Source organism: Protobothrops mucrosquamatus, unplaced genomic scaffold (assembly GCF_001527695.2).
Source record: "Protobothrops mucrosquamatus isolate PMUCROS unplaced genomic scaffold, P.Mucros_1.0 scaffold35, whole genome shotgun sequence".
Taxonomy (NCBI): Eukaryota; Metazoa; Chordata; class Lepidosauria; order Squamata; family Viperidae; genus Protobothrops; species Protobothrops mucrosquamatus.
In genome coordinates, this window is record NW_015386419.1 from 1,815,791 (window position 1) to 1,930,627 (window position 114,837).

At 36.4% G+C, this 114,837-nt stretch overlaps 1 protein-coding gene across 2 annotated transcripts; it reads left to right on the top strand.

The window, feature by feature from the left end:
* Window positions 1-14,810: 14,810 nt before the first annotated feature.
* XPR1 (xenotropic and polytropic retrovirus receptor 1) lies at window positions 14,811-99,420 on the top strand. Of its 2 annotated transcripts, none has more exons than XM_015811273.1 (15): window positions 14,811-14,879; window positions 22,159-22,210; window positions 51,134-51,235; window positions 53,423-53,646; window positions 56,029-56,178; window positions 57,659-57,742; window positions 59,495-59,576; window positions 68,357-68,544; window positions 71,163-71,342; window positions 73,519-73,684; window positions 74,628-74,822; window positions 88,997-89,163; window positions 90,576-90,715; window positions 91,618-91,839; window positions 99,248-99,420. In XM_015811273.1, exons 1-15 carry the CDS (start codon window positions 14,811-14,813, stop codon window positions 99,306-99,308), a joined length of 2,082 nt encoding a protein of 693 aa, XP_015666759.1. In that variant the 3' UTR covers window positions 99,309-99,420. The 2 variants fall into 2 exon arrangements, with proteins under 2 accessions (XP_015666759.1, XP_015666760.1); XM_015811274.1 differs by lacking the exon at window positions 74,628-74,822 and adding an exon at window positions 79,089-79,100.
* Window positions 99,421-114,837: the final 15,417 nt, after the last annotated feature.

Sequence of the window (114,837 nt, forward strand, 5' to 3'; positions counted from 1 at the left end):
AGCCACTATTATCACTTATCTTCTGGAGGCAATGCATAAGTAGAAGGGTAGAATTAATAAAAATATCCTTTTCATCCTTTCTGTTTAGTTCAGGTAGTTCCTTGGTGATGTATCTCGCTAATTCCTATAGTAAACCTTGGCTCAAATCACTAGCTTTTAAAAACCATTATCACCATTATTATTACACTGTGTTGCCTTCAGAACCACCTTGTTTCTTGAACCCGCATTACTATTTTTAAGCCAAACAATTTTTGTCTCGACAGGTTGAAACATCTCTGTAGGCAGGCACATGGAAAAGTACTGCAGGTCTATTTTCTTTTGGATCTTTGTGTTAATTTCTTTGGAAAAATACACTTTTTTTCTGAGCAAGATCAGGAGCTACATGGGTGGCATAGTCTATGATCCTTGGTTGGTATGAAGGGATACAATTGTTTAGGAATATTTATTTTTAATTTGAGCTTAAGCTTTGCTTTTGTTCCCTTTTGTAATCTTCTAACTGTACAGTAATAGCAAAAATCTGGATCTGGATTTTTGAAACAATTTCTTTTTCAAAAATAACTTAAGTGCTTACTGCAGAGAAAATAACATGGGATATCAGAAATAGTTTATTATTCCTATGGAGCAAGGACTTGGCTCTCTTTTGGCCTTGTACTAGCCCTAAGACTGCTATTGAGGATGCCCCAATTCCCAGTTACCTTGGCAATAGTCTGTGTTGGGGATTGTGTAAACCTCAAGCTGACCTACAGTTAAACCTCAATTAAAGCATTCTGAAGCTAGAGAAGAACAACTTGATACTTGCCTTTGTTCATGAACTAAGGAGCTCAAATTACTCCAACAGAGAACTGGAATCTCTGATTTTCCACTTTACCGGTTGCCCAGGTTGTCTTCCAAAATGAAGACAAAAGTTTTCTAGCAGTGCCAAAGTGCAAGGCTCCATTTGCATGGAGATACATCTGGATATTCCTGCTTGCTTTCAATCCAGTAGTCATGGGGATTAGATGTTCAGCATCACAATATTGCAATTAAGGGCTCAGATACCAGTGGAAGCCATGCATACTTGTTTGGAAACTCTTTAACCAGTCCCTACAATCACGAACCAAGTCCATGTAACCCAATAGTTAGGTTTAGACATAATGCTAAGCTAAGGATTGGCAGCATTTGATAGATTGGAGGCCATAACCTCCAGTGGGTTACTCATTCCCAATGTTAACATTACTCTCAAACCTGTCAAATTGACTAAAATCAGGCAGTCAAAATATAGGCCATTTGTCACTGACAGTGCAAACTCAGGTTGTTGCAATATTGCCTTAATCCCAGCCTTCAAATCAAATCAGATTTTTATTATGATCATGGACCAGCATAATAGGGTGGAGTATCATCAATTAAAAATCATAGAAGATACATCAGAGTATCATGAATAGCTAGAAAATATAAAGAAATATATGTACTGTATTAAAACAGAAAGTATATATCAAAACCAAGGGTCTACAAGAATCTAAAAGAAGGGATAAGAACATTAGATGAATGTAGGGGAACGTAAAGGTTAGTATATGAAAAATTATATGTGTGTGTGTGTGTGTGTGTGTGTGTACACATACATGCATACATGCTTACATACATGCATACATTATGAAGAACTAACTTTTCTCCTTCTTCCAATCTAATTCCAGCAGCTACATGCAGCCATGCTCAAGGCTAATGGGAAAAGTGAAAACTGGGAAATTGATTGTAAAATTGCATTATTTCACTTTCATAATTCAGAAAATTTATAAAAGCAAAAAAAGAATAACAAAAATTCTGCTGGGAAACCTATATTGAATTTAATATTTTTATTTACATTTTTACTATCACCTACTTTTACTTACCTATACAGAATTCCATCAGAACTCAGACTTCCTTTTAAATTGCCAGATGAATGAACACAAATGCACATAGGAAAAATGTAGAAAGAAGAAATACCTGCTGATTTATTTTATTTATTTTTTTAGTGCTCTCTCTTTGTGTGGGGGTAATATATTACTATTACTGTATGATAGGTAATATCCTGGTGGCCAGGAAATTGTTGAATAATATATTTTCTGCTTTGCTGGAAGGAACCTGGAAAAGTACTAATTGGCTTATGATATTCTTTGCCTTCTCTCTGTGTATCAAGTTTGGTTGATGTGAAGATAATCATGGGTTTCCTTTTAAAATGTTTTGTTCGTTCATTCATTCATTCATTCGTATACCAGTGTTTTTCAAACAACACTTAAAACATCCATGTCAAATTAAGACTAATAATTGAAATAAAAATAAAACAAATACACAACCCTACTGAATCAGCACTTTCATTTTGTCAACAACACAATATAGCCAGAAAGCATCATCTCCATTTATAAACACTTTGCAAATGGTCTTGAGTAATTTTATGAAGGGAGGCATCTAAATGTAATACTGAAGCTCAAAGCTTGAATGTTAAGAAGTCAAAGAAAAAGATGTACTAGAAAGTTTTGACTTTAGAAAAAAAAGGGTGAAAGGGTGAAAAAGAAAACAGGGTTTTTTTCTTTCAGTAAGGTCAAAGAATTTGAAAGAATACAATGAAACTTATTAATAAAAATGGTGATAGTTCACAAAGAATATTAGGTGCAAATAGATACATACATATTATTTCCATAGCAAGGAAGATAAAGCAGAATGGTTAAATTGATTATTTTATTTAAAGAGAAAAATATATTTTCATTTGGATATCACTTCTGGATTTTGTGCTTGTGATAAAAAAATTGAAACGTTGACTTTGGTTTTGTTGATCAGAAAGATTTGTTGCTATAGAAATGGCTAGTTATATATTAATATGTAAAAGCAAAACGTTGAGGATGGAGTGTTTTTATCTTGTACTGTGCTAAGAAGAGTTGGAAATCAATGCCTTTTATTTCTCCGCTCCTTTTTCTTCCTGTAATTTCCTATTTTATTTTCTGTTCTTTGTATTTTATATAATAAAATAAATAAAAATTTAAATTTAGGAAAAAGCATCTTTGGGACATAGAAATATAAATGTATGGCCCCTTTCCCTCAATGGATTGAAGACCTGATTACTTTTGCCACCTATAAGCAGATTGCCTATAAACACAGATTTTGTATGTGCAAGTATAATGAAATATGGAACTCAATTAAACAAAACATAATGAGTTAAAAAGTAATAGTTATTAAAATATATTGAAATATACATGCATTTGATTAACATTTACATTAGCTAAGTATATAGAAAATTATAACTGTTAATTGCTAGAATAATATATTTTGTTTCTTTTTGTGTAGCGTTTTTACTTCATTAAATACTTTTTATGAGTAATTTTATGAAGGTTATCAAAGAGGGAGCAACTAGAATGTGATCTGGGCACTGTTCCAAAAATCAGATACTGCCACAGACAAGCAGCCTTTTCACTTCTTAGAAGTGGAGCATTTCAATTTGCTTTTACTGAGACGATTCCATTGCCGAAAACACTTTTACTTGGTGTATATGGTGATGTTGAAGATGTGCCATGTCATATCAGACTATACAGTATAGGCCCGTGGTGGCGAACCTATGGCATGCATGCCACATGTGGCACACAGAGCCCTCTCTGTGGGCACGTGCACCATCGCCCCAGTCCTAGGCCTTCAGCTGGGTTTTATAAAACCTTTTCGCTTTAGGCCTCCACCGCCATGTGCAAAAAAAAAGGTTCAATCAGTCAATCAATTTCAACTTCTAACAGAGAAAAAAAAGATCTCGCAAAGTTGGAATTGATGGATTGAACTTTTTAGTCCCGCTCAGTCTGCCGTTACCACTGAAGCCATGCCCACCCAAAGGGCCACGCCCACCCAATGGGCCACGCCCACCCGGCACCCAACGATACATAAGTGGGGTTTGGGTTGTAGTTTGGGCACTCGGTCTCTAAAAGGTTCGCCATCACTGGTATAGGCCAAAAGCAGCACTTTACATTCTACCTGGAAGCCAGTGCAGGGGGTCTAAACAAGTGTAGTACGGTTCTGTTAATATATGCCAGTTGGCACATGAGCTGGTGTATTCTAGATCAGTGGTAACTTCTGAGTGGCCTATGAAGGCAGCTTCCATATAGAATGCATTGCAATAGTTCAGCTGAGGAGTGATAAGGGCATGAGTTGTATAAGAGTGGGAGGTGGAAATGGTGTTGGTGAATACAGCTCACCTCTTTTGTTGGGCTTCCATATTATTGGATCACTGATTAACCAACCACATTTTAGCCTAGTATGCTATGTGAACCCAGACCACAATATTTGAGGTTCACGTATAAACCTGTAAAAATACATTAATTAAATAAGTTAAAAGACATTGTGAGAACACAGCTTTCTTCTCTGTCTCCTCTATGAAAATTGTCATTAAAATTGTTTTAATTGGAATATATCAGGCCAGAACTGAATTTGCACTGGTCCTGTCCTACAAGCTGAAGAGTAATGATTTAATTTTGTAAATTTTATACATGTACACACCTATCTTTATAATCCATATATGAATCTAACCTTCTTTAATTTGAGAAAAAATGTGTTTTTCCCCTTTTCTTCTCTAAACTACATGAAGACTCTAAAAGTGTAATTACTCAAAAGACTTGTTCTATTTATAAAGGATTCTACGTTAATTAGACAAAGCAGGTGCAAGACAGGAGCGGGAAACAGATTTCTCACAATTCTTTATCCACATCTGAAAAAAACACAAAGAGTATATTTGTAGGGAAGAAAGCCATAAAAATGAGCATTATTAAGGATGGGAAGGGCATAATAAGAATTTCTCTCCGTGATATAGCAGAGAGCCTTTTTTTCCCACCAATGTTACAATGAAAAGGTGTATGACAGAACTTTACTAACCAGCATTCCCTCATTTCAGAAAATCCTAGAATGTAATGTTTGAAAGGATAGTATCATTCATCCCCCTTCTCAGGGGAGAAATCCATCCCTTAACTGATTCATTTATTGTACTTGTGTTCTGCCACAATCATAAGTGACTCTATGCCAAGCCTGTGGCAGTGATGTAAATCCTACTCTTTAAAAAGTTATATTAGGAGATACTGAAGATCCATACGCTGGATATAAAGTGCAGTTTTGAGTTGTATAATGTATACTATTTTTTATTTTTTAATAGAAATTTTAAAGTGTACTAAAATATACAAAACAAAGAACAAAAATAGAAAACAAGAAATAAATTAAAGGAAAAAAAGAAAAAAACATATAAGTGCCTTCAACCTTTCTATCAAGTAATTATACCTCTTTGTCCCATTTTTAATCCCAAAATCATCAATTCATTTTTTTCAGTCCATATAAAGGTCCAGTCTACCGGGGGTTTTTTTCTCCGATCAAACTGATCAGCTTCACCATTTCTGCACATTTATAATCCAATTTTATAATCCATTGCCTTTCTAACTTTTTGCATACAATAATCTTGCTGCAGTTACCATATATAACTTTCAAATTTATTCTATTTTTCATATTTAGAAATAAAGGCCTGCATGGGGATGTGCTCCTGTCTCCTCCTTCAGAGGAAAAGTCAGAACTCATATAAGCATTGAGCTTGGCAAGCTAACGCTAACAGTTTCAGAAACATACCAACTTTAAGGCTATCAAGCACTGAGCCATTTATTTGTTAATTCAACAGGATGGGAGGAAAAGATCTGGAATTTAAACCCATGAGATAAACATAAAATCCTTGACTTTGCACCTCAGCAGCCAATCTACTATTGTGGGGCAAAATGTTGATTTAGCTCAGAGGTTGCAGATTATGATGACCATCCATCCAGTTCAATCTAGTTCCATAAAAGGACACAAAGTCCCTACCGTAATAATATTAGATTATTTGCTGACTTTTTAACATTTCAGTCTGAGAATCCTGAAACTGCTATATTGGCAGTTTATCATTACATTTGGAAAAAATGGTAAAAGTTAGATTTATAGAACATGTCAGGAAAAATGTGGAGTTCTTTTGTTTCCTGGATTATTTCTTATATTAGTTCCTTTTGCTTTGGTTATTACAAATGATAAACTGGATGTCTTTTTCACACAAAGTATTGCGTGAACATAGCTTTTAAAAATGCCCTAACTTTGCCAGGTTCCATAGTGCCTACGTATATCCATATGCATCAAATATAGATAATTGAATACAGGTAATCCTCGACTTACAACAATTCATTTAGTGAGCGTTCAAAGTTACAACGGCACTGAAAAAAGTGGCTTATGTCCATTTTTCACACTTACGATCATTGCAGCATCCCTATGGTCACGTGATCAAAATTCAGATGCTTGGCAACTGCTTCATATTTATGACAGTTGCAGGGTCCAGGGGTCATATGGCGACCTTCTGACAAGCATCGTCAATGGGGAAGCCAGATTCACTTAACTACCATGTTACTAACTTAACAAAAAGAAATGATTCACTTAACAACTGTGACAAGAAAAGTCATTAAATGGGGGCAAAACTCACTTAACAAATGTTTCACTTAGCAACATAAATTTTGGGCTCAGTTGTGGTCGTAACTCAAGGACTACCTGTACTAAGAACAGGGGATGTAGTACAGGCTAAAATGTTAGTTAATTATTTCTATGCCCTTCTTTAGGAAAAACCTGATACATTGTTGCAGTCTCAGCATAATTTTATTTTCAAACAAGCCGGTTTGACCCATAAAACTTCAGTGAGAAGATGCTGTTGATTTTCTTAACCCACATTTCTATTTACAAAAAATAACATATCAAAGTACAACTTGTTCAGGAAATGAGTATCAAGTAGCGATAAGATTTTAGCTTTGTCTAAGGTCAGTATTTTTTCAACTGCGGAAGATAAAGCTTCTGGTGAAGATCACTAAACATCACTCATTAAAATACTTCTACAAACCTAAGATAAAGATAATGCGCTCTAATTTAGCACAAGATAATCTGCTGTTGCAGTTGGATCCGCCTCAGAAAAAGCAGGTTGTTTGCTCACAGTTTATAAGGAAAAGTAAAAGAAGCATTTTTTTAAATACTTATGAAGAAGTCTTGCATGGGTAAATCTTGTTTCTCTGCCTCTGGCCAATACTTTTGTTCTTGGAATCAGTGGAACAGAAATGCAATATTTGATGGCAGTTGTGTTCACATGACTCACAAACCAGCTAACCAACTTTTGAAGTCTGCACTGCAGTTTTCCATCTCAAGGTTATCAACCAGCAGTTTCAAGTACTTTTAAGAGAGATTATAAATAGTCTCTTTCTCTTCATTAGATCCACTACAAATGGTGCATCATTTCACACTGGACTTCACTCACTTGTCTCTTACCTTCCCAATTTTTTCCCCCTTATATTTCTTCTTGTCCATCCTATTTCTCTATAGGCAAGCTTATATGTTTGCAGATAACTGATGTACATATGATGCAAAACATGGTAGAATTCTGAGCTGTTGTACTTGAGATGGAAGGGTGGTGGTAGGAAGGAAATGACAATCAACTTTCTAGCTCTCTCTTTTTTTGGCATGTGAACTTTGATTAATACCAAGGAAGCAAATATTCTACAACAATGGTTCTCAATCTGGGGGGCCATGATGTAATCACAGGGGATCTGTGAAGGTTTAAAGAAAAGTTATGATTTAAATCTTGAGTTAAGTCCTGGGGGGGGGTCCGTGGCCATGTTCTGTGGCCACAAAAGGTATTTAAAGGGGGTTCGTGGTGAAGAAAAGGTTGAGATCCACTGTTCTCCAGCATAACAACCCTCTTCTCCTAAACAGTGAAGCAATAAAGGCTTCCAACATTGTATTCTAGGACAGAATGAAACAGCCAGTAATCCAATCACTTTTGAGATGGCTAACCAGCTGACATTTCCTGAACATTTAAAAGTGTTGTAATAGAAGATATAAAAACTGGTGGTTTCATTAGGGTTTGGATCAGTGTGGATGGTGTGGAGGAATGCAGAATATCCCACAGTTTTTTTTTATTTCATTTATTTAACTCCATCCTTTAAAACCCTTGTGACAAGTGGGAATAAAGAACAGGGAGCAGCTCAGATACTATGAATTGAGTGGCCCTATCTTCCTCCTTGAGAAGCTTGAAGAAAGAACATTTCTCTGAGCCTCACTTCCCATGAGGAGAGAATTCAAGTGTCACTCCTCTTATGCAGAATACAGCCATGCATGTGCTTGTTCACACCTGCACCCCTCTGTTCACTTACTTGAAAATCTGTCTCTTCTCAAGCAGTGTCAACCTTGCAAAGTACTTCAGATAAGAAGCATGCCCAGAAGTACTAGCCCTAGCTTTATTGTAAAATAACATTAACTCACAAATCTGAAAGTGCATCTTTGCCCCCTTGCCTTTGCAGTCTAAGGGTCCCTTCTGAGATGTTTGCCATGTCCCCATTCTTTTTGCAGATTCAGCTGCCATTTACCTGACTGTTATCTAGTCTGCTACTCTTCCTCCTGTCTCTCAAGATCATTCCCACATACCATTACAAGCAGGAAGGAGAAGGAAGTAGTTATCAGCAAGCACAGGGGAAGCTGCCAGCACCTCTAAGTGTGCCAATTCCACTAGATAGTACAGCCTTTCCTGACTCCTACATGATCCAACTGATGAGAGGAGGAAAAGGAGATGGGGCATGGTGCTGTTGAGGAAGCAACGGAATCAGCAGTACCACAGGAGAGGATAGTTAATGGCTGTAGTAACCACTATAACTCCATTTCTCTCTTTCTTCTGCATTGCTTTCCCTGAAGCCTAAGTTAGACTTCTGTGTCACTGCAAGTCAGGAAATATATAGGTCTGTCATTTGGAGATGGTTACATAGTTGTCGCATTTATATTTCTATGAATATTCACATTCTTCCTAGGGGGTGCTCAAACAAGAAAGCACAGAAGACTAGTCAGATCAATCAATTAGCATACAGGACACACATCTCCACACAACATGTGATTGAGATTTGGGAGGGGGGGGCAGCCCATCTGCCACCATCTGCAACTTATTCTTACCCATCAACCCCTTTGCAGCATAGGCATGAGTCAACACCTACATGCAGTTGCAGACATGTCTAAATCAAGCTTAAGGCTCCTACCAGAGCCACCATCAATCAGGTTTGTTGAAGATGTGGCAAGGGGAGTCAAGTGTCCCTGCAGACCCCAGATTTTATGGCTAATCATTTGAATGATTATTCTGCCTTATAAATTTAAGGAAGTGCAAAGGGGTTGCTTACAATTTCCCAGAGCACATAATTCCACAGTATTTTCCATAGTGAATCAACAATACCCACAGAAGAAGCTTAAAAGGAAAAATCCCTAGTATATGCCTACATTTTGACTCAGAGCTGAATGCCTGACCAGCTGAGTGGCCTGTCCTTGATTTATCCTAGAAAAGAATTGTTATTAAGTTATTTGACTGAATACAAAGTGACACTGTCCCCAAACATATATTTCAGTAGATGAGGGAACTCTATTGGGTAGAAAGAGAAACTGGAATCAGCGGAAAATGTTACTCATACAAGGTGATCCAGCTCCTAGCAGGCCTGTAATATTATACCTTCAACAAAGGAAGCATGAGGTGTTACAAAGTCTCAGTGCCATGCCTCACCTGATTTCAGTTTTTTAGGGGGATGGAAGAGTACTAGGTATGCTTCTGGCCTTGAATTGTTTACAGAACTAATAAAGATGGGGGGAAAAATAAAACCAAACAAACAAAACAAAATTATCTATTCTACCTTTTCTGCAGAAGTTCAGACCAGCTTACATGGGGATTTCCCGAGGTAACACGGTGAATAACTGGCCCAAAGTCACATAACAAGCACCTGTTACTGAGTGTGGGCTTGAACCTCTGTTTCCCTAGCCCTAAGCCAACTTCAAGGTGATTGTGCCATGCTGGCTTTTAGGAGAAATGTTTTTAAAAGAACATTTTAAGAAGTTCTCAAGCAGATGCAAATATGAAACAAGTTGATCTTAAATCTGAAATAATAAATTCTATGCGCTATTTACCACTGCCATCATCTGTGAATCTAGTGTCAGCACTCCCAAACTGCTGCCCCCTGCTTTGACAGGAACTGTAACTACATTACCCATAATCTGAACATCAGTCCCAGAACTATTTCCTATTGATTGACAACACTTCATTCTGTCTGGTTTTAACTTCAGCTTCTGCACCAAAATTTAATCATAGATCTTTTTCTGTAGTGGTCATGGTAGTAGTTTTGAGAAACTTTGATATAGTTTATCCATCATGTTAAGCCATAGTCTGTTCAAACATGGTAATGGCATTCATCTAATACACTAAGCCAAACAAACCACATTACAGCTTAGTACAACTGGAAAACAATGAAGTTCAGTACTGCCAAACATTTACATAATACCATGCAGCAACCCTATCCTGAGCACTTAGAGCTCTTATTAATCTATGCCCCCAAGGCAGCTAGTAGAAACTTTGGTGGCAGTGTCTTATTTGCAAAGATAACATCATTTGCAACTGTTTTGACTTAGATGTCAAAGAGCTTGAAGATTCGATTCAGGACATTTCCTTATCTCTTTGCGATTTTTTGCAATGGATTAATTTCCCATATATCACAAGTTTATCTGTTGGTGATGGCATGCTTGGACTGATGCAGTTTGTCTGAATTAGTCTGGATCTTATATTTCATTCCGTTAACAGCTGGATTAGCACATGCTAAGGTAAAATATGCCTGACTAGTTTGCGGTTCAATGTCTTATGGGAACTCAGCCAATATACTTATTGTTTCAATTCATTGGGTGGAGTCATACAATCAAGTGAACTTAATACTTCATAGTTCAGATGGGTATGAATTAGAGTGTTGTGCAAATACAGTCAGTGTAATTTAACAGAGAAGGACGAAATATTTTTTTTTCTAACATTCACTTCTGAAGTTGGTGCAACAGTGCACCAACATTGATATAAGGGTTGAAGCTGGTGAAGTGGAAACCATTGGTTCCCAGGCTAGAAAGAACTCTTATGTAAACATATCACAATTGCTCAAGACCACTAAGTGACTCACCAACTACAGGTTAACACAGCAAGGCAAGATAAAAACTAAATTTTTGCTCTGCAATGGCAATAATTTTGTCTAAAGTATGCTATGTGTGATATAGAGTCTAATCTAACCGATTCTAATTAGTCTTTTGCCAAATCAAGTTTAGCATTGAACAAGGGGTTAATTCTCTTGGAAGTTGATTTACTGTTGATTCCTGATGTGAAGTATGACAATTGGGTAGTAGTACCATTTGTCTGAAATGGTATAGGGTTTGCTGCCTGAGCCGGGAGTTGGACTAGATGACCTCCGAGGTCCATTCCAATATTATTATTATTATTATTATTATTATTATTATTATTATTATTATTATTATTATTATTATTTAATATGATAGGGTTCACTGTATGACTATTCCTCCCCTATTCATGCCCTGCTTTTAGTGCCCAACCAATGAAATTTTTGCAGTCATGCAAATAAATCATTTCAGAATTATACTAACATATCCACAGAAGTCTATCAACATATCTCCACTGTCGGAGGAATATTTCAAGATAAATAGGCTAACACATTTTCATCCACATAATCTAACTAGAGTACCTTAGAGTATAAGCTTGTGCCCTAGATTATCTCCATGTTCTTCTTTTGCTGCTAGGGAAGATTTTGATCGCTTTGCAAATGCAAAAAAACAACAACTGCTCTTTTAGATAAATGAATGGCTTTAATACAGAAAAAAAATAAGAAAATATTTAGATTGCTTAATTGATCATTTTATTCTACTTTAGAGTTCTTTTACATTCAGGCCATTTCAGAAGGATTATAAAAAATGTTAATGCACTCAGAACATCTCTTGAGAGCTGCAAGGTCTTTAACATATATTGTGCTCTATGTAACCAGTAAATCCCCTTCCTTAGCTTTGTTTCTAACCCCCCCCAGGTATGTCAATAGCTATATTGGTTGGAAATTCTATGAGGTGAAGTCCAGTCCATCAAGAGGAAAGAAATGAGAAAGGCTACAGTGTAAACTTCTTCCCCTGTGTTTCACATAAATATGAATTATTTAGGTTTCTTTGCACAAATTAGGACAACACTAAGTGATTATATTCTTCAGATCACCTAGACATAAGCACTAACTAGTCATGGAAAAAGTTAGCAGGATCAGGTATTACTCCTTGGACAAGAGACTTGTAGGCTTGACCCAGAAGCCAGATTTTTTTTTCCCCAGAAGTTAACATCGAACTTCTTCATATTGTTGGCAAGAAAACTTTACTAAGCAGTCACTGACCAGCTTGACCTAAAGATTGTTTTTCCTTCTCAATCGTATAAGTGCTAACTATAAGACCATAACTCTATAGTATTCAAAGCAGCCATTAACCTGGTTAAATGGTTAAATCATGGACAATCTTGCTGTTTATGACTATTAGTCATGATAGTTATTACCCCCTTTACAAGAAGAACTTTGCCTCTCAGTGACAGTAGTTGAGAGAAATTAGCAAGAAAATTATATTGTCCTTATGTGTTACTTGTATTAGCAGTTGAGAGGTTATTGGGGACTCAGGATTGGTCCAATACACTGCTTGATCTGATCCAGGAAGCTCTGGTAATAATAATAATAATAATAATAATAATAATAATAATAATAATAATAATAATAATGATGATGATGATGATGATGATGATGATGATGATGATGATGATGATGATGATGATGATGATGATGATGATGATGGAAGGTACCTTAGAGGTCATCTAGTCCAACCCCCTGCTCAGGCAGGAAACACTATACCATTTTGGACGAATGGCTGTCCAGTCTCTTCTTAAAAACTTCCAGTGTTGGAGCATTCACCACTTCTGGAGGCAGGTTGTTCCACTGGTTAATTGTTCTGTCAGGAAGTTTCTCCTTAGTTCTAGGTTGCTTCTCTCCTTGATTAGTTTGAGTAGGGAGTAGAGTTATTTGAGTAGGGATGAGCAAAGCTTTTCTCCTGGGGCTCATCTTCATACCTTTCTAATCACAGCTTAAACATGCCCTACTAATTGTTTTTATAAGACATTGCTTTCATTTGGTCTCATCACCAACCCACAGCTAAAGCAGCTTTAAATCATCTTTAGTCATTTCACCTTTAAAGTGGAGTTTTCCCTCTTCTGAAACAGTTATTGTTGTGAACATGACCTGAAATGCTTCCTTGATGATACATCAGTGGTTGATTTGCCCAGCTATTTTGCCCACTTTAAGGTGCTGTGGGCACATCCCTTTCTCTTCAGTTCTTGGGCAGTATTTAAGTTAACTTAAGAAAACTGGGACAAAATTCAGAATTTTCTGCACTATTAGTTGCAGTTTATACTGGATCTTCATTTTGATGCTTATACTATTTGTCCTAATAAGTGGAGTTTAGGAGCTATTTTTTTGCCATAGATTTCTACATAAGAATATTCTTTTTGTGAGTGAAAAATGGGCACAGCATACATGAAACCATCCATCCATATATTCCTCCATATTGGAGAGACACTGAGCCAGTGGGAGGAGTCAAATAGGGAATTAGTCTGGAATCCCTATGTGGGCACAAGAGGGCAAAGTCTGGACCCCCCCTCAATGGACAAGGCTCAAATTATACTATTCCAGACACATTATGTGAAAACCCCTCTCTCTGGAAAAAAACTCTAATTTTGGGACAGGTGGAAGGAAAGATAAATGGACCACTAATAGCAGGTTACATTAGTATGAATGCAGGTTAGAAGACATAAAAGAACACGTTAGGGATAGAATGTCATGAATTAATTAATTAATCTTTATGTTCTCTAACCTATGCAATCAAAACAACTTGATGGCATGCAAGTAAAAAGTGAATATACCTATCAATAGAATGACATATGTATGAGTGCACATCCATTATATAGAACTTCATCAGGAAGAAGTAAAACGCGAGATCTTGCGTACCAATTATTCGTGTAAAAGTCATTTTCTCGAACTAATATCTTAATAACATTATTTTTTAAAAATGTAGTCCATCGCATCAAGCGAGGTTTTCGGGCAAAGTAACCCTAGGATGAGATAAGATAACCTTTACTGTCTTTTTTTTTTTTTTATTGTGGGCACACTGGCACACATTAAAAATAAAATTCTGTTTCCTGTTCTCAAAAGCAAGGGGACCGCGCGGAATATTTCCGGGGCGCCCCAAGTCGCTGCTGCACAGCAGAAAAGGGACCCCGAGATCCCGTTTTGTTTGAAAATCCGCTACCCCTCAGGGCGTGCCCTGGGCGGTTCTGAAGGATAGCTCCGCCCCCTTCGAGCTCCTCACACCTCCTCTTGCTCCGTTTGTGTAGGATGGGAAGAAAGGCGGGTGAGGAGGGGAAGTGGGCGTGGCCGATAGCAGTGTTCGTTTCCCCCCCTTTGTTTTCGCCTTACGTCTGCTCTTCGGGAGGAAGGCGGTTCCTGTGGTGATGACGTCAGGTCTCTCAGTGTGGAAAGGCGGGCCTAGGCCAACGGAGGAGAGGAAAGATGGCGGCGGAGGTTGCCGCTGCTTCAGGAGCGCCAGAGGAGGCTGCGGGGCCGCAGCGGGCAACGACGGTGGCAGCCGCGCCAGGGCACTCCTGAGGGGGAAGTGGGAAAGCGCGCTTTGTGTGAAAGAGGGATTCAAGGGCTGGGCTCATGTGCGGCGGAGGTCGCAGGCGCCCGCGTCCGTCGCCCGCAGCTCGAGCGCCGACAAGAGACATCCCAGCCGGCTCCGGCTTCTTTTGAGCAGGCTCTCTGGGGCGCTCGAGCGAAGCTGAAAAGTAAAGCAGTGCCTCCAGCAGGCAAGGCAAAGAAGCCTAAGGGGGAGGCGGCGGCGGCAGCGGCAGCGGCAGCAGCAGCAGCAGCATGAAGTTCGCCGAGCACCTTTCCGCACACATCACTCCGGAGTGGCGGAAGCAATACATCCAGTATGAGGTACCTGCTTTTTGGAAAAGAAGAGGGGAAAAAAAAAAAAGACGGGAGCAGCTTTGGAGGGAAGAGGAGCGGGTAGCATCGGAGAGACTAGCCCTTTGGGTTGCATTTGGGGCCATGGAAGAAAACGGGAATAAGATGCGCGCTTGAGACTCAGTAGGGGGGGGGGGGGGGGGGGGGGCTCACCTGGTGCAAAGAAAAAGGCTGACATGAGTTGAATGGAAATACGGGAGGGCGATGGGTCTGATGCAAAGGCTTTCAGTAGTCTCCGTTTGATGTAGTCGTTGGAGCCCCCGCCCCCACCCGCGGTTGGGCGTAGCGGTATCGCAGATGCTTCAGTGATCTTCCAGCTCAGCCTGCCTTCCCTAGTAGAATTCCACTCTTCCCGGCTCGAGCTGCATTCTGCTGTTCTGTTTGGGCTCGTTCCTTCTGTTTCATTCAATTCACAGGCATTTCACCCAAGTCGGCAGGGACAGCCTTGCTTTCTTTTAACTTGTCTCCATTTCAGCTTCCTTTTGCCACAGATTTCCTTGTGCCTTGATGCTCCAACACTGGGATATTAATCAAGATGGAAAAGAACGTTAAGGAAGTGCGGGAGCTTTTGCTAAGCAGTATTTCTCTTGTCGAAGGTCAGGAGACTTCTGTTAGAAGGCTGTTGTGCTGGATCTTCTGTTGGGATGTTGCTATTCCCAAAAGAAGGCAGGGTGGGAGGGGAAGGCACCTGAGAGGCTATCTGTGAATTGCTTTTGAAGGAAACTAGATGGCACTGTATCCCAGGGTTATTCAATCTCCACTTTTGACACTTGGGTTCTTCTCTACTAACGGCTAACAATTATCCTTAATTAGTCACTGAATTGGTATATGTTGATACAATTCTGAAAGTTAAAGCTTTGCACTTTTTGGACTTGAAGTTATAGTTTCTTGAGTGGTGTCAGTGGTGTCCTTGTGAGTGTGGTGATTCCTAGAAATGCTTCTAGAAGCAAGCTTGCATAGCTCATGGTTTCAACTTTTCCATATTTTGGGTGTTTGTGTGTGTGTGTGATGAACTGTGTATCAGGTTCAAGGATTGCATCTGTTGCTTTAGCCCAGTTTTATTGCATTTTTGTTCATTATATTTTAAACTTTTGAAGCTTTCACTAATTAAACATTTCAATTTATTTTTTTTCTGCAATGCTTTTTTTTATAAAAGTAATCTGTTTAGGGTCTTTTGCTGGGATGCGTGTGTGGAATCCTCTGGTTAGTTAATTGCACCTTTTCCTACTAGAGTCATTAGCCTCTTAACTAATAGGGAGAAATTGGTTCTAGATTTGTTGGAGGGTTAAGGAACGAAATGGATCTCTTATAACAGTGATGGCGAACTTTTTAGACACTGAGTGCCCAAAACCACTCCGCCCCCTGCCCTGCCCACTCTGCCCTGCCCCCTGCCCCGCCTACTCCACCCCACCTTCTGCTCCGCCCACTCTACCCCGCCCCGCTCCCCGCAGGGCCACTTACCGCCTCCATGGCCTGCCACAGCAGATTGCCCAGGCAGCCCTGCAGCACCATGGCAGCCACGCAGCAGGTGATGCTGTGGGGTGCGGGGGCGGAGTCTTGTACCTGCTGTCCGGCTGCCATGTCCTTGGCTGCGCTTCTCTGCACGGGCCACAACCGGGAGCGACTCTCCGGGGGGGCTCCTGGTGAGGAGGGGGCCGTTGGAGACGGGGCTGGGGCGACGGCGCGCGTGCCCACAGAGAGGGCTCTGAGTGCCGTCTCTAGCACGCATGCCATAAGTTTGCCACCACTGTCTTATAGTATTTGAAAATTTGTGGAATCCTTTGGATTTTCAATATTTCTGTATAAAGATGATCTAAAATGTGATTTGTTCTTCACATGCATTTTAAAGCTAAAGAGAACCCAATTAAACAAAAACATTATACTTGTTTATTGAAGAAAATGATCCAAAGCTACATATTTCCCTGTGGCAAAAGAATGTGAATCTTTGCTTTCAGTAACTGGTGAGCCACCCCTTTGGCAATAATAATTGCAACTAAATGTTTCCAATAACTTAATTAGCTTGCAGGTTGTGTTGGAGGAATTTTAACCCATTATCCCTTAGAAAACAGTTTCAACTTGGAGAAATTGTAGACTTCTTTGCATGAACTGCCCACTTCATATCATTCCACAACATTTCTATAGGATTGCAGTCAGGACTTTGATTTGGCTATTTCAAAGCATTAACTTCCTTCTGCTTTAATCATTCTTTGATTGTATGGCTTGGATGGTTTGGGTCATTGTCTTGCTTGCATGGCTCACTTTCTCACGAACTTCAGATACCCGGACATTTTCCTGTAGAGTTTGCTAGTGTAATTCAGAATTCATAACTCCATCAATGATGGCAAAGCCAGGGGCAGCAAAGCAGATCCAAATTGTGATACTGCCACCACCATGTTTCACAGAAGGGATAGGTTTAATGTTTTTCATTCAAGCCAGTTGTTCCATTTTGGTCTTATCCATTCACAGAACATTCTTCGAATAGCTTTCTGGCTTATCCATCTGCTCTTTTGCAAACTGTAGACAGGAGCAATGTTCTTTTTGGAAATTGTAATTTTCTCCCTGCAACCCTGCTCTGCACACCATTTTTATTTGTGTTCTCCTGATGGTGGTTCCATGAATATTGAACATTCACTAATGTAAGAAAGGTATTTAGTTTCTTAGACATTGCTCTGGGATTGTTTCAGACCTCCCAGAATATTATGTGCCTCTTGCTGGTCAACCAGTCCTGAGGAGGCTAACAATGATGTTGAATTGCCTCCATTTGTACACAATTTGCCTGAGAGGACTGGTGGAATCCAAACTCTTTGGAAATAGTTTTGTAACCCTATTCTATCCTGGGGAGCATAAACAACTGTTTTTGGGGCTCCTCAAAAATCTCCTTTGTTCAAGCCATGACACATTTCCACATACCTATGTTGTGATCAGATTTTGATAGTGAATACAGTTTTGCCAAGGATGATCCATTTTGTTAGATATGATGGAATTTTCAACAAAATTATACAGTCCAAAATTGATTTGTAGGTTTGTTCAGAGAGAAAGTATTTTATTGATCTGTCAGTTTCCACACAAGAGCTGTCTAAGATATTCCAGGTGTGGTAACAAACAAAGAAAGCTGTATCAGTGGTTCTAGAAAATTTTAATACAGCTTTTGGCAGCCATGAGATAAATATGTGATCAGCCTGATGCATAATGCAGGACTTACTCTTAGCCTAGTGTTTTAAGAAATAGTAGGTCTTGTAGAACAGTGGCCCCCAACCTTTTGGGCACCAGGGACCAGTTCCGTGAAGAGAAATTTTCCATGGACCGGAGGGGCCGTTGTTTCACACGCTGCCTGCCTACCTCCCATGGATAGGGCTTTGCTTGTTTGCGCGGCCCGGTTTCTGGCATGCCGTGGCCTGGCGCCAGTCCACGGACCAGGAATTGGGGACCCCTGTTATAGAATACAGAGTTCTTTATGAGCCTATTATGATCATAACATTTCCTAGCAATCTTTTTATTGACCATATACTCTTCATCCTGGATACTTAAGAAATCCTAGAGATTTCTGGATGCTCTCTGACATTACAGTTAAAGCCATGAAAGATTAAATAGAGAGATCCATAGATCTGATAATTTCCAATTACTGCAGAACTGAATTCATGAAATGGGTGGATTGTAATCTGAACGTTGATGGCACAAACTTCATAAAGCTGTATCAAATACAAGCCAGAGCAAGTAGCTGTGTGGCAATAGCTATGAAACAGTATGTCTCTTATGTCATTGAACTCTCTGATAGCTGTGCATTCTTTTCTCATTCATTACATGGCCACTAGTGAATGCCAGATCTTTAAGACAGGTTGCTAGGGTCAGACTATATGTATCTTGGGGCTAACTGTTGCGTAGGGCAGGTGCAGTGACAGGAAAGGTGCATTAACTACATCCTATAGTATTGTTTAAGAGGTGAAACTGAGAGCATGCTGATTCCTATTGAACCTTACTGGATGGGCAGAACTTATCAAAGACAGTGGTCTTTCAAATAATCCAGGGTTATTGCTTAAAGGCTTTAAAGATGATAAACTGCATCTTGAAATATAATTTCAAACAATGGCAAATAAAAAACATAGCTCACTCATATTGAAACATGAAGATTTGGGCCTAGATTTGAAAAAAATGGAACATTTTAATCCGATACTCTGAAGAGAGACTATTTAGGTCTTACTGCATTGTGGTTTAATTGTAATTAATTATTGTAAAACACTACTGTTTGTTACTAAATATGGCAGAAATGTACTATTGCCTAGTTATTTATGTAACAATCATGGCTGAAAGTGACCTAGTTAAAATTATTGCAAATTTTGGATTCCATACATTTTTTTTATTCTTTCTTAAATCTGATTAGACAAATATGTATCTAAATCGCCATAATCTTGACTTAGTTCATATTGTGAAAGCACGCTGTGAGACAAGAGACAGATGTTTTCATGAATTCAGTTGGTTCATTTTAAGTTTAATGGGAATCTGAGAAGGTTTCATTTGTAAGACTTAATTTTAGCTCATTAATATTTAAAAATTGGGGTAAAATATACAGGTGGTCCTTGTTTAATGACCATTCATTCAGCTACTGTTCAAACTTGCAATGGTGCTGAATAAGTGGTAGTTATGATTGGTCCTTGGAGATCCAGCAATGTCCCTGTGATTACATGATTGAAATCTGGGTTCTTGGTGGCTAACTTGTGGTTATGATGGTGGCAGCATCCCATAGTCATACAATTGCCATTTGCAACCTTCTTTGCCAGCTTCCAATAGGCAAAATCAATGGGGAATCTATAGGAAGTTGCAAATTGTGACCGTGTAACATTCCTGCTTATCAACCTGCAATGATTTGCTTAATAACAGCACCTAGGAGTATCAATTGCCATCACTAAATGACATGGTCACATGACATGCTGCATGACTGTTACTTAGCCATGGCAATTTCAGTCCCAGTTGCCATTGTTAACTACCTGTAATGGTGAATGCTTTCATCAGCATTACCGGTGGTGGTGGTGGTGGGAGATCATTCCTTTTCTCTTTCATCTTCAATTTGCCTCAGACGATCTGTAGTCCTTTAAAGAAGATTTTGAAGGAACAGGGAAGATGGCAAGGGGAAGGAAGAAGAAAATGATGATGACATCATGTCATCCAATATCTACAAGTTCAATCTTGTATTCAACATATGTCAAACTACAAACTGAATTTTAAATATCAGAGTATTTTAGTTGGTTTTGTAGTTTACCAAGTTAAGCTTCAGTTATACTGTAGACTTGCATGATTATAAGTTTTTTCTTTTTAAGACAATCTGCTTCACATTGATTATATGGAAAACAGCATTATGTCTAATCTTGATGTTAAGCTTACATGTACAATTTGTACAGAAACATAGTTAGATTATTTGAAATGTTGGCTACATTGGCAGTGTCCTTTTCTGAGGCACACAGAATTGACAAGAGCTATGCAAACTAAAGTATGGAAACAAAATCCTTCCCACCCTTAATAAAAGCAGCCCTGCCCTGCCGATAGCAATTAACTTAGTGAAAAATACTTCCATTGGCACAAATAGAAGTTTCAAGTCCTGGAAATAGATTTGAAGTTGAGTCCCAATCTGTCCTTGCTTAGTAACTTCTATGTCTTTAAAATGAATATAAAAAAATATGTTTTGAGCCTTTAGTAAAACTGTGTGACACCTCTGGTGCAAATATACTGCTTGTTGAAACATAGTGTAAATTAATATTTCAAGGGTATAGAGTTAATAATGGTAAAGAAAAATGATACCAATTTTATTCTACTCTCTTTTCTTGATGTAACTCATTTAACCAAATAATAACAGTAACTTGAAATGTCAGAAATGTTCCAGCTGATGGGGAGATTGGCTTTGGCTCTCATAATTGTATGAAGTTTTTATTCAATAAAGCATAATTCTGAAATTTATATGAAACTGTTGCAATGTAGAACAGCATGCAGTTAATTCTTTGCAACATAGAGGTCAGTTGATGAAGTTTTGAAAGCAATTTGTTTTTCCATTTTTCCATCTTCATTTCCAGGCTGTCCTTTTAGACTTTGTATCTGTTTTGCAAAGTCATAAATTTCAGCTAATAATTCTTCAGAGGTATTTTGATATTTCTGTTTGCTTTCCTCTAAACTGTGACTGCTGAACACTCACTGCTTACTTTTAGGTGAAAGACTAAGGCCTTAAGGTTTGATTTGTTAAGTTAATATCCATAGTTCAACAGTTAGATGCCACATGAGTTGAATTCAACTTCTGCTGAGTGACATTACTAAATATTTGGGTCTTAATATTTAACGTTAACCCACCCCATAATCAGTTTCTCTGAGTTTTCCATATTTTCATCTAATGATGTCATCTTAATTGAATGTCTTACCTTTAAGGGTATCCTATTGAAATTTAGTAGAAGAAACAACAGTTTCTCTTACTAATTATAAAAACAGTATAATTATTACAGCTGGTCCTCAACGTACGACACAACTGAGCCCAAAATTTATATTGCTAAGTGAAACAATTATTATGTAAATTTTGCCCCATTTTACGACCTTTCTTGCCACAGTTGTTAAGTGAATCACTACAATTGTTAAACTAGTAACAAGGTTGTTAAATGAATCTGACTTCCCCATTGATTTTGCTTGTCAGAAGGTTGTAAAAGATGATACATGACCCCAGGACACTGCAACTGTCATAAATATGACTTAGTTACCAAGCTTCTGAATTTTGATCATATGACCATGGGGATGTTGTAGCGGTTGTAAGTGTGAAAAATGGTCATAAGCCACTTTTTTCAGTGCTGTTGCAACTTTGAACGGTCACTAAATGAACTGTTGTAAGAAAAGCACTTCCTGAATAATGCATACTATTGACTACTGTTGTGGTCATTAATGCTGCTAATATAATCTGAGATGCTTTTTCCTCTTCTCCAATTCCCAACTAATCTTGCAAGATTTAATGTGAATGATAATAGAAAACGGAGAACCTTAAAAACATACCAGAGCTTTGCTTTGCTAGTCAGTATGTTCCTTGTGCTAAATGTTTGTGGTCTGTGTATAGAATTCATCTCATTTGACATTGGAAATAAGTGAAATATCATTAACATTACATTCCTTGGTTTTATTAGTCTTAAGGGGCGAGGGGATTTAATTTTGCCAATTGATTTAAAGTAGGCAGATTAAGTGACTTAATGTGCTAGTGCTGTCATATTTAATTTTCCTTCTTTCTTGATAGGCTTTCAAAGAGATGCTGTATGCTGCTCAGGACCAGGCCCCTTCTATAGAAGGTAAATCTAAGCTATATTTTAATTATATTGATTAATTATATTAATTTTTAGTTCCTTGTGAATATCCAGATACCACTTTCTGTACAGACAAAAAAATGGGGTTAAAAAGAAGTCCTTTGACCAATTTGTTTTTGAGCTGAAAACACTTCAAAATGATCAAAACAATCCATTTGAAACACAAAACAACTGTTTCTATGTTAAGCGGGATGTTTTAAACTTCCAGTGCTTTGAGTTAGAAATGTTTTGTACACGCTTAATAATGTTACAAGCCAGAATCTGTATTGTATCATGTTCTTTCTTAACTCTCAATTTATATTACAGTATTCTCAGAAGTCAATTTAAAACTTCTCATTTGTACTATTTTCTAGGACTTTCCCAAAGTAGGTGCTACAGGTTTCATTTTGCTTCTTGGATCATAGACATAAAACAGCATGACATTTAAAATATGTTTGTAGAAATTAAATATAATTTATTTCAATTCATGGTTTGTAGTTCATGGAACAAAATGGAGCAATCTGCTCAGGTGTAACTATTTTCTTGTTGCACAGGAGGAAGAGAAGAAAATAAAGGGTATCATAGAAATAGACTAATGATCTTTGTTTTTTAAAATAAGACCTCAAGAGTTTCATGTGGCAATCAGAATTATTCACTGAAGTTACACTTCTCTTTAAATCTTGTGGCCTCTCTGTTTATTTTTCAATTTCTAACTACAATCAAGAGTCCCAGCAGCTTACATAAAATATAACATTAATAAAACATCCCCCCAACTAGCCAAGATTATTTAATGTACATACTGTTGTGGGTAACTGGGAAATAGGCCTTTATCTCTCCTTGCCTTGCTCTCAAAATGTTGTTTCCAAACTGCAAAAGGATATCTTTTGGTCAGATGGTGATGCTGCATTATACTAGATTAAATTAATACTGAACATGTTGCTGTGTTCTTTCAATTTCTTTTTAAAATCAATGTACAAAGAAATTGGTTAAATGCTTGTATAAATACAAAAGGTTAAGCTAAATTCTATGTTTTCTATGTTTTATTTATTATATTTATTTTATATCCCACTTTTATTATTTTTACCAATAAGCCAAGGCAATGAACATATCCAGCATTCCTTCCTTCGCCTATTTTCCCCACAACAATCTTGTGAAGTGAGTTGGATGGAGAAAGAGTGTTTCATCCAAGGTCACCCAGCTGGCTTTCATGGCTAAGACAGAACTTGAATTCATGGTCTCCTGCTTTCTAAGCCAGTGCCTAAGATCAAACTGGCTCTCACCTTGGATTTTCTGGCATGTTGCTTTATTAGCAATCTAATGTCTGCAGATGACATAAATTATTGGGTTGCTTAGGTCAGATACTGGAATTTGCTTCAATATAGTAAAAATGGTCATAAACTAGTGAGTTACACAAATTACTATTTCAATTTACTTTATATAACTTTGGATATGTATTATTGTTGCTTTGTGAAAAACTGATTGAATTAATGGCTGTGGGGGGAATAATTTGCCCTATGTATTTAATATAGATGGCATTACAATCTGAGGCATCTGTATATAGAACTAGAATTAGAACCAACTGAATTTGGAAAACTGTAGTTCTATATAAGGAAGGAGATGATTATTGTCCTCATATCTGTTTAGCCTGTACAATAAATATAATAATAAGAATGGCAGTGATAGCTAGAATCAAAATTAAGGGTCAAAACAGTGAAACATGCAGATATGCAACTTGGTTATACAAACATAAAGACGCTTTAGAATAGCTCTTTATGAAAACAAACCAGAAAATGAAAATTCTGAATTAAAATTAAATGTTAAAAGGAAAACATGAACCCACATGCTAAACGAATTTGCAATTGACAGTAAAGAAGTAAAGGTGATAGGCAGTTTTGCTTTCTTTGTTTTAATGGCAGACTTAGGCAAGATTATGAAGGACAAGGTCATTTCTGTGACAATGAAGACTGGAAATGTTAAAGCAATGTGTTTCCATTGGTGACAGGGTGCTTTGAGAACTGGAGACTGATGATCCAAAAAATAAGCAGGTGTCTTCGAAGTGTGAATTTAGAGGCAGTTATTTAGTATCATGGATTGCAAAAAACATATCAATTCTGGACTAAACAAAGACTGATTACTTGAGGTAATATAATTCACACATGTTGAACAGGTGATACAAGCAGAAGATGGGCTTGAACAGGATTCTGTTTGGCAAGTTTATGGGAAGTAGAAAAAAGAATAAAGTAATTGGTAAAATTGATGAACAAAAAACAAGGAAATTGCTGGTGTGTCCTTGAAAAAGCTTTAAAATAATGTTAAAGACAAGTCAAAACAAAGAATGTTTGTCTATATCGGGTAGGCAACCTTGGCTCTTTTATGACTCGTGGACTTCAACTCCCAGAATTCCTGAGCCAGTTGAAGTCCACGAGTCATAAAAGAGCCAAGGTTGCCTACCCCTGGTCTATATGAACACCATGTTTCCAGTCTGAGTCAGTGCAGTGGTATCTATCTAAAACAATTATGTATAAGAACAACCAGCATTTTAACTGAATAGACTAGAAAAAGCATAACTATATAATTTAAATATTGATGATCAAACTTATGTAAATGGATCTTTTAACTAATAGTAAGGTAAAAGGTAAAGATGTCCCTGCGGATTTTACTCTGCTAGTTGCTGACTATAGGGGGCGGTGCTTGTCTCCATTTCAAGTCCATTGAGCCAGCACTGTCCAAAGTCATTTCTGTTACTTTCCCACTGAAGTGGTAGCTATTTATCTACTTGCGTTAAACTTTTGAACTGCTAGGTTGGCAGAAGCTGGGGCGAGGATGGGAGCTCACCCCGTTGCATGATGCTCGGGTCTCAAATCTGGGCTGCTGGCTTTCCAGCTGACAAACCCAGCATTTTAAGCGCTGAGCCACCACTCTAGTATATTAACATAAATTCAGAAATATTTACTAGCAGATTCAATAAATATAATTCAATATGAACTGGATTTTGGAAGCTTGTAGATTTGACTAATGTAGTAATTTTTCTAAATCGAATGATTTCATCTTGATTTGAGAAAGTTATTAGAATGCTTATAGCAGCTCTGATTTGACTTTGATGAGAATATGTTCTCATCGAGAATAAAGTGGTAGAGCATGGGAATCAAATTTTATCCTTGCAAATGCTTTTATGTTAGACGGCTTCTGGGTCCCAATTATCTTTATTAAGAAATTAGAATTTTTGTTGTTTTAAGGGGACAGTTGGATGGGTTAAAATGAATGTAAAAGATTAGAGATGGGCACTAAAGGATGTGCTTCCTTGGATATGGGCCTAAATAACAGATGGAGGTTGATTGACAATATTAAAGTGGTGGGAATTTTTATTACAAGTGGCCATGCTTTGTTAGAATTTTTGATTTTAACAAAAAAGCTTGATTAAAAAAATAACAAAGCATAAATCACATTTTTAAAAGGCTGATTTTAGTACACTAAAAGAAATAATGAAGATGTAATGGGAAAAGTGTTTTAAGGCAAAAGTGTTGTAGCCAGCTGGGATATCTCGAAAAAGAAATTAAAGAACATCATTTCAAACAACATTAATGTGGAAGAAAGCCAGAATGCATTCAAATCCAGTGGGATTGAAAAGGTAGCTTGCTGAGACTAAAGAAGGATGCTTCTTGGAAATGAAATGAAAATAATATAAATCAAGGAGTTTATAAATCTATAGCTCAAAAATGTAAGAAAAGGGAGTTTTGTGGAAGGCTTAATACTCAGATATTGTCCCTATGTATGTTGGTAAGATCCATAAAAAAGATTCATACACCAAATGCTCATATGTAAGAATTAGAATTTACTGATAAGGCATCTTGAAATTGCTGTTATTTCAGTAATTTGCCACTTCAGAATTAACATTTTTTATGTTAATCCTGTGCTTATACTTAACTGCCTATGCTTGTTACAACTTGAAATAACTGTTCACACTTTCCATTACATTATTTGGTGGATGTTATAACTCTGTATCATGAGGATGCAGTTTGTCAATAAACATTTATATTATCACTTCTGATTTTAGCATGGGCAGTTGCTATGGGCACTTTTGCAAATAATATTTTGTAATGAGTTGTTAGTGCTTGGCTGTAAAAATACATTTTGTCACATTGTTTAATCAATTCACATTTCATTCATTTCTGAGATTTAAAGACCCACTACTTTCTATTCTTTGAGGGAGGATGGATATATTTTAATAGTATTTTAAATAATCAGACTATAGTTTACCAGCATCCTGTGAAATAAAGAGCCCTTATAATAAAAATCAAGAAAATTTAGAATTTAAATTTAAAAAATTAGAATTCTTATAACAGTATGAAAACTTTCCAAAAGAACTTTACTGTCCTATGATGTTATTCATTTGTTTTGATGTTGCAGCATAGTGGTTATTGTAGGAAGAATGCCAAGGAAAGCATTTAGGTAACTGTTTTTATGATTCATTGATTTTAAAGTCAATAAATAAAGTAAAACCTACAGAATAATTCAACTACTTCCTTCTTTCCATATTTATCAGGCTTGAACATTTTAAAATTAACCTCAAATTAATCTTTGTCCCCCAGGAGAACATGCTCAGTACTAAATTGTGACTATATTTGATTAATTTGCAAACCTATGTTCAGGATCTGCAAGAGTATATAATGATATGTACACGAATGAGGAATAGTAACATTTTTTGTAGCCAAAATTGGCATACTAGGACTTCAAACATTGTTATTTCATAGTGAAAACTGTACATTAAACATTTCATTGGGTTATTAGCAATGCTAGGGGTTTTTAATGCTGCAGTGTAGAACAATAAGTGCAGTTTGATTTATAAATTAGAAATAGCACATTAATGCCAGCAGTTTGTACATAAGAAAGATGGTATATGCACAGAATATTTTTAGCATATATACAACAAGCTTCCCCTCCTAGGACTCTCCCCCATTTATTTATTATCTCTGAGCTATGAGCAGGCAAGAAACACACTCTGACAATGTCTACATAATATTATAGACCAGCAAACTCGATGCAGAAAACACTACTTTGCTTCCCCTGATGGACAGTCAGAAATATATCTTGGCACCAACTATGTATCTCATACATCTTAATACTTCCAACCAGAGAAGGGCCTTTTCCTTAGCCCGATGTAATGCACTACCTTTAGCACTCCTAGTTGGAAAATACAAAAGGATATCATACCCTTTACAAGTATATTCTTGTGATTCACGACATGTAGAAACAACTGAACATGTTCTTTCGTATTGCCAGTTTTACACAGCATCCCAAAATGCTCTAATTGCCCCACTCTTGGCTAGTAAAACAGGGTATAATGACCAGCAATACAAGTAATTCATATTTCATATTAATCCTGAAATAACATATAAGATTGCCAGGTTGTGTGCAGTGGCAAACAAAATTAGATAAAGAATAATTAAGAGTAATTGAACTTGTTTGAGCAGAGAATGGTTCTGTCTCAGCATTATCTACTGGCCATTTTTCTTATGTCAGCTACTGTATTGTACCTTCAGATTTGTCAGGGATTCTATAATTCTACATTTTAGATTAGTTTTAATTAATAAGAATGATGTTTTTTACTATGTGAGTGTGTGTATGTTAAATGACTACAATAAAGTTGTCTGAATTTTAATTTTTAGTATATGTGACTTTATTTCTCCATTGTGCAATTAACTGCACTGAGATGACAGTACTTTGATGTATATTTTAGTAACATTTGCTCTGGACAAAAACATTTTTTCCCTTGGCATAAATCAAGTTTTTTAAAGCATGGATTGGGAAGGGAGATTGAAGTTATGTACTACATGGCATGCATATTAGAATTCTGCTAATCTTACCAGTATGTGAATAATCAAGCATGAATTTTGATGATAAGCCCCTAGACCACCTCCCCTTAATCTTCCAATAATGTGAAGAATAAATAACTGATAAAATAAGGTTATAGTTTCATATATATACTTTAATTTTACAAGGTTCTTGATTATGTCTGAATTCTAGTAGTAAAAAAATCTCAGTGCTGCACATATAATTTCATTTTTATTTTACTGTCTACTTCACAGTGAAATTTAGTCTCTTGGTTGTGTTTTGCAACAGATGTCTCTGGTGGTCAGAATGTTCCTTTTTGTTTGCCTTTGAATGCAAAGCAATTCAAAAACATTTAATGTGTCCTTGCTTATAGCTCTTGGTTCACATTTTAGTTTGAAGGGAAGACTGTGAAGATGTGTGTTGACATGTAGGTGTGTTAAAACCGTTGTCTTGCCCAGGCTTGTCCAGCTGCAGCTGTTGTTTCTGGGTTATAACTCCTTAATAATCTCTGTTTATATGAGGCACAATGTGTCAGTTTGGATATAACAACCTCAATTTGTTAAATTATATTTGACAAAAACAAAAATAAACTTGCATACTAACCAGGTTCTGAAATTTTGGGAGGGGAATGCCTTTGAGTGAGTTTTGACTCCTAACAAATGCCAGAAGCTTTCTTGGTAAGTTTTTCAGAAGTGACTGGCCTTTCTAGGGCTGAGAAAGAGCAACTAGCCCAAAGTCACCCCATTGACTTCCAGCCTGATGCCTTAACCATTATAACAAACTGATTCTCTCAGATATCATACTAGGTCATAATATGGCTTGTTTTGGTTAACTGTGGTATGAAGTTAGTTATTGTATCGTGCAAAACATAACTTTGGAAAGGGATGAGTTCCCTAGTAAAAGTTAATTATCATATCCTTGAAGCTGTGACATTGGAGAGAAAGTGGTGTTTCTGTCCAGTTTGGACTTTGGACTGCTCACTATTTTTTTCACTTTTAAGATGACAGAAAAAAAGTTATTAATTCCTAATTTATGACTTAGCTTACTATATGAAGCCTACATGATGCAGCTTACTCTATTAACAGTATATAGGCAGGTCATAACTTAATGCAGTATTGTGGTCCTTCCTTTACATTTGTAGCTGAAGATGTAGCTGGCATTTGTGGGGAAAAATAGGAAAAGTGTACACCTACAGGTAGTCCTTGACTTACGACTACAATTGACCCTGGAATCCTGGCACTCCTGGTTTTGATCATTAAGCAATTGCGCAGGCTGTTAAACAGACAGAGGTTCCTCAGGGGGAGAGGTCCCTGGGAGGCTCCTCTTAGGAGTGGAAACATACTTCCTGCCAAAATCCAAGCAGGATTTTCAGACTCTTGAGAGAGATGCACCCACGCATAACCTGGGCCAGGCCTCCCAGGGCTTCCCTCGCCCTCCTGAAGTATGCTGCCTCTCCATTTTCTGTTTGGGTTTTTGCTCCCTCTGGTCTTTAGGGGCTGGCTGAAGGATGTCAGTTCCTCTCTGGGTGCAGAAGAGAATGCCTTTGGGGCAGAAGCAGAGGTCCATCTCTACATGCTGCTTGAAGGAAATCAGCTCTCCTCCACACGAAAAACGAGCTGTAGGCAGAAATAGAGTTCAGGTCATCAGGATCTGAGTTCCATTTCTCCATCCTGCTGGAGGAGTTCAGCTGCCCTTAACAGACAACTCGGATGGGGAAGCCAGCAGAAAAAAATTGCAAATAGTGATCACATGATTGTGGAGCCCTGGGCAACAATTTGTGAGTGCAAACTGATTGCCAAGTACTCATTATCCGATCATGTGACCAGGGGGAAGGCAGTGTGACATAAGCACTAGGCCAGTGATGGCGATCCTTTTAGAGACCGAGTGCCCAAACTGCAATCCAAAACCCACATGTATCGTCAGGTGCCGGGTGGGTGTGGCCCATTGGGTGGGTGTGGCCAATTGGGTGGGCATGGCCTGTTGGATGGGTGTGGCTGCAGTGGTAACGGCAGACTGGGTGGGACTAAAAAGTTCAATCAATCAATTCCAACTTTGCGAGATCTTTTTTTTCCGCACGAGAAGTTGAAATTGATTGATTGATTGATTGAACCTTTTTTTTTTGCACATGGCGGCAGAGACCTAAAGCGAAAAGGTTTTATAAAACCTACCTGAAGGCCTAGGACTGGGCATGCGTGCCCACAGAGAGGCCATGGGCTCGCCACCACAGCACTAGGCCATAATTCCATATCAATGCGTAAACTACAAAGTCTGAAAAATCAAGGTAAGCAATGAGTTGCAAGAAAATATACTCATCACTTGCTAATATCTGGAATTCTTTTAAAACAAAAGCAGTATTGAACAGGCATTCTCCTTGAATTATTCTGACAGGAACATGACAAGATAGATAACAGCTGACTTGCAACAGAGGAAGCAAGTTGTTTAACTTTTGTGGGAACTGGCACAGTCTAAGGTTTGCAGGTTCTTGACAGAACAGAATATAAAGAACAAATGTAAAAAAAAAAACCCTGATCTCAATAGTTTATTTAATAGTCTAAATTCAGAAAACTTAAGTAAGACAAGTTTAAATACAATATCTCTCTGCTTATAATAGTTCCAACACAAAATTGTCACTAAATCAGTATTCAAATATATTTTAATAACTAAACAAATTATTAAAGTTTAAGATGCTGTATTATCTAAAATAGTTTATGTTAAAGTAGTGCTAGTAAATTAATTAGTCATAGTTAAGAAAGGAATTTGCTCCAGGAGTGAAACAAATGCATAATTCTAAAAATATTTTTCAATTTGTTAATCATGTTTGGCTGAGGATTAAAGTAGCTCTCAACCAATCCAAACTACTGACTGAGGATCAAAAATCACAGTATTTCAAAAAGGGTGTATGAAATGGCATCAGTTTACTGGCTATTTCAAATACATTTTTGCCCTTTATAGTAACTTCACTTGCTTGTCATGCTGATTGACAATTCAAAATGTTCATTGCTGAAACTGTTGAATAATTCTGGCTAGGATCTTGGCTTTGGGAGAGGTACACCATCTACTGAGATGTCTGCTGTGGTTTGTTTTGTAAAATGATATACAAAATGGGAATTCACCCGTGCTCACTTCCTGACAAGCCAGAATTTGTTCTTCGTTCTCAATTTTTGCTTATTAAGAGGAAAATAGACTACAGCTCTCAATTTACATGTATCAGTAAACAAGCTTTGAAAGAAATTTCCACATTAAAATGCTCTTTAATTTTCAAACCTACAAGTCCATGACATTTGTTCTATAGTCCATTCACTTTTATTGTTTTATCAATTTATAAAATAGTAAGAAAAATAAAAACAAGAAATTAAGAAAAGAAAAAAGGAAGGGGGAAAGAAAATATGAGGTATAAGGGAAGAAGGAAAAAGGCATTGACTTCCGATTCTTTTTAGCACAGTACATGATAACAACATTACAGCATTAACTTTTTACTTTTACACATCCGTATATAACTAGCCATTTCTATAGCAACAAATCTATCTAATCAGCATAACCAAAGTTTTTTTTCATCACAAGCACAAAATCCAGAAGTGAGATCTAAATAAAAATCATAAACATATTCTCCTCTTAGAATAGAATAATCAGTTTAACCATTTCTGCTTAATCTTCCTTGCTGTTGAAATAATATGTATTTCTATTTGCACTTAATCTTTACAAACTATCACCATTAACAAAATTCACTGTATTCTTTCAGATTCCTTAACCTTAAAGGGAAAAATACTTGTTTTTTCATCCACTTTAAAAAACTGAGCTTTTCTTTAAAAATATTTCTAAAATCAAAACATTCTAATATATCTTTTTTAAACTTCCTTTTAACATACTTTAAAGTTCACTTTCAGACCAATAAAATTCCAACTAGCTCCAATTAGTTCATTAAGTTTAGATCACTTTCTCCAAGTTACCCTTATAGAATATGGTTCTTCTAATATACGTCCTTTTTAAAACTCTAAATTTTCCTTTAAGCTAATACATCTTTTTTTTTAACTTACTCTTAACATAGATATTTTCAAATACACTTTAAATAATATTTTACGAACCTTAGTCCATGACATTTATTGAATGGATTTCATGAAATCATATTAACTATTTGATCACTGATTGTTCTATTTCCGTGGTGGCGAACCTATGGCACGCGTGCCACAGATGGCACGCAGAGCCCTCTCTGTGGGCACGCGCATCGTCGCCCCAGACCTAGGCCTTCAGCTGGGTTTTATAAAACCTTTTGGCTTTAGGCCTCCGCCACCTTGTGCAAAAAAAAAAAAGGTTCAATCAATCAATTTCAACTTCTTGCGGGAAAAAAAAAGATCTCGCAAAGTTGGAATTGATTGATTGAACTTTTTAGTCCCACCCAGTCTGCCGTTACCACCGCAGCCACGCCCACCCAATGGGCCACACCCACCCAATGAGCCAAGCCCACCCGGCATCCGATGATACATAAGTGGGTTTTGGGTTGCAGTTTGGGCACTCGGTCTCTAAAAGGTTCGCCATCACTGTTCTATTTGATTGTTATTTAAAATGTAGTTAAAACTGGAAAAATTAAGTGCATTAAATATATCTTTGTTCTCTAGCACTGACATCTTTTCCAGAATCCTCTTCAATTTGATAAATTAAAGGAAGGATAAGATATTTATGAGCATTAGCAGTGAGTTAAAAGCAGTTCACATTCATGTCCTGTATCAAGTCAATAAAGCATTTAACTGAAAACATGATAATTGCATCTCATATAGTGTAATCATTTCCCATCAACCACTATTCATCTGGTCTCCAAGTACATATGACTAAAGAAATATACTTGGATGGGCTAGAAAACAATCTTGAAATATTAATACTGCATTTTAAAAGTCAAACTTCTTAAGCTTGTTTGATAGGCAGCTTATCCCCCTTCCCTGTTTGAAGCCATATCCTTTGGCACAAATCAATAAAATCCATGTGTTTCAACAAAAGAATCTTATTTTTTAGCAAGTAATAAAGCTACACTAATGACTTCCACTGCGGAATACATTCTGGTTATCTAGGGAATAAAGGAAGCAACATAAGCCTAATAATCAGTGAATTTAATTTGAGGATGCTTCAGACAGAAATATGCCTCCTTTTTTCTTCTTTTTTATAGCTACCTATGGCTTTTCTAGAGCAGTCAACATCATCAGTAATCTAAATCCTAGTCTAATAGGGTTTGTTCCATACAAACCTTTTGCAGTAGTGGAGTTAGCAGACTTGGGCTTGAAGCCAAGAGACAGATGGGCTGTCCTTTATATGACAATCATTGGCTAGTGTTAGAAATAAAAGGGGATGGGTGGCCAGTCATCATTTTACTCATGGTTGGATACTTAACAATGGAGAGTTTGGAAGAGCTCATGTTCAAGGTAGTGCAAAGAGATGGAATTATGAATATTAACTGCAAGGTCCAAAATTTTCATCTTACTATGAAAAATGTTCTGAGTGTTAATACAGTGCAATGGCTGAACATTTTTTCCACAAAATTTAATATTGCAGACTGTTACAATCATAGCATCACTTTCTGTATAAGAAGCAGAGTGGCATTCTACAACTCTTAGGTTCAGATAAGGAGGTCTGAATTCCTGATAGCAGAACAAAAGACTTGTACATAAGCTAGAATTTTGATATGTAATGCCTAAATTGTTCAGGATCAGCAGGATCTATATTGAAGCAGGTAGTGGTTGTGAAGCTCAACTTGAAAACCATCAAAATCTTTACACCAGCACTATAGGTGATTTTCATTATTATGTATGAGTAAACAACTTGACTTTAAAATGTTTGGGATTGAATTCCCCATAATAATTGACAATTGACCTTGCTGTTTAGGGTTTCTGGCAAAATAATTGAAATTGGCCTGAATCAAGATGGGTAAATAAGACATATAAAAGTTGTGATTTCTGTGGAAGCTCTTCACAGAAATGGGTCAATGAATGATGAAAGCATAATGGACTAATTTGAGCTGTTATATAGGGACAAGGTGTGCCAGCTGGTCATTGTTTGCAACCCTGAATTTCAGGATAATATTTGGAATGCCAGCCAGAGAGGAGATGATAATCTTGATGCAATAATGAGGAAGACCTTAGGAAAGAGGAAGTTACCCACTCTTAACATTTTTATAATAAATTACTAGTTTTGAAATTGCCAGGTATACTGAAAAAGTTGAAAGGACAAACTATCCCATCCATTAAGTGGTCGCATATCACTTGGTGAAGCATCCTCGACTGTGGGGCAGCTTGTGGCTTATGATATGGCCACATTTGTCCAAAAATAATTTTCCTATTCACTAACAAGGGAAGCTAATATTTTAATGACATTTTACTCAACTAAATTTATTTGGACAGAATTGGTATTTATAAAATACAAAATATTTACTATTTGGCTTCTGTACTAAATTGCTGTACTTTCAGCTTAACAATTCATATTCCTCATGCAAATTACTTAAACTTTTCTTTTTCTTGGATTTTTCCAACTTTCTGAATATTATATTTAAGGGCTTTCCTTCAGTTTGAGGCTGTCTCTGGTTGCATTCTAAAAAGGTACCTCCCCTCCTTTCCCCATAAATGGAGGGAGGTTATAACTATATTCTTCAAAATATTTCTCCCAGCATGCACAGGATCCACCGTATTTGGGATTCTAATGCTCTGGTTGCTACTACTTTATACGTATATAGTCTGTAACTTAAAGTTGCATCTTTAAATCTAGAACTTAAAAATGCATGTATCTTTTATCTCTACATGAGGAAGGGCATTTGACAAGTATGCAACTGAGGAATCTCGCTACTCTCCATTGCAGGAAAAACCTTTGCAAGAATCCTGCTAAATTGTGTGGTATTAGATTTGGAGCTGGGCCTGCTGCCAGAGTCAAATGCACTTTCTGCAAAGGTTGTGGGACTCTTGACATGATCTTTGCTGTGTGCCAGCTTTAAGAGAAGTGTCAGGAGAGGAATTGTGAACTTTGCACAATCTTTGTTGATTTCACAAAAGCCTTCAGTACTATTAGCCAATGAGTCCTGTGGAGGATCATGTTGAAGTTTGGCTGCCCCTCCAAAATTTATTCAGATGGTATGCCAATTCCATGATGGCCTGTGTGCTGGACAGCTGAGAATCCTCTAAGGCCTTTCCAGTCACCAATGATGTCAAACACGACTGTGTGCTTACTTCCATACTGTTCAGCCTGATGTTTCCTGACATTGTTGAACAATGCCTTCCAGGATGGTGATGCTGGATTCAGACTCAAGTATGGAGGGTATTGGAAGCTCTTCAATGTGAGGAGGCTTAAAGCTATAATCAGAATGAAGAGAGACTTCTGAGAGACTTTCTCTTTGCTGATGGCTGTGTTTTGAATGCTGGCTTAGAGCAAGTCATTTATGAAAAACTTCTCCATGGCTTGTGATAACTTTAAAGTTACTATCGACATCCAAAAGACCAGCATACTCCCCATGCATTGTACACAGGACCCCAAATTACAATCAAAGGGCAGAAACTAGACAGTGGACTAGTTTAATTACCTTGACAATGTTCTCTTCCAAGGAGTTGTTGATGCAGAAATTAACTGCAAAATAGCAAAGACAAATTCTGCTTTTGATAGATTGTGCTCCACTGGATAGGGACATCAAGGAATAGATCAATAATGAAACTGAAGGTTTACAGAGCCATAGTATGTCCTTTTGCAAGACACTCAACCATTTACAGTTGACTTGTCTTTGCTGGATATTAGGCATCAGAGGGGAAGACAAAGTACCAGATGCTGAAGTTTTATTTAGAGCATGCCTACCATCATTTCACATCCTACTGATGAGAGCACAGACCTGGTGGACAGGTCATTTACTCATGCCAGATAAGCACATACCCAGCTCTCTGCTGGGTAGAGAGACACATAAGCATGAGCTGTGTAAGAAAAAGTCACTACTGCAACAATTGCAGTGCCTACATTATCCAACAAACAGTAGCCCATATATATTATAGCAGTTAAGGTACTTGTAGGTAATGTCAGAAGGAAAGAGCAGTAAACAAAAATCTGCATAAAGACCTCGTGAAAATGACAGCATGAAACAGGACCTTGGATAGCTCCTCCTGAATGAGGTCCCCCCCCCCCCCAACAGTACTGTAGACAGTACAGTTATCAGTGCAACCAACTGGAACTTTACATAGGTAGCTGTGTAAACATGTAGACACTAAATTCTCTGCAGGAGCTTATCCAGAATGCAGAACTGAGCATTCTTCTCCAGAATACTTTTGAAAAAATCCAAGGGCTAGCAGTTATAACAGATACTGTAGTATTATATGCCCCAAACATGTTGTAGTTTATTAATTTTCATCTCAGGGTCAGAAAGCAAATCGCAACATGTAGAAAAACAAGTTTTATCTATGAGTGCTCACAACATTTTGCCCACATAGAAAAATTGTGTTAATATAACTTTCCAATAGTTCCTGTTTTCAGTTAGCAATTTATTACAGAGAGATGAATTCATACTGAAAATCATTCAGATTCCATCCATGGAAGTAAACACAGTTTTTCCCATAATCACTGTGGCAATGGTAGTCCCAGCAGCTATCATCAAATGTTCATTGGCCAGCCAGACACACACATGCAAAGGCAAAATCACTAGATTTTGATTTATTTCTGCACTGTAGGATGGCCTCCTTCCAATCTGAGGCAAAAAGATTTAGAATCCTAGTTATTCCAAATATTTGTGTTTTGATTTACTCATAAAATATTTGATCTGTTAATATGATATTGAATTAATTGAAATCTTTTTTATTGATGGATTAGATTATTAAAAATAAGATACCTAAGCTTCTCCAGTTGAAGCTTATACTGGATCGGAATTCCTTCTGCAGGTAAAATAAATGTTGGCATTGAGCAGATATCAGTATTTTTGAAAAGAAGGTGTTAAAGTACTAATTGATCTGCTCTATCTTAGCCTTATAAATGTGATAACAACATGATGGTATGTGCTGCTCTGGATCAGCGATGTGGTGTAACGTGCTCCTCTCATGTACTTCTATAAAACTCCTTCTGGAAACAGAGAAGTGTGGAATAGTCCATGTGCATTTTATTAATTAGAGACTCTGATAGATTTATCTTAGAACCCCCACACCCCGAAAGCAGCCTGAGGACAATCCATAATTTCTTCAGAACAAGAGAGGATTCCCAGTTTGTTAGCTGTGCCTATCTATAAAAAGACCCGAAGGAAGCACTCAGAACAGCATGTTCCAGTATATTACTTGTTGGCTGGCATTATTTAAATGCTGTCGTAGTCCCACTCAGAAGAAATGTCAAAACTATGAGGCCAATTTAAAAAGTGTAATACAAATATATATATAAACATTTTAAAAGAGTATGTTTCAGGTGGACTGGAAATTTGTTACATGCACTCACTGAAGATAAATCTCTTTGGTGTCATAACACAAATCTTTTGTTACAGTTGGCATTACTTTAAGCTTGCTCATCAAACAAAAGTGTACAACTTTCATAACATAATGGAGGCAGTCATATTTTTGTCAGCCCTATTTGAGTTTTTTCTTAAATTCATGCTCATTTATTAAGAGAAAAAAATAGTGTTTCAGGTGATGCTGAAGGGCTTATTAATTTGTGTTCATGTCTACTCATGTGACTTCTCATTATTGGAAAACATGTATTCATTGCTGCAGTTGTAAAGTTAGAACAGAATATTTTCTACATATTTTTCTCATCTACAATAACCCTTTATGCATTGTGCAAGATTTACTGTTAGCTGTCTCTTTATCTTTTCTGCTTTACATTTGAGAGCTATCATATTGAAGGTATGAGAATGTGTAGCTATCAAATAAGGGTTACTTCTGCGAATGTGAATGTTTATGTTTCTTAATTATTCTATTTTAATCCAGATGTTAAGAAATAACTGCTAAATATGATGTAAATGAAAAGAGTTATGATTATTTAAAAAAACCCAGGTAAATGAACATTCCTTTGGAAAACATTCCCAAATCTCAATCGCTACTTGGCATCTTGATAATTGCCTTTCTTCTTTTTTTTTCTGTATTGTTTGGAGAATGCATTTGTATGGTTTTTCTTAAAATTCTGGACTAAAAAAAGCAGCATATTCTTAATTATAACTCACCTGCTCAGTATAAACTACTTCAGAAAACCCCTTCATTTAGTTTGCATCGTTGTTGCTGAAATTCCAAATCAGGTGAGTAAGTGCCTGACATAGATCATACCTGACATGTTTACCATAGTGTTGGCTCTTTTGGCTTGGAGTGTTATGATTTCTGGCTTGGAGTGTTATGATTTCTGGCGCCAACTTCAAAACTTTGCTGCCCAGTTTGTCTATCTAAAATTTTGCTAACTAGTAATTTAAGTACCTTAATTGATAGAGTGTAGTGAAGCCTCTCTATATTTGACTGTTCCTTATTCATGTTAATTATAGTAAGTTGTTTCAGGGATAAAATAAAGAACTATGCTGCCCGTATTGCCAATTTAATTTAAGTAAGTCCAATGGATTCAGATCACTGCTAGACTGTTAACAAATACACATTTTCAGAATAAAACCTTAGCTTTTATATTTTGGGTTTATAATTTAAAAAAGTGGTACAAAAACTCATTTTGGACTTACTGTAGTAATACATTCAATAAGTAAAATTGTTTTCACTATTTAAGTTATAGATGTATTTTGAACAGAATCATAAACATTAGTGTCTGGTTTTGATTTTGTTTTTTGAACGTAAGATTTATTAAGGATTTCTAGTTGAAAAATGTAATTAATAGATACTTAACATTGCAAGACAAGCGAATACTGACTTGTAACAGGAGCTGTCAGATTGTACATAAATATAAATGCTGATTCAACAAAGCAGTAGTGTTTTTTTTTTATGCAAAGGATGCTCGCATCTTAAAGCAGCTTTTCTAGCAACTCTTTTGTGGTCCAGTTGACCTTATTTTTTGTAATACTTCAAGTTTTTCCCTCACCGGGCAATATTTTTTTCAGGGTACTTGTCAAGCTGCTGTTCTTTAGATGTTTAGAATTTCTGCTTCTAATTATAGCCATATTGGCTGAGGATATGAGAATTTAGAACTTCAAGATATTGGAATAAAATGCTTTTATCTATCTTATCTGTTTGTGTGTTTTGTGTTTCTACACATGCACTCTTTTTGTATAAACTGGGCCTTAAATATTATGTGCAAAGGTTCCAATTTGCCCTGGAAGTTCTAGGCAAGGTAGGGAAGAGAAGAGTACAGAGTGTACAGCAGTCTGAGTTCCCATTAGGTTATGATTTGTGAACATGCTGTTGTATTAAATAGTCCACTGATTACTCAGTATTTGTTTACCTAAGCTTATGATGTTAATGTGACCATATCAAGATACAATATATTTTCATAACCTACTAGGTTTCTATACTGTAAATTGAATTTTTCCTGAAAAATGTTATAGAATAAGGCCAAATGCCTTATATAATTTAACTAATAAATTTAGATAATAATTTATCAAGTGTCTAAACAAGATTTAATCTAAAAGTTTCATGTTAAGATCAACAAGTCTCTGTTGAGCCATCTTTCTGACCTTACTTTTCACTGTTGCCCATAATAGTGCCTCTGGTTGGGATTCAGCTGCAAAAAAAATAAATAAAAAAAAGAAAATCCCTTGGATTCTGCTGTGGAACATTGCACAAGTCTGAAGATTTATTGGAACAGGTTGCACACAGTTGTATCTATTTTGACATGTCTTATGTGATACCCTGATGGACAAGAACTTAAGCAAATAATTTGTACTATACCCTGTTTTAACACAATTACGATTTGAAAAAGTCAGTTACATGCTATAATAATTTTGTGGCTAGGTAGGCTTAACATTATTGTGAGAGCAAATATCACTTTGGTTACAAAATATGCCGTCTTAACATTTAACTAATTTAAGTTTTAGCATTTACCTCTTAACTATATTTTAATAGATTTTCACTATCTACTTAATCTGTATCTTAATACTTAACATCATAGATTATTTAATTGTCACACAACTTACATTGAATAAAATAATATAAGAGTTCTACTAGGTGAAGAAGTTGTACAAATATGTTCAGCAGCCTCCTAAAACAAAATCTCAAAACTCTGACTTTAAGTTAATTTTAAAAAAAATATGAAATAGCATTTGAATTGTTTAAAAGGATATGAAAAGGGTTCACAATATTACATCTGACAGTGCTGTTTACAGATGTACTTATTTCACAGCACATATTTTGCATGCTGAGTAGTATGAACCTAATACCAAGGTGAGATAAAAATAGGAAAGGTGTGATTTTGGAGCCATAAATATACAGTGCTGTACATCTGTAGCATTATCTCTTTTTCATGCCCATGTGCGCGCACACACACACATACACACACTCAGAGAAGGAGAGAGAGAGAGCGCTACGTTCAGCATTCCTTATTTCTGAATGATGTGAAGGCGTCTGCTTGACTTGGAAAAAGATATTTTCTGCTATGTTATGGAAAACGGAAGAAATACTAAATATTTTTTTTTGTCTAAAACACAAATGAAATACTTGATTTTTTTCCTCTTAAGAGTTTCAGAACAGTATTTGGTTTTTTTAAAATTTATGTTACCATTTGAATAATATAAACAATAGCAACTGGTTACAAGAAGAAATGCTATCCAGATAATGAAATGGAAATCCCATCTGTTTTGATAAGAGTTAGTTTCTTGGGACCAGGACTTGGTATGCTTTTTAACACAAGTGAAGCAATCAGATCTTACTATGTATACTGTAAAATGTGAGACAGCCTTCTCAAGAGGGCACTCACCCTATTAATCTTTCAGAGAGCTGTGAAAATCTGGCTCTTTATCCAGGCTTTGAGGTAGGATAGAAGTGAATGCAGCAAATGTAAGAGTATGGGAGTTATGTGATGTTGTGGCACTGTACTTCAGATATGGGGTGTTGTTGTGAGTTTGGTTTCTTCTGTTATTTAACCTTGTGAGAATTAAATTATATTTAATTTATATTTAATTCTTATTTTTAATTCTATTTAATTTTTATATTTAATTCTTGGCTTTTTAACCTTGCCATACAAACTTGGAAATATCTTTTTGTCACTGTTTAAATGGTACATTAGTTCTCTGAAATAACATCCTGGATAAAAACATTTATCTTAATTATAGAGGTTTTACACAAAGACAACAGTTGTAATTTGTCCCACCTCAATAAATCTTTTTTGATGTCATTGCATAATTTACTGTACTTATTCTGAAACAGCATGTAGTTCATATTAGTCACTACAATCTCTAAATATGTAACTTTCTTCTCAGTTTTAAAAACAGTCTTTTTTATCAAAATCTCTTGATCTTATATACTTATGTTTTTAACCAACATCTTTGTTTTTTGTTGATTTACTTTAAAACCAGCTAGTGTTCCAAAGCCCTTCAATTTCTTCATTAAGTGTTCAATCCCATTCTGATAAATCTTGTAAAATCAAAAATAAATAATCAACAAAAGCCCTCAATTTACAAGCCTTTGTTTTTAATTTCCAATCCTATTATTTTCTCACCCGGTCTAATATCTTTGTTCAGCAACACCAAAACCAGAATAAAAAGCAATGGGGACAAAGGACATCCTTCTCCTTTCCCTTTTGTATCTCACCATTAACAATCATATGCGCCTTTCTGAATTGTATATATTGACTTAATATTCTAAAATTTTAAACACGACCAATTCAAATTGTCAAAAGCTTTCTCTGCATCCAGCCAAATCAATATAGCTTGCTTTTCATTCTGTTGTTGTAAGTACTCTCCTGAATCCAATACAATTCTCATGTTGTCTCTTAGTCGTCTTTTACGGAAAAACCTACATTTGTCATCATAGAAATGTCCTATAGAATCTTCTTTAATCTGTCAGCCAATATAGATAGTCCTCGACTTACAACAACGGCACTGGAAAAAGTGACTTATGATGGTTTTTCATAGTTACAACCTTTGCAGCATCCCCATGATTATGTGATCAAAATTCAGATGCTTGGCAACTGGTTCATAATTATGACTGTTTTAGTGTCCCGGTGTCACGTGATCACCTTGGTAGCCCATCAGGACATGGTGCATGTCCTAATTTAATCTTTTTATACCTTCTGATATTCAAAAGTTATTATGGGACTATTTATTATTTGTTTCTGAGTTTGTGAGATTTTTATTCAACTTTGTATAAAAGACAGGAAGTCTCCCTGGAAAAGATTGATAAATATTGGAGAAAACAGAATTTACAAAACTCCTGTCATACAGTTTTCGTAATAGCAGTTGGGTTAAATGCAAACAGGCTACATCAAATTCCAGCTGAGGCACTTAGCATTGTTGACTAAGAAAAGAGTTTCAGGTTCTTGTGTCATATTCTTGACTCATATGAAATTTGAAGAATTGACATAAGACATTACTGTATCTTCATGCTTGCTGTTTATTTTTTTGCATGCCTTTATAGGATGTCATTAAATAATTGATTTGTATAGTAATAGTTACATGTAAACAGGAATATGGAACTATAAACTCTATTAAAGTATCACTAAGATGGCTTTGTTACTGTTTTTCTTGCCTGGCTATTAGAAATTATTCAACATGCATAATGAGCCACTAAAAGGCTTGATGTGGTAGAATATCACCTTACTATGCAAGTTTGAATGAGTCAGTTTAGCAGACAAACTAGAGTTAATGGTAGAAAGTAAGCACACTAGGGGATATTGAAGAATTGATCTATATGTGACTGTGCTGTGACATGCCTTCTTTATTTCTCTTGATATATTATTACATTTTTTATTGAATAGGATAATTTTGATAGCAACAAAAATAGATGTAATATATATACAACAGAAAAGTATAAATTAAACAGTTAAGTATAGTAGGCTTCCTATAAAACGTCCTAAACGTCCTATAGTGTGGTTATGCCCAAACCAAATATAATGTGAAATAAAAAATGTTTTATGACTGAGCTAATTCCTTTTCTCATAGTTTTCCCAAGACTTTGTCATTTGGAAGGGTGACACTGGAGAAAGGGTAAAAATATTTGTAACCTTTCCCTTATGTTGTCAGTGCATTCCTGTGAAGGAATTTATTTGCACTGTGAATTGTGATATTAAAAGTGATCATTTTCCTATTGGGTTGCTTAACAGAGTCCCTAGACTCTGTGGGAGACATGATGTCGTTTAAGATCAATGCTAAATGAAAAGCTAAAGATGTTAAACTCAATCAAATATTAGCTTCCATGTCTTCAGAGGTAGCAGAGTATCTATGATGGTCAAAAATTTAGGGCATACATGTAATACCTTAATTTCCCTTCTCACTTCAGAAGAAGGTCTTGACAGTTTAGTCCTGAACCAAAAATAGAAAAATCCCTTGATGAAAGTTGAACTACTAGCTGAAACAATAGCAGTCAGGAGTCAACTATTCTTGGTCATGTAAATTATTCTGGAATATTCCAATAGAAAGCAAGCTCTCCATTTATTTGTTCAGGATGCCTGAATGTTTATGTACAGTATTTGCTATCTTCATATTTAAAAGTATTGTATTTAGTTGCATCCATTTTAATGCATTTGTTTTTCTTTTTTTGTTATTATTGCTTGCTTTTCTTTTAATTTATTAGCACAAAATATATTTTCTAGCAGTATATTAAAGTAGTATTGGACTTTTGTACAATTGAACCCAACATTCTGGATAATGGGCATTGGATATGCATTTGACATCTCATAACAATCTACAAACATATGTAGTTTTTTTTATTTTCTGATCTACAAATATATTGTCACTAAAAATTCAACCAGAATATAATTTAGATAGGTAAAGCAATTTTAAGGTTTCTTAATTCCCAGTTCAATCTCAGTTTTTCAAGCTTTCCTCAGCAACAGCTCAATTATGTTATTAAGAGGTGTTTTCCGCTTATTATCCATCCACTCAAAAGGAATGATGATATTTTAAAATATCTAATTTGAGTCAATTTGTCTAGGAATTGGGGGTGTGTAATATATTTTGAATCTGAAAAAAATTGAATTCAAAATACCTCTTTCAAATTTGAAATAACCATTTTAAGTTACGGTTGGTGCATTTCCCAGATCTAGTATATGTTAATGTTGCAGACTTTGTATCCTCATATAGGCATTGTAGTGTAATTATGCCTCTGTTGAGTGAAGGCATATGAGCATTTCCTGAGGTTGAAAGCAGATTTTTTTCTCTCACACAAAGGTTTCCTAATATTGATAGGTCAAGAGAGTCTTTTTCTTAGCTGACGTAGAAGAGAGTGATTGCTTTAAAAGCCATTTCATAGCTTGTTCCATTTCGCAAATGATTTAGTGCTTAATATTTGTATTTGAAATTTGTGCTTGTTTATCCATATTTCACAGGTTTGTGTCCTCTGTCCCATGTTTACACATGCCAAAGGAAAGAATATTATACATTTTATGTGTGCAGAAATGTTGTGGAGTATATTATGGGATGATTAATATTTAGATAAATTCCTGGGAATTATCATTTTCCTGACCCAGTTATCTAACCATTTCATTATACAAGTCTTTACCCGGTGTCTTTGACTGTTCAATAGAGAAACAAAAGTTCTGTCACTTTCATTTGATTTGATTGCATTTTATCTCTTATTTTTACAGTATTTGTTTAAATATAGTAAATCGGCTCAACAATATAGTAAATCAGCTCACAATATTTTCACAGTCACATTGTCAAAATAAATCCAGTCCTTTCTGATGAAACTTTATTTTTTGCTATCCTAGAGAGAATCACAGCCTAATCAATAAGAGAGGCAGAAAACCTGAGCTTCCTTTTCCAATCAAATTTTCTTAAGGAGGTACATGTAATGAAGGAATTTGATAACATTGGTTTCTTGATCTTTCTTTTTTATGGACATTTTCAAAGTTGTTTCAGAACTGCATCTCCAGTCGTTTCACTTCCAGTTACAGGCCTGAGAAGTGATAGAAGCCTCAAAAAAAAAAAGATCAAAATAAAGATCAAACACAGTTAAAACACACATTCAGAGAAAGAAATGAAGTATTCTTTCTTGTAACTATAGTATCAGTAAATGTCAGAGTTGCTGCCATATATCAGCTAGAGAGTTGCTTTTTTACATGTTATTAATACTAAGCCATTTTCCTTGTGAGGTTTGTTTTGTTTTTTTTTTGCTATGAAAGAATGTTATCTACTGAACCAATCAGTGAAGATGATTGTTGGTCATCTCTAAATGTGCTTGCCTTTGTAGCTTCCTTTCCTCTATCCAACAATGTTGCACTTCTACTAATATAAATTACTTAACAGATTAAGAGATTGTTCTTGACTGCATCTCGGCTGTACTAGTAGCAATAAAAGGAACAGTCTGACTAAGAATGCCATCTAACCAGAGTTAAAAAAAAAAGCAATTTCATGATAAGCTTAATTTTCAAGGCCACCATAGATCACATTTAAAGTGGCTTGATTGGTTAAAATTATAGATGCAACCAGTCTAAGGTACTAAAATTAGTCTGGTTTCAGTTAATTAAAAAATTGTTGGTGTTTGTGATTCTTGCAGATGCACCATGAGCTATAGCGGACCTGAGTGTCTTGTTCAGAAAGATAATAATGACTTGCTAAAATCCTCCATGGATTTCTGAAAATATTTGCTAAGCTACCTTGAAATTTTCTCAGATTAACTATTAAATATAGCAAAACTGGAGTTCATAAATATGTATAAAATAGCTTACAAATGCAAACAATTTTCCTTTAGAGTATTATGATTGCTATGAAGTTTATAAGGAAGAAAAAGTTTAGGTTAAGTATTTGCAGTGCAGGATTACAAACATAATACTGGATTTTCTATTAAGATATAGCAGTGCAAAAGTAATTGTTCAAAATGTGTTATTTCATATCACGTGTGATATGTGGCACTTGTTAAAATAATAGGTAAAAGAGATATTGGAAAAGAGTGATTAATATTTATATGTTACGTATATGTAAGGGTGTAGGTCTATCCATATGTTGCATAAAGTATGTTTAAATGTGTGTTGTGTATGTATGTGTACACTTTGACAGCAAGCAACTAAATTTCATTTTTAATGTGTGCCATTGTGTCCACAGTAAAAAAAATGACAATAAAGGTTATATAATCTAATCTAATCTAAAAATATTGGGCTCTGAATTCACTCCCATAGATTTCTGAAAAGAGTTTGGAAAAGGAGTCCAAAACCTCCAGTGATGGAGCACCCACAACCCCAGGAGACAAGTTGTTCTACTGATCAATTATTCTCACTGTCAGAAAATTTCTCCTTCTAGGTTGGATTTTTCTTTAACAAGAAAAAGGCTTCTGTTTCTAGAAAATGACCTCTATCCAGATGATGGTTTTAAAGACAATTGATTTGGTATATTCCAAAGTGTTTTCAAAATATTTGAAATGGTGACTCTATTCTCTTTTAACAAGATCTTGATATTAGGTGACATGGTTTGCTCAGACTTGATGTGTGTTAGCTTCTCTGTAGTTTGAAGACAGTTTTGTACACTTATAATTTATAACTATTAGAGATTTGGGATAAAATAGGTCTTGCTTTGGTTGCGAATAATTATACTGAAAATTGAACAAGGATAATAATATTTGAGTAACAATATTCTGCATAAGTTAAATATCATATCCATTTGATTATTGTTCATGAAAATATGAAAAGAGGAATAAAAGTCTTAATCAAGTTAAGCAGGGGGAGGAATTTGGTAGAAGTTCAAGATTTTGTTTTTCGTGAAGGGTTCCAGCCTGGCTTAACTAATATCTTTGCAAATATGCTGAAGTTAGTTGCTGTTTACAGCTTACTTTTGTACTTGTAACAATAGGACTGGACAGAGTGTCTCTTGAAAACATTTTTTTTCCTCCCAGTTGTGAAATGAACTTTTCAAATTAATGCTGCATTTCTGAGAAATGTTTCTCCTTTGCATTTTGTTTTTCCAAAAACTTTTTTTCATTCAGACAAGGATGTAGTTTTATTGTAAAACTGTGAATCTTTAGAACTAGCATAATATAATTTTGCTTTTTAGGGAAATGTTATTTTCTTCAATTATTTTTCTAATATTACAGTTTGAACATGTTTTCTAAAAAGAGATAAATAATCAAACTCCTGTGTTATAATCCAGTTGGTTTTGAATGTTTGCTTCGGAGCTTCTTCTAATTCATTTGAGTTAGTATGCAGAGTTGCTTTTTAATAGTTTGGTAAGTATCAAGTCACTGCCTGGAGCTTTCCCATTTTTAACAAATTAATTAGTTTAATAATTTCCAAATGAGAGAGTGAAGGAGTATCAACACTTTTGGCTATATCTTTATATCACAGACTAGGACATGATAGCATAGCAATGAAGAGCTTGGAAACAATGTTCAGATTGTGTATGTCCATAATTGCAAAGATCAGAATAGCACAAGCACTAGTTTCCTTGTGATACTTTATGGAAGCAAAAGTTGGACTTTGAAGAAGCGAGATAGAGTATTGGAGCTTTTGAACCTGGATGTTAGAGAATTCTCCTGAGGATACCATAGATAGCCAAGAAACAAATATATCATAGACCATATCAATCCAAAGTTCTCACTCAGGGTATAAAGTATCTGGCTCAGTTTGCTACATTTTGGACACATCATGCAAATATCAGGTTTTCTTGAGCAGTTTCTAATGTTGGGACAGATGGATGCAAAAAGAAAACGAGGATGACCATCAGTAAGGTGGATGGGCTCAATTGTAAGATCTGAAGCACCAGGTTAAGGACAGATCATCCTGGGGAAAAATATTGCTAAATGTTAATACCAACTTGATATAATATAATTGATAGAAGGTAAGAGAACTGGAGTAAGGGGAACATAGAGGCGTATAGCTGATAAATTATTAGTTGCAAATGTGTGCTTACTAGGTGGACTCTGATGCCAGAGAGATGTTCTCAAAATATATATTTTAATGATATCCTTTATGTACTTTAATTAATAGCCATAAAATGCAAGGTAAAATATGTTAACATACTATAAATACAAATCAATTAAAAAGATATTGATAAAATAAGAAATCAACAGCAGCTACAGAAGTTTTTAAGAAGAGACTGGACAACCATTTGTCAAATGGTATGGGGTTTCCTGCTTGAGCAGGGGGTTGGACTAGAAGACCTCCAAGGTCCCTTCCAACTATTATTATTGTTATTGTTATTGTTATTGTTGATGATTAAAATGTATTTCAGCATACTAATATCAGTTTAAAGATCAAAAGTTCATCTTAATATGAATTTAGGAGGCTGCCTTTACAAAATGATGTAAAATGAAGCTAGTCTAGCTTCTGTTGACAAGAAGGGCTTCCAGAGCTTGAAAGCAATAAATGATAAGACCTTCTCAACTGTTTCCAGATACAGCATAAATGATTTTACATCTATTACACCTACATATTAAAAGCGTTCATGAGATTTTAGTTAAGAAGCTACATATTGTAACCTTTAGTTTAGCAAACTGTCTCCTAAACCAGTCAGTTCCTCTTCAGTGTGGATATAGAACAGTGGTTCTCAACCTGTGGATCGGGACCCCATTTGGGGTCGATCGACCATTTCATGGGGGTCGCCAAGCAAGGCTGTCCGCCATTTTTTTTGTCCGCCATTTTTTCCCCCTTTTCCAGCGGGTGCCTTACCTCCCTTGGGCTGGGCCAGCTGGTGGTCGGCCTGCTCCGTCTCTGCCGCTTGCCAGCTACGCCTCGGCCGGCGCAGGGGGCGGAACCACGCATGTGCGGCGCTCCCGGGCAAGGAAAGTCCTCGACTTACGACCGGTTGGGTAGTCCTCGACTTACGACCAGTTTAGTCCTCGACTTACGACCGGCTTAGTCCTCGACTTACGGCCGGTTTAGTCCTCAACTTACGGCCGGTTTAGTCCTCGACTTATGACCGGTTTAGTCCTTGACTTACGACCGGTTGGGGTCGCGGCATTAAAAAGGTTGAGAACCACTGATATAGAACATACCCACCCATAACAGAGTTCTGCAAAGTTTTTCAAAAAAGCTATTTGCAATCATGTTGAGACAAACAAATTATCCCTTCTCAGAATATTGAACAGAAGGAAGATGTCTGTGGGAAGGAGTACTTTTTACCTGTATCGGCTGCTTTGTGAGTTGCTATTTGAGTTTATTGAAACTGGATTTGTGAGTCTGCCCATTCTTGCCACCACTTTACTTGCTCCCCAAATACCACCACTGCCATCACTCAGTGCTCTGCTTTCTTTCCCCTTGGTGACAGCATACATTTTATACTTATCAACTTTCAACTTTCAGCCCATCAAGAGGGTTGGGTTGGATTGCTATCAGAACAAATCTGACGAATGGAAAACATTAAAAGAGAAGCTTGATTGAACTGCCACTATCTTGGTGTGTTCAATAAGATTAGGGAACTGTTCATTCCTCTGGTGTTTCTACTACTACAGTTCCTCATGGTGTTTCCTTGTTACTTTCAAATCCTTTACCCCCTCTTTAAAACCATCCTGAAGCCATCATATTAGTTGGATTCAAGCCCTCCTATACTTCTCACCAATAAGTACGGTGGCTAGCAGTTCTGACGTTTGAAGTCCACTCTTTCTGGTGTGGGGAAAGCTGGTGTGGGTACTGACCTTTAGACCCTGAATGTTTTGAGACTAGCTTATCAGAAGGATTGCCTGCATCCATTAGAGTCAGCCTTGGCTTTATAATTAATACATGAGGTCCTGCCCTTTGACCCATTGATAACGGGAGATTTGCAAGGCTTTTTTGTAGTCATAGACTGCCTTCTCCACTCAAAATTAAAGAGCTGTTACTTTGAAATTTTCAGATATACATTTACCTATTTATTTCACAGTACTTCTTACTAATTGCTCTGATAAATTTTTTATTGTAATCTTTTTAAGGTGTGTATAATATGGCATTAAATTGATGGTATCTATTATGTTTTATGATTAATTGAAATACTGTGCATTTTCTTAAGAGGAAAGCATAATCATTCCTTGAAATATTGTTTATTCATTTATTAGGCAGCAGCCTTATAAACTATTTGCCTGGGAATAGGTTCCTTTAAATTCAGTAGAATGTATTCCTGAGTAGTCATCAATCATATTGCATAAATTCTAAATTCCACCAGTGGCAGATCCAGTGGCAATAAATCAGAGGTCATGGTTTAGAGGTTTGTTTTCAATTACAAGAGAGGAAAATTTGTATCATGCTAGTTAAGGTGTCCTAGTTAAATATTAAATAGTATGGTATCCATTTTATCAAAATGTTTAAGCCATTTCAATATATATCAGATTTGTTTTTCCTCTGTGAAGAAGTTTTACACCCTTATTGCAAAAATTATATAAACTTAGCTTGACCACATCTTGTTTCCTGCTGTATGAGATGTTTGCAATAGTAACTTGATCAGATTTGTGTAGTTTTTAAATTTCCCCCAGAAAATAAATTGTAAAATACATCCTAAATAGCTTAACCATAGCTTTGAAATGGAGATATAAATATATATAAAATATCTCTGTGTTGTATTATGCATTGATACAGTAATAGAAATGGAAATAACCCAGTTTAATAAATGCTTAAATGATAATGGCTTTGTGAATTTAAGTAACAAGATATGGTACTGTTCTAATTGCTTATTGAGTCTGCTATAATTTATGATTGTATAATTATGACAATAGAAAAACCCTTGAATAATTTGCAGGATAAAAAGAAAAGGAATACAATGCTCACCCACTAGAGTGGTTATCTCGGTTATAAATTGCAATTTGTTCCTCTATTGACAAATATTCTGATCTCTATTATTAAAACAAATAAAGGAGAAAATTTTCCCACAACAATTATTGTATTGCCAACTCCTTGATTTTTAATAGGTACTGTTAAATAATTGTAATAAAAAAACTAAAAGAAATACCCATTAACATTTCAAGGGATTTCTTTTCTTCAAGGAATCTTGATGATTTAATTTTTGTCAATGTTGTTGATTCCAAGAAATGGCTTGCCTCCAGACAAAAGATTACATAGATATTAATTGAGAAAACTAAGATTAATATCAGAATGGATTTTAATAAACTTTTTATAAACTATTTTTTTCTATCTCCCCAGTCACAGATGAAGATACTGTAAAGAGATATTTTGCCAAGTTTGAAGAAAAGTTTTTCCAAACTTGTGAGAAGGAGCTTGCCAAAATCAACACTTTTTATTCAGGTAAGACATATTTTGGTCTATCAGATTCCTAAGAGGCAATTGCCATATTGAGGCAATTGCCGTATCAAGGCTATGTACCATGTTCTGCAGGAGTTCATCTTATCTTACCCTGTTTAAGAAGCTTTTACTTTTACTCTGCCAGGAACAAGTCAAGAATATATAGCTTTGGTCAGTAGAAGAAACTAAGCTCACAATCCTAACTTATTTAACCAAAGCATATTTTAAATTAGCTAGAATTTTCCTAAAGTGGAATATTATGATGTATTTAGTATAAAACTAAATTTCTGATTAGCTTTCAGCCATCCTAAAAGGAGAATAAGGAATGGCTGAACCTCAAGGAATATGTTTCTTATCCTAAATAATTATTTTTGTTATATTTTAAAAAAGATATATTGCAGAAATGTCAAACTCAAAGATTGCGGACTGGATCCGGGCCCGTGATGGGCCCAGATCCAGCCCACGGGGCCGCCCCAGAAACAGCAAGGGACCAGTCCCACCGCCCTGGCCCTGGCCTAGTCCGGCTCAGCCGGGCGCAGCCCCAGGCGTATGCACAGGACATGGCAAGTGCAAGAGGGCTGGCAATGCCTGGCAGCAGCCGCAGCCTGCCAATGCCTGGCAGCAGCCGCAGCCGGTGCACCCTGGGGTCCCGTAGCCCTCACAGTGCAGGTGGGTCCAAGCGCTGCGGGAAGTACAGGCATGCAAAGAGGGACGGTGGGGCCACCCAGCTGGTCACTATTACTGCCACGCTGCGACCCCTGCCCGCTCATCCCTCGCCGTCCAATTTTGTCCTCCACCTCTGCCACACACACAGGACGAGCCTCCCACCACACCCCTGACAGTTTTGGCAAATGGGAAGGGTGGGAAGCTCTGCTTGAGCCTAGCCCCAGAGCTGTCCCACATGCAGCCGGGTGCCCCCCAGGAAGCGGTGCTGGACCGGGTCATGGAGTCCCGGCACCCCAGGAGCTTGAGGACCAGGCCTGGCACCCGTGCCCCACCGCACATGGCCCCAAATAGCCCACACCGCTGTCTGGGGTCCCCTCACCTGGCCCCAGAGGGACAGCAAGGCTCCTCTGGTGGACCAGGCCCCAGCTCCTGCCCCCTAGACCAGAGACCCACAGATCCTCCCACATAGGCCCCCCAATGCAAGCGACATTGAGCGGGCCACACCCACCCGGCCCCCCGAGGGCAACCACAATGCTGATGTAGCCAATGAAATCAAGTTTGACACCCTTGTTATATTGTGTTGCACTGAAAATGCTAGATTTTTTTATGGATGCCCATTATGTGAAATAATAGTTATCATATGTTTAAAGTTTTTTTTATGGCATACACAGTCTTGGATGGCAATCCTTTTTAATCTGTCTGTCTGTCTGTCTGTCTGTCTGTCTGTGTGTCTGTCTGTCTGTCTGTCTCTATCCTGCTTTTATTATTTTTATAAATTACTCAAGATGGAGATCCTCCTCCTATTTTCCTCACAGCAACAATCCTGTGGGTTGGGCTGACAGTGAGTGACTGACTCAAAGTCATAAAGTTTCCTTTAAGTTGCAATCATGTATTTATTCAGGGATGATAAGGAGATGACGTAAATGTAAACAATGAAATCAAAGGAAATTGAAAAATGTAGAGATATTATTTTTACATATAATAAATAATATATTCTTACATATAATAAACCTTGTTTAACCCAATGGTCAAAAGATAGCATTTAAACTCTCATTAAACTATAGCTCTGAGTGACAAAGTGGAGAAATAATTTTTCAGCAGTGCTTTTTCTGATGTTTTGTATGATCTGTTTGTCTATGAAGAAGTACAGTAGACCATTGTTGGTATGTGAATAAACAATGACATATAACACCTTGAAAAGTGTATGCATTCCTGAGATTGCAGAAAAGAGCAACCAAGTTATTGAAGTATCAGACAGATACATTTTATTTATATCATCACTTAAAGTTGTACGTTTACAAGATTCTTAACTAGATATACTTGCATTATTCATTATGAATTAGTTATCCCCATCCCCACTGTAGTTAGATGAACCTCACCAACATCATCTTATAGGGGGAAAAAATCAAATGACAACTGGCTATTGACCTGCTCCTTTTGGGGAACAGCAACATGATCCATGTTATTTATGTTGAGCTTACTTAATATAATACATGAGCATAATTCTGTATTTTCATTCTATAGAAAAACTGGCAGAAGCTCAGCGCAGATTTGCTACGCTACAGAATGAATTGCAGTCAACTTTGGACGCACAAAAGGAAACCAGTGGTCTTACTACCCTGCGGCAACGAAAAATGCCTGTCTTCCATCTGTCTCATGAGGAACGAGTTCAGCATAGGAACATCAAAGATCTGAAACTGGCCTTCAGTGAGTTCTACCTCAGCCTCATCTTACTGCAGAATTATCAGGTATTGGTCATATCATTAAAGGATGTTTCTAGTGATTAAGGTGGAATTAATTGTGATTAGAGTGAGATTTGCCGGAATTTTTGCAACCAAATTACTTTTTATTTGGTTCAGCATATATAGCTATTGGTTATATGAAGTGTTTAATTTCCAATGTGCCATTTCACTCATTAGATCAGTTCAGACACATTTTCTCTTTTTTGCTTTAAATTTACCTGATGACTAGCAAAATCTTCTTTTGCTTCCAACCAAGATTTGAAAAACTAGGTATTAGGCTAATTTTGCAGTTGCTATCTGGAGTAATACGAAACATGTTATGGGGACATGCATCTTCTTGGCCACAGGTTGCCACATTTTGGTGTAGACACAGAAACATCTGCATTGGCACAAAAACATTCAGCTGGCTTATAATGGGTGTGAAAATCATGTGGTTGCAAATAATGGAATACCTTTTCCTAGCAATGATACATATAGTCTCTAGTGCATGCTAAAAATTTCTTTGAATTAAAGAGATTGACTTTCTATCAATAGACCATCATTTATATAACTAGTTAATTTGTCCTTTACCCTCTAGCACTGGTTAGTTACCACATCTTTATTTGACAAAAAGGAAAAAAATCATCAGTGTCCAAATAAATATTCTGGGGAGAGAGAGGTTGAGGAAAAGCTCTATGATCTTTTATGTCTGGTAATATTCCATACCATATGGATTGTTCGGGAAGCAGTTACTTTTTTAATTTCTCTTCTCACAGAAGTCCTACAGTTTAATGTTCTTCGTGATTAACTCTTTATTGCTCAAAATATATAATTGGAATAGAAAGATTCTGGCAAGAATACAACAGTGTGATGTAGCACTAGACTTGTCAAACACTTAATGTCGCTGAGGTTTGTCAGAAGTTGTAATTATTCCCAGAGCAATCAAAGTTATTCAACCCAGAAATAAAAATCTATGCCTGAAATTGTGACTTAATTTATTTTTTCATTTAGGCTTGTTAACAAGGTATAGCTCTCGTGGGAGAAGGGAGGCAGATTGCTGGGTTTCTTCAGGAGAGAATAATTAGAATTTCTTATTAAAGATAATATATATCATTAATATATTAGTTTCTTCTTCCCATCTCCAAATTGTTTCCATGCTTTTCTATCCTACTGAGCTCCATTATGAAATCACTCCAGGCATGATTTAATTGAAAATAATTTCAGTAGAGCTGTTGTAACTTTTCTTGTAAGCACCATATTTTGATTCTGTTCTTTGTTTTGTTTTAGATTTGGAAATGAACTTACCAACCTAGCCTAAATGAGATCATTTTCCAAATAATATTATCTTTTGGATGTTCAGTTTATAAGGGAGCTTTTCCCTCCTATCTTACATGATTTTCCCCCTTTTATTTTTTTAAATTTAGGTTGATTTTGATATATATGTTATTTTACCATATAGTTTTGTTTCTACAACAGGTTAGGTTTATTTTTTAAATTATATATTAGTATATAATAATTATACAATGATATAGTTTACTGTTATATATAATGCCACAAACTATTGAGTTTTTCTTAAATTTAATTGCACTCTTTTAAAAAATTAAATAAATATAAATATACACACATATACTCGGTGTTATCTTTAAAATAAATTACACCTTTAAAATAAGTCACACTTTTCCATGTACCTGGTGATTAAACGTAATATAATGTGCCATAGGCTTAAAATAACAATAGATTTTTCTATCAGTGTTTTAATTAATTCCCATTTATTAACAATGCGTTAAAAACAAATGAAGATTTCCATATACTTAATTTTTAATTCTTTATTTGTTTTTTCCCCTGATAATCCCATAACTTTCTTCTTTAAATATTCATTTTTTCTGATAATTATTCCCAGTAAACAGCACTTTATATGCCAGGTGTTCTAAAATGTGTTCATCAGTCAGTGAATTGGGAATGTCAGCTTGTTTCAAATCCTCTGTTTTTGTCTATATGAAGTCTGTATGAAGTATGGAGTTACTGTTAGTGACAATCAATTTTATGCATCACTATGTATAAAACTGAAAGACAACCAAATGTGGATTACAAGCAACTCTGGCATTTTAATGTAAACATGCAATTGACAAGATGAGGTTACTCCTTCAGCAGCAGTATTGTATGAGGGAATATATGATTTTTCAAAGCTAGCTTTGTTAATTTTTTGTTAATTTTAAAGAAAAAAAACACTGGCTTTATTATCATGGATAGAAAAATGTAACATATGTTTCTTTTTTAAAAAGAAAACGATTTTAAAGTTTCTTCCTCCAGGTGATTTATTTCCCTTCCCAATTCCCTGATATCAAACAAAAGGATAACATGTGCAAAAACCAAGCAAATAACATGGTTGTGTTTTATCTTTATCTTTAGAATCTAAATTTCACAGGGTTCCGTAAGATTTTGAAGAAACATGATAAGATCCTGGAGACACCACGAGGTGCTGATTGGAGAGTGGCTCATGTTGAAGTGGCTCCTTTCTATACTTGCAAGAAAATCAACCAGCTCATCTCTGAAACAGAAGTATAGTATACTACTTAAGGGATGGTTCTAGAATCTACTCTTCCCAAATGGGCCATTATTTGTAGAAATGAATTGCCTAATACACTACTGACGACTTTTGTTTCCAAACTGAAATAAAATCTCCCAGAAAACACTCAACTTGGCCAATTCCAGGAGAATGGAATAGTGTGGTCAGGAGCCAGGTTGTTTTAGTGCCAACATGGCAGATATTTATTTATAATTGCGTAGAAATTAAAATCCTACTAAATAAAGTCATTTTAGTACAAGTTGTATTTGACTTACAACCATTTGTTCTGTGAGTGTTCAAAATTTTAGCACTGCTGAACGAAGGGACCAGTTCCAACGTTACAGCTGTTGCTTTGCCCCCATGGTCAATGGATCAAACTTTGGAGACTTGGCAGCCTGTCCACGCTTACAACCACAGGGCTTTCTCCCACCGCCTGTCTCCCCCATCGATACATTTTTGCCTTCCCCTGCAGTCTGCAGCCCCTGATGCTCTGGCTAAGCTTTGCCATCTTCTTGCTCCTGCTGCTGACCAAGCATACCAGGTCTAGCCCTTGGAAGGCAGCTGCTAGCTGCATGAGGGTTTCTTCCTTAGGTCGTGCACAGCATTTTCCTAGTGATACCTGGAGAAGAATGTGGCCAGCAGCTGCCTCACAAACGGACAGACCAGGCATGCTTCATCGGCAGCAGGAGGAGGGAGATGGCGAAGCTAGGCTGGAGTGCAGGGTGATAGGGTGAGGGTATCAATGACTGAGACCAGGCTGGGATGGCTGCAGCTTCCCTGGGACAAGAGACCCTTTATGCTGTGCTGGTAGAAGTGGGCTTTGTGCTCTGCAGCAGCTCATGGGCTTCTAATGTAGCCCCAGAGTCTGAGGACCCCACAAAGCCCTTTTGCATGGCTGGGCTGAAGCTGGGTTTTATGCTGCACTGTGGCCTGGGCTTCTTGCAGCCCCAGAGCTGCAGAACACCAAGAAACCCCTTTGAACCACACTGTTGGTTGGAGTTGGGCTTTGTGCTACAGCTCAGGGGCTTCTCGCAACCCCAGAGCTGTGGTGCATGCCAAAAAGCACCTGAGCTCCAGTATATTCTTCCCCCAGCATTCCTCTGGTTAGATATATGCATGCATGTAACCTCTACCCTCTATCCCTGGCCTCCCTGAGCTTGCACCACACTGCAGAACCCACTCTCCTACTTGTGCATGGCCTGTGCCAGACCTTTCAGTGCCTCCCTTACCCTTGTGGCACCCCACACTCTTTACCTGCCCTGTGTGTCTGGAGTTAGGCAGCTGGGCCTGCCAGGTTTGCCGTGGCTAGCAGTCACATAGCATTGTGTTTTACAACCACATTGCTTAGTGATGGAAATTCCAATCCCAACTATGATTGTACATCAGAGACCGGAGATGAACTTTTAGTACCTATTTCATATATATATATAAAAAAAAACTATTAGTTATAACTTTTTATCCGTGTTTTTTTAGACAGTGGTAACCAATGAACTGGAAGATGGAGACCGACAGAAAGCCATGAAACGATTACGTGTCCCACCACTAGGCGCAGCACAGGTGATGGAAATATAAGAGGTCCTTCACTGTATTTCCTTGGATAAATGGACATCATTTAAGAGTTGGCATCAAATTCATATCTTGAATTATCCTTTACTTTGTAACTTCCACTTCAAAAATCTTGGAAGTAGACAGTGCATTAATATATAATGGCAGAATAGAAAGGATGCTAGAATAAAAAAGTTCATGCGTACTCAGCTCAGACCTATTATTCATTCCAGTTCCAGTTAATTATTTCGATATTTTCCTCTAATGTTTATTCCTATGAAAAGTCTTAGGCAAATACCTCTGTAAGACAGCAACAGTAAGAGAAAAACAGAAGGTTTTATATAGCTGAGTCATTCTTAGAGATTTTAGTCATTCATTTTAAGCAAAATATTCCTTTAGTCCATGGCTTTTGTTCATGTCTACTGAGGCCAATTGAGCCACCTTCCTTTTCCAACACTGCTTCCTTTTTCCAGTCAGCATTGGCTTAATTGCCTAACTGCTGCTTTGATTTTGATTAGACCCTGGCCCTAGCACCTTTACAGTTGCAGGTCAGCTTCTCCATTCAAAAAAGCCTTTTCAGTAGCAGCATTGACACAGTCATGTCATGAGAGCTGAATAGTTTCTTGACATTAAATCATTATCATGCTTTATCATCACCAGTACTTGGCATCAAATGCTGTGCATAGCAGTGTCTGCACTAAAAAAATGATACCTGCCTCAAGCCAATCACAACTGAGCAATTACTTAATGCTTATTCCATTCAACACTGATTCTGTGGATAAGCCTGCCACAGAGGAAACGACTGTTGATTACAGTTTCCCCACTTGTTCTAATGATTAAGGGACCAGGCTAAAAACCGGGAGACTGTGAGTTCTAATCCCATCTTAGACATGAAACTCGACTGGGTGACTTTGGGCCAGTCACTCTTTCTCAGCCCCTCATAGGGTTGTTGTTGTGGGGAAAGTAGGAGAGGGAAGGAATATTAGGTATGCTTGCCACCACAAGTTATTTATAAAAATAGTAAAGGCAGGATATAAATAAATAGCAATGAGCAGTAATTATATTCTTATTATTAGTAATAATGGGGTATAACTAGTACTGTGCTAAGGCCCACACAACCTGGCAGTGTCTTGAACTATTTAATTCCCTCCCTGGTGCTATGAAAATCCCCTTTTGGCTACTTATTTATGTATTGTTGCTTACATCCACATATAATATCTTTGCAGTATTTTACAAAGCAATATTATAATACAATCTTCTCAATATTTATTTGTACTTTAGAGTAAATAAATGGCTATAGCATTTGTAAGGCTTCGGTATGTCTCCCTAAATTGGACTTATTTACATCCATTAAAAAGGCCAAAAGTGTTGCCATTTGCTCCAATAATAGCATTTTTTCCCCTCACTGGAACAAGCAGCAGCTCAGACACAAACCTTAAGAAAAAAATTACAGTGGAAGGAAAGCCGTAATCTCCTACACCCCCTTCCTCAATATTGCTTTGCCAGCAGGATAGTCGTTCCTTTTGAGTAAAAGTAAAAGTTCAGGAGATTTAGTCTCATATCCTCACCATATACAGTTTAGGTCTAAGATTAACTTTCATTAATAAGCACGCCAGGTATATAAATGAATTCACTTGGCAGAAAGGGATTCCATAACTGGTTTGCCTGCAAACTGATATATCAGTAAGCTTGATAATATCAGCACAATCGTTTAAAATCTTAAGACAGAGATTTTATATAAAAACTGCTCTGTTTCCTCTGCAGCCTGCACCAGCATGGACTACTTTCAGAGTTGGATTGTTCTGTGGAATATTCATTGTGCTCAATATCACCCTCATACTTTCAGGTTAGTTTCAATAAGTAAACTTTACTTGGATTCAGGATTTTGTGTGTCTCTGTCTGTGTGTGTGTGTAAGTGTGTAATTTTAATGTTACCATAGGATGAGTTTTAAATCAAGTCTCTTCAAAATCTAAATAAAGGTATTAAACTCACAATGATATTTTGAATAACCTTTTTTTCCCCAGACAGAATTATTGACCCTGTACAAAGAATGAAACTGAGTTCTGTCATAACATTCAGCTGCTTTCATACCTCAAATGTAAACTAGCCTTAGGCCAGGGAATCTCAAAACGTGCAATACTGTAACCTTTTAAAATGAATGTCACAACCCTCCGTGAATAAAGTGAATGCTGTTGTTGGGATTAGGCTTGCACAAAATATAAATATACCATATAGTATTAATAATTAAATAATGTATCAGTTTACACCATCATAGAGCCTTACAATTTTATAAATGTACAACAATTTTAAAATCATAATTTTTCATATGAATTTATTTTCACATAATTCCTGAAATCTCTCCTTTATTTATTTTATTTTGAAGATATTCTTATTCGCTAGAGTTAGGAGGGAAAAAAATAAAAAGTTATCCTTGCCTTAAGTCAGTTTTTCTTAAGCTGCTATTAGATGCTACAGCGTGCAAAACACTGGTGAGCTGAACGTTGCTTTTTGTGTTCTTTCTCCTATAGCAGCCACAATACAATAGGTCAGCACTCATTCTCCCTTCCCATCGCCTCTCTTCATCATGTCAGATGATTAGAGCTTTGCGTAGAAGTCTAGTGCCCTCCAGACATGATTACTTTTCCTTTGAAAAGAAAATACAATGTGTTTAAAACACAGCATTATTATTATTATTTTTTGCATTAAACTGGCAAGCCGCCTGTGAAAGTTAGCAGGCACAGAGGTAAAGAAGGCAGACACAAACAGAGGACGAGATAGGGTATAGGTACGACTGTTCCAAACAGGTGCAAGTTGTGCATTGCCAAAGCATGACAGGTGGACTCCAGATGGATGTTGTAGAAGCAACATCAATGAAAAGAGGAGGGGGGAGCAGATTAATTCAGCTTGTAGTCCCTGAGTAGAAATAGGCTGGAAACCACAATGTTGCAGGGGGAGGGGGAACGAAAGGCTAACCCGTGTTCTTCTGCCTCTTCCTGGTTTTTCCACATGCTTTGTAATACCTTCACTGGCACCAGCAAAAAAGGTGGAGTGGTGGATAGGGCCTCCTGCACAGGCTATATAGCCCAGGCCAGGGGTAGGCAACCTTGGCTCTTTTATGACTCGTGGACTTCAACTCCCAGAATTCCTGAGCCAGCTGTGCTGGCTCAGGAATTCTGGGAATTGAAGTCCACGAGTCATAAAAGAGCCAAGGTTGCCTACCCCTGGCCCAGGCAATGGAAGAGACAGGGCTGCTGAGGTGTGGCAAAACAGTTTTTGTACAAAGGTACCTTACAGGTTAGTAGCAGCCCTGGGTAAAAGATGCAGATAAAGAGATCAATACAGAAATTATGTATCTCTCTGCCATAAGGAGAGGAGGAGGAACAGGCAAAAGAAAAATGAAAAAAGAATGAGGATATCAGAATTTTTTTTCCAAAGGGTAAGAAATTCCTGTCCCTCACTTATGCAAATCATTAAGCTCAATTGCATGTAAAAAAAACCCCTTCTCTCAAAAATGTGAGGGGCGAAGCTTTCAGTATGAGAGTGGCACTCCATATATTTTCCACCGTATTGGGAAAATGAAATTTCCAAAACCTGCTAATGAAGAATTTTTAATGCAGTATATAAAAACGTTAGTAGAATACAGCCCCAAACCTCTTACGCAAACACAACGCATCATGTCAGTTATAGGACAAATAACATGAGCAAGCATTGTATTTGCTTCCTGGATACAATTCCTGCAGCTGCAGAAAAAGCAGCAAAAATAGAAAAAAGAGAGAATGTGCATTTCATTAATGGAGAACAAAGGAACAGTGAATGACTCAGACTTAAGGGGAAAAATAGGTAAAAATAAATATAAAAAGACATATCACAATCTGTTTTCTGCGGTGAAAAGAAATTTCTCAGGTTCGTTCCTCCAACTGGAAGTAAGCCTTCAGCTGGACGAAGGAAAAAAAATTGACACTGAGTGAAGCAAGAAAGTGGATTTTATTACAGAAGCCAGATAGAGAAGTGATTCAGCAATGGCTTCTGGACTAGCTAGTAAAAAACACCTAAAAACATGGTACAATTTATACTCTTTTTCCTATTTTAAGTCTTGATGAGATTTGTAAGAAGTTTGTTCTTCTTAATTTCCTAGCTTGGTTTTTTTCCCTGTCAACAGGATTGATTAATCCTATCACCCAGGGAAGGAAATAACTTGTTGATGAAGTTTTTGTGTGTCTAGGTTAATCTTGTCATAGGTGCTTGTGTGTGTCTGGGGTTAATCTTGTTATTGGTTCTATGTGTGTATAGGGCAATCCTATCATCTTCCTTTTGGTTTGTTCAAGGCTAGTGCTTATCACTACATTGTTTCTTTTGCTTAGTGTTTCTTGGCTGTCTGCCTGAGGCTATTAACTGAGGAGGGGGGGGGAGGAAGAGAGAGGAGAGAGAGAGAAAGAGAGAGAAAGAGGGGAAAAACCCTCTTCTCTGGTACTTTTATTTTTCAGCTTGACTTTTCTAAGAGAAGGGAAATGGATGTTTCTTTTGGAGCAGCCTTTCGAATTTGTAATAGTTGGTTTCTGGGGCTAGGTTTTCTACCTCTTTTCCTATTGTTCCTGCCTGTTTAACATTTCCCAAAGATATTTCTTTTTCATGGGTATGTAGATGCTAACTTCTAATTATTGATTGAATCAATAATCCATCACTGCTATGGAGCAAGTTTCGAATTGACTCCGGAGTTCAGAGATCTTAAACCAGGGGTGGGGAACCTTGGATCTTTTATGACTTGTGGACTTCAACTCCCAGAATTCCTGAGCCAACATGGCTCAGCTTGGAAACCTCTCCCTTTCCCCTCAGCATGGCTGGCTCAGGAATTCTGGGAGTTGAAGTCCACAAGTCATAAAAGAGCCAAGGTTCCCCACCCCTGTCTTAAACGGTTGCTCCACAGGAATTGCATCCCATGAGGGAAGCCGAGCGAGGTATTTACTTTGGAAACGGGCATTTGTAAATCTAACCAAATAGGCCAAAGCTGACAGCTGCTCTTTGCTAAACTCCCCCCCCCAAAAAGCAACGTTGCAAAAAGAGAAACCAGCGAAGGAGCCAAACTTTTTCCTTCGATCTTCTCCGGAGGAAAGAGGAACACGGCATCCGCCAGGTGTTTTTTGTCCAAATTGGGCACCCAAAGCAAAGGGGAAAAAACTGCTGCGGAGTTTTGAAAAACTTCCAGGGCTGCTGCACCCCTTCCCGAAATGAAGTGCCCCGCGCAGCCCGGCCTTGTCCCGCACAGCTGCCACGACACCCGGCCACTTACTTGTCCAAAATTAAGTACAGGTTGAAGCCCCCATAGCAGGCGGAGCCCCCTCCTCTCGCTGCCCCCTCACCGTCACAGGAGAGCATCAGGGCGGCCAGGAAGAGCCATTGCAAGCCCCGGGAAGAGGTCTCTGCGCTGCACGAGCCATTCCCGAATCCAGGCAGCCCGAGGGGCGAAGGTCCCGGGGCTCTGCTCCTCCCAAGCTCCTTCAGTAGATGGCCAGGCGGTGGCTTCTCGGGATCAAATCCTCATGTTCAGAAAGGAGAGGAAAGGGCTATCTGGAGGTGGGTTTTTAATTTTTTGGGGGGATGGTTTCAGATTTCCCTTCTGCTCTGCTTTTCTTCTAGTCCATTTTCAGGGCACCGCTGCCTTACGCTTCCAACACAGCGCAGCCAAGCCTGCCACTGTCGGCCAGGCGATTGGCAACTTCTAGTTCCCATTGCTTTGTTTTGCCCCAGATTTGAGGAACGTGGAAGCCTCATCCCCCCTCCCGCCCCCTTCCCCGCGAAGGAAAGAGCTGGAATCCGATGCTGATCCTGGTGCTTCTGCTGACCCCCCAAAAAGAAGCGCCAATCAGAAGAAGCACCAATTAGCTAGAGCCTGGTGCTGATCCTGGTGCTTCTGCTGAGCACTGACAGCCCTGCAGCTCCAGCCATCTCTTGCTCAGGCTTGTGTGGTGTTGCCACCAGTTCAGCTCATTTCCCTCCTGGTTTCGGCAGGCAGCAGCGCATTCTCCTCACTGTGCAGAGCGGCTGAGCCAAGCGAGGTGAACCGCACGGAGTGGCCGGGTGAGGTGAACCGGCGACATGCCGAACCTGCCTGTGCGTGTGCAGAGGCAGAGGCGCTTGGCTCAGCCGCTCTGCGCGGTGAGGAAAATGCACCATTCCCTGCTGAAACCAGGCTGGGGTCTGGGTGGCATAGCGCAGGTATTGTGGACTCCCATGCCGCTTGCAGCATCCCCTCCCCCGGAGTCCATGGGTGTGTGAAGAGGGTGAGGGCCATTTGCTGATCTCCTTCAGGGGATGCCTGTTTTTCTTCCTCCTTCATTACAAATATCTTCCCGCCACTCTGCTCTCATGGCTGTGCGGCTCTTGTCCAGCAATTTACAGTGGCCTTTCAAGCCATGGCCACCGGCAGCACAGCCACCAGCCACGCTGGCGGCTTGTCCCCATCCTCTTGTCCCTTCCTGGGCAGGGAGGGAGGGAGGGAAGGAAGGAAGGAAGGAAGGAAGGAAGGAAGGAAGAAAGGAAGGAAGGAAGGGAGGGACAATGAGAGGGAGGGAAGGAAGGGAGGGAGGGAAAATGAGGGAGGGAGGGAAGGGAGGGACAAAGGGAGGGAAGGAAGGAAGGGACAATGAGAGGGAGGGAGAGAAGGAAGGCGCCTACCCCAGTCCCACGGATCCCCGCACAGCCCCACCTGTACCCCCCATAGGTGCCCTGCAACCTGAGTGATGAGCTGGCCATGCCCCCCCCCCCCCCCGGCAATTGACTTTGCTCGTCAAAAAGTTGCAAAAGGTGATCACATGAGTCTGGGACACTGTGCCAAGCATCCGAATGTAAATCACATGACCCTGGGGATGCTGCAACAATCATAAGTGTAAAAAATGGTCATAAGTCACTTTTTTCAGTGCCGTTGTAACTTCGAACAGTCACTAACCGAATTGTTGTAAGTCGAGGACTACCTATATTTTATCATTTTTTCCTCTTTTTTTGGTCAGTTTGCTAGGTGATTGGTGGTACTCGGATATTGCCTTATCCTAAAAGTGGTACAATGGGTGAAAAGATTGAAAAGCCCTGGACTAGATCATATATTCCACTTCTCTCTCTTCGTTTTAGCAAGATGTCCATTTTACAAAACAATACTTCCTGGTCTTTATAGCTGTTTTTGTTCTGCTTATTAAATATGCTGGCATCCTCTGGGGCTGATTTTTCCCCTTATTATAATGATATGCATTCTAGCAGTTTCAAATGAATACCAAGCATTTTGCTTTATTTATTTATTTATTTATTTCATAGGGATCTGGTTCCCATTTTGAAATCAAATGATACATCTTTGGAAATTTTCCATTTGTTTCCCTCTTTTTTGTGTGGTCATTGTTCCCATTCATTTCAAGAATATTTGTATCTGGCATTAGATTTTGATATCACCATGTAGGATTTGGGACACAATTGTTTTTCTTTTGATTTTTTGATCATCTCTTCTAAATAATAATCACATAAGATATATAAGAATTTTGTCTGTGTCACAACTTGTCACTCATATTTAAAAATATTTGAAATAATCTATTTTACACTTTGCCTTTTTTGGCCTCTTGATTTATTTTTATGTCATGAGATTACCTTCTATATTTTGGTAGAGTTGAAAGATAGTGTGTTCCTCATGTCAAATTGCTACTTATGTCTGCCGCTGTATTTGAAAAGCTGAGAGAGAGTCATTAGACAAGAATTTGAAGTGTTCTCAGTTCTTTTGTTTTTTCTAATTTATAATCATCACCATATGTACAATAACCCATGCTGAATATTCTGAATATTCCTTATCTTTCCAAGGCTGGAATTATGTTCATTTATCTTTCACGGAGACTTAATATAATCTACTTGGCAATATAGATCTAAAAATATACAGAAGATCAATTATTTTTTACTACTGTTTAAAATGTTCTGATTGAAGTAGTATTAAAAGGTTCAAGGGACAGCTTATGCCAGTCATGAGAAATCTACAATGGCACTAATTAATTCAACTATATAGCAATCTTCTCACTTATAGCTGCTTTTTAAAAATCTGGCTGTTTTTCATGAGCTCATAGAGAAATAAAAGCTTATAAAGAGACATAGAGAATTTCTTCTATTTCCTTTGTGGCTCTTACCATTTAGATAGCAATCCTATGAGTGCTTGTTTAGAAGTAAATTTTAGATAGGCTCTATTACAAAGAAAGAATAGATAAGATAGAAAAGAAAAGAAAATAGCTTAAATGAATCTAAAATAATTAGAGTTTACATAAATTAAAAAAAACAAAGTTTCAAGAGTAGCTTTATTAGGCATACTCTCCTATGCTTATGGTATCATACCTAAGATATAGGATGCTATTTCTGGCAAGATGTGTGTTGTAATTATAAGCAAAGTTTTAAGAATTTAACTCCTGGTATCCTTTAGTCTAGATCAGCGGCCTCCAACCTTTTGGACACCAGGGATCCATGGAAAGAGAGGTTTTTCCATGGACCCAAGGGGGTATGGTTTCATGTGCTGCCTGCATTCCATGGAGGGAGCTTCGCGTGTTTGCACAACCCAGTTGATCCCCACTGACTGGGGGTTGAGGCCCCCTGCTCTAACACAACCCCTTGCTATGGGCCATGATGGTTGGAGTGATAGGAATTAGACCAAACATAACATGCTCCATATTGCCGCATGATTTCCTGGAAATTGTCCAAAATTGCCAGAGTATTTTTAGGGCAATTAATCAAGTTATTTATTATATCTTTATTTCAGATATTTCCAGGAACTATAAGATACATAGTCATTGCCAGCTGACAAAAGCAGAACATTCTCTTTCCAAAATAGCATTTTTAACTATTATCCCAAACATTTTGCCTTATATTACTTGCTAAGCCATGTGCTTGTTCTTCGAAAAAAAATTAAAATATTTTTTCTTAGATTTTTCTGAGATCATCCTCTCTTTAACTTTTTTTCCCTCCCAATAAATTCACATTATCAATTGTTTCTCCTGTATTGTCGCATTTGCTTTACTTTAGTACTTACCTAGTACTATCCTTCACCTAAAAAACTGCAATCAAATTACTAAATCACTTTGTATGGCATATATTTTGTAATTAAATTATTGATATGTTAAATAAATAAATAAATAAATAAATAAATAAATAAATAAGGGGCATTTAGTTATGATCTTTCATCAGCATTCCTATTATTTTTAAATAATGTAGTTGCTGTTGTTATTGATTGCAATGAGTCCATATAGATTGTGGTGATAAATAAATAAGTAAATATATAAATGAAATGAAGAAAGGGAGCAAACAGTTTTCTCTCTCCTAATACTACAACTTGAGGTCATCAAAGAAAACAGATTATTAGGTAGAAATGCATAATGAGAGCCAATTTGGTCTACTGGTTAAGGCAGGGGTGTCAAACTGCTGGCCCATGGGCCGGATGCGTCATCTGGAAGCCGTATCCACCCCAATGCCGGCAATGGCAAAACCGTCCCGATACGTTTCGCGACGTCATGTGATGTCGTGAGTTTGACATGTCTGGGTTAAGGCATCAGGTTAGAAACTGAGAGACTTGAATTCTAGTCTCACCTTAGGCGTGAAGGTCAGCTGGGTGACTTTGGGCCAGTCATTCACTCTCGGCCTAATCTACCTCACAGGTTTGTTGTGGGGAAAATAAGAGGAGAAAGGAGTATTATGTATGTTTGCTGTCTTGAGTTATTTATAAAAATAATAAATGTGGAATATCAACAAGCTTTGGTTTACAGCCATATGATAGTAATTGGAATTATCTTGGTTGGCTACAAAAATGGAGAGACTATATCAGTATCAACTAATGATGTGGATTGTATGGAATGTCTGTCTTCAAAGGTTACATGCTTCTCAGTATCAACTGCTAGGGAACATCAAAGGGAAGGAATTTTTATATCCTTGTGCTGATGCTTGACAGCTGGTGCTTGCATTGAAATGGCCATATAAAGCATTTTGTTTACGTATAGCAGCTAGGACTAGTGTACATATTGTAGTAAAATGGAAAAGAAAGAATCATGTCTGAGTCACCTTCAAGTTTCTATCAGGATAATGAAACTTGCTCTATGTACACCTAGATAAAGAAGCTGTAGTCTTTAGATCAAAAGATAAAGAGAACTTCAAGCACACTCCTGGGGATTTCACAGACACAGATATGTTAATTTCTTCAACAGTATGGAAATGGTTTGCCATTACTGTTACCCTGGTGTTCCTTGGTGGTTTCCCACCATAGCACCAAGGCCTGCTCCTATTTACCTTCTAAATTCAGACAAGATCAGACAGGTGTTACTATCTGCTGAAACTTTTCATATATTGCTGAAATATAATTCCCAGCATTCATCACAGTTTCACAGGTTGGGCCAGCCTGCTGGGAAGTGTAGATCAGCAAATATGGAGGGTCAGCTGACTCTGTTCTGATCAGAAAGGGAACATAATTGCTGAATTTAAGCAAGTATGACTTTTAAATACATTTATTGCAGAATTTTAAGTACAGAGAAAAGAATATGTCCTTTATTATAAAGAAAATGTACCTTAATTATCTCTAGTAGGTTGTTCATTTTGTATAAGTTTGATTTGCATCTTTTCCTTGATAGGTGTGTTTAAAATGAAAGGATCAAATGTGTGGCCACTGATAAGAATCTATCGAGGGGGCTTTCTTCTGATAGAATTCCTTTTTCTCCTTGGCATCAACACGTACGGCTGGAGGCAAGCTGGAGTGAATCATGTTCTCATCTTTGAGCTCAATCCCCGCAGTAATTTGTCCCATCAGCATCTTTTTGAGGTAAGTTCTATAACTTAAGGAGCTTTACATGCGCCTGTACTTATTTTGAAAAGCAGGACCTCTTTAATTCAGTTGCACAGATTCTAGCTAAATGTATTGTTTGTTTGTTTGTTTGTTTTAATTATTGTGAAGAATTTTTCTAAGATTTTTCTTTAAAATGGAAGCATCTCACACTGGCCATACTAACTAGGTAGTTCAGCATCTGGCCACAGAATTCTATGCACATAGTTTTTTTGTGTTGTGATTTAAATATTGGCTATGACCGAAAATCGTTTTTGTTTATATGTAAAATTTATTTGCTGCCCATATAGTATCCAGTGACTTTGGGTGACTTACAGCAGGGTTTTCAACCTTTTCACAGATTGTACCACTTTCAGGACATACAATATTTGAGTACCACCAGTGCTTAGCAAGGTGTCAAAAACTTGATGACTAAAAAAAAAAAGGGGGGGGGATTTTGGGTTTTACTGATTAGATTCATTTGTTGTTATAGAAATGGCTAATTTACAATATGGAAAAGTAAAAAGTTGAGGTTCAATGTTAATGCTTCCTTCTACTGCAACAGAGGAAGTCTGTTCTTTTTCCCTTCTCCCACTCACTTTCCCTCCTTTTTCCTCTCCACTGTGTCCTACTATTTGCTTTTGTATTTTTGTATTTTATTCTATAATCTAATAAAATATTACAAACTGTAGAAAAAAAGTAAAAAAGTACCAGTTTTAATTTCTTCGGTGGCTGTTCCTTTGCTGAATCACTTTCCCTTTGCACTGACAAATGTATGATGAATTTATCCATATTTATTAATATGCACCACTACCAGCTGGCTGATCGGCCCTTCTTCCTCCCTGCCTTCTGAGCTCTCCTTCCACAGTGTAGTAAGAATGCACACACACACAACCCAGTCCCTTCACTGTACCCTTAAAGACACAGGAATGAAGTGCAAAGCAAGAAAGGCTCACAAAAGCCTCCCAGAATAAAGAAACACTAAAGTCCAGTTTTTTTTCTTTAAGCTGCCTCAGGCGGTCTCAGTTTTAAACAATATAGCAACCTGAGCCTAAAAGGCTCCACAATTGCGAAATGTGATAACCTTAAATTAAGCCTGTTTACCTACAAAGAAAACTTGCTAAAAGCCATAGACAAACTCAAGATAAGGGGGTAAAGCTAATTACATTTGTCCTGCAGCTCCAGCTGCCTCTCTCTCAGGCTTGGATCGCTTCAGCTCATTCTCCTCCCCTGCTACACTTGTCTAGTAAGGTCACGTACCACTTCCATGTGCCAAAGTACCACCGGTGGTACGCGTACCACCGGTTGAAAAGCCCTGGCTTACAGTATAATAATAGAAATATTATTACTATCTTCCCTTTCTCTTTTGGAAGTATTAAATATGTAATGGATTGTCATTAAAATTCTTTTTTAAAAAGGCCTTTATATCAGCAGAAGTGAGCTAATACTTTCTTGAAAGGGCATTCTATAGGTACACGTCTGCTATAATCTAAAATAACTTGCACTTATCTACTGAAATTTAAGTGGAAGAGTGAGAATTGTTATGCAAAGTGTTGTGTTAGTATCGATGAATGAAGACATTTTCCATACAGAGGTAATCCTCAATTTACGACTGTAATAGAGCCTGAAATAATGGCAGTAAATCATGGCAGTCATTATGTGAGTCACCATGTGACTGCCAATTATACACTCTTTTTGTAGTGGCTGTTAAGTGAATAGTGTGGTTGTTAAATGAACCCATTTTAGCCAATGGGCATTTTTTTGCTAGAAACCAAAGTAAACACCAGTTTCTGGCAAAAATGCTGAAAATTGTGGTACACTGCAAAGATTCATAAATGTGGACCAGTTGCCAAGTGCCTAAAATGTAGTTCTAGGGTAGTGATGGCGAACCTTTTAAAGACCGAGTGCCCAAACTGCAACCCAAAACCCACTTATGCATCGTTGGGTGCCGGGTGGGTGTGGCCCATTGGGTGAGTATGGCCAATTGGGGTGTGTGGCCTATTGGGTGGGCGTGGCTGTGTTGGTAACGGCAGACTGGGTGGGACTAAAAGGTTCAATCAATCAATTCCAACTTTGCAAGATCTTTTATTTCCCCACAAGAAGTTGAAATTGACTGATTGATTGAACCTTTTTTTTTTTTTTTTGCACACGGCAGCGGAGGCCTAAAGCGAAAAGGTTTTATAAAACCCAGCTGAAGGCCTAGGATTGGGGCAACGGCACGCGTGCCCACAGAGAGGGCTTTGAATGCTGCCTCTGGCACCCATGCCATAGGTTCACCACCACTGTTCTAGGGACATCTGCTGTAACTTTGAACAGTCACTAAATGATCAGTTGTAAGTTGAAACTACCTGTAGAGTCGCCTTATGAGTGAGATAGATAGCAACATTGAGATGGGCAAGATATACATTTAATAAAATAAATAAATAAATAAATAAATAAATATAGTCTAGTCCTAAATGATATCAGAGTTTAAAACTTTTAACTTAGAATTTGAGTTGGAGCTGAAAATATATTAATAAATAATGTAATACTGAAGTATGATATTCCTAATATATTTTGTGTCCTGCTTTATCTGCACATAACTGCTAAATTTGCATTTAAAAATGTAATCTTTCTAGATTGCTGGATTCCTTGGAACGCTATGGTGTCTGAGTCTGCTGGCATGCATATATGGAGACAGCACTGGATTTCATATGCAGGCAAACCCACTTATCTTGTATGGATTTATGCTGCTGTTCCTTATCAATCCTACAAAAACCTTTTACTACAAGTCTCGATTTTGGCTGCTTAAACTCTTGGTAAGTCAAGATCTAGTTAAAATCCATCAGCAACTGACAATCTCAACACTCTTCCTGTCAAAAATATTATAATTAAATATTCTCAGATTTAGTTAAATGGACTGGCTACATTGCTTATCCATAGGCAATTTGTACAGTAAATTTAGTCAGTGATATCCATATGATGCACAGCAAAACTTGACAGAAGTCCCATAACTATGTGTTTGATAGTAAAATCATTGCATTATTTTTGGAATATAATAGTTCTATCTCCATTGCTGAAATAAGTATCATTTTAGATAACAACTGATCAGATGTACTGTGAATTCTTCTATTTTACGTACTATGCTTTTTAATATAAGTGATTGCAATGTACACTGGCATTTCATAACCATCCCATTGTCAGTGTTACTCTTTGAATAATTGTGTCTTGATCATAAAAATGTAACCATTATATTTTGTTCTTATATCCAAAATATAAACATCAGTAATAGATATGACTTCTCATTACTGCTTTAAGTATCGTACCGTTCTACTGTATCCTATATTTTCCAACACTGAGAGTGCTGCTTTGCTCACTCATTCTCTTGTAGCATTTGACTCCGCTCTTTAAAGAGCAGAATGAATGAATCACTGAATTCTAGCTTAATATTCATAACATTGTTAAGTAACATTCATACTGAAATTAGCTGATTTGAAATCAATGGGGAACTGAAATTTGATGCAACTGTTATTTCAGCAAAACCCGTATATAATAGGCAGAAGGAGAAACAATTGAAGGAGGTGAATAAGGAGAATTATGAAATCATCAGTTGTTCTTTACAATTACAAAATTCAAAATGATGTACAATGTAGCTTAATCTGTATAAATGTGTACAGTCTCAGTGACTGCAATGCTTCATCATTCATCATGAATACTCTGCTCCTTTTCATTTTGAACTTGATCCAACTAGCTAAGCTTCTGGATTCATAAAGAAATGTATATTTTCCAAGCATTAGGCGATTTTATACTGTTGTTGCCTCATTTTATGTGATTTAATCTGTAAATCAAATCGCTGTTATTTCTATAAGATTTCTATAGGTTAAACCTGTATATACTTTGAAAAGAATGATTTCTACCAAACAGCACAAAAGCCAGAGTTTCTGGATAAATTTTTTTGTAATTATATTTTGGCAAAGTAGGTCTAGTTATGACTGGAGGAATTTAAAAGATATGTGTGGTATCTAAAATATCACCAGCAAAAACTCCAGTTTGGCCTAGTGATTAAAGTATTGGCCTAGAAACCCCGAGACGGTGAACTCTAGTCCCACTTCAGGCATGAAAGCTGGCTGGGTGACTTTGGGTCAGTAACTCTCTGTCAGCCCAACTCACCTCACAAGATTGTTGTTGTGGAGAAAATAGAGGAGGAAGGAATAATGTATTTTTGCTACCTTGAGTTGCTTATAAAATAAAGAGATGGGATAAAAATCCAATAAATAATCCTCTGTCCTTTGCTTGTTTGTATTGTATAGATCTTGGTGTTACCATTTTAGCATTTGAATGTTGATATTGTAAATAACCATGCAGGAAGAACTATAATCCAAAATAAATGGAGCATGAAATGTCCTAGTTTGAGAAACATATAGCTCAACGTGGAATGGACTGAGATGGAAAAGCATCTGTTTTTACTATTTCTTCCACTAAGGTTGCAATAGTGTACAAAAGCAAACATTTCCACCACTGTGATCTTTAGTACTAAACAGTTTTCCTAAACTTGATGCTTTATAAAATTGTTAATGTCAATTAATACTGTAATATTACTGAACCGTTTTCCCATTGAAATTAATCACAAAACTCTCAATAATAATACAGTTTTAATTTGAATGCCTATTATAATAAATGTAAAACAAAATTTGAATACAAATTCCCAGTTCAATATTATCTACAAACTTACTATGTTTTTTAAAAATTTAGTAAATAGCGAAGGTAAGCAAAGCACTTTAAAAGTTAGATACATCACCTCCCTCAGTCCACTATCTTTGGTCATACATACTAAAACTAGTGATCGTTGCGTACTGTGCATTAGGACAAACAAGCTCATAATAATTAAACATGCTATTTACATAAAATTGCACTGAGAATTCTTTTAGTTTCTACAAATGATAGAATAATTTTTGTAATGCAGTTTTACCATTTGAATCTTTTGTTTGTGTGTAGTTCCGGGTATTCACTGCCCCCTTCCATAAGGTGGGTTTCGCAGATTTTTGGCTCGCTGACCAGCTTAATAGTCTGGCTGTAATACTTATGGACCTTGAATACATGATCTGTTTCTATAGCTTTGAGCTCCAGTGGAAAGCTAAAGATGCATTGCTGGAAGATCCAGGTATGTCAGTGAGAAGAGATTTTGTAACTGCCATATAAATTGGTGCATACTGTGTGTTTAAGACAACTTAAGCTTTATTTATTCAATGCAACCATACAGTTGCAGTCATTATTCACTAGACAACCCCTGCCCTGTTGGGTCATTGTTTCAAAGATATTTCCTTGCCTAAATGGAGAAACAGAATGACCCAGGACTGGCAAAAAAAATAGTGGGAGCAGGAGTGACTTCTGAGTTCCTGCCACTTTCCCCAGTGAGTTTCTTTATGGGAATCAGGCACGGAGCATCAGAAATGAGGGAGGGAATGGGGGATTTCAAGATTAGCTAGAAAATTGTCAAAAAACATTGGAAATGAAAATTATGTCACCTCAGTGGCAGCCAAGCAGTGCAACAATGGCCAGTACCACTGAAGCAGCCTTAAGCAGCCTAAGTTTCCCATATTTCATTCCCTTGGGAGTAATGGTTCCTGAATTTTGAACACATTCTGTAAATTAGCCCATTTGAGGTATCTTGGTTCAAAAATTGTTACTTTATTATGCACTATTTCACTTAATTAAAGTGCATGACAAGGAGAATTTTTAGTAATATATACCGTGTTTTCCCAAAAATAAGACCAGGTCTTATATTAATTTTTGCTCCAAAAGACACATTAGGACTAATTTTCCAGTTAGGTCTTATTTTCAGGGAAATACGGTACTAAATGTGTCCATCTGGGTGACGATCTTAACTGGGGATGGGGTGGGATGGAAATAAAGAATTGTATTTATTTGCTAAGTTTACATTTTCCAATATTCCCTTATCTCTGAACACACATATGTTATGCGTGCCTGGGTACTTTAAAGTATTTGATTTATATTGTTGAATATTAACTGGAATTGTTCATCTGTAATTCACAATATCATTTTCCTAGAGATTTCTTACCTTTTGAGAGTTTTTTTTTTTATAGGCGTTCATGTTTGCAACACCTATGCTTATGGTGTGCGTGCGGTTGTTCAGTGCATTCCTGCTTGGCTGAGATTTGTCCAGTGCCTGCGCCGATACCGGGATACTAAACGGGCCTTTCCCCATCTGGTTAATGCTGGGAAATACTCCACCACATTTTTTATGGTGACATTTGCAGCCCTTTACAGCACCCACAAAGGTATTATTTTGGAGCCTTTGCTGATGAGCTCAGCGTCTCTGTTTTTAAGTGCCAGCTTATTTGCGATTTCTCAGAATTACTTACATAACTTTACTGGGATCATTATCCAGCATACGATTTCATAGAATTGTTGACAGTGTGTATTTATGAGGCACAGGTAGTCCTTGGTTAATGACGGCAGTTGGGACTGGGAACTCCATCACTAAGCAAGGCTAAATGATCACACCAAATTATGACAGCAGTTCCGGCAGTTCCAGTTGTGGTTGTTAGGCAAAACATCTTGTGATTTCCATTTGTGATCTCCTGCTGGCTTTCCCAATGACTACTTGTCTGAAGCTAACAGTGAAGATCACAAATGATGATTCAATAACTATGAGATACTGCGACCATCATAATTGTGAGCTGGTTGCCAAGCACCTAAATTATTATCATGTGACTACAGGAATATTGCAATGATTGCAGCTTCTAAGACTGGTAGTAAGTCTACTTGTTCAGCTGTATTGTATCTTCAGAGTGTTGCTGAACACTCATAGTCATTGGCTGAGAACTATTTAAGACATCTATGGTAAATTTCAAGAATTTCTACTGAATAAATTAAGTAAAAGAAATTTAGTTAATCTTTTTCCATTCTGCTATGGATTTTAATGAGCTAAGCAGCAGAAATAAGTAAGTCCTGTGTATTCACTTATTAAAACAATTGTATTTTTTTTTAATTCTAGGCAATTGTACTATTTCAGTTCCTATCTTCCAAATTAGTGCATAGTTTTTCTATAGTACTGTTAGATGCATCATGCATAAACTCACACATGCACTAATATACCCATACACCCACAATTTATATAAAAGGACCATTTTCTATTCCCAAAGGAATTTGCCAAAATTTTAATTATAGGAAAGATATCATTATTATCATCTTAATTTATTATTGTTTGCCTAGTCCAAAAGATTCTGGGTGGTTTACAACACTTCAAAGTTAAAATAGTTAAAAACAGAACTTCAAACATAAGAGCTTGGACCAAAAAAACACAGCTACTACAATAGAAGAACACAATAGGAGCTTCACAAACAATCTGATCGTAGTCTCTTAGGATTTATGCAAATGTATTTTTGTTATAAACAAAGACAGTTTATCTCATAGAATCTATAGTATTTCAAGAAGTATGCAATAATTACTATCCTTCTGATACCAGTTATACTATCCTGCTGCATGAAGCTGAAATATATCATTGCCTGATGAATGTGAAGAAAAATACTCCGTTCTAGAAAAGTACCTATTGATCACATACACATACACACACACACACACACACACACACACACACACACACAGGCCCACAAACACACAAAGCCTGAAACAGAAATATATGCAAAATGATAGGAAATTGTTTTTAAATGATTAATCTACAGACTGAGATCCCTGAACCATCATGTTCCCATATCTTTGTGGAAACCACAGTGATGTCCTTTTGCTGTTTTTACAGAAGAATAAAGCACTTAGTACTTTTTAGGCACTTACAGCATCTTTATCTTTCCCCCACCTCACCTCTTTCAACTGTTATTCCTGTCAGGAGGTTTAAATTTGTTCTAAAATATATACTGATTTATTTACTTTTGCACATATTTCACTTATATGTAAGAATAGAAAAACTGCCAACTTTGTTCTACTAGTTACCCCCCCCCCATAAATTTCTAATTCTCTTCAGTTGATTTATATATTTTTTATAATTCTAAGAGAAACATCAGGCTTCATATGGAACCCTAGATCTTCCTCCCAATTTGATGGTAAAGAAGAGGAATTAACACTTGAAAAATCATAGTAAAATCCAAATGTTTATATGCAAATTCGAGGGTATTATACACTTGCATCAAAATTAACAATATTGAAAAGAAGTTTTCTTTGAGGAAAAGCCAAGATGGAAGGGAATGGTGGCTGCTGTTGCTAGAAGGCATATGTGGAGTTTTAAGAGGAAATATCCTACTTTATCCTTACTTCCAGAAACATAAAATGCTGGTGCCTAATGCAGATCACTCTAAAGAACCCTTGTCTTCAGAAAGATTATGGAATAATGTAGGGAAAGGGTTTGTAAGACTTGTTTATTCAATAAGAATAATATGTACAGTATGTCAAGAGAGAGGAGTGATTCCTTGTATGACAGATTATTACTGAATAGTATTTGAGGCTTAAAAAAAACTGTTTTCAGCCATCTTGTACCAAATTCATAGGCAATGCATTTTTATACAGGTCTACCCAGAAGTAAGTTTCATTCGTTTTAGTAAAACTTTACTTTTGGATTAACTAGATACTGAAATGCAAGCAAAATCTTTTCCAGAATTATTATAAGCCAAAGTAAAGCATGAAAAACGATTTTTAAAAATTCCATGATTAGATAAAGAAGACAGTTTCAAATATCTGCATCTCCTTCTTTGCTTTTTTCTTTCTTTGCCTGGCCTATTTATGAGGTACAGGGAAGATTTTATATAGTTTATATAGTTAGAGTTATTGGGAATTCTGGAAACAACCCAGAGCAAAGAAATCCAATTCCAGAGTTGTATAAATGGTTATATAATACGTGAACAGTCTAATAAAAAGAAAATAGAAGAAATGTTTTCAAGACCTGATAAAATTATAGTCAGCAAAGATGAGCATGAATTAGAAATTGTTTAGCATAAGATAATAAATGGCAAAGATACAGCATGTGAAATATTTTTCTCTGTGAAATAGAATTTTCACTTGTCTCTTTGTACATGCATATGCCCAATATTTACTATTCATGTGCTTGGATTTTATCCGACCTCAAGAAAATAAGTAGTCTGATTTCTCTAAAAGGCCACATTTCTTTATTATAGTCTACATCTTCAAAACAAATATTTTATATTCCAATATAAAACAAATATTAAGTAGTAAATAATTATGGTATCAGAATTCATTTATTTAAAGAATTTTGAAGACCACCCAACTGATCAGATGACTCTGGGTTGTATACATAAGTAAAGTCAAAACTAATAGAAATCAAAATAGTGAACTATGATTATACAGATCCACTTAGTTGAGCCTAAGCATGACAGACATTTTCTCAGTGAAATTCTCAATTATCTCAATGTTCAGAAGGAAAGTCAAGACTTCATGGCTCTGTGAAAGGCTAACAGGGTTGGGCCATCTGAACAGAAGTGTGTGTGGGGGGGGGACTCATTTCAAAGGACAGTGGCACCAGCAAAGGAGGCATGTGTCTTAGGTCTCATTAGATGACATACAGCCACAGAGAAGGATATGATACATTCCCATTTTATGTGACCTGGTAATTTTCATAATTCTTTACTTTTTATTATTCTGGCTAAAAAAATATGCTTGTGCATTTCTCTTATTACTGAGATGTGGTGAGTTTGGCTGTCATTTTGGATCTTTACATTGCCATTTCCTCATTGTTGCAGTATCACTGAAGGCTCCTTTTTATTCAAAAATATTTGAATTCATTACTAAAACTAACATAATTAGCTTGATAAAGTCTTTTGTAAATTTTAAGTTGCTTCCATTCTATAATTTTCAACAGGCTTTCAAAAATCTTGCATAAAAGGTTTGGTATAAAATTAGCATACCCAAAGATGTTATGAGAATTGGTTAGGCATGTAGCTATATGTGATCAATTTTATGCTAGTCAGGAGATGATATCATTTATCTTTCTTTCTATTCATTGTGAAATTTAATTTACAATTTAACTAGATTTGGATTCAGTTAAAAAGTATAAGCACTCAAAGACCAAACCCCTGTCAGATAGTATTAAATCTTTTTTCTTTAGGAATGACTATTGCTATCTGTTAAGTAGCAGTTTGATTTTGTTATAACTGAAATTCTCTTTCTTAGAATGCATCTGTCAAAAAATGTGTTTGAATTTTCTTTTTCTTTTCTTCTTCGTCTTTTGTTTAAGCAAAACTTAATGTTAAAACTAGTTCAGAGACAATTATAACATGCCCGATTAAACAAATATACCAAGGCATTGATATATAAATGACCAGAAAAAAAGAATAAAATGACAGGAAGCTACATCTTTGGAATTTAGAACTGATGTGTTTCTGAAGGATATTCACTTGAAGAAAAAGACGGGTGGGGATGGGGGAGGAAGCAGTTCACTTACTGTCGGAATTCTGCCAAAGAAGAGAGCTGTCATGGTCGTCATGGTAACCAAAGTATTCATTATTTTTTAAAAACCTTTCCACCCCATTACTGGCCTTGCCCCTCCTATGCTCTTATATCCCAGTTGCTGGCTTCAGATAGAAGTGAGGGTGCTAAGCTTCTACTCTGAAAATGAATACTACTTTGTGTGGATGGTGCTTCAACATACTACAGCTTTTTTGAGGGGCTTGTTTTCCTTCATTGATTTTTTGATGTTGAAATTTCTGGCTGTATTCCAAAGACAGAATCTATGGAGGAGGAAGAGCGCCAACAAGCAAGAGAGAGATTAAGTATAGGTGGAAGTTTGTGGGAGGAAATAAAGAAATAATAAATATAGCACCTGAAATTACACTGCAGCATATAGTCCAAGGTTCCCAAAATAGAAATAGATGACAATAGCTTTCCTTTCAATTTTTAATAAGAATTTACCAAATTTTGCATATTTCTTTATGAATGAGTCAACTTAAAATTGACAGCTCTACCATTCCTGTTCTTAGGTCTTTTATGTATGCTTTGCTTCCCAGTTTAGCTCTGAGAATGTGATAGCCTAATTTGAAATTAAATTGGATATGACTTGGATATATAAAGTCTCTGACTTGTAGGTGACAGTTTCTACAAGATGACTGTTGATTCGGCAGTCTGTAGCACTTAATTTTAAAATTAAGGCAGATTTTGATAACCTCTCAGTTTTTGGTCTCACTATCATGGTTCAACATTTAACAGAAACCACAGTGGCTGACCCTCCCAGAAAGCTTATCGTAGCCATTGTATTCTGTGCCAGTTTTTGATAGCACACGGCATTGATTATTTTCCTCTCAGTAACACAGCAGAATATATTGTTTGCCTTTTGTAGATAATTTTAACAGTAAACATTCATTGGCGTAAATCCAATCTTAATAGTTTGTAGTATAGGAATGATTCTTATGCATAGAGGCTATTTACACAATGTATATAAAGGTAGTCCTTGCTTACTGACCACAATTGGGACTGGCAGATCTATCACTAAACCCCACAGTCACTAAGTAAAACATCACATAACCACAATAGGTTTAGCCCTTCAGTCACGGTCATTAAACAAATCGTCCATGACTGCAAAGCAAGTTATCATATGACCGTAACTTCCGATTTCACTGCTACATTCTCCAATTGATTATGTTTGTTGCAAGTCCATTGTGTAGCACCCAAATGGCAATCTCATGACTTTGGGATGTTGCAATGACTGTAAACATCTACTAGTTATGAAGTGCCCGAATGGCAATCACATGATGGTATGGATGCTGCATCGTCATAAATGTGAGATTATAACTTCAAAGGGCCACTAAACAAGGCAGTTGACAAGCAAGATCTACCTGTGACAAGAATTAGAAGAAAGAAATCACATAAAAAGTTATACTTGTAGAAGGAACATTAGAATTTGTGATGCTCACTTGTGCTTCTTTTTTGCCTTGTTAAAATATCCACTGTAAACTATATTTACGGTATTTTACTTGACTTGAGAAGATAATTATTAGCTTGAGGAATACCTCCATTTTTGCACCTTTTCTGACTTTTATACTTAGAGGGATTTTTATATGTTTCAGAAATCAATTAACATATTTTGTGTAATTGTTCAATATGGAAGAGTAAACCCTTCATTGCAACAACCTTCTGACAAATCCAGTCCTCCGAAATAATTGCTGAGCAATGGCAGCATATAAACATGCGCAAAAAAGTATACTCAGGTGCAATTTCCTTTCAAAATGATAGTATAAAACTATTTCTCATTTTGATGAGGTTAATATTAATTAACCATCTGTTAATGGTACAAAACATTTTGCCTAATTTGGGAGAATTACCTAGGCAGGAAAGCAAAAATGCTGAAAAAATAAAAATTCAAGTACCAATTGAAGGGAAGGGAAGAATGAGAAAAGACTTTTCTTCATGGAAAAGATTCCATTCCAACCATAAAAAAGAGATGAAGGAATTAAAGGAAGCATAAATGAATGCAAACATCTCCCTTGCCTACTCAGAGACTGTCAATTGTCTGATATGGCTGCTAAATTCTGTGTTCAATAAAGAAATCTTTCCTTACTTCTACTACCATTAGAACCATTGGCAAATAAGTTATAAGAAGAAAATAGCTAAACAACACAGTTGCATTTATGGCCATTTGCTGTGTCCTAACGTTGTGTGACCACATTTTACGACAGTTTCTAAAAACCAGTAATTACTTGCATTTTTGGGCAAAATCACATCCATAGCGACCATTGGTTTGCTTAACAAATGCAGCATTTGTCTAACAACTGCCATGTTGTTAAACAACCATCACGAAAAACATTAAAAATTATAACCATTATGTTCTTACAACTATAATGAGCAGGCTCCATTACAATCATAACTCAAGGACTACCTTTAGTTTCCAGAATTCTAATCACAGGGAATCCCTATTATATCTGTTACTTATTTAATTACTAAATATTATATTACATAGTTTTCAAGCAATTTAGAATTAGCAAATATATTGTTAATATTGCTATCAAACTAGTCCATTTCATCAGACATAGATGTTAAGATACACATTTTTAAAATTTCAACTTTTTTGTTACTTTAGTTAAAATGTTTTATGAAACAAGAATAATATCCATATAAAATGAACTAAATATGCAAATCATAGCTAGAAATGTTACAGTAAAAATTATTATACCAGAGGAATAGAATGAAATTTCCCAAATTTCATACAAAAATCTCAGAAATAAGTACTATTTTGAAAGAGATAAGAAAACATTCCTTATCTTGCTGCATTTTAAACTGTTGAGGGGAATTGAACATAACAGCTTTTCCTACATCTATTTTATTTAGCATGTTGATTTAGTTTCAAATGCCTTTGTACATGAATGTCCTCAAGTAGAAATTCTGTTTTTTTTTAATACAGATAGACATTATAAGTGCATGTACCATGGCTTATTTCAACCAATAAAAGAGAATTGTAATGCCTGAGGGTTCTACTTGGAATACCAATGTTCTGATTTTCTGTTAGGATTCGCTAGTGGAGATTGAGATATAATTGCTTGCCTAAAGCAACATTATTTTGATACATCACCCGAATACCAATGAGGAAAAACAATAGGGAATAAAGGTGACAACTGAATCCTAGAAACATGAATATTGAGAGAGAGGTTAAGAGTATTGTAGGCAAACATTCAGAAGGTGAGACCAAATGGTTCAGGAATTGATACCTTTTTATAAGATTTTTCTTGGGAATCTTTCTGATTTATATATTTTTTTCAATAATTGCACTGTAGAAATTCTAAGAAAACATAGAGTTTCCTAATTGCTACTGAAGACAGTTGTGGCCAAGGATCCAATAGAAGAAAATGTTGGTTCTGTCAGAATAATTAAATAGTAGCGTCTCCTTACTTTTCTTCTTTCTCGATGTAACTTACTCATTTTTGAAAATAATTTAATAATGTGTGGAGAATGGATCATTTGAATTTTAAATCCTTTACATATTCGAAAGGTTTGAAACAGACAGAAAAATGTTGGCTCTTTGGGAAATTGACAAAATTTCTGATAATTATAACAATATTTTGTAAAAATTATAAGGAGCGATCCTATGATCTTGTCTTAAAGTTCAGTGATTTTGCTCATATTCATCTAGCTGTTCATATTAAGTCCCTTTTTAGATGCTTCCTTTGATATTTGTCTAGTTTTCCTGTGGGCACTTCAGACACATTTGATTGCAAGGCAAATAGTTTGCATCCCATGAGGGCTAGAGTATCATCAGTGATAGAGATAGATTCTCTCTTACAGCACATGGTTACAGAATCATTTACTTTTACTTAAGAATTCTAGAATGGAAACCCAGTATTAAATGCATAATTCAATGGCCAAGCGAAGCTCACCTTATTTTTCAGCTTTCATTTTTGACATTTCCCAAAAATAGAGAGTCTGAGAACCATAGAACAATTTAGTTTTTGTTTTAGTTTCTAGTTGCAACTAATTAAATCTGCTCATTACTGCTAAACTATTCTAAATGATTTATAATTGATCTATATTAATTTTGTCATCTTCAAAGGAAGAAAATGAAGAGATGTGCACAGGGCTTGCATATAATAGTAAGTCATAATTGTAATTTAGGTGTATGACCAAGAATTTGTGCAGTGCAAGCATCCACCCTTCAATGTTCTTCTTTCTGAAAGAAAAAAAATGCAGCCAATAATAGCAATAAAGCAGGAATAAGTATAATTTTAGCTGTTATTATGGTTATGTTCATAATAGTGGTAAGTTTATACTGAGTGTGTTCCATATTAACTAAGCTCCCTCCCTTTCAGAATAGACACTGTGTCATGGCTTAGCATAATGTATAAACCAGGTATTGTGGCTTAAAATTAATTATAGGTAGTTTCTAAATAAGCCTACTTCATGCTAGCATTATTTTTGTGGTTTGTTTAGCAAAACTAGGTTTATTTTAAATTAGCTTCTGATTGCTATTTCAGTGAAACTGAGGCTTTTATTGTTCCCCAAAGCTATTTTGAAATCCTGGCACCCTGCATTGGATCACTCCATAACCATATATTATATGGTTATATATAATATATCTACATAACCATATATTATAGTTGATCATTAAGTGTGAATGCAACTATTAGCATTCATCTTTAAAGTTTGAGGTTGTTACATTATGGCTAGAAACATTCTGGTAGTAAAACTTACATGTTGAGCAGATATATGATGTTTGTTTTATTGGTATCAAAATTATCAAGACAGTAAATATACCAATTTATGAAAAATGCTGCAAGGTCTTGGTCTGTTTCAGCGGAACTGTCACTTTTGTTACTTGAGATTTATGATTACGAAATCAAAAAGAAATATATTCTTGCACATTAAATTCTACCATAACTCCCCAATTATTATTAGGGATAGTTTTGTTTTAGGATTAGGCAACCTTTGGTCCTCAGAACACTTCCAAAAGCTGATACTGAAAAGTTATTCTGAATGAATTAGAAGGATATTTTTTTAATATGTGGGGATGAGTAAATACATTAAGTTTTTTGTCCTGACACATTTCTTTTTCCTTTCCCATCCAGTTTTTAGGTATAATCCCGTGCACTCCATTCAAACAAAATGTGACTTAGATTGTATAAAATTGCAGACCCTGTTTTTAACTGGACTTTATTGTAATCAAAAACCATTGATGCAAAATAATGATTTAATTTTTTTCAGCTGATATTAACTGAATTTTAAAATATTTATCCTATGTGTTCTACAAAATGGACTTGAATATTCATTTATTCAATGTTTACATGTTCACTTAGAGGGAGCAATATGTTTAAAGACTGGCATTTGTGTGGCAGAATTTTTGTGAAGAGCCTAGCAATTAAAGCTCTGAGAGAAAAATCTCCTCCCTATATACATTTTTTTATTGGACTTCCTTATTTCAGCAGTATTTGAATGCCTTTGTTGACATATTCTTCTGCATCTTTATCAACTTAACTATCACCTATTTTTATAAAAAGTGACTGCTGTTTCCCCCTTTGGCTAGAGCAAAGAACCTTTTAACCACCCTTGACTTGGTCCTGAGTTTACAAACTTAGTTAATTAGTACCTATATTTTGAGGTTATTTATTTACTTTTTTTATTAAAAAAAAGATTTAAATTTATATGCCACCTATCTCCTGGTCAAGCGACTCTATTCAATTTTGTCTGATTATAGGAAAATATGCACCCAAAATCCATATTTTACTGTATAAAATATAAATACATTTGTAAAAATTAGATGAAACAATGTTGTATCCAGATTTAATATATATATTAGCGTAAAAAGTATACTGCATTAATTTAGTACACTATATGTAGAATTTAAGATAAGCCTGACTAAGTCTGAATGATTTTCATGAATTTATTCTTTAAAAAAAAAAAGGATCAAGCTCCCCCTTTCTCCCAGGGATAGCATCTTTATTCACTGTTGGTTGTAAAATACCCTGGTAGATAGCTGCTAAGTGGAATGATGACATTCTTATTATTTAGTTGATTTTTTTTGCATGCAACATTGAATTCCATGTTTTGTATGTAAAAGCATCCATTTCCATCTACTGGAGAAAAATTTAATGACATCCTTATTGGTTAGAAAACAAAAGTGATCTGCAGTTATGCAATATTTTTTCTAAGAGCTTAACGTATTTCACGATTTCTTATTATCAAGCTATTCTTGGAAAGTATCTGGCTGTCTCAGATAAATACTTTGTCGTCAGATAAAGTATTTCATTCTAAGGGTATGATTATTTAAATCAGGTTTTCCATATATTTTACTCTCTAAGTTAAGATCTGCCCCAGTCCTCCTATCTTTCCGCAAGAGCCTAAAGATTTGGCTCTTCTGGTTGGCCTAGGGACCAAATAGGAGAGGTCCATGCTGCAGGTGGCTATTGGATTGATGGCAGACTCCACCTCCCCCCCCCCCGCGTTGCTCTGCTATCCACCTGCCCATCTTTTTGGATATCGTATTGACTTATTGTGTACATTTTCATTGTTTATTTTATTTTATTTATTCATATATTATATTTATTTTATTGTTCTACTATTTTACTTTTGTTTACATGCCTTTCATTTTCTTCCTTTTTATTATTGTAAGCCACCTGGAGTGGACCCCTGGCAAGATAGCTGGGAAATAAATGAAACAAACAAACCAATATTGTTTCATAAGTTTACCAAACAATCAAAAGCCACGTTAAATAGAGTTTATCAAAATGCTTCATTCTAAAAATCAGAGCTTGCATCTCTTGTGAAATCTTACATACTTTCCTTTTTTAAAATATTCTTACAGAATATTTTTACAAAATAATTTTGAGATTATCCATGTTTTGTTTTCCTTTTGTTGTTTCCAATGTTGCTGTTTTGGGATTATTTCTTCCTTAGCCCAACCCTACTCCATAAAATGAAAGAACAAAAGAAAATTTATTTATTTATTTAATTAATTTATCAAATTTATATGGCTGCCCATCTCACAAGAAGTGAATCTGGGCAGCATGCAGCAAAAAATTATGCATGCATTCATATTAAAAAAATGTTTATAAAAAGCACACAGATTCAATCAGCAATACAACCACCTTAAGGTCTCTTTAATTATTATTCATTATTTAATAACTATAAGTGAAAGCTTAAAGAAAATGTGATCATTTCTTCACAGAATGGGGCAGTTTGATATTTATCAAATAAGCTTAGTTGAAAAATGTTCTTAATTTAGGCAGAAAAAGCTTCCTTAATTAAACATTAATTATAATAAGAGCACATTATAATAATTTTCTGGAATTCTGGCTTATGTGTGGATGGCTTGTGGGTCATGTGTACTGCTGAACTATTCCAGTTAGTGTTTCCTACCAGTAGGAATTGCTGAACAAACCCAGATGGTTCTTGTCATTTACTTAGTATTATGCACAAATAAGGAGCTTTGTTTCATTCCTAGCTAGCTAGAACTGTGAGCCATGGCTATTTATTTGCATATTTTATTAGATTGCTCATCTTTTCACTAAAGTTTAAAGCAGCACACATAGAACTCCCTCTTCATTTTTTTTTCTGTACAGCAACAACTCTGAGGTGGATTCCCTAAGGGATAATATCAGAAACAAAGTAATTTAGAATACTGAAGCTAGACTGGAACCTGGAGCTTTCTGATCCTAATCCCAGCTCTTTCACTATACTGGCACTCGGTGATTTTTCTTAGAGTACAAGAAAAAAACAAACCAGAATTCATGTTTAGTTACTTAAATGTTTTTGGATCCTTTTTTTTAATATTTCTGCAAAATAGTGACCTAAAATGTGGTCTGTTTTCCACACAAGTTCTAAAAGTAGTTAAAGAGAATCTATTTAAATTAATGAGTCAAAAACATTATACTTGTTCCTTTATTTATTGAGGAAGATAATCCAAAACTAGATATTTGCATATGGCAAAAATATGTGAACCTTTGCTTTCATTAACTGGTGTTCCCCTTTGAGCAGTATAATGACTGCAATTGAACTGTCTGGTTTGACACTGCAACCAAACAAGACAGACACAGACTTCAACGGATAGTTGAACTGCAGAAAAAACAATTGCTATCAGCCTGCCTTCCATTCAGGACCTGTATACTAGAGTAAGAAAGAGGGCTGTGGAAATATCTACAGACCCCTCACATCCTGGACATAAACTGTTTAAACGTCTTCCCTCGAGATGACGCTATAGAGCAGACATGTCAAACTTGCGACGTCATGTGATGTTGTGCGATGTATCGGAGCTTTTTCCCCATTGCCGGTAATGGGGTGGGCATGGTTTTGTCATGATGTGTCCGGCCCGCAGGCCGGCAATTTGACACCCCTGCTATAGAGCATTGCTCGCCAGAATAACTAGACACAAGGACAGTTCCCCCCACACTGCTAAACAACTAATTCCTACAACCCTGTCAAACTACCTAGTAAGGCTGTATTACTATTATTCTCATCTTTTCTATTACCTATCTCCTTATCTTCTTATGACTCTAACATTGTTGCTTGTATCTTAAGATTTATATTAATCATTTTATTTAGTATACTAGTATGATTTGTGTTGTTTGCTTCTTTAGTATCCTATAACTATCATAGGATGCTATGACTAAGTGTTGTATCTTATGATTTATGATGAATGTATTTTTATGCTGATTATGATCATGATTTATCACCTGTTGTTTGTGTGTACACTGAGAGCTTACGCACCAGACACAAATTCCTTGTGTGTCCAATCACACTTGGCCAATAAAGAATTCTTCTATGTTTCTGGTACCTATTGATCACTCCTACACATCAGCTTGAAGGAATTTCAGCCCATTCCTCCTTAAAGATCAGCATCAACTGAGGGAGGTTGGTGAGCTTCCTTGAATTACCCACTTTGTCCTTTCACAACATTTCTTAAGATTTATATCAGGACTTTGACTTGGCTGTTCTAAAACATTAATTTTCTTCTGTTTTAACTGTACTTTGGTCACAGGACTTGTGTGTTTTGAGTTGTGATCTACTTTCTCTTTAGCTTCAGTTTACAAACAGATATCCTAAAATTTCTGTAGAATTTGCTAGCAAGATTCAGAAATTAATGATGGCAAGCTGTCCTGGTCCAGAGATAGTAAAGCAAGCCCAAACCACAATTCTGCCATCACAACGTTTCACAGATGGAATAAGATTATTTTGCTGGAATGCCTTTCCCTAAACGTAACATTTTTTTTGTTTATTCAAGCTCAAAAGTGCTATTTTAGTCTCAGCCACCCACAGAACACTCTTCCAATAACCTTCTGGCTTATTCCCATGATCTTTCTCAAAGTGTTGATAAGCAATAAAGTTTTTTTTTTTAGAGTAGTTGCTTTCTTCTTGCCACCTTAAAAATATGATCTGCATGTAATTTTAAACTCTTTAATTGGTCATTATGTATTCATTGCTTTATTTATTCTATACAAGTTTGTGCTTATACTTGTCATGGGATCCTTACATATATAGCCCCACCATCTTGTAATTAAACACACACATACATATACAGAGCAGCCTGTTGAGCACAAAGTTGAGACAGTCAAATAATATGCATACTTAGGAGGAGTAGCTATTTAAAATATTTGAACACAACACTGAATTGCAGAGCTATACTCAAACTCTTAGTAACCTCAATCCTTTAAAGAAAAATAAACATACATCTTCACACCAGTACAAAGATGAGTGTTTATGACCTTTGTGGAGTGGGGTGCAGAATGCCATTGGTAATCTTTCCCTGTAGCATGTAAAGATAACTTCCTTTTAACCAACTATACTTTCATAAGATTCTAAGTGGTTATTCAGATGTGAATAACCAAGGCTTTTTATAGATGTGGAAAGCAGATACTAGTATTTCTATAAATGTAGTGTTATAGGGGGCGCTACTTATATAAAATACCATATGCTGCCAAAAGGAATTTGAGACATGATTAACTGAATTCCATTTTATGGAGTGAGGTGTGTACTATATAGCCTTATTTAACATTATTGTTTTTCTTTCTTGTAGTTCAAAAACACAGTGACTACCAAGTATTCTTCTATTTGTGGATTGTCTTCTACTTCATTAGTTCCTGCTATACTCTTATCTGGGACTTGAAGATGGACTGGGGTCTTTTTGACAAGAACGCTGGTGAAAATACTTTCCTCCGGGAAGAGATTGTATACCCGCAAAAAGTGTGTATATGGACAGTGTTTATTTGGAAATACTTATGGGAGACTGCAACTGTTAAGTGTGCATGCTGAAGAAGGCTTCTGCTAATAATTTGTGTTTAAACTAAGCATTATCTAGATTGTAGATAGACACTATCTTTAAAAATGTGTTTTGAAAGAGAACTAATTAAACTGAACTATAGTTGGAGGATCAAAAATAAGTAGATATCCACATGAAGAATTAGTTCAGAAAGAGATTTGTTTCAATTTTTCTTCCGTCACCTTAGCAGCTATTTATTTCCTCTTTCATTTTCTCTGTTTCTGTCTCTCAAACATGCAGACATTTTCCCTCGTCATCTCCTCCCATCCGCACTTCTTAGCGGTATAAAGCAATAACCTGGTGCTCTGGAGATGATCCTAGGTTTGTTTGAACTGATGGGAGCATGTCTGGAATCTAATAATTGGTTAAGTTGTAGTTTGGCAAAAAAGGATGTATAATATGTAGAAACCTTTAGGAGCAAGAGACAGCATCAAGATGTTTATGTTAGGTACCAACATAAAATGAAAGTATACTGTATTTCTTACAGTTATATTACTGTCCAGCAGAAGAACGCACAATAGAACCAAAAAAATAAAATGATTGTCGTCTTTGGTTAATAGATTTTTATTGCAAGTACTGTAGTAGATTATACAGTACAAGTAAGTTATGATATGTTATGGTTTGAAAGGTCTATAGTTTCTTGACAACAGGATACAGATAATCCTTGACTTATAACCATTCATTTAGTGACCATTTGAAATTACAACAGTACTTTAAAAATGACTTATAACCATTTTCACACTTATGACTATTGCAGCATTCCTACAGTCATGTGATCAAAATTCAGACGCTTGGCAATTGAGTCATATTTATGACGGTTGCAGTGGCCCAGAGTCATGTGATTACCTTTTGCGATCTTTTGACCAGCAAAGTCAGTGGGGAACCAAGATTCACTTAACAAACATGTTACTAGCTTAACAATTGCAGGGACAACAACTGTAGCAAGAAAGATCATAAAATGGGGCAAAACTCACTTAACCCACTATCTTGCTTAGCAATGGAAATTTTGGGTTTAGTTGTGGTTGTAAGTCAAAGACTACCTGTGTTAAGAAAAGATTATCAAATTTATTTACTGGCAAACTATCAGAAATGAAACTGTTGCTGCCCTTTTAGTTAGTGTAATGTTTATCCTTCAACCAAGTCAACAGCTAGAAATTTACCTCACCTCCTGTGATACTGTATTTATATCCATATAAAAGATAATGACCGATTGACTGCAAAGGTAGAATTTGCAAATGAAGAACTGGATATCTCTATTTGTAGATATTTATTTGGAGGTTGATTTGGTGGATATTATTCCTTGATATTACAGTTGGATATTTTGTCTGTTTAACAGGCCTATTACTACTGTGCCATTGTAGAGGATGTGATTCTGCGTTTTGCGTGGACTATCCAGATTTCTCTGACTACCATGGAAATTCACCCTTTTGCTGGTGACATCATTGCTACTGTATTTGCACCACTAGAGGTTTTCCGGTAAGATGCACTGCACTAACAGCATAATTACTCAGCTTTGGAAGGCCTATTTGCAAATAATTATGACTGCATTTATCTCCTATAATAAAAAATGTTTTATTCTCTCTCTATATCTGTAAATCAGCACACACAGATGAACAATACTTGCAGCATTCAAAAAAAGTATTATGCAGCATTTAAAAATGTAAACAGAAGCTGCATAGCCAGAAACTGGATATGGTCTCTAGCAATCAGGATTTGAAACTTCCACGTTTATAACTATTAGAAATATCCCAGAAGCTAATTAATACAATTCCATATTATTTTTTAGCAGGGGTTATAAAATATCTATGAAAATGTAATTTGCATTTTACCACAGTTTGAGAATTTGGGTTTATCTGTTGGGGATCATACCTAGTTTTAATATTTGAGTAAAGGGACTGGGCTTCAATATCCAATGAATACTCACATTATACTGAAATTTAGATCTTTTTTCCTCTCGTATTTGACCTGTTACATTTACATGAGTTACTTTTTTGCTAGTTATATTGATGTATTTTCTTGTTTTTTTTCTTGTTTTTTTTATTCTATTATTTTACTTTCGCTTTGTTTACACTTCCTTTTTATTTCTTTGTTTTTTATGGTTGTGAGCCGCCTAGAGTAGCCCCATGGTGAGCTAGATGGCTAATAATAATAATAATAATAATTTTTTAAAAGGCTGTCAAGCAATTTACATATGCTATTAATTAGTCAGTTGGAAAATTATTGCAAATGTTCTCTGGCCTTAGTTTTCTTCTTTGTCATTCCTTTGGGGAGAAGGGGAAAATTGATTTTCCTTGTAAAATACATTTATGCATTAGTCTTAGTCTATGTTAATAGCTTCAAATCTTTGGTTTAGTTGCTTATTATCCTCCACTTTGTAGGCGGTTTGTGTGGAATTTCTTCCGATTAGAGAATGAGCATCTGAATAACTGTGGTGAGTTCCGAGCCGTCCGGGACATTTCAGTGGCACCGCTGAATGCAGATGATCAGACCCTGCTTGAACAGATGATGGACCAGGAAGATGGTGTCCGAAACCGCCAGAAAAACAGAGTTTGGAAGCGTAGCCACAGTGTGTCCTTGCACAGACCACATCTTGCTTCACAGTATGTGTCATACAATAGCCCAATGAGTTTCTTATTTGAATAGAAGAGCTGTTCTCCATGTGTTACCCTTCTGATATTCGTGGGACTGCAAGTTCCAGAATTCCTACCTGGAATGACCAAAGAGAGTGCTGAATTTTCTGAAGGGCATAAAATTGGGAGAGGCTAAATTAGACTTAATAAATAAATCTAATATGGGAGAAGTAAAAGAAAGCTGGCCATTTTTTTCTTTTACATTCCACCACACATGAAGCTAGTTTACATTGCTTTCTGATACCCAACTTTCCTAAGGTTAAGAATTAGATAGATAGATAGATAGATAGATAGATAGATAGATAGATAGATAGATAGATAGATAGATAGATAGATAGATAGATAGATAGATAACCTTTATTGTCATTTTTTACTGTGGGCACAATGGCACATTAAAAATGAAATTTAGTTGCTTGCTCTCAAAGTATACACATACATAACACATTTAAACATACTATATACAACATGTATAGATGCATTTTCTTAATGCATTTTAATTAATATACAATATGTGATAATTTAATTTAATTTAATTAATTCATGTTGCCAGAAGTTAAATATCACTGGAGATAAATCTGATAAACTGGATTTTTTGTCATGTAGGCATACCCCTTACCCACAAGATTGTTGGCATTAGATGTTGGTGTTTCAGAGAGTCTTAAATCTTTTTCTCTAAATCTTGTATTGTGCTGCCTTTTATCAATCTTTCCTCTACTCAAAAGATGCTATTCTTTTGTTGGGATGGTTCATTCTCACCCTCTGTGCAGTATTTGCCAGGAGAAAGTCACCATTTTGGAAGATGAGGAACATCAACCTTGAAAATGTATTATGTCAAGGTGCTATCTATTCTTTGAAGTAATTGTGTCTCGATTACAGACATAGGAAGGCCACATTTTTCTTGGAGCCCTACAGGTTCCAAGAAATGGAATTTTTTTGGTAGATTGAACTTTATTCATAGGCAGTTGTTTCTTCATTCAGGGCTGAAGGCATTCTGTCAAGGAGAAGAAATCTGTGGTTGATGTAAAGACACTTAGAGTTACATTAAGTTACTAAGTGAAGTTGACATTATTTTAGATACTAATTCAGTGCCTATTGACAAGAGCAGAATGTACCAAACTTTCTTAACTGTAGGAAGGCTAGAATTTGTGATAAGGATGTGACATAGTTCTTGTCCTCTTACATTCTTATGATCATTCAGCATCTAATTAGATTCAATTATTAAGATGCCTGGTACAAAGAGGATAATATAATTTACCAAGTTATATGCAGTAGTTATCCATATTTTGTCCAAACCCAATTCTAGTATAAATCTATTGCCCTGCTCTGTGTATCGTAAAAACTGTTGCATACAGATTTTATTCATGTAAATAAAGCATGTTTACGTAGCGTGGAATTAAGATTGTTTTAATATCTCCAAGTATATTGAGCTGAAGTCTGTACACCAAATCTGCATAATTTTACATGCATAACAGTTGGTGTGACTCACTACTAATGAGTGATGAATCTAGCTGCATGACACCCAGGGGAAGTATTAAGCAGTTGCTGTGATTCCAACTCCCTCAGGGCTATAACTCTTATAACAAAGCACCTTGCATAAATCTTTTGGTTGAGGTCATAACCTTTTGCATAGATTCAAAGTGTAACTCAGTCTTCTGATAATCTGTTGAAGCTACCATCTTCCATTGTTCCTACTGCCATCACTGGTAGCCTGGACATACTGACTAGATGCCGAGCTAGCTAAAAGATATTCCCCAATTGATCTTCAGTCATGTCCTCCAATAGCTTGCTGTCTTGTGGATGAAAGATAGGATTGTTATAGGATTGTTATAGGATTATTATTATATATACTCAAATATCAATTGGATATGCTATCAGATTTATAAAAGCTAGGGACAGTTCCTTCTCTAAGTAAATGTGTGTTTAACTCTAGGCAAGCTGTACTCAGGTCATGTTCATTGTTGTGTTTTCCCTTTTTCCACCATTTTGTGCTGGATTAGCATACATACATACATAGATACATACATATAGAAATAGAAATAGAAACAGAAATAGAAATAGAAGAATAAAAACAATAGTATGAATAGAAAGAAAAGATGGTGATGCTAAACATTTTAAATGTCATCATCATCAGAGAAACAGCTCTTCTTACAGGTATATTCTACAATAGCACCAGTGTCAGCACAATATGCTTTTGCTCTGCTTGGGGGGAAATTTTAAAGTACTACATCATATTTTTTTGTTGCATTAGGTTGCAATTCTTATCTCAACAACTTCTGCCTCCCTGTTCTCTGTTCAGAGAAGTTGTATATAACATAATTTCACCTAGAGACTAATTGAACAGCCATGTTTTATGTCCAGATAATTATCTGTGTTATGACCTTGTATTCATTTCTGACCGCAGTCCTTTCCTACAGCCATAAATTGCTTTCTGCATTTCAATAAAGATCAAATACAGTCATCTTTAAAAACCCAACTAGGAATACTTTGAAATCACTTCAATAAAAAACCTTTTTATTCTAATACATCAAAGGCAGTTTACAGCATTAAATTTAATACATATTTTTATAGCCATGGTAACTTGGGAGCCACATAATATCTCTCAGATTACTTGAATTACAGCAGCTGGGTAAGAGAATGCATAATTGCTTTCCTGTTATGCATTTCATTCACAACAACATCCTCCTGTTACAAAATATGGAAGTTGCCACTGTTTTTAATCATATGTGCTTAGGTAAGAAAGATAATATGGTATTATTACATACTATCTTTGTGAAGCTGTGACATACAGGGATGAAGAATTTTGCCATCCTTTCTTATTGTCAGTTTTCCCATCTCAGCTTCCATTAATGCTACATTTGCTGCAGTCCTATCCAAATAATTTTAGTGTAATGCTTATTATTCTATCCTCTGGAGATTTAGCTTTTGATACCACTTCTTGTAGTTTTATCACATATTTCTCAAGGAGAATTTTGAATTCATTTGTTTTGTTACTAGTTTTAATTGGTTCTTGATTGAAATAATTATTTGAGAAAGTAATAAACAACTTTTGGTTTTAAATTCTAGCCAGTATCCAACTTTTCCTCTGTCCTCAAATTGTAAGATCTCTTAACCTCCCAATTCCGCACAGCATAATTTATGAAATGTAAAGGAATACAGTGCACGTGCCATATAATTATGCTGCAGCAAATCCTCTTAAGTTGCTTAAAGCTCATCTAAAATTCAAAGTACTTCTTTGATTTTTTTCTTGCTTTTTACCTTAGTCTTGTTATCATTTATTACTCATTTTTTTTATCTACTATGCAAGATCACTCCCAGTTGGTGAAGGCTTCTTGAGAGGTGACAGGTAGTTGGATCCATGCTATAATCGAAGGAGGCAGTGGTGCACCCATTCCTCAAAAAACATTCATTGGATCCAGGTATACTGGACAATTTTAATCATGTTTCCAATCTTTTCTTTTCATGGAAGATGAAAAGGAAAGAAACTGATTATCTGGACTCCTTTCAGTCAGATTTCAGGACAAGACCTAGTATGGAGACAGCATTGATATCATTTGTGGTTGACTTGTTGTGAATTTGGGATGGTGGTAGAGCAACTGTTCTGGGATTCTTGATCTTTCAATAGCTTTCAATCCCATCAACCTGAGTATCCTTCTAGCCTGTTTGTGGGAATTTGGAATGCAGGGTATAATGCTGCAATGCTTTTCCTTCTTTCTCTGTGGTTGGATTCAGTAGGGGAGCAATCAGACCTGAACTTGTTGGAATCTGGGCTACTACCTCTTCTCTTTAACATCTTCATGAGCTTGCTGAATAAATTTGGATTCAAGCATCATCAAGTATCCAGATGATACAAAATTATATATCAGACTTGCCAGACAACACTGAGTAGGAACAGGCTTAAACTTGGGCTGTGGATTTTTGGAATCCCTTGAGACTGGGAATATTTCTTTTTTAGTCCTATATGAATTGCTCTTTAAGACTCTTTTGAAATCATAGCTCTTTCAGTGTCATCTGATGCGACCTAGGAAGCAGGACAGTTCCTGCCCTATGGAACACTGTTCACCCTGACAAGACAGATCTTGCCCCCACCCTGACCATGTTCAGAGGGTTCTAAAAGTCTGGCTTTTCCCCCAAGCATGGGTTACCATGGGTGTGAGTCCTGCATGTTTTATTACTTTTAATGATGGCTTTAGTTCCAGTGCTTGGCTGTGGTTTTTTTTGAAGTGGTACAGGTAATCCTTGATTTATGACCATTCATTTAGCAACCATTCAAAGTTACGACAAAACTGAAAAAAGTAATTTACGACTATCACAGCAGCCCCGTAATCACGTGATTGCAATTCTGGTGCTTGGCAACTGGCATATATTTACAACAGTAGCAGCCTCCCAGGTCCCATGATTGCAATTTGCGACCTTCCCACTCAGTTTCTATCAAGCAAAGTCAATAAACAATTCACTTAACCACTCTATGATTTGCTTAATGACTGTGGCAGAAAAGGTCATAAATCCAGGTGTGATTATGTGATAACTCACTTCACAAGTACATATTAAGCAGTGAAGGTTCTGGTCTGAATTGTCATAAATCAAGGACTACTTGTATTGTTTGATTATTTTTACCCTACACCCATGCCCTTGTGACCTTTCACATAGATTATTGCAACATACTCCACATTGGGCTGTAATTGAAGAGTATTCCAAAACTTTAGTTGGTGCAAAATTCAGCTGCACAGCTAATAAATGGTGCTGGCTATACTATGCATGTAACATCACTACTCAGTGAGCTGCACTTGCTGCCAGTATGTTTCTGGGTGCAGTTCAAGATGCTGGTTGTCATCTTTAAAGCCTACATGGCTTGGGACCAGGTTACCTGAGGGATTGCCTTGTCAGAAGAGTTTCTGTCTGTCCAAATTAATCCAACAGATTGGGCATGCTGCAGATCCCATCAGCCAAAGAGGGTCGACTGGCGGGAATTAAAAGATAAGCTTTCTCTGCTTTAGCCCCTGCCTTATGAAGTATTCTCCCCTCAGAAATTGGAATGGCCCCCATGAGCTTGGAACATTTAAGAACCCTGTTACTTGACTAGCTCTCCTGCTTTTTTGTACTCCCTATTTGCCTTCGTATTTATATAGCAGTTTATAACACAATTGTTTTTACTCTCCAGGAAGCTTCCACATCCTCTTTAATTCCTTCTATTAATACATTTTATATTATTTTTTTTCATATAAGAACTTGTATCTTCCTGAAGTCATTCTAGTTTCACTCATTTCAATTTTTCTCTTTCCTTCCTTGTCCATTTTCCCCCAATCCATTCTCAAGTCATTATTCTCATTCCTTCTTGGGTCTCTAAAAGCTCATTACTTTTTCAGTTCTCTTGCTCCTTGCTCAAGCTCATGTGTTCATAGCATCTAGCAGATTTTTTTTTCTCATTCTAGCAGAATTTTTTCCCCTTCCAGATTAGAATGATCCTGAACCCTGCAGCTTTTGTATGCAAACTAGAATCTAATCAGATTCTAGAATCTAAAGATTACTTTGCAAGCCAAAAAATACCTATTCATCTCCTGATTTTGGATCCTGATTAATATATAGATTTAAATGCTCTCACATAAACCTATACACACAACAAAAGCAAAATGTCATTTTATTTAATTTTCTCAAATTTGCTCATACATTTTTTTTCTTTTCTTCATGGTGACAGGGAAAGATGAGCTTTACAAGCCTGCCATTTTGATTCTTTCTAACAGAATGTTAGAAAGAAATTAACCTCACAACTCTGTATAACAGCAGACAAACTCTCTGAAAATGAAAATAAATAGGACCAAATTTGCTATGAGGGAAAAAGCTGGAAAAATTAAAGGTCAAGTCTAAAAGTGGCTGATATTTATGTTGACCATATTTTCTTCAAAAAATAAAATAAAATAAAGGACAACCAAAAAAGGGGGCAAATTTGAAAGAGGTTCATAAGAATAAAAAAAGTTTATGTTTATAACTTTGTTTATAATTGCTAAATAAAAATTCAAGATTAAAACCAAGAGAAACTTTATAAAAATGCATATTCTAATAAAGATAGCTGAAATCCAACAATATATGTAAAAGTATTTTAAAAAGACAATTCAATTTCCACATTTTTCAAAACAACGTGAAAGACCGTGCATTGAGTGGTACCATTTGTGTGGTAAAAATTAAATGACCAAAATAAAGGAGAAAGGTGAGTTTTTGAAAAATAATCTAAAAATAAATCTAAAAAACAGCTTTCTCAAAAATATGACTTTTATTTATAATAAAGGATGTAACAAAGCTTACTGTATTGACATTTGACCTGAGGCTGTGAAGAAAAACATTTCATTAAAAAACTTCTTGACTATATCCCTACAAGAGGGCAGGTGGCCATTAACACTTTAGAAACTAGTTAGTTCCTCCAGTCTAAGCTCCCTAACTTTTGGATCACATGACCCCGATTAGAACATATGCAACTTGCCCTGTGCTTCCCAATGCACATATAGAAATGCAAACATAGCATAAAGACAGAAACACACACATGAACATTCAGTATATTGCCTTGCTACATAGAAATAAATACAGATTTGTCTTATGGCTACAGCTATAATGGGATTGGAAAGAATTCCAGAAGCCATGCTCTCTATGCTTTCTCTGCTTTGTTTTCTACTAGAATAATTATTGGAAACAAAGAGGTCACTGCACTATACCAACAGACTCCGTATTGGGTTTTATTTGATTTTTTTTAATTTGAAATTGTTTAGAAAATAAAGCTATTATGGCAGGAAGCTTTTAACAGGGCAAAATATATTCTGATCATAGAGCATCACTGTTTAACATAGTGTCTAATTGATAATTTTGCTTATTCTGTATCAATAATGATTTTACAATGAATGCCCATTTCAGTAGAATTGCTTTGTTTTCTGGGTTCCTTTCATACTAGCAAGTATTCAGCAGAGGGAGCTGTTGATATATAATATTTATTCAGTTCAATAAATATTAATATTCCTAGCCAAAATTCTTTAGCTTAGATTGTGCTTTCCCCAAATGTTTGGGTCAGGGGGTAGATGATGCAAGTAATAATAGTAAGTGGGGTTAACTATTTATGGTGCTAGGATAAATAAATAATTAAAATTTAATTGTTCTAAAATATCTAAAAAGGTTTAATGGAAATACTATTGCTTACTGTACAAATTACACAACAGTACTTAGCTGTGGTCAGGGAAATAAAAACAGATTAAACCTTTTTAGATATTTTAGAACAACTATATTTTTCCTCTTTTATCCTAATTAATTGTGACTTGTGTTTTAACTGCTGATCTATGACCAAATAAAGATTGATTGATTGATAAATTGTTAATCAAAGTTTAATTTCCTGTTTTCTCAGGTCAAAGATTCATGACACCAAAGTATTAATAGAAGACACAGACGATGAAGCAAACACATGAAATGCCCACAGAGCCAAGTTCCACATCCCTCATGTTCTCTTGCTTTATTACCTTCCCAACCCTAACTGCCACCCAGTCCATCCTCTGGTATAGTTTCAACTAAAAACAGGAGAAAAATCTGAACACATTTTCTGAGCTCTTCCGGACCGGTTCCTATGGACTCCAACAAGCTCACTGTGTTTTCTTTTTTTTTTCTTCTGGTTTTAATTTGATTTCTTGTTTTTAAAATATAAATCTAACTTTGTTTTGTCAATCAGAGGGACATTTAAGGAAGGAGCTGTCTTAAAGATTGTTTACAATCTCTTCAAGGACATACAATCTGGATAAAGAAGCATCATTTGGACTCCCTAAGGGGACTTTACTGAGAAATCATTTAGTCTCTGCTCAGTCCAGTTTTGACTGGTTAAAACTGGACCAGCGTTTTTAACTCTGGCTCGCGCTCTGGTTTTTGGTGTTTTCTTTCATATCCAGCACCAAGGCACTAGCTGCACTTGCCGGGAAAGTGCACTTAGAGCAGTACCTTCATTCACGAAGCTACTTTTTAATTTGGTGTAACTTTCTTATATATTTTTTTTTGAAATATGATGTATTTGTTGCACATAGTTTTCATATTATTTATGATAGTTAACCTTATGAGAATGGTTTTTGAGTCCTGTGCAATGAAGGTGGTAACTCTTTAAAAAGAAAAAAAGGCAAGTGGTTGGGGAGAAGGGGATGTAGATCCTGGATCTCTCTTGCTGCAAGGTTAAGCCCTTTAAAATACCTCTTTGAGAGAACTTGCACCAGCTTAACCTGATTTTTTTTATTATTTTTCTTATTATTGATTGATTGATTTTAAGCCAAAGTTGCTCTGTTGAGTTTTACTTGCTGCTGCTGGTCCTGCAGAAATCTTATCACCTTCCTTAGCTGGATCATCTTTCTATCTGTGCCTCCACAGAAATAGTAACATGATCTCCAGATTTCTGTTGGAAAAAAATATCTAGAGCTAATCCTATATAGTTTGTCAGATATCCATGCAGGAAAGCCTTAGTTTGTACATTTAAAAATGGTTTTCATTTTAGTGAGCTGAGTCTCCAGGAAATCATCCCATTTTTAAATAGGGAGTTCCTGTATGTACAGTATAATTCATTCACTTCAGCTAAATAATAGAGAAAAATAAAACTGATTGGGACAAAGGTTTGTCTTGTAGCAGATATAGGATTACTCATTCAGCAGTATATACTGGGTTCAGGCAGACACTCAACAGCTTGTCATTTATGTCATCCAGAGGCTACTTATCTTGGAATATTGAGAAAATTGGTGTTGCTATAGAAAGGGCTCTTTAATTTTTTTCAATAAATAAAAAAAATATTTTGCCATACTTTAGCAAAAACTTGTCTGACAATCACTGTCCAAGAACATCCTCAGGTTAACTTTTGTTTCATTTTTTAAACCTACCTGCCCCAAGTCCTAGATTTCCAGTGTGGTGCTAGGCCCGACTTTTACAAGCATTATGAGTGGCACTGTTAATTGGACTTACGGTAGATGGTCATACACTTTAGTAAATTCTTTAAAAAAAAGTTACCAGTTGATTATTTTTTTTAATTCCATATTGGCCTCCAGCATCCATAGGATAGAGCAGCATGAATGCTTAAGATGACCACTCCCTCTCCTTGTAGTAGAAAGCCTGTGTTGTATATGCCAAGCATTTGTGCTTCATATTAGCAAATGAAAGCTTATTGTGCTCTGTTACACAATGTGTGCATTTGTGAGATCACCACCCTATGATGGGAGAAGCTATTTCAGATTTTCTTAAGTCTGATTCTGATATAGGACTTCACAGCAAGGACTGTGTTGTACTTGTTTAGATTCTTAGATGGTGTTAGTTCCTTTCTCCTGTACAATCTCCTTTGGTTTGCAAATCACAAGCATACTTTTAAGGAAAGAGGATTCCTCTTTTATCCTTTTTTCTTTAATAATTGTATCTATAATAATTTATTTCCTTATTTTATCTTTCAAGCCATTCACAAGATTTACTTTGTAAAGCAACTGTGACTTTAAAATAGTATGCATAATGTGCCTGTGGCCATAAGGAACTAGAAAAAAAATCTCTGGCAAAACAAATTAACAACAAATCAGGACTCCTTGACAGGCAAGAGAACTGTAGACTGAGACTTTAAATCACAGTTATTTTTTATTGTGCTTTAACTTAGTAGAAGATTTAGAACATTGTGGTCGTAATGCAAGTAGATCTTGGAGTTGTACATTATTTGTGCTTCTGCAGTGTAGCAGTTATCATTTGGTATTCTAGTACCAGGCTATTCTAGTAGAAAAGTTGGATTTTGGAATCCTGGATTCTCCCACTAGGCTGTTTTGTAACAAGATGAGTCTGCAATTCAATGAGGAGTGTTTTTTTTCATGTTATAATAATAGAGTACTACCAAACTTTATGTGAATAAGGGCAACTACTTATACATTCAATTCAACAAATATGAGAGGTCAATCTACCTAAGGAATTTTAATCTGAATAAATCATGCATCCCCTAAATTCCTCCTGCCAAAGACATATAACAGGGAAAGATTTATTCAGGATATACAGAAAGATTCTGACATTTGAGGATTAAGCAGAAGTAGTAGTCTGATGGTGTAAATTTAGAAGTACCAGCAATCTGGAATAATTTGCCTATCACATTAGGAAGATTGTATATGCCACAATCAACAAAAAAAATTTCATGCCACCATCATCTGACTGAAAAAAGTCACTGCCTTGTGCATAACAACATTTTATATGTAAGTATTAAGTGAAGTTCCAGATTTAAATTTATATTTAGAGAACTTGACTAACTTTTCACACATTTTATGTTTTTTTGTTTTTTGAATCTATGTAATGATTAGCCAAGTTCATTAACTAAGCCCCCCCCCCCCGCCCCGGCTGCTGTCATCAAAAAGCCGTACAATCTTTGAATTGAATTGTGTATTAGGAAGAAATGTGTGTCCTAAAGAATTCGTGTCTGGTAGCCTAACTTAAGTTGAGATCTTCTTCTCTTCCTAATGGAGAGGTTCATCTCGTTCCTCTGGGTGGTTAGTGCAGAACTTTTGTTCATTAAAACCAGTCTATCTGAATTTCTTACGCAGGAAGCTTTTAGAATTCAGATTTTTTTCCCCTCACAGAATTAAAGATTTGAAAGAAGGGTTGATGCTTTTAGCTTTTACACTTGGCCTTTTCCATGTCTGGCAAATAGATTTAATGTAGCGTTACATAATGGTTAGATTTTCTTTGACCTAAGTGACAGAGGGATAAGAGAAAGCTCTATGAATCTCATGGGAATTAGTGGCTTTCTTAACAGTTATTACCTGTTTTGGAAATGGAATGGGACTGACACTCTGCCGAGAAGACTGTACAAACATCTTTGTGAGGAGATGCAGAAGCACTTTGCTACTTTTTGGTTTCCTCTTTCAAAGGAGTTTTGCCTTTCCTTGTTTTGTCAGAGGAGAACAATTTGTTATATTTGAATTAAAATAACTCCCTTGTTCTTTGTCCATTCTCTATAAAGGTTGCTGAGTTGTGTAGAGTAGTAGGAATCTTACAATGGATTCAGGCTTTATTCTGAAAGCATTAAAAAAAACCCCACCTTTATTTTCATCCTTCGCTTTTTATTACCTGATTTTTTTATATTTTTGATTGACACAAGCAATTGTGCTTTGTAGAAAAATAAACAAAAGCTGATTTTTTTATATTTTTGATTGACACAAGCAATTGTGCTTTGTAGAAAAATAAACAAAAGCTCGCATACTGGAAGTTGAGGCATGTGTTCAGGAAAAAGTATAATTCTGGTGTCTAAGGAGGGAATCATTCCTGTAGTAAATTACATTGTGTTATTCTGGACTTCGGCTTGAAATTGATCACAAGCCTATACAGAAGTAGTAGAAGAAGCAGCTTTGTATAGATCATTTACTTTTAAAATATTTTAAAAACATCAGACAATTTCATCATTAAGGAAGTCAGTCTTTCCCCCTCCTCCCAAAAAACCCCACTTAATTGGACAAAAATGTGTCCAGTGTATTTATTTTCTGTGGAGAAATGCTGTATATAAATTAAGTAATCTTTTCAGCATCTAGATATATCTAAGCTTCAAGAGATGCACATGAACATTTTTAATCCATGATTGTGTTCTCACATTTTTATTTTCAAGGAAGCATTATTGATAAAGCCTCTAATCTTGTAGTATCATAAATGTGCAAAAAACAGGGAAGAAAAATGTAACTTGGTTAGGAAGATTTCCTGTTAATGTATAACAAATTTGATCTCTTGTCTATCCCATTTTTCTCTAAGGGTCATAAAAAAGCCGGAAGGCATAAATTGAAATTCTAGATTTTAGAACTTACTATTATAGTTAGATCTACAGTCATTTAATTGGTCAGGTACAGTTGCCAGGTAAGACAAAACTATTTCCTTTTGCTGAGTTAGGTAATTGCATTAGTCCCCTGTATCAGTTTTGTTAAATCTTTCTGCAAATCAGTTGTGTTAGAAGAAATTGTTCTGGCTTAGTGGGTTGTTAGTTTTTTTTTGGGGGGGGGGGAACTGGTTATTAAAAAGGAAGAAAGATTTCTTTGAGAGAGGAACCATTTTTATGCTTTTAATACCTTCCCCTATATTATTTTTTTTTGCTCCTTATATCAATATGAGTAATTTAACATGAGACAGCAACAATGTTGCCTAAATATTTCTGTTCTGATTGGAAGGTGCGCATTTAGATATATCCTGTCTCCAAATCTTTATTAATGCAATGTTGAAAAACCACATTTTTCCTTTCTTTATGCTGCTGGAGTAGGTAAAGGAGCTATAGGTTGATAATTAGGCTATGAACTGCAATCTTCGTATCTGTATATGCAAATAGATGAGTCCATTTACCATGCTAAACTCTAAATTGTCTCCACCATGTTTAAGCATCAGCCTTATACTGTAAGAATTCTTCAAAAAGCGATTGGAGATGGCAACAGACTTGCCTTTTGAGATCCAACTTTGCCCTGCTGCTATATTGAGATATATCTCATTCCCATTTTTCACCTTATTGGTGTGTTGGTCTAAATAATTATATATTACAAAACCCTGAGCTGTAGGTGTCAAAAGTAACTATGGAATGTGATATAGTCCTCTTGTGGGTGCTTTTCTCTTTACTTTCTTTCTTTCTCTATCCCCTTCTCCACTCCTCTTTCTGGTTCAGTGGAAAAGGTGAAGAAAAGACTTGCCGCTTGCTTGGACTCATAATGATGTTTTCTGTGATTGCGCTTTTAGCTGTCTCCTTCTCCCTCCCCTATTCTCCCCCCCCCATGGATATAAGACTTTCCTGAAGTGTGGAATTAACTTTCTTGATAAGTAGGTTTAAAAAATGCACAATGTGGTACTGTTTCATAGTTCTTAGATGGTTGTATAAAAAGAGTTAATGTGGTTTGTGCTTTAAAAGGAATAAGTGATTGATTTATTAATCTGTCTTTTTCATTATTACAAGCTTTGTTTTCCAATGACTACTTGCCTGTTTTGTACATTATATGTGTCTTTAATGGTTGATTTTTTTCTTACACATTGATGCTGATCACATCAAGCACACAGATCACACCTGTGCAAGCCTTATGTAATTGGGTAGGGCATTCACAGAACTATTTTTACACATTTATTACTTACAGATTAGATTTCTATTCTGCCTTTAGGGCATATTGTAAATAATTGTAATTAGGATACATTTCTATCAACGCTGACCATGTTTGTTTCCTTTTTAAACAAAAAATGCTGGTGAGGTTGAACTTTAAAAAGTGAATATTATTTTTTCACTATCTGAGTGACATAATTGATGCTCCCCAGTAGGTCATCTGTGTAATTCTCATATCATTTGAACCTGAGCTATTGGAGAAAGGAATCCCATATTAGTGTTGTCCAAGTATATCATCCATTAAATTCAACTTTCCCAAAGGATAGCAGCCATGTTATTCTTTTGCAGCAAAAACAAGAAAGAAATCCTGGGTTACTTAAAGATACATGATGCCAGGTTTGTATTCTCATACACTCCAAAGTACCTTTTTTGAATCAATTCGAAAGTGCTCTACGGTTCTAATGTGTAACACGGTGCTAAAACAGCCCTTCCAAAAGCTAGGGAACAAATGTTATTTTCAGATACAACAGCTTTTATTTATGAAAAGCATTTAGCACTGTTTGGACAATGAAGGCCAGTCAGGAAGTGGAATAATTAAATCCAATGGTCTTCTATCTAGGATATAATGCTTATTTTCCAAATTAAGGAAATTGAGCTTCCTCGCTTTTTAATTGCTAATATGCTGGTGCACAGACTTAGAGTAAATAGTATCAACACTAAGAACAAAACACATGCATCAATATAGACTTGAAATATGTAAGATTTTATGACTAGCATAAAGGGACAGATCAGCAGCGTATTCACACTAGAGATTGCATCTGGCATATCTAATTTTAAAAAGCTTACCATATAGGTCATTCTCACACATTTCAGTGGTCATAATGGAGTTAATTATATTTTTAATCTATCTATTGGGTAGAGTGGGCAGTGAGCATGGTTCATCCCGAAATAGAACAATTTGGCCATTTTGTTTCAAAATCTCAATAACAGTAATCAAGGTCCGATGGCTCAGGTTTGTCTGCTATAAAAAGGTAAAGATCTCCCCTGTTCAGCCATGTCTGATTTTAGGGGGCGGTGCAAGAACAGGAGCTCACCTCATCATGCAGTACTTGAGTTCCAAACTGCCAATCTTCAAGTCAACAAGCCCAGTGTCTTAACCACAAGGCACTGCACCCAACTTGTGCCAATACTGTCGCTGTTAATATTGAATCTCCCTTATGTTACCCCATTGTAATACTGTTTCTGGCACCATCAATTGGGATAGGAGCAGCAGAGTAAAACATGTTCTGATCAACTTAATGCATAGAGGAGAATTGTAGTCGTTTGTTTTTAAGGTGTAAAAATACTAAAACAATCATTTAGCACTTGGACATTTGTACACAATGAAATACATATGTAGCTGTACATGTAAGGCTGGACAGCGTTTTTTCCTTGAAATTTGCATTCTTTGGAGAAAATCTGTAGTTTCATGCCAACTATAAAAGGGTCCAGAGATTAAATTGACATGGGTCCATCGATTTCATCATTTTAACCATTATCTTTGCATCTCCCTGTTTAAAACATTCCTTCAGTCTGTTAGTCAATCTCATTGGCCAGAATCTAAATTATTTAAACTGATTATTTGCACAGATAGTCCTCGATTTACAACCATTCATTCAGTGACCATTTGAAGTTATAATGGCATTGAAAAAAGTAACTTACCACCGATTTTCACACTTACGAGCATTACAGCATCTCTATGGTATCACATGATCAACATTTGGGTCCTTGGCAACCGGCATATATTTACTACAGTTGTGCCCCAAGGTCATGTGATCATCATTTGCAACCTTTTCAGCCAGCTTCCAACAACAGAGTCAAAGGGGGAAGCCAGATTTGTCTAATGACTGCATGATTCAGTTAACATGCAGTGGTTTGCTTAACTACCATGGCATGAGTCGTAGATTTGACTCACTTAACAACTGCCTTACTTAGCAATGTAAATTCTGATTCCAGTGCTGATTGTTTAAGTTGAAGACTACCTCTGTTGGGGTTTGTTTCTAAAGGCAGAAGTTTCAAGGACTTGAAAGGGCACAGACTTTGATAAAACTTCTTTTCCTTCAGTAAGCCTGAAGGCTGCAAAAATTCCTACTAAAAACTTTGCAGTCAGAAATCAGTATTTTATCTTACAAACAGGCACATACCTGGATGACAAAGTATGCATTTCTTCTGCCATCCTTATATATTAAAAACCCCAAACAATATTGTAATTTCCCTTACTATTCTGTCACACATGTCCTCCAACATCATAAGCATGCTGACAAAATTCTGCAATTGATGCTATTCCATCTTCACTTTGATTTGATGACATTTGGAAGTGGGGAGAATACTGGAAATCGAAGCATTTCTTTAGAATTAATGAATGGAGGAAAAGACCTCACATTTAGCAGAATTTAACAGGTTTGATATCAGGCAGGCCCGTTTTTAGAAAGCAAAGCTAATTGGCAGCATTTATTGTAGCATTCCCTACACACTGAAGTCAACAGTCATGGAAGGGTCAGGAGTGGATTAAAACAATTTCATAATCCTAGTGATTTTCTTTTTTTATCAGGATTATGAAACCAATCATGAATATCAAAAGCCACAGCTTAAACCAGCCCCTTGGGACATATGCCTTGTAGTGATGGGTACAGGAGACAAAGCAACCAGTAGGGCAAGAATGAAAAGCTATTCTTCATTTTATTTAGTGAGATTCTTCTTTTGAATTCAAAACAGTTTGAGGGTTGCTGATTTAATTGAGGTAGCTGATGATATCCAGGTAAGACACTTTAAATTATTACATTGTTCTTTTTGCAACAAAGCCAAGGACAGGAATGAATATTGCTTGCTGAATTGTTTTGCATTTAGGATTTAGGAAATCTAAACCATTCCACAAAGAGTGATTTTTTGATATCAGCTTATCAGTTGTGGCAAAGCTACTGATATAAGCAAAATATTTCTATAAATGTATCTAAATATTGGGGTTATGTAAATATACTTGTTAGGAATAATCTAGACATTACAACTTAAAATATTGTTCCCACATTACACCGTGTTAATTGATCACTAACAAACCATACACATATTTTATAGCTGACTATCAAATATTGCCTTGCATAAATGCCTTATTGTCCTATTTTTTTTAAAAAAAAACACTCTTACTGGTAGTGTACTTTCCTATGGGAGACAAACACTGTACAGTAAGAAGATGAAAATGCCAAATTGAATTAAGAGTAAAAGAGAAGATACATGCAAAGTAACCTCATCTGGTCATTAACACTTCAACTGTTTGCCAAAATAAATAAATAAATTTGAGCATTGTTTGTACCCTTTTGCCTAGTGTGAATATGACTACTGTCTCTATTGAACTGCTGCCTTTAAAAGTTAGCTCTCATAGGAAAGGTCCTCATCAGTGTCACTTGAACAGCACTAAAACCTCTTATTAAGGCTACATTAGGAGGAAGCGCATTTAGACATTTTAAATACTACTGTACATTAAGTGATTGATTTATAGCCCACCTTTTTTTGTACAAGCAAAGTGGCTTCTAAGAATGTTTTTTTAAAAATTGTATCAGCAAAACCAATGCAATTAAAATCAGTAGCATTAAATCAATTAATAGGTAAAAGCCTAACAAAAGAGATGGGTTACTACCGTTTTTTGTTTAAATATTAGGAGGGCAGGATCCATCTTCCACTGCTTGGGAACTCCCCAGGAAAATGCTGTCTCTCACATACTTCAAGTAACTCACTTCTGGCAACAGCAGAGGCATCTGAGAAGAGCCTCCCCTGCTGATCCAAGGAATCAGAAAGTTTCATAAAGGGAGAGGGGGACCTGTAGATAGTTAAGCCCTAAATTATTTGGATCTGAAAATTAACACAAGCATTTTAACATGTACTTTACAAGCAAGCAATAGTCGGCACAGATCTTTCAGTGTAGGCATCTGTTAGCTCTGAGCCTTTTACTGCAGTCTGCACCAAATACAATTTCTAGACTCTTTTCAAGGATAGCCCAAAGTAAAGTTTATTGCAGTGGTCAAGGTAGGTTGCAACCAAGATATGGATGTCTGTTGCTGAGTCTGACTGACTGAAGAAGGGTTACAGTTAGTACTTTATGCAAATGCATCCCTTGCTGTAACTGCTACCTTCCCATCCACAGATAAGGGATGCTCAAAGTGTACTCCTAAACTTACCTTGCTCTTTCTGGGGGCATCCCCCAACTCAGATTAATATTTGGTTATTAACTCCTATACACTGTATTTAATGCATCTAAACATGGAGAAGAATCTCAGTGTTCAAGTTCAGTTACTTGAAGCCGGATGAATTGTAAAGACCTTGGTGTGAATCTTATCTCTGCTGTGGTTTCACTAGAAGTCATTTGCGTAACCACCCCTGAAACTCATGACCGAATGATACCTAGCCTAAGTATGTGCTACTGAAGCAAGTGCATTATTTCCCTCCTGAACACTCTTGCCCCGACTCCCCTTTCTCGGTGATTTCATTTATCATTCATTTTTTATTTTAAGTTACTCTTAAATCCAAGACACACTAATGTGTACTTTTAAGAGATTCATGGCCCCAAATGTAACTTTCTTTTCCATTTACATGCCTGATATTGCTATCACAAATTTTCAGATTTTTGTTGCAAAGAGAAAGCAAATTAAAATGTTACAGATCAATGCCTGCTCCTTCATTTGTTTTAGAAAATGCAGTTACTTAAGAAGATGTAGTATTACATAAACAAGCCTTAGTTGTTTCAGAATACTACATTTCTTTTTGAAACAAGGTCTCAGAGTTGTGTGTATTGTCATTTACTGTAGTTGTTGCCAATTTTTCATGACCCAATATGGAAATAATTTCATCATATTACTAACTCTTTGTGATATTTTGTAAGCTTATGCTTAGTTATCAATTGTACAATCTAGAAATCTTTTCTTCTGTCAGACTCTTCCAATTGCCTTCTATTTTCCCCAGATCAGGATCTTCTCTTGCATGTGCATTGTATATCCAAGATATCTGAGCTTTAGCTTCATTTAGCTTTGTTTAGCTTCATTTTTGGAGAAAGCTACCGAATGATTTCTCCTTGTAGCACAAGGTATTTGTCAACAATTTTCTTTAAGTACATTTTTTCTTCATCTAACTTTGTCTTTTATATAGTAAATGTTATTAAAAATAGAAGCAAAACTAAAAAATAAAATATGATTTAAAAAAGGAAAATATATATAAAGAAATTACTACCCTTTCATCACAAGTATAAACAGTTTTGGTAACATTACCTTCTCTTAAAATATAACAAATGACCTCTTCTTCCACATCTCATCTCTTATCTATAAACAAACCTATAAAATCTCATTATTTAGTCTTAATCAGCAAAAGTCCAATAAGGCTTAGCAGAGTTAACAATATCTCAATTTTAACCTGGATCAAATAAACCAACTTTATATTCCTTTTTCTTTTAACAATCTTAATCTTTAATGCTGTAGGAGAAGAGCAGGCAGAGTTGAGGGGCAGAGTAAAACACCTCATCAGTTTTAGATTTTTTGTGTTGTCACAAGAGATCCAAGTCCAATCCCCCATTGAATTCTATTGATCCTTACCTAGTGCCAATTTAGTGCTTACCATTAATTGACCAGATATTTGTGTATAGGGTTCAATAAATTGCTTATGCTGCGATCTACATGAATGGTCCTGATTCTTTACACTGACAAATCCCTTCCAATAATTTCCTAGAATTTGATTTCTTTTCATTATTTTGGTTCCTTCTCACAAAATTCTTCAAAACTTTAATACGTTTTTTTAACAAGTCTTGTGAATCCAGTTTATTTATGTATTTTGAAAGTAAAAGTCTACAGAGTAGTCTGGCTGCCAGCAGTTGCTAGTGCATTTCGTTCCATCTGTCATGTTATCCAGGATGCACCATGAGGAGGCGAATTAGTTTTACACCCCTGTAAATCCAGTATGGCAACTATCTTTTAGTTTATTATTTGTATATCCCTTATTATGAAAACAACAGTATGTCCTGTATAGCATTTTTTCCCATATCATTCTTGTAGCCTATTATTTTTAAATCCACATTTAAATCAGTCTCTGTCTTGACTGGTAAAACTTGCTCCTCTTCCATATCATTTTTAAAACACAGTCTACCTACAATGGCAGATATTCTTAAAATTAACTCCTGAGTCCACTGTTTACAAATATCCTCCAACATAAAAGTGTTTTGTTCCATTCTGTATTAGTGAGTCAAATTTAAGTGCACTTCTTTTTAAATGTAATCTTTAGTTCCTTCTGATCTTGCTAATATCCAATCTTCAAAATCCCATTCTATCACTTTTTTAAAAATTCAAAACAACCAAGATCTTTTCCAAAATCAAAGTTCTTATCACCATTTGCTGTTTATTCTAAAAAAAAATATTTTTTTAGTCCTTAAGTTTGTTTTTAAAATTTATTTTGCTGGTATTTTTTTTTTAAAAAACTTATCTTTTTGAAGATTCCTAATATCTGAAATGCAATTAACAAGCAATTTCTAAAAGTGATTAGAAAAGGAAATATGCAAACTCTGTGTCCATAAAGGTTCTAACCATGGTTTGGGCAGAAATGGTATGGGCAAAAATGGTGTTCCTTCATTTCCCAGAATTCTAAGACCACTGAAGATCACTGTCTTGCGGTCTCCTCATGAGGAACAGCTGTCTGGAGTACTTGTGGGAGATCCCAAATCCTCTCTTTTTTCAGAAAGGTATTTCAAAGAGCTGATTTATTTGCCAGCTTTTCATTATGCCACCAACTTTAGTTCACCATTTCTTCTCTTTAAGTCCATCCAACTTTGTCTTATGCTACAACTGGGAAAACCAATACAAGTAATCCTTAACCAGCAACGATAATGGAGCCTGCTCATTACAGTCACGAGTGTGATAGCTGTTAAATGAGGCACCCACATGATCGCTTTGCTTAATGACTTTCCCCAATGGGGTTATTAAACAGAGCATAGGGTGCCTGGGGGTGGGGAAGACCCTAGGGTGCCTAGTGCAGGCCTTGCTCCTGACCTTCCAAGGACTCTCCCACCCCAAGGGACCATGTGCTCCAGTTCCCATCCCTCAGGGTCCCCACAAGGGCCATCCTCTGTGGGCACCCCAAGGTACCACATGCTCAGAACAGCCACAATTCAAAGAGTTTCTTTCTAGCCCAGGGTGGGGAATGAAGGCTGTGTGCTATGGGGAGAAATCACTACCATCTCTCCTCTTCCAACTGCCACAACAGATCCCAATCATTCAAACCAAGACTTTGAGAAAGCAAAGGCAGATCACAGGACTGATTGAGGGGTGGGGGACAGGAGGAAGCCACCATCTTTACAGGCAGGTGGAGGCAGAGAGCAAGGAATAAGACATCAAATGGATTCAAGTGAATGGCATCAAATCCTGCTCAGGGTCCTGCTCTGAAATTCCTTGACTTTTTAGCAATGTCTTAATGTTTGTAAGCCACCTGGGGTTGCTCAAAGTGAGATGGGTGTCAAACAAATCAAATCAAATCAATAAATAAATATCACTTGGCATTGAAGCAGCAGTTAGAAGTTGGAAGCCTGTCTGCTTTGCCTCCACCAAGTAACTCCCTTAGACATTACCTCTCTTCTTCCAACCTCACGTTCACTAAGGGATGTCTTATTCCCTGCTCTCCACTTGCACATGCTTGTAAGGAACTTCCACAAGATAAGCTCTGGAGTTTCTAGGTGATGGGGGTGGGACGTGACAAGGTGGGAAGCAGGTCCAAGACCTGTGGGGGCCCCAAGTGGCAGAATGGGGGGGGGGGTAAATGGGCAGTTAGGGCTTGTGCAGCCTCCCTATAATCAACCCTAAGGGCTGATGTAGGGATGCTGCAGTGGCCATATCTTTGAAACCAGGTCATAAGTAGCTCTTCCCGGGGGATATAAGTTTGAATGGTCACTAAGGGATCAGTTGTAAGTCAAGGACTACCTTATGTATCTTTGTTGCTGTGATATCTCTGCACGTTTAATATTTAACCATTGGAAGGGACCTTGGAGGTCGTCTACTACTCCAATCCCCTGCTCAAGCAGGAAACTCTATACCATTTCAGATAAATGGTTGTCTGGTCTCTTCTTAAAAACCTCCAATGTTGGAGCACCCATAATTTCTGGAGGCAAGTTGTTCCACTGATTAATTGTTCTAACTGTCAGGAAAGTTCTCCTTAGTTCTAGGTTGTATCTCTCCTTGATTAGTTTCCATTGCTTCTTGTCCTGCCTTCAGGTGCTTTGGAGAATAGACTGACCTTCTCATCTTTGTAGCACCCCCTTAGATATTGGAACACTGCTATGTCACCCCTAGTCCTTCTCTTCATTAAACTCGACATATCCAATTCCTATAACCATTCTTCATATACTTTATCCTCTAGTCCCCTAATCATCTTTGTTGCTCTTCTCTGCACTCTTTCTAGAGTCTCAACATCTTTTTTATATTGTGGTGATCAAAACTGGATACAATATTCTAAGTGTGGTCTTACAAGGCAATATAAAGTGGTATTAACACTTCATAAAACCTTGATTCTATCCCTCTGTTAATGCAGCTTAGGACTGTACAGGTAGTCCTCAACGTATGATCACAATTGAGCCCAAAATTTATGTTGCTAAGTCAGACATTGGTTAAGTGAGTTTTGCCCCATTTTATGACCTCTCTTGCCATAGTTGTTAAGTGAATCATTGCAGTTACATTAGCAACATGGTTGTTAGGTGACTCTGGGTTCCCACTGACTTTGCTGGTCAGAAAGTCGCAAAAGGTGATCACATGACCCCAGGATACTATAACCGTCATAAATATGAACCAGTTGCCAAGCATCTGAATTTTGATCACGTGACCACGGAGATGCTGCAGTGGTCATGTGAAAAATGGTCATAAGTCACTTTTTCAATGCTGTTGTAACTTTGAATGGTCACTAAATGAACTGCTGTAAGTCGAGGACTACCTGTATTGCCTTTTTTGGCAGCTGCAGCACACTGCTGGATCATATTTAAGTGATTGTCCACTAGGACTTTGAGATCCCTCGCACAGTTACTACTATTGAGCCATCTATTCTATACTTGTGCATTTGGTTTTTCTTGCCTAAATGTAAAGCTTTATTTTTCTCACCACTGAATTTCATTTTATTAGATAGGGCCCAGCGTTCAAGTCTGTCAAGATCCTTCTGTATCTTGAGCCTATCTTCTAGAGTTTTGGCTATTCCTGCCAGCTTGGTGTCATCTGCAAATCTGATGAGTTCCTCTTCTATCCCCTTGTCTAAATCATTGAAGAAGATATTGAAGAGTACTGGACCTAAGACAGAGACTTGGGGTACCCCAGTGCATACTTCCCTCCATGTAGATGCTTTTTGTCTAGACCTGCCGTAGCCATTTTCAGAAATAACAGACATTTGTTCATTTTCTGACTACAGTTATCATCTTGATGAATCTTTGAGCCTCAAAAAATAAACATATTACTACTTCAACTACTTCTATTTATACTAGGTTGGCATTGCCTATTGACATTGCCTTAGAGATTTATGTTGATCAACACTTTTGCCTCTATTCTTTTACCTTCCAGAAGAGGTTCTTTAAGTGGCATCAGCATATCTGGATTTTGCTCAGCAATTTTTATTTCAATTTCTTCTGCTTCTCATCTACCATGTCTCATGATATATGTATATACATACATACATACATACATACACACACATACACACACACACACATACATACACACATACATACATACATATATATATAATATAAATTAAACACGTGTATTAGGCTACTTACATATATTAGATTATTTCCTTCCTGCAAAACTGCCTCTACATGTTGTTGTTTTTCTAAATCTTTGAATTTAGAAAAAAATATAATTCTAGCC

Bases quoted from the DNA above. Each gene is read 5' to 3' on its own strand.
- XPR1 (XM_015811273.1), top strand. From the start codon at position 14,811: ATGAAGTTCGCCGAGCACCTTTCCGCACACATCACTCCGGAGTGGCGG. The intron at 51,236-53,422 runs GTAAGACATATT...TTCATTCTATAG, and splicing joins AATCAACACTTTTTATTCAG to AAAAACTGGCAGAAGCTCAG. The intron at 56,179-57,658 runs GTATAGTATACT...GTGTTTTTTTAG, and splicing joins AGCTCATCTCTGAAACAGAA to ACAGTGGTAACCAATGAACT.